The sequence below is a fragment of the Eretmochelys imbricata genome, chromosome 2 (assembly GCF_965152235.1).
Source record: "Eretmochelys imbricata isolate rEreImb1 chromosome 2, rEreImb1.hap1, whole genome shotgun sequence".
NCBI lineage: Eukaryota > Metazoa > Chordata > Testudines > Cheloniidae > Eretmochelys > Eretmochelys imbricata.
Window position 1 is genome coordinate 22881099 of NC_135573.1, and position 144179 is coordinate 23025277.

The 144179-nt window shown below is 43.2% G+C and overlaps 1 protein-coding gene across 2 annotated transcripts; it reads right to left on the bottom strand.

The window, feature by feature from the left end:
• Window positions 1-2370: 2370 nt before the first annotated feature.
• On the bottom strand, window positions 2371-115855 carry ZHX2 (zinc fingers and homeoboxes 2). Of its 2 annotated transcripts, XM_077809844.1 has the most exons (4): window positions 115639-115855; window positions 71614-71687; window positions 8995-11694; window positions 2371-3527 (listed from the first exon to the last, which is right to left on the bottom strand). In XM_077809844.1, exon 3 carries the CDS (start codon window positions 11507-11509, stop codon window positions 8999-9001), a length of 2511 nt encoding a protein of 836 aa, XP_077665970.1. In that variant the 5' UTR covers window positions 11510-11694; window positions 71614-71687; window positions 115639-115855; the 3' UTR covers window positions 2371-3527; window positions 8995-8998. The 2 variants fall into 2 exon arrangements, with proteins under 2 accessions (XP_077665970.1, XP_077665971.1); XM_077809845.1 differs by lacking the exon at window positions 71614-71687.
• Between the last annotated feature and the right edge of the window lie 28324 nt (window positions 115856-144179).

Sequence of the window (144179 nt, forward strand, 5' to 3'; positions counted from 1 at the left end):
TCCCTGAAGATTAGTACAGCACATCTGGTATTCTTATTACACGCTGGTATTTATCATCTGACAGAAATATATTCAGGGCTTCATTATGAACTAAACAATTTAAAAAAAAAAGAGCTTGATTGAAGAACCTCCTTTGTAATCTTGTTCAGCCATCCACGTGGGCAGTAAAACAATTTCTTGTGCTGAACTGGGATACGCAAGAAATCCATTTTAAGATAAAAAGGAAACCGAAGCAGTTTTTCCTGTTAAAACCTTAAAAACATAAGAACAGTCATACTGGGTCAGACCAAAGGTTCATCTAGCCCAGTATCCTGTCTTCCGACAGTGGCCAATGCCAGGTGCCCCAGAGGGAATGAACAGAACAGGTAATCATCAAGTGATCCATCTCTTGTCGCCCATTCTCAGTTCCTGACAAGGGGCTAGACACACCATCCTGACCCATCCTGGCTAATAGCTTTTAGCTAATAGCTATCCTCCATGAATTTATCTAGTTCTTTTTTGAACCCTGTTATAGTCTTGGCCTTCACAAAGTTCTCTGGCAAAGAGTTCCGCAGGTTGATTGTACATTGTGTGAAGTTTTTAGAGTTGTTTTTAGAGTTTGACAAGGTACTTTAACCTGCCTGCATCATGCCTATGTTTTGATTAACTGCAGAGGAAAAGAGCCAGCAACCCATCACTGACAACCAACCATGCAACAACAAATTAAAGGACCTAAGACTGCTATTAGTATTTACTATTTGTATTGTTGTAGTATTACACTTGTAGGCATTCTGCACCAAAAAATTAAAAATTCTGTGCACGATATTTTAAAATTCTGCAAATTTTAGTTGTCAAAATAACACTACATCATCACGCCAGTTTCAATTATTCTGGTAATTTATTTCAAAATACCTGTCAGCAAGTATGTCTGTAATAATACAGACACACAAAATTTCCCCCAGGAGTAGAGAGTTAAAGAAACCCCTATGACAACCTAGTTCCTGTTTCTCTGCTTCCTTCCCCCTGCCAGAGCCCAGCTGGGGGGGCCAGACACCCACAACCCCTCCCCTACAGAGCCCACCTGTGGGCCCCCCACAGCCAATACCCCCAAACCCTCTCCTCCCCAGAGCCCAACCGTGGCCCTCCCCAGCCCAGATACCCATACACTATCCCTCCCCCCAGAGCCCAGCTACGGAGCCCCCCTTTGCCCAGACTCCCCCCTGTTTCCCCCCCACCCCCAAGCCCAGGGATCCAGAGGGAGAAACAGCCTGATGCTTGGTCCCAGGCTTGCACAGAGTTTCCTGCATGCAGCCCTCTCCTTCCCTCAGGGCATGCTGGGAACTGCAGCTGCCAGGGACCCTCTAATTCACTCTCCTTCCCCTGAGCCATGTCTTCTATGTGCAAGGTGGGTTCTTCAGAGTCCGGTGGCCCCCAGTGGTGGTTAGAAGCACTGCAGACCATTTCTGTGGAGGAAAGGAAATTCTGCGTGCACAAAATTAATTTCTGCAAAATTCTGCATTGCGCAGTAGCACAGAATTTCCCCAGGAGTATAGTATGTAGGAGCTCCAGTCACAGATCCCAACCCCAATGTGCTAGGTGCTATACAAAAAAGATGGTCCTTTAATTCCCTAAAATGGCCCTAAAATTCCTACTGAAATCAATGGGAACATGGCTGGTTAAAAGAAAAGTAGATCTAGCCTGAAAATCTTGTCTGCAAACACAACAGAAGAAATCAAATTTCAGTTTGAAGCTCCCAAGTAGTTATTATCAAACAGTGCAAAATGGCAGTTAAAAGTATCATTGTCCTCTCAAATAAACAAAGCCATAAGCCGTGGCAACTAATTTTGGTTACAATTTCCAACTTGTAGAAGAGAGCTCTCTGAAATGCATTCTCTAGCATTCCATTGCTGCAGTATCTATGGGCCCATAAATCCCCACTGGAGTCAATGTAAATTTTCCCATTGACTGCAAGGGAAGCAGGCTCTAAGCAAAGGTGCTGTATAAAGACTAGACTGCAATTTTTACTCTCACATTAGTGAATTTACACATGCAATTAGACCCATTCAGCTCAATGGGATTGCTCATGTGAGCAAGTGCTCACCACCAGAAGAGTAAGGATTGCACAAACTAGCCTTAAGTAAACAGAGGGAAAATGGAAGTTAATTCCCAAACCAACCATCCCTTTCAACAATGAACTAAACAACCTTGTTATAAGAAAGCTAGCACGAAGTGGCTCCATTTTAAATCTCAGCCACTCCAGTGCCACCCAGGTGGTTAGTAAAAGCCACTCTTAGCGATGACTAGTCATGACCAATAAGGTATTTAGCTCTCATCCACAGCGCAGAGATTTTAAATTAAATTAAAAAAAAAAAAAAAAAAAGGAGGAAAAGGTTACAAAAAAACTTTCAGTCTTTGTTTTATTGAATTACAACAAATGAGCAACAGGTTAGAAAAGTTGATTTTATTCCAATTCCCTAGAATTATATTTGTGCAGTGTACTGAAATATGGGTAAGTCTCCAAAAGACAACTAGTCAGATTGCAACATTTTCACCAGATATCTCTCATGCGTGCTGGCTCACTCTAAAATAAAAAGGTTAGGGTTATTTGAAAAAAGTGCACGTGGGGGATCTAGGATTGATCTAACAATTTAGTGGCAAGGGTTAAAGGAAATGTATGTTGTACACTACAACATCTAAAGCTGAAGGGCAGAAAAAAATATAGTCCATCTTTGTACCAACTAAGGAAATATGAACAAGTTCATTTATGAAGAATCTTCATTTCCCCATTGTCACCCCTTTTTGGGTAAAAAAAAAAAAAAAAAAAAAAAAAAAGGTGCTCAAATATGACAGAGGCATGCTGTTAAGGTCTGCGGCTCCAGTTGGTATTTGATGGTTGGGCAAGAGAGAGATACAGTAGTTGGAAAGGAGATTTGCCCCTCCATTGCACAGAAATGTGGAGAGTTAAATAATTTAGCCAACAGCAGGTAGTTTGTTTTTATTTTTAAAGAAAGCTGAATAAGCAACACCACAAACCCCTTGATGCATTTGGTGGGCTGAAATGTAAACCATGATTGGGGTGAAAATCCAGGATTTGCTACTGATGCAACACATTGAAAAGATTTCAAATTTTTAATATTTTAAAACCGAAGCAGATATAGTGGTTACTACTAATTCTAAAAACAAAAAAAACCCCAAACCTTGCAACGGTATGATCTGAAAAAGTAACTTGCACCAATTAAAAAGGTAACAAAATTCCCACTTTGTACAAATCAGTTCCAGCACAGGAAGAGGGTGAAAGGAAGGGAAGCTAAGGAGAAAACTATGTACAAGGACCCTTTCTTCTTTAATGCGGTAGTGGGATTTTGGCACTATGAACCATTCCATAGCAATGCTCCACGATATTTCTCACTGTGCCTCTGCAAGCGTGGTTGGACTCAGAGTTGCAACTCATTGGTTATCTTGTCCCAAGCAGGAAAATAGACGGTTATCCTGTTTTCAGAGACCGTTTTCCCCCTCGATTATCGCGACAGCACGACTGATTGGCCTCCCTACAAAAATTAAAAATATTTCATTTTTTAATAAATGATGAGGCACACATTTGCACGGTCAATGTACCTCTTCACATTTATAGTGCTATTCTATTTTACATTAACTGTACTTTGAGGCCTTCCCAATAGCGTGCCGGAGTTTTTCAATTTACAGAGCATTTAATTGATACTTCCCCATACAGATTTCTAATGCTAACATAAAATAGGCCTGATTCTTCACTGAATCTGATGATTTAGCAGGGTCTGATTCTTCACTGCCTTGTACCTTGTGTAGTCACTGACGCTTCTATGAAGTGATTATAATATGCTATTGTTCTGAACAGATGTCAATGATTATACAAAGTGCAAGGTAATGAAGAATCGGGCCTTTCTATGTCACATAGTTTCAGGGCTACCCACTCTTGATAGCTTTCCTGTGGTTTATTGGCCCTAATGCCTCATGAGTAAAGGACTCTTCTTGAAGCAGGGATTTAACAAACCCCTCAACAAACTAAAAGACACCACCGAGTTCTCATGGCATTTCGGGTGGGGATGTACTGGACCAATTTACGATGAGGTTATTACAGTAGAGATCTGTTTTGAAATATGAAAATTAGTGAAGTGTTGATTCTGGCTGAAAGTGCAAACATCAGTTTACTCTGAAGTGGAATCTAGTAGTGACAGATAGGCAGATCCAGTACAGTTTTCAAAACCCATCATACACCATTGTGCTAAAGCATGTTTAAAAACTTTGTGCTAGTCATTCATTCCAGACCTTTTGTTAATATTGCCAATTAGTTTGATATTTTCTGAGAGCACCATTCATCATTCAGGACACAGGGCAAACCAGTCGCTTAGTGTGAAATGGTGCACACACACAGGCGGTAAAAAAATTCCCAGGCTCTACTGTCTTTGCTCAGCAAAACTCACATTGAAATCAATGGGAATTTGCAATTGTTGTATCAGGCTGAGTTGTTTAATCTATTTAGGGATTTACACCTTGCTCCTAAGAGGCCCTGAGCACCAAAAGCCCCACTGAGTTCAGTGGGAGTTGTAAGTGCTCAGCATCTCAGGATCAAACCCACCGGCCATTCTAGACCATTTTGGGTTCATCCAGCCCCTGCTGAGGTCAGTGGCAAAACTTGTATTGACTTTAGTGGGAACAGGATCAAGCACTCGGGGCGCAACCCTGCCGTCCTTATTCCAACATGCAAAGACATCAATGGTGCCAGTGGCAGATGCCTTTTAGGATATAGCCCTAAATCCCTAAAGAAATGAGAACTTGAATGAAAAGGGAGGGAAACCCCAATATTGCAGCTATCCTTTTACCAAACCAACCACCCAGCTAGGGCCGGGCCAGGTTATGTGACAGGCTGAGTGTGCTCAACTCTCATTGAAGTCAAAGGAAGTTGAGGGCACCAGCAGGCACCATGCAGCACAGGGGCTGAATGCACAGAGTGATGTGTACATTTGGCAATCAGTGAGTTGGAAACTTCTTTGTAAGCACTTCCCAGGTTGCCTTTGGTAAATCTCTGCAAAGCACCACTCTGTGCCTGACTCACTTGCAAGCAAGGAACATCCTGTACCACCTCTGCAGTGAGGTAGTGGAGAAGACTGTGGTGGAGATACGGACTGCCTAGAACAAAGAGGGCACACAGAAGTGTTTCAGCAGCTCAGGAATAAGATTCTCATAGGCAGTGGTAACAACTCTAAACAGGAAGCTCATGCAACTGTCAGAAAAGGGAAAAAAACACTTCTTTGTACTGATGGTCTTTGAAAGTAAAAAGCCCTGCTTTGGAGAGACACTGGTCTTGGGAGCGCCCAGTGGGAGACAGCGGCATGAAGAAAACCAGCAGTAATTACTAACCTTGCTGGCATTATCTGTTCCCACTCTCATGCCACCCCATATTTGTGTTGTATTTAATTTAGGACCAAATTCCGCTGGTCTTACTAACACAAATTGTAAACTGGGAATAATTCCACTGAGGTCAATATAAAAATGGTGCAGATCAGATCAGAATCAGGCCCATTGACATCATTGTGAGTAGGATTTAGGGTCTCATTTGGGGCAGAGCATCTTCAAAATCATTGTCTTCAATGCACCTTGCAGAAGGCACTCAGCACCTGGCAGGAGTGAATTCTTAGCCCTTAAACTGTAAGCTCCTTAAGGGCACAGGTCTTATGATCCTACGTTATATGACTTAATAATAGAGCTTTTTATATTCTATGGGTGGAATTTTCAAAATCATTCAGTATTGACCAAACTCCGTTCCCACTAAAATCGGACAGCGGTAAAACTCCCATTGACTTCACTGGGAGTAGAGTTTGGGGAATGCTGAATGCTTCTGAAAATCTCGTTCTCTTTCATTCTCTAAAGAAACATGTTCACTATATAAATAGCTACTAATAATTTAAGGACCTACCAAAATTACATTTATCCATTAAGAATAACCTAAGAAATTTGTGAAATTTTTATCAAGTTTTAGGGAAATTTGACATGAACTCTGCAACAACAGAAGTATCAAAAATGAATGCTGAAAACATTTAAAGTAATACCTAGGAGTGGATTTCTAAAATGCTATTGTTAAATTAACATTAAAAAAAACCACTCATTTTCAGTTGATGTGCTGGGTATGAAAAAAAGCACTGAGATTATGGAATCTTATTTAATTTTTGTAGGTTTCAAAGTTCATAAACACTACTCAGTCCTAAATGTAACTAGTTTTCAATTTAATTGCATCTAATCACATTAGGAAAAGAAGGTATTGCATTATTTAAGCAATGATCAATCAGTAATTAGACATCTATTATTAATTATTATTATTATTATTAATTATTATTAATTCCCCTCCCAGTCAATCCTTTAGTTAAATTCCAGTTTGGATAGTAATATCCTGCTTAGCAAGAATCCTCCTCCATTTTCACTAGATACAGTATTAATAGTCACTTTCTGTTTTAAACTGATGTATAGTGCTGGTGTGGGATGTCGGAAGGGCATATTTTGAGTAGGGAAAATCCAGGGTACTTCCAGTGACTTTAATTGAGTTACTGTGGGCTTTCACTGCTTTAAACTGAGAAAAGAATCTGGTCCAACATTAGGTAGGTTAGGACCAAAATTTAGGTTTAGTTTTTAATAAAATAAGTTGTACAAAACCTGCTATGAAGAGGGGTCAAAGATTAAAAAAAAAATGAAGAAAATTAGAACAATCTGTCTTGTGGAAAAAATGAACAATTATTTTCTTTTCCTCCCAATTTGAAATCATTCATAATGTTTTTGGCAGATGAGGTGAATATTCCACTGTGTCTCTGTGTGCGCTTCCAGGAGCTTGCAATGATATTTCAGGGGTTGCCAGAGCCAGAAGAGTACAAGCAGCGCATTACTTTTAGGCAAACATACCAATAAATAGTGGCAAGCATGTCAGAAGAATGTCACATTCTGCCACTAGAGGGCACGGGCTCACATTCTGAGTACTGAAGTGATAAATTTGTATGAAGGAAAACAAAATACCTGTAGATAAAGGCTTCAGGCTTTTATCCAGCACTAGGGCCAATGTGCTAAGAAATGAATATATTAACAGAGGATAAAGTCTTCATTTCTTGAACAATCTAATAGGTGAAAGTGCTATTAACCCAAACCAGTATATGATGGAATCACTCTTCCTTAAAATGTACTTTTATTTTTCTAGCCTTTATATGAAAATTCCCTGTCAAAAAGATAAACTAGTTGAAATTTAATTGATGTTAAAATGTTTTATATTTTAAAAAAGTCTCTGAACACATCCCAGTAAGAATGTCTCTGCATGCAAAAGTTGTTGCAATGGTGTACCAGTGTTACCAGCACGACTGTAAATAATCTCTCTCAGAACAAGTCTAAGCATCAATTAATCCTATATTGCTGCACTGGTAGCGTGCACTAAAAGTACAGGCAACTGCATCTGCACTGTTGCAATTAGTTCTTCCAGCACAGTCCCACAATGCACCTGTAGCCCCATCAGTGACCACTCGATGCAATATGCATCATCTGCTGTGCTCAGAATCATTTTCTTGCTTTAAGCTACTGCAGCTTCTGAAAATTTAATGCACGATTTTTTTTTAATATGGTGCATTGCATGTAATCTCCATGGCCTTTTTAGTTAATTTAGTTAATGATAGTACAGATTTTTTAAACTATTTTCAAAATGGTTGATTGCTACATCTTCAGATTATCACCAAGGGGTGATGTGCCGGCAACTTTTGGAAATATGCTTCATGTAGACATGCTGAAGATTTTGCTCTAAGCCAGGATGGGTAGCTTACAGTGGTTCAGTTCTACTGAACAGTACAATTTTCTAGTGTAGTCAGGGCTAAGTGTCAGTCATAGCTTTGAATTTTCTGGGTTTTCTATTTGCGTGTGTTTTGCATTTATTGTAGTTCAAAGGAAAATTGTTGTTAATTTGAAAACCAGGTATTATTTAACAATAAATTTCTAATACATACATGCTACTTTATTTATCTCATGGACTAAGGAGAGGATAAGTTTAAGGAGGGAGACTTCATGTAACAGATTCTGATCTCAGTTACACTAGGGTAAATCTGGAGTAACTTCAATGAATTCAAGAAGTCATTGAAGTCCAATGAAGTTAATGGAGTTATTCCAGATTTACATTTGTATAACTGAGATCAGAAACTGGTTCCAAGTCTTCAAACCACACTTCCTTTTACACTTTGAGAGATCTTAAAATTAGAAATCTTCTTAGCAAAGCTCCTGCAGTTCACTTTTACAGTGAAGCTCTTGTGAAGAAAAGCTGCTAACCCACATGCAGGCCTCGGACTGGAGTAATTCTTGGGCTTCTAGAATATAGTGTGCCTGCCCCATGTCCCTGTGTGTTTAACATTAGAAAGGTCCCCTCATCTGCAGGGGGAAGAGAGCTCATTTGCACAAGCCATTTCTGTTCCCACTTGGCTCAACATTTTGTTACTTGCTCTTGCAAGTAACAAAAGAATGTTTTTGAACTGGGCCCAGGCATCAGCTCGACCTCTTCTCTGAGCCGGGCAGACTGCTGCTGAGCCAAGATCCATGCTGACCTGTTGCAAAAATAGTCATGGCCTCTATTCACTGGAGATCATCATTATGTGAGCAACATGGACATTAGTAACTATGGTTACCTACTTTTTCTTTGTATGGCTTCATCAGCATGCTTTATATCAGGCTCTAAAGAGGTTATGGGAGGTCAATTAAAGGCAGAGTGTTTCAGCATAATGAGTTATTCCGAGCATCCTCTCTTATCCAGTACATGACAAACACCAAAAACACAACAAACAAAGAAAATGTTCCCAATCCCTCCCATATTTAATCTACAGAAGACAGGACAGCCTCCCTTGTGCTCAGAAATCCAGTAAACACACAGCATGCATCAGGAATGCACTCCTAGGGTTTAAATTAAAAGGGACTATTGACACTTGTCAGGACTAAGGCTAGGTCAGACTAACAGGGCAGTGGTAGCGTTACCTGTCTAAATATGGGAATTGTCTCCAGATACACTTTCCGAATCAAAATCTGCTAACTCAGCTTGGCCTTCAGGTGCAGTTTGACTCCAGCTGTCTGTACAGTCCGAGACAGCATCATCATCCCCTACTGTCACCTCCACCCAGTTCACATCGCCAGTGTCCTCATTTTCCTCACTACCATGGCCGTCTTGGCTGTTGCATTCCAATCTGTCCTCAGTTTGATTCCCTAACAAAGAGTCTTTTGGTGGATCATAGTCTCTGGTTGACCTCATGACTAGTTTGCCCACATTCTCTTCGTTCAGCTTTTTATGCTCCTGGTAGTGCTGCCGAGACACCTGGTTGCTGTTCTTTGGACTTTCATTTTGTTTTGATCCCTTTTTCTGGTTTTGCTCATTATGACCATCAACAATATACTGCTGTTGGTATCGGTCAATCCATTTTAATGTCCCAGTTCTTAGGGAGGATCTATTCTCCTTAAACCAGCGGACTATTTCAGTTCTAGTGAGCCCAGTTTGAGCTGCTAACTGGTCATACTCCTGGGGTGATGGCCACTGGGTTCTTGCAAATGTGCTCTTCAGCAGGTGAATCTGCTCTTGGGTTTTTTTGTTAAATGCTATGGAGGATTCGGATCCGGACAAAGAACTGGGTAGCTGGGAGCTGTTCAGCAGCTCAGACTGGCTTATTGTACCATTATGGAGTCCCTGATCCTTATTTTTTTTGTTGGATCCCATAGAGTCCAAGACAGCTTGTTCCATGCTATCCCTTAGCTTTCTCCTCTCAGAGAACCAGGAATCAACCTCTCTTCTACTCAGCTTGGTTTCTACCCTAAGCCTGTCCAATTCTCCTTGGGTTGGAAAAGAGCTTCTAAGAAAACTTTCTTCAAGAATCCTAAGCTGCTCTTGTGTTTTCTCTTTGAACCTCTGGGGTGTGAAATCTGCGTATGTGTGGTATGTACGCCCGTGCCGCGCAGCTGCAATGGCTAACTGATCTTTTGCTATAGATTCACTAGTGATGTGAACAATGCCCCTTTGACTTCTGTATCTGTGATCACTGAACCACTTCTTGATCTCGCTTCTGGAGAGACCGGTTACTTCTATTAGCCTGTAGATTTCTGCATCGTCAGGAAATTGGCTCATGATAAAACTAGCCTTTAGTTCTGCTATCTGTTCCTTGGTCTTTTTTCGGTCATTTGTTGGCGTTAATGGTGCAGCATTCAGCTTGGGTGAGACCTCAGGCACATGAACTACATGTGGACGCTTGACTTCTGGGGCACCCGATAAGGTCTGTATTGTCCGTTTCTGTCCGTGATTAGCAGCTACAGCAAGTGTAATCGGTGAGCAAGAAACTGTTGATCCATTTGACACTTGAGTCAAAACCAGGCCAGTCTGGCCGAGTATCTGGCAAGGCAAAGCTGTTTGGATAATTGGCTGTGGCATTTTTGCAGCTGTCAGATGAGCTGGCAGGACAGTGATGGTTTGGGGTACTGACTGGATGGTTCCATTAAACATCTTCTTTCTTGCCTCTTCTACCTCTTCTGGAGACCAACTTATTCCATGCTTCAAACGCTGGGTAGCAAACCAGATTCGGATTTGCTCCTCTGGATGTTTTGATGCTGCTGTCAACCATGACAGCTCTGCTTGGGTTGGGTAAGGAAATTTATTAAAGGAGTTGATCATGGTTGCATTAGTGTCCAGTGCACAATTGTATTTGGTACTGTTCAGAGGGACCGGGACCTTGGGGACAAGGTTGATATTTGGTGGCAGCTGTACAGAGGGCATAACATGAGCCAATACATCATGAAGAAGGTCAGCTCCATTGATACAAGCAATAGATTCAGTGGTTTCTGTAATGACACGGGGGAGTGTCCCCTCCACATGGTTTTCCATACCTCCCTCTTCTGTCTTTTTGGGACCCCTCTTGGTTTCCACTTTAGGCTTTCCCTGTTTCATGATTGGGGTTTTACTTACATTGATCTCACCATGAACGGCTTCATCACACTCTGCATTTTCTAATCCACTGTTTGTGACAGTGACAACATTATTCGTTGTCTCAATGGATTGCTCTAACACAGTCTGATTATTGCGTTTGATTAATTTCAGTTTAAAATTATTCTCTCCTGGGTGATATTTTGTGTTGTGATCAGATAAGGAATCATATTTTTTGGTTGTAAAGTTACATTCAGCACACACGTAGAGAGGGTTGAGGATTACGTTTGGGTGCTGTGTGTCAACATGCTCCGTAAATTCATTTAGGTTTTGCGTTGAATAAGGACAGTATTTACATTCATAACCACCTTGGGGTTTCTTGGATTGATTCTCAACTGGGGCTTTCCCATCCACCATTTCACATTCTTTTACAGAGCTTTCTGTATCAGCAGCCCAGCCATCTTTAGAATCTTGCTGGGGAGTGCCAGCACCCCTTTCTTTCAAGGCTTCTCCGTCCTCAGGAACAGCCTGCTCCATTAGTTCAGGTGTTCGCAGCATACATGGAGTTGTTGACTTTCTTTTGCTAGCCATAGCACCTATTATGACGTGCAACTGTTTCAGACGGTGACTCTCTTTTGGGGGAACAAACCCAAAGAAGCTCCCTCTAATGGCTCTGATTTTCCTTGAATGTTATGGCCTGGTATGTTTCCAAAAGAATTTAAGTGCCATCTGTGATCGTCAGCTCCAACCCCCAAACATACTGGGCTGCATTACACCTGCAAAACAAAACACACACACACACACACACACACACACACAGTTAGAGTCTGATTTATAATGCATTTTAAAAAAAAAAGTCAGCCCCCAAGACATGTGCATCTAGGATTCAATCCTGGATAATGCTGAGCACCCTCTTTTCCTTATACTAGATAGATGGATGTGAAAACACTGTTTGCTTCACATGTCACAAGGCATGAGAGCATCTAATATTCTTTTCCCAATGAATTCAGGGGCAGGATCAGGCCGACAAAGGACAAAAGAAATGAACATCCCAGAATGAAAAATTCATTAAAGGTAGAAAATGGCACTGGAACAGAAGTCAAGATGATCAGACATAATGTTTAAGACCCATTACAGAGCCAACACATTTAGTTGGGCAAGGGAGAAGATACACAGTATTTATACACGTATCTTTCTTTAGAAGCAGCAGCTTCTATTACCATTATTTTTAAGTCTACAATTTTAAAACTGAGTATGTTTTATATGAAACTTCATTACACCCCACGGTGGCTTGCACAGTAAATATATGGCTACTGAATGAGCGTGGTTACTAATCCAGGGTGATTTCTAAACAAAGATATATGGTGGTCTCACTTGTGTTAGTACATGCAGAATGGAAAGACGGAGAGTTAGGGCAAAGCAAATATTTATTATACACAGCCACTCAATTTCAAAGCGCTACATTTTGATTTAGAATAGGTTAAAATAGATGGCAAATTGCTGCATCAGCCCTTTGTGAAGATCTACAAGTTACAGCTATATAAATAAAGTTTCCTTAAAGAACACTTTTCACTGAAAATCGATAAAAATGACTGAGGGAAATTTCTAGAAGGCCATTTCTCTCTCTCTCTCTCACACCCCCCCCCCCCACCCACCCACCCTTACTATACTTTGTTCCTGCTGGTGTTATGATCAAACTATAAGTTATATACTGAATTTTCTGAAGGATTTCCTTAGCTCTGTTTAACTGTTTCAGGGGTTGGATTCACATGATGTAGGAATTTGAAGTCCTTTTTGATTTGATTTGATGTTCTGCATGGATTTCTTTTTAAGTTAATGTTTTATTTCTTTAAAGAACATGACATCAACACCAGTCAGTAGAATAGCAAACAAGAACAAAATGACACAAGCTGTATTATGAACTCTCTGCGCCGACAAAGGGAATGGAATTTAAGTGTCACAACAACTTAATGTACCTTAAACAAAATATTGATGTCAGTGTAAATTTCACTTGTAAGTAAATGGAAGAGTTAAAGAGACATAGATGTTGGATCATATTAAAGAAGTTCTGTATTAAAATCACAAATGAGTTTGATTCCCCATAGTTTAAATTCCAGGGTATTACTAATTAAGAGGCCTCTTGGTTTTTGGTACTGTTTCTCTCCCTCTATGTGTGAAACTTGCAAGCTGCTAATTGTGTTAGTACATTCTAAGACAGAGTCTGTTCTCAAAGCAATCCTTTGTAACAACAACTACTCACACACACAGAGAGAGAGACTCAAAGCAATACTCTGTAACAATAGAAACAGCACCCAGAGACTCCCCACCCTTTTGTTGCTTTCATCTTGCTTTGTTAACAATTGTGATTAAAATAGAGATAGAGGATGTATGTGGATGGATGCGTGGTGTGGATAATAACTGAATGATCAAGGAGGTGCCAGCCTAAGAATGCAGTGTGCATCGGCTGAAGAAGGCGTCAAGTGGAAATAACCAGAGGACTCTCGGAGGGCAGACTGGAATCCACCCAACAGCTTCAAGAATGGGATAATCAAAGAACAAGATAACATCTGGCAGCACGGAGCCGTCAGGAATGTGCCATCTGCTGATTGATTCAGCAACAGCACAATGAAGCAATTCCCATAGACTGGCATAGGAAGAAATTCCTATAAAAATGGACTCTAGAAAGTGAGAACTTTGGGGTCTGATTCTGCAAACCAACTTCCAGGAGCATCAGATGTGCACCTGACAAGGCCCTGCTCCCTCCTCATGTCCAGGCCACCTGGCCAGTGGCTTGGCATGAGCAACTCTAAGGCTGGTAACTATGATAACAACCTTGCAGAACCTCTGTGTGTGAATGAATGTGAGAATAAATATGAAATCGAATGGGATGTTATAGCTATAACTAACTGCTTACTATGATTCTTTCTGTATTCACAATAAATGTGGCATTTTGCCTTTTCCCCTTTAATAAGATCCTGCTGGTTTTTATTTTATTGGTATAACAGAGACCTTCTGAAAATATCTGTTTCTCGGTAATAATGGCAGATTTTTCAGAGATGCTGAGAATCTGATGTTCCCATTGAAGTTAGATGGAGCTATGGATGCTCAGTACTGCTGGAAACCAGGTCAAACTCAAAAAAGGTCAAATTCTTCTCTTGGTTACACAGGTATAAACCCAAAATAACTGCATCCATGGGCTTCAACGCCAATGGATTTAACTGTCTGGTTCAAACTCAGGTAATGCTACTTCAGAAATAGGCTTTAAAAATCTTGTAAATGCAGTTCACATTTCCAATGGCTCAGGTCCTGAAAGTGCATCTCACTCAGGTGCAGAGGCATTTCTCTAATTCACAATCAAACCTGGATTTGGTTCACTTTGGGATCACTCAAGAGCTCAAGGTAGTGCAGAATGTCACTGCCCACTTGGTGTGTGGTGCATCAGGCAGAAACACATAACACCAGAGAACTGCTTCCCTGTAAATTTCTGGGTGGAGCTCAAGGTGCTGGTTTTAAGCTATAAAACACTGAATGATTTGGGACCCAGTTGACTGATCCCTCTCCTTATGCCATGTTCCCAGCGATCAGCAAAGACATGCACTTGAACTGACACCTCCTACTGACAGAACGTTTTCTTTGATGGGTCCTTAACTCCAATTTGCTTCCTTCCTTGATCTGTCAGAGCCTGGATTTTGTAAACTGCTGTGCATGCTGCAGAACTAATCTTTACTAAAAGGTAGCCAGGGTTCATAGATGGAGGAGCTGGATATGGAAGGGGACTTATGGAATGAGTAGGTAGAGGGCCTTTATTTTTGTAAGGGGACTATTAATTGGAGAATTTATGGATCAAGGTACTATATGGAAATAAATTTAAATTTTTCTAATTGCCTGTTTTTGAATGCTGGGAGGAATCCAGAGCCTAGCAGAGACATCGGAGGAATCTAAATTAAATAATGATATAACATTCAATGGCAGTTTTAACTGGATACACTGTTTTCCTGTCCAGGGTTACCGTGCACTATTAAACAGATACGGCATCCCAGCCCAAAACGTGCCTGCATTTCAATGGTGGGTGAAGCGATTACCTAGATTTCACAGTGTGGAGCACCTGGGCACGAACGGCTCTCACTAAATGTGAGTTGTTAAAATGATACAGCTAAAGTGTGGAGGAGAACACGGCTGAAGATGCTGTTTGTTATACAATAGACGTCTCAGCATAGATCCATGCTGTCTTGGTCATAGTCAGCTTCCTCTCATCACCTTTTATTAGTATGGACAGCTCTGTTCTACATACTAACAGAGACTATGCCTTGGCATGCTGGGGAGGTATGCTAATACATATTGGCCCCAGTTCAGCAAAGCACTGATGGATGTGTTTAATGTTAAGCACATGGTTAAGTCCCATTGGGACTCAACGGGAATTAAGCACATCTTTAGGTGCTTCAATGAATAGGGATGGGACTGTTTCATGTGCCTCAGATTAAGCATATGCTGAAATGCTTTGCTGAATCAGGGCTATTATGTTCCATATTCCTCTGACCTGACAGCACCGATATTGTACACCAGAAAGGATAGTGCTGTCCAAAGCCTTGCAGAGTCTGATGCGATACATCGGGGTACTGTACACATTTGGATTGACTCAAACAAGATTTCTCTTTTTATTTGAAGAGTTCACATGAGGGGGCAGAATTCAGGTTGCCTAACTGTCTTGTGCATTATGATACAGACTTTAATTACATGGTCACATACCACTTTTACTGCAGGCCCCTGTCTCCACTGAGCGTCACTAGTAGAAACAGTTGTCTTCTGGAAGTAAAAAGGGCTCATGTATTTTCACCACCATTGTGGCTAAATCTACTCAGAGCTGGGTTAGATGCTGCAGCGGTGAAATCTTTTGCTACTACTGGTGGTAGTAGAGCTGGTGCTGGGAGATTGTTAGAGAAGTGCTGGGGGATGCAAGGCCATCCATCCTTATCCCTCCTCCATATGGGACAGATTATTCCATCAAAAAGAACAAATTCAAATTTGCCCACAGAAGAAACTCATTTTTATACTGCAGTGAGCACAGTCAGTTTATTAATAGATTATAAAGTCAGAAGGGACCAATTTGATCTAGTCTGATCTGTTGCATAACGGGCCATAGAATTTCCCTGAAGTAATTCCTCTTACATGTTTCAGTTTCCATAACATGGCAAAATCCAGAAATCACCCAATGAAATACAACTGCAGAAACATTTTATAATTATTTCTAAGTTTCCACTATTCTTGTTCTAAAATAAAGATTAAAAGAGAGAGAAAGAGAGAGAAACAGAGAGAGAGACAGACAGACAAAGAGGCCACTTTGGTTTCTAGTCCTCTCCCTTTCTCATTTTGCACTTCACTACTTTTAAATAATAATACCACCTCGTTCTTCAGGCACAGAGCTCAAAGTGCATTATCCTGGCATTATCATTATCCCCATTTTACAGGTGCCAAAACTGAGGCACAGAAAGGTGAAGTGACTTTCCCAAGGTCCCTGAGAAGGCCAGTGGCAGAGACAGGAGTGCAATTCCCAGTCTAGTGCTCTATCAACTAGGCAACAGTGCCTCCCTAAGAACATGTTTTATTTTATTTTGTTTTTGTTTTATTTTCTCTAAAAGAACCATGTGGTAAAATCAGCAAAAGAAAGAGAATCAAAGAGGCATCAAAGCCAAAACAAGACTTATTGAGTGTGTGCATGTGAGGATGCTCAGACAGAGTGAAGGAGCCGAGATACCACGATGGGTACGTTATAAATAGCTACACGGACAGATGGATAGATAGATGTAGAAGAAAGCAAGACACTGTTCCAGTTAAGATTGTGATTAAGGCTAAAAATTGTACAAGGCTCCACTTGGGCACGATCTCGAACAGCTCTTACGCAGAACAATGTGGAAGGACTTTTTTTTCCCCCATTTAACCTACGGTTTGTAAATTTCTTTTTAAGAATTAGTTTTTCTGCTCAAAAAAATTATGACCCTATGTGCAAATTAAAGACAAATCAGATGCTTCCCTTTAGAGATTTGTAAAAAGTTAAATCCATTTTGATCACCGTGTTTATTTGCAGGAGAAGATCCACAGAGGTTCTCCCCAGTCCCAGACATCAGTGAGATCTCTGTGATGGCACAGAAAACCACCTTGACCCCTTGACCTTTACGTGAGATGGCCTGCCTGCAAGAGGAGAAAAATAGGGCACAAGTCTCTAGAGCCCCCGGAGATGCATCTCAAACCAGCTGATGCACACACTGTCTTTTGCTGTCAGGGTGAGAAAAACATGGCTCCAGCACTTGACCTCCTCGATGGGATGTCTGCCAAAGTGCAGAGACGTTATGAATTCAGACGTCCACGGTGCCTGCCCCTCCAATACCTTGGCTCACGTCTCATTTGGGATAAATTAATATAAAGTTGTTAAGAAGCCCCCTCCGGCCCTGAAGCTACCAGTCAGTTCTCGTACTAAATGAGGACCACGTATGCCAAATCTCAAAGAATCACACCATATGAATTTGGAGGGGCTGCCACATCTAATTGAATAGCTTTTCACTGGGAACGTCAGAGAAAATAACAGAAGTGTCTCAGAGCTTTCAAAAGGAAGCATCTTGTCAGGACATCAAAACCCACAAAAGATGGCTTTTAGCTTCGTTGGGTCTTCTGACAGAGTTGTTAAATGATTCTGCCTCTGCTCCTCTGGAATGGGAGCCTCACAGACAGCTTAAAAGTTAACTCGATCAGCTGCTAAGGAAGAATATCAACTTGCTAGCACAGGGGTTCTCAACCTTTTTCTTTCAGAGGCCCCCCAACATGCTATAAAATCTCCACGGCCCACCTGTGCCACCATCACTGGTTTTCTGCAAATAAAAGCCAGGGCTGGCGTTAGGGGGTAGCAAGCAGGGCGACTGCCTGAGGCCCCATGCCACAGGGGTTCCCATGAAACTACATTGCTCAGGCTTTGGCTTCAGCCTTGGGTGACGGGGATCAGGGCCCCAGGCTTCAGCCCCATGCGGTGAGGCATTGGTTTTCTATCCTGGGCCCCAGCAAGTCTAATGCTGGTCCTGCTTGGTGGCCCCCCTGAAACCTGCTCATGGCCCCCCATGGGGCCCTGGACCCCTGGTTGAGAACCACTGTGCTGGCATGAGTCACCACGTTGTACTACAGATGGCTGTTTCTGTAACTAGTAATGATTTAAAACCAAACAAACCCCAAACTCACTCAGCTACAGCCTAGCTTTGTTCCACAGCAACAAACAAATCTACATAGAAAACAAAAGTTAAACCTCATCTCACAGCCTTCATTTAATTTTTCAAAAATACTAAGATTTTTTGGGGCCAGATTCATCCCTGCTATGAAGCCAATGGTATTTGCCAGGAATGGATTTTTTGCCCCAGTCATGCACAGCCTCCCACGCCACGACCCAGCCTGTTTTGTTGTTTATGTTTCATGAGATTTGGGAACCCACTGACCTTCCTTTCAGTTGCTTTTGCTGACCGAAGCAGTCTCAGGCAGTGTGGGGGTGCAAAGATGAGCGGTTGTTACTGGTGTTCCACCACACGAGTCATGGAACTAGGCCCCAGCGAGCACATTAGGCAGAGAGGCCTTAGACCAGTGACTCATTCAGGCTAAGCATACATGACTCAGCCGGACATGGGGATGACATGCAGACTTCGCACAGCCAAACCCTCGCCTCCTTCCTGCACCCCCAACCCCTCAACCTAAGCTGCCATATTACTTTTTTGTCTTGCCGCGCTAGAACACAAAATCCTGGTATTTCATGCTCTAAGACACAAAAAGCTAAAGACAACAAGGTTAAATATGAGATCACTTGTCTCTAAACACACAGCTGTATGACTGAGCTTGATCCAAGCCAAACTCCGTGTGGGGGTGTGGGTGTGGGTGTGCGCACGCGCCCTGCTACTGACAACTGATTTGAGCTGATAGTGTACAAGTCAAAAGTGGCCTGCTCCTTTAAATATATCTTCTTAAAAATACATTATAGCATTTGAGTGGCCACAGTGAACGGCTTTGTTACTGTTTAGCTTTGGGTCAGAATAACTCAACTTCCCCCTCACAATGACTTTTCCTGATGGGTTCTTAAGAACCATACAGAGAGACAGGCTGCGGGAAATGAACCACTGCTTAGGCCAGGTCTACATTAGAAAAGGTTTGCCAGTATAGCTATACCAGTGTAACTATATCAGCAAATCCTTCCAGTGTAGATGCAGCTTATACTGGCAAAAAAGTGCTTTTACTGATATAGCTTATGCCAGTTCCCTGAGCTAAATAAGTTCTACTGGCAAAACCACTTTCATGTCAGTATAACTATCTACAATAGGGCTTTTGTGGGTATAGAAATGTAAAAAAAAAAAAAAATCCACTTCTCGATCTGACATTTCTGTACTGTCAAAAGTTTCTAGTGTAGACCTGGCTTCAGGAGTTGTTCTAGCCTAGGACTGATCAGACCAAGAATCAAAATCTTTACTGGCTGAACGCTGAACCTCTTGACAAGTGAGCATTAGCTCCTCTTCATACCCTCACATCCCTCTCTTTCAACACTTGTGGCCCTAACCACTGGCCACCTCCTAATCTCTACTTTGAGGCTCCTTCCCCACAATTATCTGCTTGAGGAACAGTGCTCCCTCTAAGCTGGCTCCTCAGAGGAAGCAGCAGCGTGGAAATTTTCCATACAGCTGGGACACTGCCCATTTGCACAAAGCACAGCCCAAAACCCAGAGAGGAGCAACTGCAACCAATGTGACAGAGAATATGAGGGCGTGAGAAAGTTATTTCCTCACATCATCAGAAATTGTAAGAAAGCTCTCCTTAAAAAGCAATAAGGAAATCTGCGTAACTCTGAGAGAAAGGAGAGAGTAGCAAAGATGGGATCAAGCTACACAGCATCCTGCTTCTGTATCAAAATTGGCCAGATATGATAAATGGGTAAGGGATGAAACCCCAAACTGTTTGCAACCCTGTCCTGGGTGAATTGTATCTACTGCAGATTTATACTCGAGAGGTCTGTCTGCTTTAAAAAAAAAAAAAAAAAAGACACCCCCACCTTCCTCTCGACACACTTTGGCATCCCTTGTATGGCTTGTCATGCTAACAGAATCTAAATGATCTGTCTTACTCAGTTGTCTGCTCTGCCATACATCAGCACAGAGAAACCCCAGCACCTGTCTTCGTCCAGGAATTTGTGGCAGGGAAAAGAACAACAACAATCAAAATAAAATATAAATTCAAACAAACAAAAAATTGGGGTTTCACTTCCAAGATATAGAAAGGGTGGGAGTGGTGTCGCCACTTTGAACAGAGAGGGGTGGGGCTTTTTTGCTAATCTTTTGGTTTAATTGATCAGTAGCCTAATCTCCATAAAAAGTATGTTCTTGATAATAAATTTCCTGAACACAAACATTAGTCTCCACAACTCAAGGAATGAATTGCACCCTATGACTCAAAACTGTAACAATATAAAAGCTACAAGAAACAATGCCCCAGATCGGATGTCTAATTTCACTGAGTTCTGAACTGCCTCACACAGTTCTCCAATTCTTTTCTTTGGAACCCGTTCCTCGCAGCGATTTACAGATGAAGCAGCTGGGGAACACACGTTGAAGCTTGCTAGAAGGGACATCTCTGACAGAGAGCATCCAAGTCTTTATGCCTTCAGGTTTCAGGATATTATCGCAGTTTACAGTGCAACAAATCAATCTGATTGAAAAACAACTACAGTCTACATTCATTCCTCTTAGATGCCATTCAGACACTGTTTCTATCAACTCACAAACTGCATGAGCACTTTATAAAGTAGAAAATCAGTTGCATTTATTTCCTCTTAGCAACAGAATTTCTTACCACGATCAGTGCTCTAAAGCCAAGCACTCTGCAATGCTGCATCTACTCTATACCTGAACTGGCTAGTTAATTTCTGACTTGCTTCACTGATGGCATCCTCTCCCCATACCTTTTAGACTTGTGTGTGCACATCTTCTACAAGACTCAAAGTGTAGATGTGCATGCTTGACTTTGAAACACTTGATTCCAAGAGGCATGGCTATGCAAAAGTCATACTCGAGGAGTTTAGGCCAGTGCAGATTTTAATTAACATTACACGGTCGATCATCATACAACACCCCCCCCCACCCCCCATTTTTCACCACACAAAGAACATGGGAGGGGAGAGGGTAAAGGTATGCAGTATATTAGAGTTATTATCCTGTCTCCATTCAGAAAAGCTAAATGCATGTTCATGTTGACAGAATATTATTCCCTTACAAATCCAGGGATGTGGGATGAGAGTTACATTTCAGGGTATGAAAAGGAACATGCACGGGATAGTGTTTTCTCCCCCCACAACTGTTTTTAGTATGCAGCAGTTGCAGTAATTTAAAAAAGCATAACAACTAGGATAGTGAAAATGCCATTACATTCTACTGTAATTACACGCTCAGCACATTTTAATCATGTACAATGAATAAGCATAAATGGACCCAGGCAAATGAGACCCATAAGAAGGTTCATATATAGCGGCTGGTTATGACTTACGTGATTTACAGAAGAAAATAGTAGAAGGAGGGAAAAATTTTGGGATGATCTCACACTTGAAAGTTGGAACATGGTTTACATTTGGACAATGTGCTGGGGAATACAGACTAGATCTTCTAAACTTCTATTCATGTTGGAGCTGGCTAGAGGCTTGAGACCCTTTTGATTCTTTGTAGGTTGAATAAAATGGAATTAGAAGGTGAGATAAATGGAAATAGTTCTGAATAAGATTTATAATACTTGTGTGGAAATGTTAATTTATTAGGTTAATGTTAAAGATAAACTTCTGTACAATTTGAATCATTCTATTACTTTAGCTTCATAGAATATCAGGGTTGGAAGGGACCTCAGGAGGTCATCTAGTCCAACCCTCTGTTCAAAGCAGGACCAATCCCCAATTTTTGCCCCAGACCCCTAAATAGCCCCCTCAAGGATTGAACTCACAACCCTTGGTTTAGCAGGCCAATACTCAAACCACTGAGCTGTCCCTCCTCCCATACACTACTTCATGTATGTTAGTAGTGACAAAATGAAACAAACAATGTTATATTGCCATAAACACAATTTGAAAACATCCAGGTGTTCATGATTATGGCTGTTCGTTGACACCTAGAATTCTGTGACTAAAGGAAAAAAAGTGATTTGTAGTTTCTTTCTTATAAAATCATATGGTCAAGATTTCCAAAAGCGACTAGTGATTCTGGGCACTCTGCTTTTTCGGCACCCACCCTGGAACACTACAAAGGGCTGGACTTTCCGACAAAATCAGGCCCTCTTAAGGTGCCCCTTAAGGTACCTTTAAAGGAAGCACCCCAAATCACTAGTCACTTTAGTCACTGGTCTTCATCGCTATAGCCAGCCAATTAAATATAGAACAAGATTCCATGTTGTTTTTTGGGGGCATTGGGAGGGTAGGTGGGAAGAGGGGAAATTTTCAAAGGCACCAAGGGGTACTGACTGCAGAGGAAGGATGACCCAGTGGTAACAGCACTAGCCTAGGACTTGGGAAACCTGGGATCAGTTCCCTGTTCTGCCACAGACTTCCTGTGTGACCTTGGGCAAGTTACTTCGCCTCTTTGAACTTTAGTTCCCCATCTGTAAGATGGGGATAATAGCACTGCCCTACCTTGTAGGGACGTTGTGAGAGTAAATGCATTATAGATTGTGATGCACTTTGAGATCTACTGACTAGGAGTGTGGTATTTATTATTATTAAAGCCAAAAGGAGTTGTGTGTCTAACTCCCCTCTGTGTCATTGAAAATCTTCCCTTTTGTCTTTAAACAAATTTGGCTTGTATATGACCAGTGTGATAGTGATTTGGGCTTATTATGGTATAAAATCATGTATACTGGGAGAGGCCTTATCAAACCAAGACATACCAGTAAATGTTATATAATTTATACAGGTTCTTTGTTCTCATTGCATACTTTTAAACTATAGACGACAGCTATTTTAAGACTTTCATAATGAAAAATAAACTTTGTCATTTGCATTGCTAAGAGTCCAAGGCCTCACACGGAATCAGGGCTACACGAGCTATTGTACATACACAAGTGGACAGTCCCTTCCCAGTTAAGTTTAATATTAAACTAAAATACTGTGTGCCGTGACTTTTAAAAAAAAATTCCCAGATAGGATCATCAGTCGGAATATTTACAGTTGATGGCTTAAAGTTAGGCACTTACATCCATGTTTACGGTCCTAAATATAAGTGCAAAAGACACTCATTTGTCCCAGTGAAATCAACGGGAGATTCAGGATCTTAGCACCTTCTCAGGCTGCTTATATTTAGATGCCCGAGTACAGTTTTAGGAGCCTGCCTCTTACAATCTCAGGTCAGAAAATGTTGACCCTGACTTTGTATTTTGGATCATCATGGACTAATCTGTCCAAAAGGGAAGTTTCTCCCCTAACCCTTTTTCACTTTGTGGTTAGTTTACACCCTGAAACATAATTATTTGCAGTACAGTAATGCATGGTGGTGCCACCCATGATGAGGGCCTCCATCTGGCAAACACTGCACAAACATAGTAAGAGACAGTCTCTGTCTAGAAGAGCTTACAGGCTAAACAGACAAGAGGTGGGAGGGAAAATGGACACTGGGAGGTGAAGTGACTTGTCCAAGGGTCAAACAGCAGATCAGTGGCAGAGCTGGGGATGGAATCCCTGTTTCCATACTTCTTGTCCAGTGCTCTATTCACTGGAACAGACTGTTTCTGCAGGCATGGCATGAAGGTTTATATCTTTTCAAAACTATATTTTAAAATATCCTACTTATTTGTAATAGTGAGTGTTCTCAATAGTCACCGAAATGTCTGTCCTCTTTTCAAGTCCTTGGCCTCAATTATTTTCAGTGGCAGTAAGTTCTATGGGTTAATTGTGCACTGTGTAAAAAAAATGTTGGTAGTAAAGTTGTGGTTTGTTGGTTTTTTTGTTTTTGTTTGTGTATATGTAAAAAAATAAAATCAAACTCTGGATTTCTAAAAAGAGTTTTTAAAAAGTTGACTGAGTTTTCTTAATAGGAAAAGTATAAAATTACAACACAATTACCCTAGCCACTCTAATTCCCTGCCTATTCAGCTGGTTGAATTCCCATCCCTGGATTAACTTTCTCCATATTGGCTTTAACTAAGGCCATAAGATGGGAAGAACATGATTTACAGATACAGAATAGAAAATGTATTTCTAGATCGCACCCTCCACTACACTGGTAAACCCCAGCTGCTTCCACATTTGATTTGACATGGAGAAAATTATTTGTATGAGTAGTTAGTTTCTTCTCTTTTGTAGCACAGTTGATGCCTTTACAGAAGAGTGAGTTATCCCTGGGGGGGAGAGGGGGGAGGGAGGGGGGGAGGTTAAAGGACCACTCTTCATTCTAGCAACTTTTAGAAATCAACTCCATTTGTTAAGATGGAACATCTAAATGGCAGCTCCTGGGTTTCTTTTCTCCTTCCTGTGTCTTCCATTACAGCTGTTCCCCACCTACACGGAATACATTCTCACACTGAAGTACTTTTATCCACTTCAAACAAAAGGTAAGAACTCTACCAGGTTATGTGTCCCCAGACCACAAGGAAAATTGGACAGTCTAGAATCAAGCCAGGTCCTTCATCATTTGATTTCTTCTCTTCATATATTTACAGTTTTTAAGCAATAGGACAAAGTGTTTACCCTTTTGTGTTTCTAGCACCAGTCCTCTCCACAAATGCATCTGTTTACACTAAGAATTATACAATCTTTCCATCTAACCAGACAAAAATTACCTTTTCCATGCAACAACATCAATTTACAGGCACTCATGAATGCTTTTAAAGTTGAATTGCAAAGTTAAAGAAAACAGAGTTAAGCCTAGATGTACCTGCTGGACATTCCTACCGTATGGGGCATTCAGCACAGAAACAAGTTTTAACTGCCTTTTTAAAAGACCTTTAGTTTGTTGAAAAATATCCCATAAAGCACTGTTCTCTGGCTTGACAAAGACAACATATGGCACATGTCACGAATGATACAGGAAGCCAGGCAGTGCCCAGAGGATTTCACAGAGGAGAAAACTTATCATTGTGCTAAAAGCTCCCCCTCCCCAGTAAACCAGCATAGTTAGGGGCATTCAATGCCTGATTTAAGTCTCAGCAGAAATGCCAAGGATTAAATATATGTGGAGACTCACTTCTGCAAGTGATTTCTGCAATGAAGGTTGAGGCACGCTGGGGTTTGTTGTGGGAAAGCTTTCCCTGCTGTACCTGCTCTGTGAATTTTGGGCTTCAGTTTCCAGCATCAACAATCTAGCACCTTTCACAAGCACTGAAAACTTTTTAATTTGGAAAAAAAAAACCCAGAAGGGAACGAAATAACCCGCATATAATCAAAAGGACGTGTTTGAATGACGTATACCCCTTTCAGCCTCCCCCCCGCCCCATAGACTTTTGTTTGAGTAGATTATCGACCAGTTAGGAAAGTTCTTAGTATATACCTTATAGAATGGAACAACAAAACAAAAGACTGAAAAACTAATGATGTACATTTGTAACTCATGCTTATTCAATCTGCTGACTGGGTCACACAGAGAGGTCGATAAGCCTACAGAATCAGCCTTGGCTAAGAGAGATGTGTCTTTTAGCTCACGCATAGCTGTTCATGCTTTCAGATCCAGAGATTCTGGGTTTGATCCCTGCTGTCCATGACACACCCATTGTGCTGCCTTTACATATTGGACACCTGTTCAGTGTTGCCAGCAGTTGTAATTTTGTTAGTTTTGTGATATTTGAAGTTCTTAAAGCCTCAGCACCAGAAGGCAAATAGAAAGAACCATATATATATATATATAATGATTTTTAAGTCAATTTCATGATTTTGGGGGGCCTGGCTCATGATTTTTGAAAGCTTAGGGTTTGTAATATTACTGTTGAATAGGAGAAGGACTCCACAGGAGAATCTAGCAGAGGTGGAAAGCAAAATAAAAGTTATATATAAAATAAGGGGCTATCAAATGCTTAAGACGTTTCTGCTGCACGGGTGGCAACCCGTCAAGATGCACTATCAAAACAACTGGATGGGCTGCATGATTTAAATGATTTATTATGCAGGTGGATCACTAACTACTTTATTTCCTTTCTCTCAGGGGCTTCTCTATGTACTTCATCTTTACACTGTTGAAGGAGGATCACTATTTCACTGAGCCTTTTTTTACAGATCAGGAGAGGGTAATCTGAGAATGGTATAGCTTAAAATCTTCCTCCCACATGGTGCTTTCAACCTGACTCCCAATATAAAGCTGTTTTCCCCATTTCCCTTATTTTCCTCCTTTATCTCTCTCTTGCCACTGATGCCACTTATCACTTGTAGTCATTTAAATTGGCAAGGTTCATGAAAAGTGAACTTCAGTTAAGCCCAGAGCCCTTTTTTAGCATCTCATCTCTCATCTCAGTAGTTCCCATTTTTAAATCACCGGTTCCAACCTGGAATTAAAGTAAACCAGATTTAAAACCCTTTACTAAAAGTGAACTCCTGAGGTTTCAGTGCCTTAATACTACAGGGAATGGTGCAGGATGCACTACATGGGAAACCTCAGCAGAAGTATTTGCACAATAACTATGCTCTCAGAAATATGTTTAAAAAATAGGAGTCCTTATTCCATATTTAGGCACCTAAATAAATAGCTTGGTTTTCATAGGTTCTGAGCATCCAGTACCTCTCAAATTAAGCCAAGGGTAGCTGCTGTGTGCTTAGCACCCAAGAAAATTAGGTCCCTTATTTTGGTACCTAAAACCCTGATTCAGCCAGGTTCTTATGCACATCTAGCTTTAAGTACAGAAAAGTCAGTCCCACTGAAGTCTTTGGTACTACTCACATCCTTAAGTACCTGGCTGAGTCAGGACCTAAATACGGATTTAGGAGATGAACCTCAGGCACCCATTTTGAAAATCTCAGCCTTGTACTCCAGCCTTTATTTTTCCCGTCAGTGGAGAAAGCAGTTTTTTCGGTACAGCTTCTTCCTAAAGTTTTATCTAGTTCCCCTGCAGTCACAGTCAGCACTGGATGATATTAACATAAAACTTGCCTCTCCTAGCTTTTAAAAGAAACACACCCCAAGATAACACAAAGATCTTGTGCAAAAGTATTTTTATAAGACAGAGAAACTTTTGATGGAGATCAGTTGGCCAAATCTATATGGCCCCATTGTGACGGATTACTTTGTACAGGTGGTGGTGGTGATGGTTTCCTTTTTAAAGCATAGCCAAAATGATACAAGGAATACAGTACTTGACTAGGGAATATTTTACAATGGTTAGGTTTTCTTGTCTCTCTATTTTTTTAATCCCATGGTGATTAGAGGATTTAGTTTTAAATGAGAGGCTTTTGTGCAAAGATATAACTGGGATCCAATCTAATCTTGTCACATATTTTTTAATTAAAATTTATCTTATTGTAACTTGTTGAAAGGAAAAATCATTTTCAAAAGTATTCTGTAGATGCCCATCAAAATGCAACACCACAGCTAGGGGACATTTTTTTTTTTTTTCAAGTGTTGCCAGGTGATTTCCATTAATGTAAGCTAAAATCCCTTGCAGCAATTGGAAAGTATACCTTTCTGTGTCCCCTCTAAACACACAGACTTCTAGCTTAGGTACTTATCTATCTGTGGAACTTATATGACCCACATCACTGTAGTATCTGGGCACCTTACAATCTTTTTTGTGTATTTATTCTCACAACACCCACTGTTTAATAACAGTAGGGTACACAGTCTCCCAGCATCTCTCACAAGCAACACATTTATTTAGAATAATAAGAAACTGAACAGCATGCTGCTTTCAGCGAACTGGCTCAAGAATCATTGTACCTAGCTTCCATGGTAGCAACTTCACAAATGAAAACCATCATTATAATTACACTGAATTCGGCCTTCCCATCAACCTCTAAATTGTGGATATAGTCAAGTTTTTCAAAAATGCACTCTATGAAATGATAGTCAGTGAAGTTGGTTTCATTTTGTAACAAATGAGACAATAACTACTTCAAGAGTTAAGAAAAGAGTCTCAAATACAGGAAATTAAATTTAGACTCAGATACGTGTTTCCTTTAGGACAATGCACCCCTCACTTGCAAAGTGGGTGAGAATATAAGGATAGTTTGCAAACACACATCCCTGCTAGAAAACCTTTCAAACAGTGCCCATTCCTAGGGAAAAGGACTGTCCAACCATATAATGCCTGATATTTCAGGTGTGCTTTTACAGTTTATTAAGCATTACTACTTGAAAATCAGGCATCTATTAGGCACAATGGCAAACAAACACGCTTTGCCATTTCAGATCACATGATAGAACGAGCTTCCCCTTCCTCTCCTAAGCGTATTTCACCACTCAGATTTGACACAGTGTAAAGCCATTGCCCTCTATGCACAGTAATGGTTTGCTACAACAAAGATTTGGCAAGGTCACAAAAGGCCTCTGTACATGCTAGAATTTGGGTGCACAAGGCAATTCTTTCCCCTTGCCACCCAAAATTGATTGTGCATAGCCCAGTGGAAAAAAACTAACCTCTCTCTCAAACTTACATTCCCTTTCTTCCCATTTTAAATGGGCAGGCAGGGAAGACACAAGGAAGCAAGCAAATTTTTTGTAGCATTAATTACTGCTAATTCTAATCTGAATTACAGCAAAGAGTGATGAGTCTCAGACAGATTATGGTGTTCTATCTCAGTGGGTAAGGCTGCCAACTTTCTAATTGCACAAAACCGAACATACTTGTCCCGCCTCCTGCCCCTTCCGAGGCCCCGCCCCCGCTCACTCCATCCCCCCTCCCTCTGTTGCTCACTCTTCCCCACCCTTACTCATTCATTTTCACTGGGCTGGGGCAAGGAGTTGGGTAGTAGGAGGGGGTGTAGGCTCTGGCTGGGGGTCTGAGCTCTGGGATGGGGCCAGGGATGAGGGGTTTGAGGTGCAGGAGGAGGCTCCGGGCTGGGGATCAGGCGTTTGGAGTGTGGGAGGGGGCTTCAGGCTGAGGCAGTGTGGGAGGGGGTACAGGCTCTTGGAGGGAGTTTTGCTGTAGGAAGGGGCTCAGGGCTGTGGCAGGGGGTTGGAGTGCAGGAGGGGGTGTGGGCTCCAGGAGGGAGTTTGGGTATGGGAGGGGGCTCAGGGCTGTGGCAGGAGATTGGGGTGCAGGCTCTAGGAGGGAGTTTGGGTGCAGGAGGGGGCTCAGGGCTAGGGTGACCAGATAGCAAATGTGAAAAATCGGGAAGGGGGTAGGGGGTAATAGGTGCCTATATAAGAAAAAGCCCCAAATATCAAGACTGTCCCTATTAAATTGGGACATCTGGTCACCCTACTCAGGGCTGGGACAGGGATTCGGGCGTGGGCGGAGATTCAGGCTCCAGTGCCTGGAGCCCCCCTGATGACTCCTGCGCCTAGGAGCCAGAGGACGGAAATGCCGGCCCCTTCCGGAGGCACGTAGGGAGCCTAGCAGCTCCGCCAACTGGGCTTTTAATGGCTGGGTGTTCCGGTCAAAAAAATGGACACCTGGCAACCCTATCAGTGGGCCTCTTTGCAACATTAGCTGGTTTGGAAACATACAAAACAATTTGTTGGGGAAGAATCAACATGGCTTTTGTAAAGGGCAATTGTGCCTGGCCAATCTGTTAGAATTCTCTGTCGGGGTCAACAAACGTGGACAAGGGCGGTCCAGTGGATATAGTGTACTTGGATTTACAGAAAACCTTTGACAAGGTCCCTCACCAAAGGCTCTTAAGCAAAGTAAGGAGTCATCAGAAAAGAGGGAAGGTCCTCTCATGGATCAGTAATTGATTAAAAGATAGGAAACAGATAGGAGGAAAAAATGGTCATTTTTTAGAATGGAGAGAGATAAATAATGGTGTCCCCCAGGGATCTGTACCGGGACCAGTGCTGCTCAAGATATTAATAAATTATCTGGAAAAAATGGGTAAAACAATGAGGTATCAAAATTTGAAGATGACACAAAATTACTCAATATTGTTATATCCAAAGCAGACTGCAAAGAGTTACAAAGGACTCACACAAAACTGGGCAACAAAATGACAGCTGAAATTCAGTGTTGATCCATGCAAAGTAAAGCACATTGGAAAACATAATCCTGATTCCCCACTATAAATACAAAATAATGGGGTCTAAATGAGCTGTTACCACTCAAGAAAGATGTTGGGAGTCATTGTGGATAATCCTCTCAAAAAAATCTGCTCAGTGTGCAGCAGCAGTCAAAAAAGCTATCAGAATGTTAGGAACCATTAGGAAAAGGATAGCTAACAAGTCAGAAAATATCATGATGCCTCTATATAAATTCATTGTACATCCACACCTTGAATACTGTGTGCAAATCGGTCACCACATCTCAAAAAAAGATATATTAGAATTGGAAAAGGTTCAGAAAAGGGCAACAAAAATTATTAGGGGTATGGAACAGCTTCCTTATGAGGCGAGATTAAAAAGACTGGGACTTTTCAGCTTGGAAAAGAGACGACTAAGAGGTGATAGGATGGAAGTCTATAAAATCTTGACTGGTGTGGAGAAAGTGAACATGGAAATGTTATTTACTCCTTCACATAACACAAGAACTAGGGATCACCTAATGAAATTAATGGGCAGCAGGTTTAGAACAAACAAAAGGAAGTATTTCTTCACACAACGCAGTGTCAACCTGTGGAACTTCTTGCCAGGGTATGTTGTGAAGGCCAAAAATATGACAGGGTTCAAAAAAGAACTAGATAAGTTCATGGAGGAAAGGTCCATGAATGGCTATTAGTTAGGATGGGGAGGTATGCAACACCATGTTCTGAGTGTCCCTAATCTCCGTTTGCCAGAAGCTAGGAGTGGACAATAGTGGATGGATCACTCGATGATTGCCTGTTCTGTTCATTCCCTCTGAAGCACCTGGCATTGGCCACTGTCAGAAGACAGGATACTGCCCTAGATGAACCATTGGTCTGACCCAGTATGGCCATTCTTATGTTCTTTTACTAGAGACTCAAATATATTGCTCATTGAATTCCAGGATTCTTCTTACCCTCAAGTAGCTTTATAGATGGTGTGATCAAACTAGAGCAATATCAATCACTTGCTTTACACTTTGCACGGCACATTCATCCTTAGAACTGCCAGTGGTTTCTAATGTCCTCTCTCAGATAGATACGAGATTCTTAAAGGAAGGTGCAAGAAGTAGTGAATAATCTGTAATAACCTCCTCTTTGGAGAAGTTTTTTTTGCTAAACCCTGTCAGTTAGTAGTTGCACACAGAGAACAGTAACCAAATTATGCAATAAGAAAAGGAGTACTTGTGGCACCTTAGAGACTAACCAATTTATTTGAGCATAAGCTTTCGTGAGCTACAGCTCACTTCATCGGATGAAGTGAGCTGTAGCTCACGAAAGCTTATGCTCAGATAAATTGGTTAGTCTTTAAGGTGCCACAAGTACTCCTTTTCTTTTTGCGAATACAGACTAACATGGCTGCTACTCTGAAACCTAATCAAATTATGTAACTGCTCTGCAACACACAGAGCACAGGATGATGGACTGAAGATAAATAAAATTAGTAAGTATTTGACGTGACTTAGACTTAGTCCCGTGGCCATGAAACCAGTGAATGGATTCCCATCAAATTCAGCGGACCAGAAATCTTTCAGAGGTGCTGAGCCCCCAGGATTTCAACTGAAGTCAATAAGAGGAAAAGGTACTCAGCACCCCTGAAAATCTGGCCCTTAGTCTCTTGTAAGCACTGCAGAAAGAGAGGGTCTTTGAGAAGGATTTGAATGAGAAGAGAGCAGTGGCTTTGTACTGCAGCTCAGGAAAGATGGCCCATGCTGAGGGGGCAGCATGGAATAAAGTGAAGAGGTGATTGTGAAACGCAGACATATGGGGTACTGAGGCTGACATCACTGGTGGAGTGGGGGACTGGGATGACATCATAAGAGAAAAAAAATCAGATAAGAGTGTGTGTGTGTGGAGGGGGGTGGTGTTGGTGTTGAAGAGGAGGACAGGAAGCTTGAACAATCTGGAGTGGAATACAGGGGTAAGCCAAGACAGGAATTCAGAGGGGTGTACTGCATGTGACAAGATCAGATCAGATCCACAGGCAAGGAATGTGGTCCTTAGCAACATTGCTTTGTATGGACTGGTGTGGGAGAAGGCAATATGGATGTCAGGGAGGCCAGAGATAGGTGATAAGATCCTGAACAAGAGTTTTAGGAACCGACAACCCCTGAAAATTGCACAGTAAGCTTATTACCTGTGTAGTTATGTTCCTTTTTTTAAAAATTAACCACCCGTGATCCAGCCAGTGACCAAGGAGATGTAGTCTGGACATCAGGTAATTTCCAGGGTTTTGATGAGGCTATTGGGGACACTGTAGCCAGGCAAAAGAGAGTATCTGTGGCCTTGGAGTAGAGAGATTGGGTCAGACTGTCCTGCAGTGAATCCAGCCTTGTCCTACCTTTGCCCTGGCTGGTCCTCACAATAAGAGCTACTGTCTACTGCTGTCAGGTCCTACTGCCTGCTTTCAGCCCATGCAGCTGCAGGGAAGAAATATGTGCAGATAAATAAGATTGCTATAATGTATCTTGAGCAATGGGTCAAAAAAGCAGAAACAGGGAATTACATATGGACATTTCAATGAGTAGGAGGGATCTCTTTTTTTACAAAGAAAACACTGGGTTAGGTATACAGAAAACATCCACTTAGAGAAATAATTCTCAGTTCCCACTTAGTAGGTCCACTTGTTATTTGATTTTGCCTTTTTTGGTGCATGCCAAGTCTAGGCATTTAACAGCTTTATTCCTTTATCAAGTATTTGAAGAAATTATTTTAAATACTTCTTGTAACTAGTGTATTCACACAAAAGGCAGAATGTATTAGCCCTTCTCCAAAAGGATTATATTAGGATGAATGAAATACAGCAAGTGCAAAATAAAACACAGCTAATGGAAGTACAAAAGTGTAAATAAACGCAAAGCTTCACAATCCTACACCCATCTGAATCAATGGAAGGGAAGCAGGATCTAGGCCTAGGTTTGTAACATCACTTCAGTGTCATACTTCAGTTTTCCTTTTATGTTTTATGGTTCTTATTCCTCCCTCAACTTCTTTCCTCCTGCTCTAAACCCCAGTGCTGTTCTGTGGTTGCTAGACATGATGGATTTTCTAAAGGCTAAATTTCGCAGGGGGGGAAGGAGAAATTGAAAGAAAGTGTTAATATCTTTCTATTTCTCCGTTTCCACATCTCTGACCTGTGCTCAACAGCACGCCCCTAATTTGCAGGGATATGGTGAGGCCTGTTTGTCAATGAGGCACTTTGAAAATCTCAGATGGAAGGTGTTATAAAAATTCTACATATTATTATTTCAGTAAAGAACTGTACTTTGCGCAGCCTGGACTGCCTTTCAAGCCAAATGGAACGGAAAGATGTTTTCAGTCAGAAGCCAGTCAAAATTCTGTTTGAATCCAAACACTGCACAGAACTTCACAGTGTCATGTGAATTTCTCTTGGAATCTTAATTTCAAAATAACCCACAAATTGAAGGTGCAACTAAGGGTATGACTCACTCGCTCCCCACCCCCTGCAAAAAAAAAATTCTTCATGAGGCCCCTGTGAACACAAAAGGCTGAGTTTTGCAGAGTGCTAAAATACATGTTTTCTCAGTCAGAACAAGACGTTAATAATCTACAATGCAGTACAGGAGGATCACAAAGTGTGAAAAGCATGAGAAGAGCTACAGACAGGTCGAAAGAAGGAGGACAGCAAGGAGACCAGACTAGCATTGCCAAATTTCTAATTTCTGAAAACTGGACCCCCCCCCGCCGCCTCTTCCCCCTGAGGTCCTGACCCCTGTTCCGCCTCTTCCCCTAAAAGGCCTCGCCCCTGCTCCGCCTCTTCCCCCAAGGCCCCGCCCCCCTTCTCATTCCTCTCCCTCCATTGCTTTCTGCTTTTTCCCCTCCTCCTTCCTCGTTGCTTCCTCTGCTCCAGGGCTGGGATGGGAACTGCAGCCTGATGTGGAGCCTGCTGCCTTCCCACAAGATGCAGGTAGGAAGCGGCCCCAGCTGAACAGGGGCTGGTGCGGGTTGGTGACCCGGTGCCTCCCTCCCATCTCCTGTGGTTCTGGATTTTTGGTGTCCCCAGTCAGTACATCTGACCAGACACTGCCAGGTCCCCTTTTTGACTGGACTTTGCAGTCAAAAACCGGACACCTGGCAACCCTAGACCAGACTATATACTAGTTTCTCACTCAGTTCAGCTAACACACAGTTCCACTCCTCCTTTCCTGGACTCTGCAAAAAAGGCCCCAAACAAATAAACAATCAGTCTTTAAACGACAACAGACATGTCAACAGCCAGTAGTACATCTGGCAGTAAAATACACAAAACCCTCACAAGAGGAAAAGATTCACAAATTACTCTGAAGTTCCAAGAACTGCTGATTTTGTAAGCAGCTAGCACTAAAATACATTTTTTGGGGGGCTGGAGAAGGGGGAGGGGAAAGAGTGCTAAAAGCTCCATCTTGGTTTCTCTAATCTAAGAATCGAGTTACTTCAGGAAACTGAAGACATCAGAGAAAGGCAACAATTTTACATCTCTCTTTTGAATGGATCTTATCTCAAACTGGTAACCAGCTCTGTAGAGCTTTTAAATGCATTCACAGGTGGTGGTGTTTTGTTTTTATAGGACACCCCCACCGCCCCCAGATGTTTAATTTTTATACTACAGTATATTCAATATATTGTTTCCGAAACAGAAAAGGCAGATTACATTAATAAATCACTTGAGCAATGCTGCCTAAAATCATTCTACTCACCCACACAGGTCTGGATTAAGGCAATCTGGGGTCATAGGCACTGTCTCATGTGGACCCCCACGGCCACCACTCTAGTAGAGCGGGTGGACTGCTGCTAGTGCCCTCTCCTCAGGCAGCGATGGGAGCCTAGGCTACTTTCATCCCCTGAACGGCAGCAGGGGATTGCTCCCGGAATCACAGAAGTGACAGGCTCCCCCCATCCAGAGAAGGGGCCTGGCCTGCATGGAGGCAGGTGGAAGCTTGACAGCTTCTCCCTGGCTCTAGTGAAGGATACTTGAAGTTGCTCCTGGAGTTCTCCTGGAAGCAGTCTGAAGACAGCCCTGCAGCAATTAAACATGGGTCACATTTTCAAGCTTTCCTTTGCGACAATAAAGGCTAGAAACAATTTTTTCATTTAAATGAAAGCCTAGGTTTTAGCATTATCACACCTCTCCAGAGGCTGGGGTCCTGGGCACATGCCTATATATCTTATGCGTAAAATGTAGCCATGCAACCCAGTCCAATAGTTTTCTGTAACTATTTTGGATCCAAATCTGATTCTAGTTAAAGCAGGGAAAATCCAGGGATTTTCTGTCCCTTCTAAACAATATCCTGCTTCCTTATCACTGGCAAAATTCTGTGCTGATTATGCCTATTTAATGGAGCAATCTAGAGTTATTCTTGTTGGGAGAGTCTCACGCAGGGCTGCTGGAACAATTTGTAAAGATAGGGTGCTGAGAGCCATTGAACCAAACTGTAAACGATGGAAAATACTTCAAGCCATGGGGTGCAGCAGCACGCCCAGCACCCCTGGTTCCAGCACCCATACTCTCAAGACAATTCTGTAAAACCGAGAAAATTAGATCTGGCAGGATTACACTTGTAGAGCCAAAGCAACAGGCATCCATTTACTGTAGGATATATATAGGGCCCATTTTCTTTAGTATTCTCTGGGAGTCCAAGAAAAAGAAATCTACTGCTATAATTATCTGTGTTGTATAAAAGTTACTTTATTCTTAAGAAGAACAGGAGTACTTGTGGCACCTTAAAGACTAACGAATTTATTTGAGTATAAGCTTTCGTGGGCTACAGCCCACTTCATCGGATGCATAGAATGGAACATATAGTAAGAAGATATAGATTGTGTGTGTGTCTAAGGTGCCACAAGTACTCCTGTTCTTTTTGCGGATACAGACGAACACGGCTGCTACTCTGAAACCTGTCTTTATTCTTAAGATTCTTATTGCAGTGGCAGTGATCTGCTTGCTGTGATCACTTCCCCTTTCCCAAATCCCAGCTGAGATGCAATTTGTGCCAAAGTTGTGATCTGTCTTTTGATGACATCATCATTCTTTTCTATCATCTCCATTCCTGGCATTGCACTGATCTGCTTGTGGGTCCATTTTATTGAGGCCAGCTTTCTGATAGCCAGGGTGAGTTTTTTTAAATGCAATTTCAGTTTGGCACATCAGGAGATGGATCACACTACACACTTTGTGTCTTTCTCCCTTAACTAGTCCCCTCATATGCCCTTTGCTAGTGCCTTCATTGGTGGGACTCTATCTGAAAAATTCAAACTGCATTTTCCTTTATTCTTCAAATCTCCTTTTGCACCATGTAGGACACTCTGTACCTCAAAGTAAGCACCCTGGAACCCTCGTCTTCACCACGGTTATATAATTATATGTTTTGTACAAAGTAAGCCTTGTGAGGTATCATTTTAAAAGTCTTGATCTGTTGAACATTAATATTCTGTTGGATTGTATGTGCTGTCATTGTATGTGAAGCTATGAAGTATTGCTATATATGTTACTGAAAGACTTTGTGAGGTAGGGAAACAAGTTGCAACAAAGGAGGGCCCAGAGAGTGTTAATGGCCCATCAAGAAAACAATCCACTATCCCAGAGGCTCCTTAGAGGAGGTAGGCAATGATGACTGTTTGACCAATGGACACTGACTAGGCTGACTAGATAGCAAGTGTGAAAAATCGGGGGGGGGGGGGGGTAATAGGAGCCTATATAAGAAAAAGCCCCAAATATCGGGAGTGTCCCTATAAAAATCGGGATATTTGGTCACCCTAAGACTGACAGACCCCCATATCACAGCAAGGATCTTTCAAGCAGCTGGAAGAAGGTATAAAAGAGAGACAGTGACATCATCATTTGGCCTTTTTTCCCCCCCACCCCCGCATCTCAACACTTGGAAGAACACCTGGAAGAAAAAGACTTTGAACTGGGGAAGAGTGGTTCCAGGCTGGAAGGGTGTCCAGTTTATGTATGGAGGAACTGTAACCTGCTTGTACCATCTGTTAGGGTGAGACATTGCTTGATTCAACTCTTGCTTAGTCTGTTAGAGTTTAGACTGCATTTCTGTTTTATTTCTTGGGTAACCAAATTTGATCTCTATGCCTGGTACTTATAATCACTTAAAATCTAGCTTTCTGTATTTATACATCTGTTATATATTTTAGATATTAAGAAATAAAATAGAAATGCAGTCTAAATTCTAACTTTACAGTGTGTATATATATGTTTTACCAGTGGGAAATCTTAGCTCAGATTATAAAGACTGGTGTATGTCCACTTTCCTATGACGTGGCGGCGAACTAAGTAATGAATTTACACTGGCCAGGCTTCTGACTAGTGCAAGACAGTACAGTTCTGGGCTGCACAGCTGGGGGAATTGGCTGGAGCCTCTCTATTGATGGTACATGCGTGGCTGGGAGATCATTCATGTAACTCAGTTGCGTGTGTCCCTGCCTGTGGATGGCTGTGTAAGTGCAGTGCCTGTCAGGGGTTTGTAAGCTTAACACTAGCATCACAGTGTGAGAGGCAGCCAGGCTGGTGGGTTTGGAGGGCTCAGTGGTCCCACCACCCAGGTCGCAGCTGGGGATCCCCATCACCCCATGCTAAGCAACTTTCTGTGCCTCCTACTATTCCTTCACCCCACTTGGTGGTTTAAATGGGTGAGTTATCAGTAGGCATCAGCAATTAGAAACCTAGGAGATATTTTTCCTGCCTCATGGGATCTCTGTCTCAATCTCACTTAAAGAGACTGCCTGCCTGCGAGTCTCAAGTCTTTTAATCACCTATTGAACAAGTGCAGCACAGTTTGCGGTAGCACAGTCTTCTTCTTGCTGCTTTACCAACGAACTAGAACCCTGACCATGAAGGGAAGGGGAGCTACCATCACACCAGCTCTTAGGCTAAGAGTTCAGTCTTATTGCCGATTCTATTCTGGATCTATTTGCTAAGGCCACTGGGAAGGTGCCAGTTAGTTCCCGCTATGGGGATGTTTGTGTTAAGGACACTTGTCCCTGGACAGACCACCGGTAGAGGTCATGCTTTTGAATGAAGATGGCTGGAAACCTTTAGGGGTACATTTGTTGAGCCAGCTTGTGACGTGGTGCATAGACCTCACACTGATGAGGAAGTGCAAGAGAGGCCCTGTGTGCAGGCTAGCCCTGTCCTGCCAATCATGTATGGTAGGGAGAAGGCCCTTAAAAAGGAGGAAACTGCAGTCAGCTGAGGGGAGAGACCATCCTGAGCAGGAAGGTGTAGGGGGCACTCCCATCTAGGCGATCTCCATCCTGACCGTACAGGCAAACTCCCAGCAGTCCAGACAGAAGGCCACTTCGAAAACTTCTATGCAGATGGCCCTGAAGTAAGGACATACTGTTGGCCTTTTTCCTTTTGAGGCGGCTCTGGGAAGAAGTTATTCTCAGGTGCGCTGTGACATTTAATTTTTCTTTTGATTCCTAGGGTTACCAATTTTGGTTGGATGTATTCCTGGAGATTTTATCACCTGACATATTAATCTTTAATTAAAGATTAATCTTTAATTTCTGGAGATTCCAGGACAATCTTGGAGGGTTGGCAATCCTACTGATTCCCCATCAGAAGAGATTTAAGAAGGCCTGCAAAGGGAGGGGTTCCCCTGGCAAAAGCTAAGATACAGGGGCCTGTGTCTAAGCCACCCAGTGTAGATAATTGGGCGTGGCCAAGGTCTCCCACCATCTAGGAGAAAATACCTACAGGGACTCTTTTATGTAGCCTCTGAAGAGGACGAGCGATACTGTGTTAAAAAACTCCAGAGCCCGATACAGCAAAATGCATCCGTTCACTTGGCATCTTCAGTGGCCTCAAGACAAGATATGAAATAGCAGAGGTCAGTCACAAAGAGGTATTGCTGTAGGTGAGCGAGTGAGGCTGGGAATGGTACAGATCAGTGGCCCTTTACATCCCTTTCCCCACACATCAGGAGCAGAAGAAGCCGCTTGTGCTTCTGTTTCTCTTTTGAAACATTTCAATCCTAAGTAAAAGTTCCCACCTTTCACATGAGAAGGAGAAAGGAAAAGTAGAGCAGTTTTGAAGAGGTACGACAGACACTTCCCAATAGGTTACCTTGTGTATACAACAATAGACAAAGACATAAAATAAAGCCAATCTGGTGAAACACAATGTGAAAACAAAAAGACTATGCAGCGACATATTCTAGATCTAAATGGTTTCTGTTACAATCAGCCTCAAACTGGAATCATTTATCCATCCCAAACTTTGGAGTTTCAGATAAAATGAGATCAAAATCCAAACCACTCTTTTGTTCTGTGTGTGTGAGAGAGAAGGGGGGAATAATTCCAAGTCTGTGCCTATCTCTAGTATTTGGATTATATCCCAAATCTCTGCCTGTATTTAATGTGAACTTGGAAAGTTTTTCAGCTGCCAGCAATTGAGCTCAGAACCTTTTGCTCTCTTGTAATATTGGAGCACACCACCACACTCAGAAAGAACCAGGGGCTACCCTCCTAGCACTGCTTTTGGACTGAAGTCATCAACTGTTGCATGAAGGGGTGGGAGAAGGAAGAACAAAACCTTGATCTTAGGTCTATCTGTACTCTGTTAATGATTCAGGATGCTGAACTTCAAAAGAGAATGGGCCAGTTCCTCAACTGGTGTAAAATCTGCCTAATTCCATTGTATAAATTGGTCTAACACCATTAACATCAATCAGAGGATCTAGCCCAAAGTGTTTAATGTAGTTTAGTTCACCTTTTAGAAAGCGATGGCCATCCTGTTGTCAGTATCAAGTATGTTTGAAGTTGGAACAATATACTGTTGATAGCAAATAGCAGGAACTAGAAAAGTTAGAAAGTTTAGAAAACTTCTGAAAACTTCTAAAGAGTTATTTTAATGTTTTAAAGTGAAATAACAAGGTGACTGCTGCAATAAATACATTATATTCTGAATGTATCTGTAAGTATTTGCTCCGAAAGAGGTCATTCCCAGTTCATGTACCAACATCCAGCTTGAAGAATGCTGCTTACCCTGTGTTTCCAGTCCTAGAGATGCAAGAACCATAAGCTACAAGGGAGAGACTCTTGCATTAAACCTGGAGGAGCAGCACAAATTATTTAACCCACTGAAAGAAATGTTGGATGTGATCCAATCTTAGCATTTTAGAGGAGAAGGGGGAAAAAAGTACCGCCCGAGGCCTATGTGAAAACATATTGAGACGAAAAGGGGGAGAGAAAAGTGAGTGAATGAGCGAGACAAGTTTTCTGCTAGATCCAGCGTGAGAAATCAAAAGGCTATTTAATAAAAGAAAATGCGTTTTCCCTCCCTGAGTCCACAAAAAATGAACGGATGTGAAGATATAAAACAACACTGCATGTGATCACAATTTCTTTGGGGTGCAGCTAGCTCCAGGGGAGGAACACCTTTTAACACAGCCCTGCTTCCAACCTTCAGTGTCTCAAAAGGAACACTGTCTGAAGATGCATAGCAGCAGGTCAATCTCTCCTAGCAGGAGAGCAAGCTATAAATCAATAGGTTTTTTTTTTTTTTTTTCCCCCACTGAGGCTTGCTGGGAAGAAGTAAAATGGGGAAAAAAATAGAGATGAAATGCACCTGTAATCTCTTTAATGCAGCAGTGAAGTTCCTATGAAGAAGGAGCAGAGAAATGATGAAAAAAAAAGGAATGAAAAGAAAAATCTAGTCCATTTACACCTACTACAGATGCTTTATAAAGGGGCATTAGGTGAGCAGGACATTTTCTGTCAGCCCTTCCTACACCAGAGCTTTGATGATGTTGCGTAAGCCTTTCCAGTTTTTAATAAAGAGATTACCATGTAGGAGCCGTTAGATTGGTACCTGTGTCTATATTGTTGCATGGATTCTAGTGGGGTGTGTCTCAGTTTGTGAGGTGTGATCCTCGGGTGGGTCATGAAAGGGCACCTGCTGGGTCACACCCCATCAGCTGGGAAAAAAGGGGAAAATGAACAGAATTATGAAGTCACTAGGACCCAGAGGAAAATGGGGGTCAGGAATAAAGGAATAACTTGCCCCCTCCCCATCCTCCTGATGCCTTCCCCTTTGCTCATCAATTCAACCACACTAGAACACTTTCTCTCATCCTTCCCACCAATCACAATGGAGCTCCCATCCTCTCTCCCATAGCACCTCCCTTGGTCCCCAGGGCTCATCCCTGGGGCAGGAGAAGTCGTTCTACTTGGGGAGGGTTGTGGAGGCTGTTTAAAGCAGCTCTGGCCTAGAAAGGAGGCTGAGCACCTGCAGAGTTCTGAGAAGCTCTGTGATCTCTCGGCTTGAACCTGTGAGGAGCTAAGCAACCTCAGCTCTAATTGAATTCCCCATAGCATCTGGCACCTCCTGTTTACAATGGTCCAGCCAATCTCCCCTTGTTTCTAACTGCAGGTGTTCACAGCAAATTCCCAAATTCTGACCAGTTTCAGTCTGAAGCCATTACAAGCTGCAGATTCCAATGGCACATTCTCAAGGCTGTAAATCTGGCCAGGGTTTCTGAAGGTTCAGAAACCACCACAGGTTCTGGGTTTGCCATGAAACCTGGAACCAGGCAAGTTTTGCCTGCAATACTTTCATGATAAAAGCATCATCCAGTTCTGTGATAGCTCCATCACTCCTCCTCATGGTGAAACTGGTAGAGACATGCAAATGGTTGATTAGGTGAATATCTTCATGCCCCGCTGATGGAGACATAATCCCCTGGGGAATGTGTATTATGCTTCATCCCTTTGTGCCTGATGCACAGAAGAAATGGGTCTGCTTCAGTTTCAGAAACTGGTGCTTTAGGTCAAGCTATAGACACGCATATATTAGTTTGCAAGGTCTCCAGCTCAGTCTCTGGTGCTTCAGCCAATATGGTAGCCACCACAAAACATGTTCCCTGCACTAATTTTTATAATACTTTGCATTTATATGCACATGAAGAGACTCCCCAGACTCTCTCCAAACAAAGCACACACAAAAGGGGAAAGTTAATGCACCCCATAATGCTTTTGTTTTTAATTCTCTCTTGACGTTCCATTTAAATTAAATGAGGACCATGTAAAAAGGTTAAACCTTATCACAGTTGTCAGTAAACTGACATTTGACCCTGCTGACTGTCCATCTGAACTTGAAGAAGGTTGGGTAGAAGCAGGACTTAATTTTTAAAACATGGACTGGAAATAAGTTCTAAAGGCTTGGAAATCTGTTTTTGGAAAAGCCTACCTTCTTTCTAAAATGGATTATCTTCAAAAAGGCCCATTAATGCAATTTTTGAAAAGTTTCTCTTTAAAGGAAATGCTTAGGGGTCAATATTTACCTTCTTTAAAAGGAAGTTAAATCCAATACAACATCCCTGGAAGATGTGACGTTATATTATCTAGGAGCAGTCCTACCCAGAATGGCTCTCCATTCATGAATGCTGAACTGACAGATTGGAAACATGGAGTTCAAATTGGAATTCAACCTTAACCTCCATAATATACTTTGTAGGTATCAACGCTGAGGGTTGGTGCATGGGATTTATTTTGCTTCAGGAAAGGTGAATTTAGGGCATGAAGAGGTCTAAAAGTGTCAAGGAAATCGAAGTCCATGAATTTGCTGCAATAATGGCACAGGGGTCTGTGTTTTGGGTGTTAAATGTACATGGGTAAAATGAAGATTTCCTCAGGTGTAACATTACAGTCCCTCACGGAGACTCATGGCCACCACACCTAGGAGGAGGAGATGTAGGGTGGTGGTGGTGGCTAGGGACTCCCTTCTGAGGAGAATGGAGGCATCCATCTGCTGACCAGACATAGTGTGGTGTGCTGGCTGCTTGCAGCCCGCATCCGATACATTACGGAAAGGCTACCCATGCTGATCCATCCCTCTGACCCTTACCCCATGCTGCTCATCCACGTGAGCACTAACGATATTGCCAGGTCTGACTCGGACCAGACTGACAATGACTACAGGCAGGGCTAGCCCTAGGATTTTTGCTGTCCCAAGCAATAAAATTTTTGGCCGCCCCCACTTTTTTTCGTGCCCCCTCTGCTCCCGGCTCCGTCCCAACTCCGCCCCTTCCCAACCCCTTCCCCAAATCCCTGGGCCTGCCCCCTCCCCCGGGCGTGCCACATTTCCCCTTCCCCGATTGCTTCCTGCAGCTCCCCCCAGCCGCAACCGCCCACCCTAGCTCACCTCCGCTCCGTCTGCTCCCCTGAACATGCTGCCGCTCCGCATCTCCCCCCTCCCTCTTAGGCGAGGGAGAGGCAGCGCATTCAGGGGAGCAGGCGGTGCAGAGATGAGCGAGGGTGGGCGGTAAGCACAGGAAGTAATGGGCCAAGGGGAGGGTAGAGGAACCGCTCCCCGCCCCAGCTCGCCTCCGCTCCACCACCGCTGCTTCCCCCGAACGTGCCGCCGCTCGGCTTCTCCTCCCTCCCTCCCAGGCTTGCCACGCGAAACAGCTGTTTTGCATACGGCAAGCCTGGAAGGGAGGGGGGAGAAGCGGAGAGGCGGTGGCACGCTCAGGGGAGCGGGCGGAGGTGAGCTAGGGCACATTTCTAGGGGCGGCATGGCCGGCGCCGGAATGCTGCCCCTATAAATGTGCCGCCCCAAACACCTGCTTGTTTTGCTGGTGCCTAGAGCCAGCCCTGACTACAGGGCTCTGAGAGTGAGGGTGATGGAGTCAGGATGCAGGTTGTATTCTCATCCATCCTCCTAGTTGAGGGAAAGGCCTAGGTAGGGACATGAGCATCCTGGAGATGAATGCATGGCAAGGAGTATAGGAAGAACTGGAAGAATTAGTACCTAAACTAAATTATGACTTAACTGACATCACAGACTTGCTGGAATAGATCTCCTGACTATAACACTGGTATGGAAGGATTTGTTCAGGAAGGACAGGCAGCGAAAAAAGGGAGGAGGTCTTGCATTATACATTAGGAACATATACACTTGTTCTGAGGTCCAGAAGGAGGCAGAAGGGCAAATCAGTCTCTGGGTGAAGATAAAAGGGGGAGAAAAGGTGTGATGTCATGGCACGGTCTACTATAGATCTCCAAATCAGGAGGAGGGGATGCATGAGGCATTTCTAGAACATATAACAATTATCCAGAATACAAGACCAGGTAATAACACTTTTAACTGACCAGACATCAGTTGGAAAACACAAAAAATGTCCAATAAGTTCGTGGAATGTATTGGGGACCACTTTTTGTTTAAGAAGATGAAGGAAGGAACCAAGGGGACAGCCATTTTAGACTTGATTCTAACAGGAAGTAATTGGTTGCCAATCTGAAGACTGAAGGCAATTTGGGTGACACGGATTATGAAATGATAGATTTCATGATTCCAAGGAAAGGAAGGAAGAAAAGAATCAGAATAAGGACAACAGACTTCAAAAAAGCAGATTTTAACAAATCCAGAGAATTGGTAGGTAAGGTCCTATGGGATGAAAATCTAAGGGAAAAGGGAGTTCAGGAGTGCAGGCAGTTTTTCAAATAGACAACATTAAAGGCACAACAGTGAACTATCATGATGTGAAGAAAAGTTATGAAGAATAGTAATAGGCCAATATGGCTCCATCAGGAGCTCTTTATACCTGAAATTCAAAACGATTCCTACAAGAAGTGGACACAAGGACAGATTGATAAGGATGAGTACAAAAGCTTAGCACAAACATGCAGGGACAAAATTAGAAAGGCTAAGGCAGCAAATGACTTAGATTTAGCAAGGGAGATAGAAGACAGTAGGAAGAGATTCTATAAATACATTAGGAGAATAGGAAATGAAGGAAAGTGTAGGTCCTTTAAGCAGAAGAGGAGAGCGAATAATGGACAACATCAAGAAGGCTGAGTTTATTTTGCTTCAGTCTTCACTAAAAAGATTAATTGTGATCAGATGCTTAACACAATATTATCAACAAGGGGGAAGAAATGCAAGCCAAAATAGGGAAAGAACAAGCTAAAGAATATTTAGTTATTCAAGTCTGCAGGGCCTGATGAAATTCACCCAAGAGTACTCAAGGAACTAGCAAAAACTGTCATGGAATCCTTAGCGATTATCTTTGAGAACTCACAGAGGACAGGTGAGATCCCGGGGTCTGCAAAAGGGCAAACACAGAATCTATCTTTAAAAACAGGAACAAAGAGGACCCGGGGAATAATAGGCCACTTAGCCTTACTTCAATACCTGGAAATACACTGGAACAAATTAATAAACAATCAGCTTGTAAGCACCTGGGGGATAATAGGTTTATAAAGAATAGCCAGTATGGATTTACCACAAGCAAATCATGCTAAACCAACCAAATTTCCTTCCCTGACAGGGTTACTGACCTAGTGAATAGTGGGGAAGGAGTAGGCAAGATATATTTTGATTTTAGTGAGGCTTCTGCCACAGTCTCTCATGACAGTCTCATAAGCAACTAGGGAAATACTGTCTAGATGAAATTACTGTAAGGTAGGTGTACAACTGGTTAAAAGACCATACTCAATGAATAATAATCAATGTTTCACTGTCAAAGTGAGAGGACATATCTAAGGAGTCCCACAGGAGTCAGTCCTGGGTTGATTTGGATAATGGAGTAGACAGCATGCTTCTAAAATCTGTGGATGACACCAAGCTAGGAAGGGTTACAAGCACTTTGAAGGACAGGATTAGAATTCAAAATGACCTTGACAAACTGGAAAATTGGTGTGAATTCAACAGGATGAAATTCAATAAAGAAAAGTGCAAAGTACTTCACGTAGGAAAGAAAAAAATCAAATGTACAACTACAAAATGGGGACTAACTGGCAAGGCAGTAATGCCACTGAAAAGGATCTGGGGGTTAGAATGGATCACAAATTGAATAAGAGTCAACAACATGATGTAATTGCGAAAAAGTCTAATATCATTCTGGGATGTATAGGATGTAAGACACGGGAGGTCCTGTTGTACTTGGCACTGGTGAGGCCTCAATTGGAGTACGGTGTCCAACTCTTGGCACCACACTTTAGGAAAGATCTGGACAAACTGGAGAGAGTCCAGAGGAGAGCAACAAAAATGATATAAAATTTAGAAAACCTGACCTATGAGGAAAAGTTAAAAAAACCCTGGGTATGTATAGTCTTGAGAAAAGAAGACGGAAGGGGGACCTGATAACAGTCTTCAAATACGTTAATGGCTGTTATAAAAAAGGGTGGTGATCAATTGTTCTTCATGTCCACTGAAGGTAGGACAAAAAGTAATGGGCTTAATCTGCAGCAAGGGAGATTTAGATTATAGTTAAAATATTTTTGTACCATCTAAGGATAGTTAAGCACTAGAATAGGCTTCCAAGGGAGGCTATAACTTCAGTACCAGGCAAATTGATTGAAAACTATAGTAAAGAACAGAATAGATGAACATGATATGTTGGGGAAGAGTCAACATGGCTTTTGTAAATAGAAAATTGCCTCACCAATCTATTAGAATTCTTTGAGGGGACCAAAAAACATGTGGACAAGAGTGATCCACTGGATATTGTGTACTTGGACTTTCAGAAAGTCTTTGACAATGTCCTTAAGCAAAGGTTCTTAAGCAAAGCAAGGAGTCATCAGAAAAGAGGGAAGGTCCTTTCTAGATCAGTAACCGGTTAAAGGAAAGGAAACAAAGGGTAGGAGTAAATGATCAGTTTTCACAGTGGAGAGATGTATATAGCTGGGTCCCCCAAGGATCTGTACTGGGACCAGTGCTGTTCAACATATTCATAAATAATCTGGAAAAAGTACGAAGTGAGGTGGCTAAGTTTGCAGACGATACAAAATTACTCAGGACAGTTAAGTCTAAAGCAGACTGCAAAGAGTTACAAAGGGATCTCACAAAACTGGGTGACTGGATGTGATGGGGCGTGCATACCCCGCACTATGCAGGAAAGGGTTAATTCCATACTATAGGCCAGCGTTCTTCACTGCAAGGCCCGCGAGCCGTGGCAGCTCCTAGGGACCCTGAGTGCGGCTCCCTGTCCATCGCGTTCTCCAGTGGGGCAGTGGGGTTGCAGCTAAGGCTCCCTGCTTGCCCCGGCCCCACGCTGTTCCCAGAAGTGGCCAGCATGCCCCCGCAGCCTTGGGAATAAGGGAGTGGGGGGAGCAGAGGTTTCCACGCACTGCTCCTGCCTACAAGCAATGCCCCTGCAGCTCCCATTGGTTGGGAATGGGGAACTGTGGCCAGTGGGAGTTGTGAGGGTGGTGCCTGCAGAGAGGCAGCACACTAGCCACATGCCCCACCCCAGGGGCCGCAGTTGCGTGTTGGCCTCTTCCAGGAGAGGCCGCGGCCACCTGAAGTAAGTGTCGTCCCCCTCAATGGGCAGGTTCTGAATAGGTCTTCCGCCACCCAACCTGCAGCCTCCCAGATCCAGCCACTCATACCCCCTCCTGCACCCCAAGCAATATTACCAGTAACAGTAATATTACTATATCAACCAACAAAAAACTTGGAGTGTTCAACCGTCTGTGTTGGGTTGATGTGGCTCTCACATTGAAGGTTTTTTGCCAAAGTGGCCCCACACTTCAAAAACAGTGAAGAGCACTGCTATAGGCAGAGGAAGTCCCGCCCCTCAGACTGTACTGGGCATGCTCCAACTGCTGTGCTAGTATAAAGGCGAGTTGCCCAGCTCAATCTAGGCAGTCTGCCAAGGAGGAAGGATGCTTGGTGGAGGCTCCAGCCCAGGAGCCACTACAGCCCTTACTTGTGGAAGCCAGAGATCCCAAGACACAGACTAGAGACCTGTCACCTATAGCTGACTGGCTGGAGTCGGAGCCCCAGGTAGCTACCTATGTCAAGGAGCCTGGAGACCCTGATCTCATATGGACTGCAACTTCAGGAAGTACAGTAGGAAGTATCCCAGGGAGGTGGAGTGAGTGGTATCTCCCACCTGTGTAAGGTCAGCGTGTTGCGGCTGGATTCCCCACTGGCGGAGTGGTTCACTACTGGGTCACCATTAGGGCCCTGGGTTGGGACCCAGTAGAGTCGGGTGGGCCAGGTCCCCCTACCCTGGCTGCCACCCCCACTTTGGCCTAGTGGCCAGATCCAGGGGGCCACTACCACACTGCCCTGTACTCGAAGGCCGCAATATTGACTCTTGGCCACTAGGCCACGCTGCCCAACATTCCAGGGCTGCTGTATTGACTCTGGCCATAAGGCCACGCAGCCCAGAACCCAAGGGAAGCTGCTTTGACTCTGGCCATTGGGCTGCACCATTGTGAGGCCCAGGACAATCTGGTAGACTGTACCTGCGGTGTCACCACACCCATGATCCACCCCAAAGGGAAACAGGGTGTGCATACACCACCACACTAGGCAAGAAAATGGCAGATGAAATTCAATGTTGATAAATGCAAAATAATGCACATTGGAAAACATAATCCCAACTATATATACACAAAATGATGGGGTCTAAATTAGCTGTTACCACTCAAGAAAGAGATCTTGGAGTCACTGTGGATAGTTCTCTGACAACATCTACTCAGTGTGCAGCGGCAGTCAAAAAAGCGAACAGAATGTTAGGAACCCTGAGGAAAAGGATAGATAATAAGACAGAAAATATCATAATGCTACCACATTAATCCATGATATGCCCACACCTTGAATAATGTGTGCAGTTCTGGTTGCCCCATCTCAAAAAAGATATATCCAATTCTAAGCACAGAGAAAAAAATGATTAGGGGTACTGAACTACTTGGATATGATGAGAGATTTAAAAACTGGGACTGTTCATCTTAGAAAAGAGACGACTAAAGGGGGACAGGATAGAGGTCTGTAAAATCATGACTGGTGCTGGATCATATTAAAGAAGTTCTGTATTAAAATCACAAATGAGTTTGATTCCCCATAGTTTAAATTCCAGGGTATTACTAATTAAGAGGTCTCTTCGTTTTTGGTACTGTTTCTCTCCCTCTGTGTGAAACTTGCAAGCTGCTAACTGTGTTAGTACATTCTAAGACAGAGTCTGTTCTCAAAGCAATTCTTTGTAACAACCACCACTCACACAGAGAGAGACTCAAAGCAATACTCTGTAACAGAAACAGCACCCAGAGACTCCCCACCCTTTTGTTGTATTCATCTCACTTTGTTAACAATTGTGATTAAAATAGAGATAGAGGATGTATGTGGATGGATGCTTGGTGTGGATAATAACTGAATGATCAGGGAGGTGCCAGCCTAAGAATGCAGTGTCCGTTGGCTGAAGAAGGCGTCAAGTGGAAATAAACAGAGGACCCCCGGAGGGCAGACTGGAATCCACCCAACAGCCTCAAGAATGGGAGAACCAAAGAACAAGATAACATCTGGCAGCACGGAGCCGTCAGGAATGTGCCATCTGCTGATTGATTCAGCAACAGCATGATGAAGCAATTCCCATAGACTGGCATAGGAAGAAATTCCTATAAAAACGGACCCTAGAAAGTGAGAACTTTGGGGTCTGATTCTGCAAACCAACTTCCAGGAGCATCAGATGTGCACCTGACAAGGCCCTGCTCCCTCCTCATGTCCAGGCCACCTGGCCAGTGGCTTGGCATGAGCAACTCTAAGGCTGGTAACTATGATAACAACCTTGCAGAATGTGTGTATGTGTGTGTGTATGTATGAATAAATAAGAGATTGAATGGAATGTTATAGCTATAACTAACTGCTTACTATGATCCTTTCTATATTCACAATAAATGTGGTATTTTGCCTTTTCCCCTTTAATAAGATCCTGCTGGTTTTTATTTTATTGGTATAACACTGGTGTGCAGAAAGTAAGGAAGTGTTATTAGCACCACCACATAACACAAGAGCCACGGTCACCCACTGACATTAATAGGCAGCAGGTTTAAAACAAACATAAGAAAGTATTTCTTCACACAACACACAGTCAGCCTGTGGGACTCATTCATTGTTAGTGGATGTTGTAAAGGCCAAAAATATAACTGGGTTCAAAAGAGGATTAGATAAATTCATGGAGGATAGGCCAATCAATGGCTATTAGTCAAGACTGTCAGGGACACAAACTCATGCTCTGGATGTTCCTAAACCTCTGACTGCTAGAAACTGGGACTGGACGACAGGGGATGGATCACTCTAAAACTGCCCTCTTTTGTTCGTTCCCTCTGAAGCATCTGGCAGCAGCCAATGTCAGAAAACAGGACACTGGGGTAGATGGACCATGGGTCTGATCCATTACAGTTATTATGATGTTATGTTGTGGAATCCCCATCATTGAAGCTTTTTAAGAACAGATTAGACAAATACTTTCAGGGACAGTCTAGGTATACTTGGTTCTTCCTCAGTGCAGGGGGCTGGACTAGATGACCTCCTGAGGTCCTTTCCAGCCCTATATTTCTATGGTTCCGTGAAGATTATATTCCATGCAATTACTTGAGTAGAGAAACGTGTATAACAAATGACATTTTTGGTCTCAGTGTCTCTGATACTTATTGGCATATGTCGGTATTGAATCACGATATGTTTAATGACATGCCAGGTACTTTGGTTCATATATACCCTTTTAATGGAACAAGCCAAGAGAACCTTGCATTTTCTTTTGAATTAAGTTACAAATTAGATCAAGAATGCCTCACTAAATGGGTCACATACCAAACATAGTTTTCATCCAGTTTTAAATCCCTATGTATACTTATGGAACTTTGAACAGCGAAACAGAGCTCCCCAAAGAGACAGAAAACTTCTCTTCAGAGATTAGAAAGAGAGCCATGTTCTAGTGGTTAGCATATTACTGGGAAAATCCTGATTCTGGGTCTTCGGACGAGTCCTTTAACGTCTGTATCTCAGCTTCCGTAGATGGAAAATGGGAATAATTATTATTTAGCATTTATACTGCAGTAGTCCCTAGAAGCCTGACCAGATCAGGGCCCTATGGTGCTCGGCACTGTACAATTGGATGGTAAATGGCAGTCCCTGCCCACAAACAATTTACAATCTTAATACTGACCTTCCACGCTAGGAGGAGGTGAGGATTATTAATTATGAACTACTTTGAAGGTAAAAAATATGTATGTGCTAAGTATTGTTGTTCTCTTGAGTCACCACATCCTCCTCTGAACTCTGTTAACCATTTATAACACTTTAAAATTTAAATTTGAACAATATCCTGGAGACACTTTATCGTTGGTTGGTTGGTGGCAAAGCGCTACTTTATCACTGACATCTGTGATAGCCGTCCCTTGCATGTTTAAACTGAGTTTAACAGCATTCTCATAGCCACCCCATCCACACTTGCCAACTAAGCAATTTTGCTCACCCCTTTTAATGAGATGAGTAAGAAGACTGCAGAAGATACTTTCACCCTGCAAAAATCAGAGAATAGTTGGTATTATCAGGGAGTCTTCTGTCCTCTGCTACGCTGGAATCCACTCTTTGGATAGTCTATAAAACAGCACTCACTTTAGTTAACTGCTATTCTGTTTAAGGTAGCGCTGCCTTCCAATTCCATCAACACATCACAACATAATTTGGCACCAAGTCTCTGCTCAAGAGACTCTCAGTATCAGTGTACTGGTAAATATGCATGGGAAACCATGCATAGTAAAGCAGCATATGTAGATGGTTCTAGCCATAGTATTGGTCCCTAACCTTCACAAGTATCAAATTCCCCAATACAACTACAGAGCAAAACTTCGTGTGCACACTTTATGGGTTGGCCATAGAAACACAGCCTGGGTCTGATGTTCAGCACCCAAAATTCCAGATGAAGTACCGGGAGCCCTGCGTTCTCAGCACCTCAGAAAAATAAAACCTGGCAGTTGTGACACAAAGTCATCCAAGATTGCCTGGTTAGTTCCATCCCACCCCCCGTAGGGAAGGTTGCCATAAACTCCACCATCCCCAGAAGTGAGAGCCAACTACGGCTGGACATCGTCATCACCAATGAGGACCGGAAGAAGATAATCATGGTGGACGTCACAGTCCCCTTCGAGAACAGGACCCCAGCCTTCTGCGATGCACGAGCTCAGAAGCTGGAGAAATATAACCCTCTGGCCAAAATCTTGAGAGCTAGGGGTTGCCAGATTCAGACACACACACACTGATCGTTGGAGCCCTGGGCACATGGGACCCCAATAACAAGCAAAAGTTGCGGGAATGCAGAATCGATCAATGCTACGCTCTGCTGATGTGGCAACTCATGGTGTCGGACGCCATCACGTGGTCAAGGGATATCTATATAGAACACATCACCAGACTTCGGCAATACCAGGAGGGATAAGCTGGAGTTCCAATGAGAAGTGCAGTAGGGAAAGTAACTGAAATACTTCCCTGATGGATTGCATTTTCTAATTGGACAACTTACCCTAATTCTCAATTACTGAGGGACAATCTTCACTTATTGATATATTTTGCTTTCCTCAACCAACTCTCTGTACAACTTTTCATGAGTGATGTACCTGAATACTTGGATGCTAATATCTAAACTGTATTCTTAAATTTATTCACCTAAATCTGGGTTATTGCCGATTATGTACTGTATATAACATCTGACTTTTAAAAACAAACTTTGTATTTGTGGATAATCCAAGCACTATACCCAGATGTACAGACACTTTTTTCTCAACCTGTGTATTATATAATTTTAACATTAGCTTTAATAACATTTTAAAACCTTAATTGGTCTCATTAACAGCATGAATGGCTCCTTTGCTGAAAAAGCATAAATGTCATCTTAAGGGGGAAAAAGCTAGTTACTTAACCCTTTGAACACCACTAATTTCCAGGTGGATGACACCTGGAAACCAGGTTAATTTTAGGGGCTGAGGACCTGGTGGTTGCGGGAGAGTTTGGTAGCACAGAGGAAGTGTATGTGAGGAACAGGGATGTTAGAACTAGATGCCTGTATTGAGCAGAAGGAAGGCTTTGTACCTGGAAGGAGAATGGGATACTTGCCAGAGGAGTTAAGGGAAAGAGCAGCAACTGTGTGGGGTGTTGAGGGTGCTTGCCATAGGGGTGGTTAACTGGGGTTTTTGCAAATGATGGGGAAGGTGAAGTTTGAGGAGGGATGAGAAGAACTGTGCAAACTAGTATATGGCACCGTACTTGCCCTTAAAGTTAACGGCTGAGAGAAACTGGCAAACCTTTCTTTGCAATAACAGGAAAGTAAAAGAAAGGTGTTGTAAAAACTAATTCCACGATCCTGTTATCCCAACAACTAAAATTCTGCCAGTCAGCTTCACTGGCTTTCTGTGAGACAGACAATTTAGGTCAGAGGTGCCCAAACTTTTCCTCTTGTGCCCACCCTTACCTGTAATGAAATGTGTACACACCATCTCCCTCCTCCACCTCCCAGCTGAAGCCGCAGCCAGAGGCTGGAGCCACAGCTGGGGACAGAGGCTGAGCCGGGGCCAGGAATGGACCGGGGCCGTGGTTGGGGCGGGGCTGGAGCAGAGCTGGGGGCAGAATGGGGCTGGGTCGTGCTCTATCCACACCCCCATGGGGGCTGGCTTGGGCCCCCTGTGCCCCCCTGGATGTTCCTCCACGTCTGCCTAGGGCATGCCCCACAGTTATGGGATCACTGACCTAGGTCATCTAGTGCTTTTATTTCCTTTACGGAGTAGGATGCTCTGTCAGGTGTGAAGGTGTGGTAAGCCTTCTCCTCTTAACTAGGGAAATCTGCTGACTGAGCAGTAAGGAAGGAAGAGGACTCTGATAAGAGTTACTGAGAGAGCCATCTATGGAATTAAATTTAAAATGTATTTCCGTACGAGCAGCACAGACAAAAAGGGATTTAGAAGATGTCCCCAGTACAAATCTTGGCAGAAGTCAGGTAGGATAGGGGATAATAGAAGTGTAGGACTGGAAGGGATCTCAATAGATCATTTAGTCCAATCTCCTGCACTCAAAGCAGGACTGAGTAATAACTAAAGCATTCCTAACAGGTGTTTGTCTAACCTGTTCTTAAAAACCTCCAATGACAGACATTCCACAACTTCCCCAGGCAATTTTAGTAAGGAAGTTTTTCCTAATATCCAACCTAAACTTCCCTTGCTGCAATTTAAGCCCATTACTTCTTGTCCTATCTGAAGAGGTTAATGAAAACAATTTTTCATCCTCCTCCCTGAAGCAACGTTTTAGGTGTTGAAAACTGTTATGTCCCCCCTCAGTCTTCTCTTCTCGAGACTAAACAAGGCCAGTTTTTTCAATCTTTCCTCCTAGGTCATGTTTTTTAGACCATAACATGTAAAAGAACTGCATGCATGAGCTCACTGAGTGCAATCAGGCTGTAGAGACGAGGGCACAGCCTCTACCCCAAGACCTTACCGTCAAAGGGTCTGATCCGGCAAACGTTTATGGTAATGAGAGCTACCGTTAGTTGTGTTTGCAAGATCAGACCCTGAGCCTGACTCAGACAATATAGTATAAACATGATGCACTGGATAAGAGTCAAAATGATTTACTTTAAAATCATCACTTACAGTGAGAATGATGTTTGAAAGCTTCATAGAAGAGGCCTGTTTCACTGAGGGCTTTGAAGGGAGAGAGCGTGGCTGATACAGCATCATCTCAGTGCTCAAGACATTGCATGTGTAAATCCCAGTACAAGAGATATGAAAATATAGCCCACTGCCCAACATCGCATTTCCCTTAAACATCATGCCATAAAGCACAGCCTGAAGCCAATTATGTTGATGTCAGGACCATAACTGTATTTTTAGGCCTCAGGCATTTATTTCAGCTGGAAGGAGAGAAGAGGCTACCACAATTGGGCACTGTGCAAACACAACCTTCTGCATATTAATATACAATTAATACTGTGTATTAACAATTAATACTACCTAACTGTTTCCTTTAAGTCTTTTAGAAGCAAGGGGTACAGAATCGTAAACTGCCTCATCCCACATTAAAATGTGTTTTAAAAGACAAAGCAATAAAATGGTTTATATATATTTAAAAAAAATATTCAGCTGCTTGATCTAAGCAATTCTGTATCAGCTAGAGAGAAAAGCTGTGTTACGAAAGGGAGGTGCTGAAGACGGTCTCTTTGGGATTCCATTTTAACGATCTAATTTACCAGCTAAATCTATTTGAGTTTTTATTCTTTTTATTTGGTAGTGTTATGAACACTGAATCTAGGCTGTGACAATATCCTGAACAGGCAGCATGAAAGGGCAGTTCAAAGGACCAGGAGTGCAGCGGCATATTCTGCTACGGCAGCAATATGTAATGAAGCAGAATGTAATCTACAAACTAGGCCATGGCCTGAACTGGTGACTTGAAGAGTGGCTGATAAATACTGACAGAGACTGTGCACCGGGAGAGGGAGAGAGAGTCTGCCTCCAGTCGAGTTTGCAGGAAACTCCCTGCCACTCCTGTCAGATAAGCAGTGCAGTGAACCTTGCTTGTGGAACTCAAGTGCCTCTAGGCCCACGAGCTAATTCTGGCCAAGAAAACCCTGCTGGAATAGAAGGAAGAGGGATGTGCTTGTAAGGTACAGAGCTGACTCTGTAAGGACCTGTGCAGTGAGGAGAATCAAGCCACTGGAACTTTTAAATTGGTTCACTACCCCAGTTGAGGTCTACCTATTCCTGCATTGCCTTCAAACACAACAGGTAATACTGTGCTCTCCACTCATGAATGAATGTAGAAATCCTCTTCCCTTATAGGCAAGATTTCAATGTTTATTTATGCTGCAGCTATCTTAATCCCTGATATGCCCATTCCCATCACAGTTTTGCTATTCACTCTGCCATTAAAAGCTCATTGGAGATCCCCTCTCCTTTAAAACTAGCTGTAGGTAGCACAGGAAAGGAATCCAAATATGTGGCTACACCGTAGCTGCTAAAACAGCAGCTGTTCAGCAATGCTCCCATTTGACTCCATTTTCTCTCTTTCACTCCTTCAGCTGCACGGCTATGCCATTAGCACAGTAGGGGTAGGAGGTCTTCTTGGGGGCTCAGCACATTGTCTGTGTTGCTAGCCCAACGCCTGAGGATGTGTCAGAATCTGTTCTCCATTCTGGCATCACTAGGAGTGTGACTCTGGTCTAAACTGTGTGTGTGTCTGTGTGTGTGTTAAAGGCACCTTGATCGATCGGCCCATCAGCTCTCACAGAGAGAGCACCGATCACAACACGTCATTCGTGTTGTTCTAGCCAGTCCTTCAGCCACCCACTGGCCAGGCTGTCAGTGGCACCGGACACCCGATTGGTATAGCACACTGCAGCCCAGAACCCCTGAGCTCAAGCAACCTGCCAGCTCAGCTTCTCAAATAGCTGGGATTACAGGTGCACGCCACCACATCTGGTCATGTGTTAAAGTAAGCATTTAAAAGAAAAAAAATCCATTGAGCTTTTTAAGATCCAAAATTACAGCTCCTGGAAAACTCACCACAGTGCTAAATATCACAGAGCTTGACAGCTTTATACCTCTCTAACCACCAAGGGCCTAGTGCTGATCTCACTGTATCAATCAGGTCTAGCTCCAGTGAACCCTATGGAGGTACATCCGTGCAACTCTAGTGCAAGCAATCCTGGGTTAGTCACAAAGGCACAATTACCCAGCCAGAAAGGTCTTGAAAGAGATACTTCCAGATTCTCACCATATATGTGAAATTTACACTTCAGGGTTTCAGCACAGACAAGAGGAGTAAGTAGTTTTGGATCCTTTCTTATTAAAGTAAATGCCAGTATGCTAGAGTAGTGGACCAAAACACTGCAGGATCATCACAGTAAGCAGCCATGTGTTTCAGAACATTGGTATAGAATGCTGCAGAGATTCTTTTCTTTTACAATATGGGCTGAGGTCTTTATGAAGGGAATGCACAGTTATGACTTTTGTTTGTTTGTTTTTTGCATGCATGCATACATCCACCTGGGCATTCACTCTATTTGTCTACTTGCATGTTTTCTTAATGCCTAGTAAGAATTGTTTAAGGGCCTGATCCTGTCTCACAAAAGTCAATTAGAATTTTGCCATTGAACTTCAAGAGGCGCAAGATCAAATACCATCTGCATATTACTGCAAGACATAGGAAACAGGCTGTCCCCCTTCCACAGATTTATAGATTCTAAGGCCAGAAGGCACCATTTGATCATCCAGTTCAGGGGTGGGCAAACTATGGCCCGCAGGCCACATTTGGCCCGTCAGCCAATTTAATCTGGCCCTCGAGCTCCCACTGGGGAGTGGGATCTGGGGCTTGCACCGCTCCCACGTTCCAGCCGGGGACCAGGGTTGGGGGCCGCTCTGCGCGCGTGTGCCACGGCTCCTGGAAGCAGCAGCATGTCCCCCCTCTGGCTTCGCACGCTGCCCCTGCCCCAAGTGCCACCCCCGCTGCTCCCATTGGTCGGGAACTGCAGGGGCAGTGCCTGCGGATGGGGCAGCACGTAAAACCGCCTGGCCATGCCTTTGCGTAGGAGCCGGAGAGGGGACATGCCGCTGCTTCCGGGAACTGCTTGAGGTAAGCACCATCCGGAGCCTGCACTTCTGAGCCCCTCCAGAACCCCAACCCCCTACCCCAGCCCTGACCCCCCTCCTGCCCTCCGAACCCCTTGATCCCAGCCCAGAGCACCCTCCTGTACCCCTCATCCTCAGCCCCACCCCAGAGCCCGCACCCCCAGCTTGAACTCTCCTCCCTCTCCCGCCCCGGTGTCTCAACCCCCTACCTCAGCCCTGATCCCCCTCCCACTCTCCAAACTCCTCATTTCTGGCCCCATCCCAGAGCCCTCACCCCCTTCTGCACCCCAACCCCAATTTTGTGAGCATTCATGGCCGGCCATACAATTTCCATACCCAGATGTGGCCCTCGGGCCAAAAAGTTTGCCCACCCCATCTTTCATAGAATATCAGGGTTGGAAGGGACCTTAGGAGATCATCTAGTCCAACCCCCTGCTCAAAGCAGGACCAATCCCTTATTTTTGCCCCAGGTCCCTAAATGGCACCCTCAAGGATTGAGCTCATAACCCTGGGTTTAGCAGGCCAATGCTCAAACCACGGAGCTATCTAGTTTGACCTCCTGTATAACACAGGCCATAGAACTTCCCAAAATAATTCCGAGAGCAGATCTTTTAGAAAAACACCCGATCTTCATTTAAACATGGTCAGTGATGGAGAATCCACCATGATCCTTGGTAAATTGTTTCAAGGGTTAATTACCTTCACTGTTAAAAATTTACACCTTATTTCCAGTCTGAATTTGTCTAGCTTCAACTTACAGACATTGGATCATGTTATACCTTTCTAAGTTAGACTGAAAAACCCCTTATTAAACATTTGTTTCCCAAGTAGATACTTACAGACTGTAATCAACTCACCCCTTAACCTTCTCTTTGTTAAACTAAATAAATTGAGTTCCTATATGGCATGTTTTCTAAACCTTTAATCATTCTCATGGCTCTCCTCTGAACCCTCTTCAATGTACTTGAATTGTGGGCTCCAGAGCTGGACACAGTATGCCAGCAGTATTTTCACTGTGCTAAATACAGAACTAAAGTAACTTGTCTACTCCCCTGTTTATGCATTCCAGGATCGCTTTTGGACACAGCATCACATTGAGAGCACATGTTCAGCTGATAATCCACCACGACCACCAAATCTTTTTCAGAGTCCCTGCTTCACAGGATAGAGTCCCCCATCCTGCAAGTATGGCCAACGTTCTTTGTTCCTAGATGCATACATTTACATTTGGTTGTAGTCAAACATATATTATTTGCTTGCACCAAGTTTAAAAAGTGAACCAGATCGCTCTTCAATCAGTCACCTGTCCTCTTCATTATTTACCACTCCCCCAATTTCTGTGTCATTTGCAAACTTTATCAGTGATGATTTTATGTTTTCTTCCAGGTCACTGATGAGGATGTTAAATAGTGTACGGCTATTAATGAGGGACCCCACAGAAACACACCAGCTTGAGGACGATTCCCTTTTTACAACTACATTTTGAGACCTATTAGTTAGTCAGTTTTAAATCCATTTAATGTGTACCACGTTAATTTTATATTGTTCTCGTTTTTTAATCAAAATGTCATTGGGTACCAAGTCAAACACCTTACAGAAGTCTAAGTATATTACGTCAAGGCTATTACCTATTATCTTTATTAACCAAACTTGTAATCTCATGGAAAATGGTATCAAGTTAGTTTGACAGGATCTGTTTTTCATAAACCCATGCTGATTTGCATTAATTACATTACCCTCCTTTAATTCTTTATTAATAGAGTCCTGTCTTAGCTGCTCCATTATCTTGCCTGGGATCGATGGCAGGCTTGACCAACCTATAATTACCCAGGTTATCCTGTTTACCCATTTAAAAAAATGGCACAAGATTAGTTGTCTTCCAATCTTCTGGAACTTCCCCAGTGCTCCAAGACTTATTGAAAATCAACATTAACAGTCCAGTGAGCTCCAGCTCTTTTAAAACTCTTGGATGCTGATTTAAAATACTCTAACTTTAGTAGGTTCTGTTTAAAATCCTCCAGAGATACTAGTGGAATGGAAAGAGTGTTATCACCATAGGACGCACTCCACTGGTACTGGAGGGGAAAGCCTATTCATGGTGACTCACTCTAATGTTTCGGCCTCTTTAGCACACCAGAGAAACTGCCAGAGAAAAAAGGTTGTACTAACAGTAGAAACCCATTAAACGGTTTAGCACAAAACCAAAAATCCACTTCCTCCTTCCACAAAAAAAAAAAAAAAAAAATGCTCCGTCTCACCCACAATTACATTTTGAAAAATGCCAGTGTAAATGCAGCACGATTCTTTGTAACACTGGATCTTACGACTTTTACTGTAGTGGTTCTCAACATTGCATTCTCTCTTCCCTCTGACACACACAAACCCCTTAAACCTGCAAGGAGGTACTGTGAAAAGGTACTAGGTTAAATTCACACATGGCAGTGCTGACTGGGATTCAGACTGTGCTGAATGGAGACTGGTTTTAGACTTTTTGCAGACTGGTTTTAGACTTTTCAGTGGGAGGACTGTACTTTGGGCAGTGTAGAAAGGAAAACATGCCAGATTTGTTTAGATCTGACTGAGTGATGACTAATGTTGACAGTAAAAACTGAGAAAACTCAGACTATTATTGTACCCCAGTGTGTGCACAGTGCATTTATAAAATACTAGCCTCATTTGCTTAAAAGCAAAATCAGTGCTAAACACAAGTTAACCAATGCAAATTTCATAGTTGCATCACATGGGACTAATTATGATGCAAATCACGCGAGTTGCACAACAGGGGCATGTGACAGAATTCAGTTTCTCTAATGCACGGCTGGAGTCATAGTCCTAAGCAGTCCATTCTCTAGAAAACCAACCCTGACTGATTTCCACACTTGTGTTAGCTGATGCCCCGAGGAGCAGTCACTGGGAGGATAGTGCTAGCAAAGGTTACCTGTGGAACACTTCATTGTCATGCTGTTGGTGTTATTGAAGCAGCTCTCTGCAGTGGGGCTCTTTTCCCAGTGCTGCTGAAGATTGTGCATTAAGTATTCTCACTGAATGAGCTATTCTTGAATAGCCAAGAGAAGCTGATCTAGAAACACAGGCATTGCCAATCAGAAAAGACCAGTAATGTTCCACCTAGCACTCTATCCTGTCTCCAGCGGTGGACTGTGTCAGAAACTTCAGAGGAAAGTGTAAACAATCACCACAAGTATCTTACAACAATGCTTAAAGCTGCATTCTTCACCCTGCTGTTGGGTGCTCATGGTATCATCACCTGTTACAGGGAAACGGAATCCTGAACTCTGATCTTAGGGACTTTGGCTATGCCTATACTTCAGCAGCTACCGCAGCACCACTGTAGTACTTCAGCGCAAACGCCCACTACAGTGCCGGAAGCAGTTCTCCCGTGGCTGTAGTTAATCCATCTCCCCGAGACGCAGTAGCTAAGTCAACAGAAGAATTCTTCTATCGACCTAGCACTGTCTACACAGGGGGTTAGATCACCTTAACTACGTTGCTCAGGATGTGGATTTTTCACGTCCCTGAGTCACGTAGCTGTGTTGACCACTTTTTAGTGTGGACCAGGCCTCAGTTTCTCTTTACAGTACTACACCCTTTGTTCTAGAGCAGACTTCCCCAGTAACTTACGCCAGGTGTACGCTAAAAAGTTAGGCTGATCCAGCTACGTCACTCAGGTGTGTGAAAAATTCTGACCATATCCTGAGCGAGGTAGTTAAGCCTTCCTAACCTGATGTACACATTGCTAGGTCAATGGAAGAATTCTTCCATCAACCTAGCTACTGTCTCTTGGGGAGGTAGATTAACTACAACAGAAGAACCTCTCCTGTCGCTGTAGTGAGTATCTACACTGAAGCACAGCAGCTGTGCCACTGTAGCAGTTTAAGTGTAGACACAGCCTAAGTCCATATGCTTATTACCCTTAATGTGAAATAGTATTGCTGGAATATGCTAGGGTTTAGATCATGCCCTTGTATTACGAGCAGGCAAAATTCTAACCCTGCTGTAAACAGATTCTACATATTGTATTTGGTTGGAATTGACACCTTTTCCTGGAGGTTACATTTGAATTACAAAGGCCTAGTCTACAGTGGAAAGTCTGGTTGGGGAACTGGCACAAATTACACTGGTATAAGCACTTTTATACTGGTATAATTGCATCTACACTAGGTCTTTTACTTGCATATCTATGCCATTGAAAAAACAAAAACAAAAAAACCCCACACCCCTGACTGACTTAGCTAGGCTGGTAAAATTTTCTAGCGTAGATCTGTCCTAACAAACAACAAAAACTTGAACCTTAGGGTTCATCTCCACTTACCAGAGGTTCGACACGTGGCAATAGATCTACTGGGGGTCGATTTAGCGGGTCTAGTGAAGACCCGCTAAATTGACTGCTGATCGCTCTCCCGTCGACTCTGGTACTCCATCGGAACGAGAAGCATACGGTAAGTCAATGGGAGAGTTTTTCCCGTCGACCCAGTGCAGTGTAGACACCGCAATAAGTTGACCTAAGGTACGTCAACTCCAGCTACATTATTGCGTAACTTAGGTCGACTTAGCCCTGTAGTGTAGACCTGCCCTTAGTCTAAGCTTTCTTTCTAAGGTTGGCTGATCCTTGCATTTCCCAGCAGACAGCCTTCTATCCCATCCCCCTAGCCTTTCCGCTCAGAGCTCCTCTAATCTCCCTTCTGTCCAGGATAATACAGTTAACAAGCCAGACCTGCCAGGAGTCAGCAGTTATCAGTCACCATCACATCACCCAGGAGGGCTCCAAAACTTGCTAACAAGGTGAACAGAAGAGCCCTACCGCTCTGTTGCATACCTTCCCCCAGAGCAATCGCTCCAACATCATCCCCTGACTGTTTCATCAGCAAGCTGAACACAGTGGAACTGAACTCCTGACTTTTCCTCCCAAACCCTTCCTTCTCCTCTCCCATTCTACAGCACTGCTGACAACACATGTCACTCAGACCCAGGCCATCTTTGATTCCTCCCTTGCCTGTACCCCTCACATCCAGTTAGCACACAAATCCTGCTGCTTTCCCCTCCATGTTAATTCCAAAATCTGACCACATTGTTAAAGCTCCAGTTCAGGCCCTGGTCATTTCCTTTCTTGGCTACTGCTGCCTCCTCTCCAGTTACACACAGCACCCCACTCTGACACACTCCAAAGCACAGTGGCTAGGATAATCATCTTTCCTTGTTAGTCACTGTCACCAGATCACCTTCCAAGTCCCTCCACAGACTCCCCCTGTTCCACTGCATTAAGTTCAAACTGTTAATCCTCACTTTTAAGGCTCTTGCTCCTCCATAATTTGTCAGCTCTTGTATGTTATCATCTTGACACTTGCCTCCTCCATTCCACCAGCAATTGAACCCTCTTCCATGTGTCTGTCAGCTTCTCTCACAACAATCTCCAGGCCTTCCTTCCATGCTGGCCCTTAGGCATGGAATGCCCTCCCTGAATTAATTTGCAAAGCCACTACCCGATGCTCTTTTAAATGCCTCCTAGAGATGCACCTTCGCTACAAGACCATTGAGTTTGCTTCTGTGGTAGCCGCATTTTACTTAATTTATTTTTGTAAAACAAAGAAATCTCCTCTCTTGGAACCATCAGGAATGGTACAAGAATGAACCTATATATAACTGTGTGATCTTGTAAATTAACCTTGTCTTCCCCTGCCCACCTTTCCTTCTTTTGTCTGTCACATTCAGCTGTCGAGTCCCTTCTCAGTTCAAAGGGTAATATGTCAAAGGGCCTGACACCGACTACACTTTTACAGAAGCTACAAGGCTATAAGATGAATCTAAATGTTCAGCATGTAAATAAGAGGTGTGGTATCAGATGTAATAAAGGTTTTTAGACTTGTGCAATATTAAGCAAACATAGTAAAATCACTTAAAATAATCAACGGGGAAAGAAAAATAAAATGAGAGAATGTGAGATTTCTATTTTTCTTCCCTCGTTGATTATTTTACATGATCTTATAATTTAGTTAGGATAAATGGGAGGGACAATGGTCTAATGAGTAGAGCAGGAAACGCAGGATTCCTAAGTTCTTGTCTTGGTTCTGTCACTGACTTTCTAGAAGGTCTTCAGCAGGTCTGAACGTCTTTGCACTTTGCTTTGCTCATATGGAAACTTATTGGGTTTAATAATGTTTGCCTCTCACTGGGATATTTCATTTCTATAACGCTTATCTATGAATCTGACAGATGTTAATCATGTTGCTTTGGATGTTGCTCACATACTAAGATGACAAGGTGGTATAAAAACCTGTATAGAATGAGGAGGATGGTCCAGGATTAGGGCAGTAGCCTGAGACTTGGCTCAATTCCCAGCTCCGTTACAGATTTCCTATGTGGCCTTAACCAAGTCAGTTTCTCTCTCTGTGCCTCAGTTCCCCAACGATAAATGCAGGTAACAGCACTTCCCTACCTCCTGGGGTTGTGGCGAGGATATATGTGTAAAACTGAGGTGCTCAGATACAACAGTGCTGTGGACCAGAGAACTATGTCAGGTATCTAGAACAGAATGGAATCTTCTGAAGATATCAAAGCACTTTACAAAGAAAATTAATTAACATTCAAATAATGTTATTGCTTGATATAAAATTATGTAATATAAATGTTATCTATGAAACTCACATTATATAGAATTATTCACGTTATGTTTCCTTCTTATATTATTTGTGAGACACACACACAATAAGTTCTCCAGAGCAGCTTTCTTACCTGAAAAGCCCAGCAACTTCTGATACTATGCAGATGATAAAAAAATATAAAATGATGTAATTCATAAAAAGAGCTTTTAATTATTTTTTGGACTTGGTACTCTGTTTTTGTCTCCCCTGTAGAATATTTGGTTTATTAGGGAGCACAGGTGCTCACCTTAAAAAAAGATTCACTCCAGAGTCTGATCTGGATACAGCAACTGCCTCCTGTACCAGCTGATGCAGGGAAAAAAGCATCCAACCTGACGCATAAGGAACATGAAGCAAACAAAATCAGGCAGGCACAGGTAAAATGAGGAATTCCAGCTACAAATAAATGTTTAATAAATGCTATCATACTGCTATGTCCTCATGTAGTGAGTTGACATTACACATCAAAGAAGTGACAACCTTCAATTGCGGAGTAACTGCGGATTTGCATTACATTTGCTTTGTGTCTTGGGAACAGGCTTACATTTTCTTGCAACTAATGAATTAAAGTGATTTTTAGGGAGCTGACAGTTCTGGGGGGAAAAAATGTGGCTCTGAAATATTCTTCATTGCTAACCCTTTGTAGTAGTAATTGGAGTAGTTCTTACTCTAGCTTGCCAGAAGCATAGTTTTCATTAAATATTAAAAAGCTATTTGTTAAAATAACATTACCATAGCAACTAGAGAAAGCTAAAATACTGCGTTGCTGACTCACAGCACATTAATCAACCACTAGCTATTATTTAACAAGACCTTGCAGGGGGCTCTCACAGTAACGACCGAGTTGATAAGAATACAGCAGTCGCTGAATCAATAGTCCCTGAGTACAGCGATCATCTCTGGTCGCTTTGGTTCTGGACTCTGACCTCTTTGTTGTGGCTAATGCCTGTTGCACTCAGTGTCTGCCCCCAACATGGGAAGAAAATGCTTTTGGAGTGTGCATTGTAGACCCTATTAAATAGGAACTACATGATGGAATGGGATGGTATAGAGGTTTTACTGGTGTAAGTTTGGAATGGCTGCTTTACTCACAAGTGATGAAGGCATGAATAAACTATGCAGGTTATTCTAAATGAGTGCTCATGAAACCTTTAGCTCACACCACATAACCATGTAGGTTGTACCATTTATGTGCCATATGTCACAGAAAATCTATTTTAGTAAAGTCTAAAAAAAATTATTAGGACTATTTCTTGTAGCAGGGGCCTGAAGTTACCATAATCCAGGGGTTCCCAAACTTTTTGTTGGCATGACCCCATTTTAATGAATTATGGTCTCCCAGAAGCCACGCAGAATGGAAGACACCATTCTGTAGAACAAAATGGCATCTTTCGCACAGTGTGACCTCACCCTCCCTGCAAGTGTGAGGTCACATGTATGGAGGACTCCATTTTGCCCTACATAATAGCATCTTCCACACAGCATGACCTCGTACATATGGTGCGGGTGAGGTCATGCTGTGCAGGGGATGCCTCTTCATTGTACAAAATGGTGTCCTCCATGCATGGTGACCTCACATGCACTATACATAACCGGTCATGCGGTGTGGAGCAAAATGGCATCCTCCACATATTAGGGATTGCCATGACCCCATCTGCTAATGGCACAACCCCATTTGGAGTCACGAGAACCACTGCCATAAGTCCAACTGTGCAGGTCTCAGAGGGAGAGAAAAATAAAATCTGGTAAGTGCAAAACCCTTTCAAAACTAGCCTGGAAGAGCTTTTTATATATTATATATACACACACACACACACACACACACACACACACAAAAATGTCACTACTTTTAAGTTTGATATCTCAGCCCCTGCCAGGCATTGGGCTCCACTGGGAAGGTAGGAATTTGAGCCTCATCTTTCCAATTGCATAAAGCTTGTATTTTTAGCTTTGCAGGATCCCAAGGTACCAGATTTTACAGCTATGATATTTTATAGAGACGAAAATGAGTCCCTGGCTCAGGACAGAATCTCACTTATCCTGGGCATTGTGCAGGTAAATTTTGGGGCATAAATTTCTTATTTGGGTGGTGGAGGAGGAAGGATAAAACTTTTCTCACTCAGGTTGTTTTATTGAAAAAATGGAGGAGTTTGAAGCTACTCTAGGACTTGGGATGTTAGAATAAGTCTTGGGGAGATGGGTTAGGAAGCAAGCAATACACTCATAGGCCTGTAATAAATTTATTTATCACAGCCCTGTGCAATTTATCACATGGATATTGTCATGTGTGCAATGACCTTTGAAAGACTGCCCACTGGGCAATCACCTTTGAATCACCTTTCTCATGGGGGAAATTCTGGCCCCATTAAAGTCAATGGAAGTGTTACCACTGACTTCACTGGTCAGGATTTTACCTATGTGTCATACCAATAGAACTTGCTGCAGGGATTCTTACTGAATCAGAAATTCCAGTCCAATTTTGGGGGAGGATGAAAAATTAGACTTTATTTAAAAACCCACACCAAGCTGTGGGCAAAAGATTATTAAGTTTCATACCTTTTTTTAAAAACGAAAACTACATACATAAATTAGTAGTTATTAACCAGAAGAATGTTATTAATATAACAGCTTTTGGATGCCAGCTTTGGTTCCTTGCTGCTTTGTTTGGGTGTTGTAGGCTGTGACTATGACAACCACAAGCAGTTCTTGGATTGATGCAATTCATGGCAACCTGCTCAATGAAAATTGCCCCTCTCCCCCAACTGTTAAACTTTTTAAAAAAATATTTTTTTTGTTCCTTTTCGGCACTATAAGGAATTGTCAGGCTCTGATCTACTGGGTAGGATCCTGCGATATTAATGAAATGGGTGCCATATCAAAGTCCAGAAAAAACAGAATAATGGATTGCAGCCTTACAACTGTCAAGGGAGCAGAGCTAAGCCAATGGTGAATGCTTTGGAAACTCTAACCCCCACATGTATGAGATCGAATGTAATTTCATGGCAATAAGGAATAAGTCTCCTCTTCATCCTGCCATGGTGAGAACTGTGTGATCCAATAAGTGCCTTCCATCTCTGGTCATTATGATCTCTGGTCTCAAGTTCTGAGGTCAAAAAAGGGTAGCTTTATTTAAGCTCGGACTCCTTAGAGACAGGATTCCCCTCACTCCCCCCTATGTACTAGTACGTGTGTTCAGTTTTTTAAAGAAATTACAATACACAGTCTCCCCCCAATACTACTCGGGCAAGGGGTTGATATAGCACAGGGAATATCTGCCTATTAATTGATGATGTTTAGAGAGGTGGACTTTCTGGTGAAAGTGAAAATGAACATTTTAGCCTTCAAGGAACTGAAGGAGCTGGAGCTGAATCTCTCAGCTCACATAAAAGAGGAGAGGGAAGCCCAGCAAACCGCTGTCATTCTGCCACATTTTGAACAGTCATTATTGTGCGCACTCGGTGAACTTTCTCCTTTGCTTTGTTCGTCTTTAACGTGGTTACAAATGGTTAGCAAACTCAGGGCTGACTACAAAACCACCCCAACATTTCCTGTTAGGGAACAGTCAGCCGCAACGAACATCTCCTTTATGTGACCCACAGATAAATCGGGAATTTTGTGTCATACACAAAATCACTACATCCTGAATCCAATACTAAAAGTGATAACGTGCATTTTAAACAAACCACATACTATGAAGTCAAAAGGACATCACAAAAGAAGTTGGCTAAAGTCAATACATGGACTTCAGTGGACTCCTGATTTACACAGGTATATCTGAGATTAGGCCTCTCGGGCACATCATCAGCTGTTGGGTAACTAGGAAAGAGGATTCTCTCATTGTTATAATCCAGGTGAATATCGGATTTATCTGAACATGAAGAAAACATCTGGGAACAAATTCAGAGGTGAGTCTTAAGCAAGATTGTTAGATTCATACCCACTTAGCAATGTGTAACGCACATTCCCTTACACAGAAGGGATTTTTGATTTTTGCCGCAGGTCCGCACTTCAATACACTGGACACAAGTTTGGTCATTGAGCCCTGCACCAGGCAAGATCCTGGAACACTGTGGTGGTTTTGGGCTCAGTTCCTGGATGGACCCTCAGCCATTTCTTAAGTAGCTTGTCTGGGTGACCTCTGCGACAATATTGACAGCTCTTGAGGGAGGAAAGGAAGGGAAAAAAGATAGGCAATATCTAGCTCTCCTTGGCTTAGGGAAAGCTTGCCATGAGGAGAGTCGGGGAACTGAAAGAGAGAAAAAATGATGAAGGGATATTAAAGGATTTTCCTTCCCCTGGACCCCTCAAAATCTCACCAGGTTGAACATGACAATTACACTTAAAACGTATCTCTGAATAACTAACCATCTGGCCCTTAGGCATTGCTAACTACAGGAAACTACTGAAAGGAAATGCAGATAGCAAAGGTGCAGAAACCAAACTCTTCCATCTCCAGTTTCTCCCCCACCTCTCAAGCAGTATCATTTCCCTCAGTCAGTCAGCAGAACTCTGCTGCAGACATTTTGCATTCCCCAGTTTATCACTCTCTTCATTCACACTTCTGTCCAAGAGGATTTAATGTGCCAGTATATTAGGAGACAGGTAGCTGGGAATTTTACAGTCTGCTCTTACTATGTTGCAGTGACCACATCACACCACAAATAATTTTATAGCCTCATGAGAATAATGCACACCAATTACCTGTGTGGCTTCCAAGTGGTCTGTTATCTCAGTTTTATTCTTCACTCTCTCAACACTGCCGTGATATACTAGTGGCACATACAGGCTGCACTCCTCTTTCAAAATCATCCCTTCACTTTGGTCTGACTTAGAAGATGGACATTGTTCAACTTGAGCTACCAGCCGAGTTTTGAAGAATGAGCAGGCAGATACGAGTGAGTCTCCCCATCTTCCAGCTGCACTGGAAGCTAGCACTACCCTAGAATTCATAAGAAGAGTGGCCTCTGAAAGGCTGGAGCGCTGGATTCTTGCCAGTTTCAATACTGACAGCTTCGTACAGAGGTGGGCAAACTACGGCCCGCGGGCCCGTCCTGCCTGGCCCTTGAGCTCCCGGCCGGGGAGACAAGCCCCCGGCCCCTCCCCTGTTGTCCCCGCTCCCCCACAGTCTCAGCTCACTGCACTGCATGTGCTCTGGCCCGCCGCTCCTGCGGGGGAGCGCGGCAGCGTGGCTGGTTCTGGCCAGCCAGCAGGGCTGCGAGCTCCTGCTGCTCTGAGTGGCGTGGGGGGAGGGGGAGGGAGAGGGGTTGGATAAGGGGCAGGGGGTTCCGGGGGCAGTCAGGGGGTGGGGAACAGGAGGGGTTGGATAGGGGGTGTGGTCCTGGGGGGTGGTTGGGGTGGGGGGTCCTGGGAGGGGGCAGTCAGGGGACAAGGAGTGGGCTGGGGGTTCTGAGAGGGGCAGTCAGGGGGCGGAGGCCAGGCTGTTTGGGGAGGCACAGCAGTTTCGCAATCCCGATGTGGCCCTCAGGCCAAAAAGTTTGCCCACCCCTGGCTCAGTAGAAGTGTGTCTAAAGGAACAGCAGGGGAGGGAAGGACTGCCATGGTGCGCACCTTTGGAGAAGTGGTTTGTTACTGTACAGGAAAGGTGCAGTTCCAGGATGTGAGCGTTATAAATATCCTTAAAGAGAAAAACAAAAACAAAAAACAAACAAACAACCTCCCACCCCCAACCAATGTTCAAATGTATGAATGAATTTTCAAAACAAATTAACGTTACTTTTCAAGCTAGGTGAACAAACAACTTTAAAGTGGCCCTCTAACCCATGGTTATGTTCAGAAAGAGACACTAGGTGAAGAGGGCATCTTTCTAATACATTGATCCCCTGTGACTATCCCCGTCATATCTGCTGGGTTTACTGACACAAACAAGCTCTACTCTTGCTGGCAACACAGCTGCAGGCAAAGGAGCTGGATTCTGGTCTGGCTCATGCATCAGAAGCAGAATGGCCTCTGTCCTGACTGCAGAGTCTTAGCTACTGACTGAAAGAACACAGGCAGATTTTCAGAGCTCAGGGGGCATTGGAAACACTGGTAGTTTAGAGAAAAACATTTTTTATTCAACTGGAGAATATGTGCTATGGAAGTTATCAAGGAGAATAAAAAATCCCCAGATAACTCAGAGTCACTTTTCTAACAATAACTGCACTTTAAAAAATAGCTTCTCTTCCAAAATATTTGCCTCTTTATGCTTACTTTAACATTTCACAAAATGACTGAAACACAGGATTTTCTATTGCAAAATTGCTACTCTATACCTACATTTTTCAATTCCTAAATGACTGCTAGATGTTTTAGTGATCATTTCTTTTCTCAGCAGAGCTGGAATCGGTCCCTCTCTCTCGTTGGCAAAATATAGTCCTTACAACTTTCTTCCCTAAATGGTTTCAGTTTGTGGTCTCATTCTGCTCTCTCTGTGACCCATCCTTGCAAAGGGATTCTTTCCATTGAAGCAAAATGAAATGGGATTGTATTTCAACTTGAAGTTCTGCTCATTTGGAAGCAACAACAGGCATCACTGTACGGTGTGGATAAAAGATAGGTTTACCTGGATCTTGCCCATTTTAGTGTGCAAGACAACAAATTAGAATATAAAAATAGAGAGCAGACTAACTGCATTTACTGCTGTAAACTCGCCCCTCCCCCCGCCAAGCCGATATGTACCTCAGAACAATACCACACTAAACCCTGGGTCTGGCACCTAGACCCAGCCAGTATTTTTCTCCCCACCTTCCAAATTGTAATGCCTAAATGGAGAGCAAGTGTAGGCATGCCTCTTACACCAAAATAAATCTGGATCCCAGTGAATACTGGAGAAACAGCATGTGAACACCTGGATCCGACCCATGGATCCTAGAGTTTTTGGCCCCAATTTCCCCCCATGTATTTGTGCTTCTCATTGTCCCAGTCCTCTACACTTGGCTAGATCCAGCAGGATCTAGGTGTCAGACCTGTGGTTTAATAGCGCTGTTGCTCTGGGACACATTGTTCCTACTGCTCCCCAAAAACCAGCCCCAACTAGACCAGTTGTCTATTTCGATGATACAATTGGCGTCTTAGATACAAATGTCATCAGAATCTTGACAGATCCGGTTTTTCCCTTTTCCCTTCAGAATATGCAGATTTTCCACCAAAGAAGAATTCTGAACTTAGATCTCCAACAACATGAAAATCAAAATTTCATCTGTCTGTGGCACAGCAAATAAAGCAATAAATGAGCTTTGGATAGTGCCACAGGTCCATTTTGTTGTCCCTTTTCTCAGTTAAACACATTGATGTGGTCTATGTTTTCAGCACGGCTATTATTCAGCCCATACAGTATGGACCTTATTTTGTGATTTACAGGAGAGGTCAAAAAAACAGTGGATTTTCTCACTGTACAAAATATCTTAAATAAGGGCACTTTAACTTTGATTTTTAATCTTCCATCTCCTTCCTTCTGCTTGACCAAACCCAGATTTCTCATTTTAAACAAAAGAGAAAATGTTACTCACCAGTAACGTATCACTTACATCATGGGATTTTTAGTATTTTTAACTGCACTGAAGACAGGCAGAACTTCAGACACCTACAGGGGGTGGGAAGGAATAAAAACTTAACTAATCAGAAGGAAGGGGAAAAAAAGCAAACACCCACCCCAATTCTCTGACCAGCAAGTAAAACAAAAATCAGAGCAGACTGAGGGACAATAGTTTTTTCTAGCTCACCATTACTAAGACAGAGTGCTAGACCAGAAGATTTGGACTTCAGTTCATATGGAGGTAGCATTATTTACCTGGGAAGTGTCTGGAACAAGATTTCATATTGCTTAAGCTGAGCAGACAGTGGAGACCTATCATACATTCTGGAATCCTAAAATATTGCTGCTAATTGTATATACTGTAACTAACCCCAGAAGGTCTACCAGCAATAGACACGTTCCTCCAAAGCACAATCTGCTCTGCTAGCCCATGGGGAGATGGCATCTTGACAAAGAGGTCATCCATCCAGGGTGTGGTAGACCTCTGGAGAGAGTAGTGGCACCTGCTGACAGAAGTCCTGCTGCCATTTTCCTCACCAGAAGGACTCATCTGATGTGTCCCAAATGTTACCGTTTGCTTTACCTATCTCCGTTTCTTACCAGAATGAAGATAGGGCTACTCCCGTTTTCAGCAGCTGTAGCAATAGCCCTGATGATAAAAGCTTAGCGTGACTCAGAAGGGGTGTGTGTATCTGGGAGCCAGGCAGACAGACAACCCTTGAGCCTGTAGAGTAAGGTGGGTTTGGAATGAGGTCGGAGGTAAAGAATAATTATGGGAGTGGTAAGAGCAAGAAGAACACGGGAAGCAAATATCACGATTAAGTGAATGGTTCAAGAGAAGGGATTGAAGGAAATTGTCATTTCAGTCAGCAAATAGAGAACCACCTGCATTTTTAACTCAATCTGAAGGATTTGGACATAAACTTTAGACTGTCTTGTCATTCAACTGAATGGGAAGTTGGAAAATCTGTAATTGGATAGGAAGAGAGTCACCATAAGTCTTTTGCTCCTTTCCAGCAAGTGAGGAAGATGTTTTCTGGCTCTTCCCAAAAGAAGATACGACTTGATTTCTGGAAAGAACATCAAAGCAATTCCAATAACTGTGAGACTGGGGCGTGTGATACAACCGAAACCATTTTCAAGAAGTTTGAGTTGAAAAAGTTACATATTTATACATAGTTAAAGGAAAACTGCACCTACTTTGCTCGATCTCAAAATACAAAGAAGCTCTAATTCCCCTGAACTGTAATTTTAAAAAGCAATACAAAGTATGTGTACACTGAAATTAGACATCCATGCCTGGGCCAGCTGATTTGGGCTTGGATTTGGGTTTGGGCTCCCCCCCCCCGCACTGGGTCCTACAGCCTAAGCTGCAGCTGGAATGTCTACACTGTTATTTAATAGCCCTGCAGCTTAAGCCTGTGAGCCTGAGTCAGCTGGCACAGGCCAGCCCTGGGCTTTTAATTGCAGTGTAGACAGACCCTTAGTTGCGGTCATAGTTATAGAGATCACTACACTGCTTACCCCTCTTTTGGTCTCTCTGAATGCACCCCTCAGCTGCCAGGCCTCGTGCCTTTACTTTCTTTCGGACAGAATCCTCCAATTCTCTCTCTTAGACTGAGTCCCAGCCAGCCACAGTCCCCTGTGTATCAACCTTGCTCAAGCCAGCTGAGTTCAGTACCTGTAGTTCTTCCCTTCGGGAGCCGCGACCACTGGTTACAGTGACCCAAAACAGCCTTCTTAAAACCAAGTATTGCTTAATCTTACCAGTAGGAGCAAAGCACAGCATAAGAGAAAAGGTTTTTTAAAACAAAAGGTCTGCATGCATGCCTACCTTACCTAGAATCCTAGGCAGGCCTATCTTATCCCAGACTTCTACCCTCAGGGAGCCTGGGTCTCAATCTGTTCCCCTTGACTCTCCCTCACCATGTTCTTGAGGGTCTGGCTTTTAAATCCAACCAAAGTGCTTTGTTCTCAATTTCCCAGGCCCCTTTTGCCCTGCTGCCCAAAACCAGTCTGGTGAGCTCAGCAGGGTGTCAGAGGTGGAGCTTCAAAGTCAATGGCTCTTGCACTGTCTTGAGAGTGCTGGTAGATGAGTGGCTATCTGAAGACATTGTACTCTTTCCTGCCTATGTGCAGCCAGCCTTGTCTTGAATTAACCCCTTCATCTCATACAGTAAACCCCCTTACAGCAGTCAGACAAACACACAGAATAGTGGTAAGTTACAGGCAGCTCCAAATCTACCACAGTAACAGTAGGCATTCCTGAGCCGAGGACTGGAGACAGCTATTTTCCTGGAAGGTGATGAGAATTGTGACCGCAACAGAGAGAGCCCCATCTCCACTCTGTTTTTAAAGGAAGGATTATAAAAATTTACAGTGTTGCTACTTCTTAGGATTTTATGGTGAGTCTTACAATGTTTGATGCTTTTCGTAAAGCCCCGGCTCCTACAGCGATTATGTGAGATTCTCAGCTCTAAACATAAAAGTTTCTACTCCTCATTGGTGTGGAGAAAAAACTGAAACCATAACCTGAGGGTAAACCTAAAGGCTAAGAAACCAGAAGGCAAATAAAAAAGGTTATATATATATTATTTTTAAAAACTCATGTTTTTTAAGCCAATCTCAGGATTTTTGGGGACCTGACCTAATTTTTGAATGGTTGGGGTTAGCACTACTGAAATTACATCAGATAATAAATAATCACATATAATGGTGCATTTCATACAGACATCTCAGGATGTTTACAAAAGGTAAGTAATCATCATTCCCATTTTTCAGGTGAGGAAACTGAGGCATGAGAAAATTTGGGCAAGGTTCAGAACCTAACTCACCAAATTACTGACAAAACTCACATCACATTATTTTGGGGAAGTTCTATGGCCTGTATTATATGGGACGTCAACCTAGATGATCATAGTGATCCCTTCTGGTCTCGGATCTATGAATCTCTTGACTCTCCCTTCTGTATCCCAGTCTGTATGGTCCATGACCTCCTGAGGTCCCTTCCAACCCTGATATTCTATGATTCTATGCTGTCTCCCTCAAAGGGGTCTCAAATTGAGCGCAACATTTAGATTGCTATAAAAAAAAGTTTTGACAAAAATCTTACACCAATATAAATAGTTTAAGGATTTTTTAAAAAACCTATTAGAAACTCTTTTTTATAAACTCAAACATTCCCGTGCAGTTTTTTGCAGCCCAAACATAACGGCACTGAGAATCTGAAAATGGAGTGACTTTTCATTGTTCAAGCTGAAGGAAACAAATCCCCAAATGTCAAGATCTCTGGTGATCTGGAACATAGATCTAGAGCAGATGTTTCTGTGGGGTGATACGTGGGAAGGGGGTGGGGAAGGGAAAATAACTATACCTTTTAATAGCCGGGTAAAAAGAAATTCCTTTGAGATTCACTGAAACTAAGAAAATTATCAGTTTGGTATAAGAAATGTTTATGATGGAAGTGGGAGTCCTTGAACTGTTTGCGTTCTTTAGCTACCCTTGCTCTTAAAGCAAAGATTTTTCCCAGAAGATGCCAACATGGTAGTTTAAGCCCTGGTGAGGTTCACAGAAAGCATCAGTGTGCAGCAGATAATGCAAAACATCTGCTGGCAGAGAACAGCCTTTGGACTCTCTGGCTCTTCCTATTTAGGCTTAACCCAGTTCTTTGGTGAGCAGACACAAACCTTCTGGCTTCAGCATTCCCCAGGCTGTCTACAATGCAAAACACGAGTGGGAGTGGGGCAGGCAGTTGGTATATGTTACGTCCCCCTATCGACAGAGATATAAAAATAAGTATCACAAAGTGCTGCTTCCCTCCTGAGCTAAAATAAGCCTACATTTCAGTCTTATTACTGAAAAGAGGAATGGCAAATCATAATAAATGAGTCATCTCTCTTTTTTTAAAAAGACACTGTGCTCTACTATACTTGTTTGATCATGGAGTATAAATGTCCTGATTCATAGTTAGGAAAACCCTCTGTCCAGCTAACCAAACATATTCCAGATTTGAGCAAGAGAGACTTACTCAATTTGGTTATTATCCTTCTGTCTACATGTTATGCAGTCAGCGTCTCTCATCAAAGAAAATGTTCTCAGAGCATTTGCACTGCCCTGCCTTTTCCCTGTCTGGATGGAAGAGGTCTGTCTAAAGGAAAGAACGGACATCAGAGGAAGTGCGATAAACTTACTACATCCAGGCTGTGGTGACAAATATTTTGAGGCAAAGCTTTAGCCTGAACTTGTGACCCTTCCCAGGCCTTCCAAGTTCCAACTCAGATTCCCTTCTCACCAATGCTGATGTACTTTACTGCCTATGTAGAGCTTTCTCGCTGCAAGATCACAAAATCGCTCGGACTTTAGCTCTGTCAGGGGCATATGCGCTAAAAATTAACCAAGCCCCTACTTGGAATGGTGGGGCTCTTGGGAATGGGAGTTCTGACTCATAGCAGTGAGAGAGAGAGAGAGAGAGAGAGAGAGAGAGAGGGGTACTGGGGGAGGAGGCAAGACACAAGCTTGCAACTCAGTGTGAACTAAACTTGTCACAAAAGTAGCCAAGATCTCCCTCTGGTCCATGTTCCAACTATTTCCCATAAAGTACTCAAACACAGGGAACACTCAGGTAGGCAGAGCATCAAAAAGGGCATTATGGGCACAATTCTTGAAATGACCCCTTTAAATGAGAATCCAAGACTCGTACCTTTTGAGTATTTAAGTCACAGCCCTAAGGGTTCTGATATTTTTCACCCTAATACATGGATTTCCCCTAAAAATTACCATAATAAAAATTACAGCCCTATTTACTTGAATTATTTGTTTGATATTGAATTCAATATTCACAGCTGCATTGGCAATGTATGGTCTGCAGTTTGTAGATTATATGCTGTTATTATGATATACTTAGCAGCTATAAACTGTCTGGAAATCTATATCAACATGCTGAAAATTCAATTCATCCTGGCAGATCCTGGTTTTGCAGGACAGACATCAGTTTTAACATATAAGATTTTGGATTTCTAAGCGTCTTTTCTTTAAGCACTAGGCAAGCTTTGCGGCAAGAGAATCATTCCTGCATCAGCTATTTAGCAAACCTCATACAAGTACCCTTTTTAGTCAGTAACCTTGTGTAATTTACTAAATATACATTGCTACAATAACAAAAAGCACATATAACAAGTATGGCTTTATGGTTTGAGCACAAGACTGGAATCAGAAGATCTGGGTGCTTCTCTGGCTCTGCTACAGACTTTCTGTGTAAGCCTGGGCAAGTCCTATACATATCTCTATGATGCGAATAAATAATGCTTACATACCTGATAGGTGTATTGAGGATTAATTAATCCACTTCCCCTTTGTTTCCCAGACAAACCCATAAAGCAAGGGAACACGTTTTTTTATTAAAAACATCAACATGAAATATAAAATAATGAAGTTGAAGGATACACTTTGGAGTGTTTTACAAAGACCTACAATGTTGCAAAACATGCAAGGTGTCTGACCCTCTTGGAAACAATAATCCCTGCCCTTCCATTCCCACTAATTTGTCCTTATCCCATTTAACTGGCTTTATCTTGTGTTTTGAATGGAGCTGAAATGGATATGGCTATTTTCATTTAATAGCAGCTGTTGTTGGAAACCATGATTTCCTTAAAGGGACCCCAGCATTTTACACTGACCCCAGAGAAACACACCAATTCAATAAAAGGCTTTTGAACCAAGAATAACCTAGAAAATAAAGTACATGGTTTTCAAATGAATGTTTGCATTTAATAGTTTCACCTTACATGCACCTTGTGTCTAAATATCTTGGTTTGTGCACAGACATCACTGATCAAGGTCAGCACAGCTCTGGGGAAATCTTGTTTGGTTAGTTAATAGCTACTGCATAGCCAGCCCTGGGAATCTAACAATATCCCTGCCCCCAGAGGCTCATTTGAAGTGGTAGTTGGTTTTTGACTATTGACATCAGGTATTTATTTAAATAGGGAATAGGAGAAGTACTAAGGACTTGATACACCTTAAAAATGTTACACTCTAATGAGGACGAGTCTGGGGCCTGGAAACCTTGACAGAAGCACTTTAAATTTAAGGCGGTGAAGGTCAAGAAGAAAATGTATCAAATCCATTTGAACTGTGAGGTGCATGACACAGTAAACAGAAACAAAACCACAACTTAGAAACACCAAGGGCTACGCTGTGCTCTGTCCCTGGACCTGTTCTTTACTACTGCCCCAGGAGGGGACAGATCCCATCTCGCCCATCCTATTTGCATCATTTTGCAGACCTGGCCAGGCATATCTGGAGGAAAAGGGGAGGCATACCACATCTAAGAGGTGGTGCAAAGTACACACTTCCCCTGGAGACCAGAGAGCTCCGAGACACTAAACTTCCTCAAAAGCCGGTGTGTTAGGAAAATCTCACAATGAGCTCAAAGTCTATGACTGGAGCTCCTTATTAATGTTGCACAGACAGCCACTGTTATATTAGCCAGCATCCAAGGTAAGTTATACTAATGATGAAGCGTTGTCCACCTCCATACTAAAGCCAGATGATAACATGGGTTGTATTTCAGAGTTCTCTTTGGCCCAGAACCATGAAGATATTTGCACTCCTAACTTCCATTGATTTCAATGGAATTTAGAAGCCTAAATAACTTCGTCAATCTGAACCTATCTTCCTAATTCAAATTGATCTTAAATTACAGCAAGACAAACAACAGACTAACATTTTATTCAAAAATTTCCTAGATTCTGCCAGTTACCTCCAAGTATTTGGAAGCAGGTGAGGAGGCAAGGGAGAAAGGTGGTATATATATAAAAAGAGAGGAGAAAAAGCAGAAAATTACTTGCTCATTGGAATGTTTCCAGGGAGATTTTAGTGGGGGCAACACTAGGATGTAATGCTCTATATGCCTAAACCTGGTAAACAGTAGCTACCTGAACATCTGGTACTAGAAATTAGTTCATCACATGGTGCTTCTACACTTCACCATGGTGCATGTGATCTGAAGACCTACAAGAGAGAGAGACAAATCATGGACTAGGGCATCTGTGTGAGGGTTCATATTGCTGCCCATCACTGTAGTATCTGAGTGCCTTCCATGTAAAAATCAATAGCAACCAAGCCTTTCTGGGAATAAAAAATAAAAAGGTACACATCTGGGGATCTATTCCTTCACACACTTATTTAGACAGCTCACATAGTCTCTCAATTCCTCAGTATCCCCATCTTTAAATCTTGTCAGAATTTTTCTAGTGAAAAGCCTTGCTCAAAGATGTTTTTCAGCAGTTCTCTCATTACACCTTCTAGCTGTATATATGTTACCTATGAAACAATCACATTACCTTATTTATTTTTTCTTCTTGCTTCTTTATTCCTTCATCAAATAGAAGTGCTGTGTTTTCAGAATGGCTGAGAAATATTACTTTTGCGTACTATTTTAAATTGGCAGTCAGTAGTTTAGAAACAGGAGAACACTGTTTGAATACATAAGAAAATTCAGCCCAAGAGTGGTGTTTGTCCTGATGGGTTCTAGCCAACCAATGGAAAGTTCATCGTTTACATCTATTTCAAGCCAAATAAGTTAAGAGGAATAATCCAAAATATTTACATAACCTCTTCCTACACAGTTGAGATGGACACCCTTTAAAAAGTTACACACTATGCAGCACACTGAGGGCTTGTCTATCACTAACTTAAATTGTGCTAGTAAAATATGTATTGGAAAGCTATTTCAGACACCGTTTTGCCAGAACCATGATTGATAACTGTTTCCCATCATAGTTGTTGCTACAGTAGCAGTGTTGCAAGACTGTTTTCCTCTCCAGCACACATACAGTGATTTAAAAAACAAGCAATCCACCATGCTATGAATGTTCCCCCCAACTAATTAAATTACAACCCAATTCTGAACACTGTATTAAGCAATGTTAGAGCAGGTCTGGGAACCACAGTGATATGCTTGGTAGAAATACACAAAGGAATAGGCAGGATTGATATTACCCGCCATAATGCATACAGGGCTTAGCTCAGTTACCACACACCTCTTTCCAATCCCCACAGATCATTCAGTTTGTGACAGGGAGGGAAGAGAGTAAAACCTAACATGCCTACATTTCAGAGAGAACTTAAGGCAATAAAATACAGAAATAGATTTGATTCAAATCCTGAAAGATCAAGCCCTGAACTAATTATTGGTTAAAGTGAGCTTGGCAAATTGGAAAGAAGATAGGATAAATTATAATCAGTTCACTTTTATTAGAATGAATAGGTGTCATACCATAATGTGTATGATCAAGAGTAAATTCTGTGACTAGTTTGTGTTGGGCTGCAGATAGCAACATTTCTACCTATCGTAGAGACTTATACATTTCCCATCATCACAGTATCTGAGTGCCTCACAATCCTGAATGTATTTATCCTCACAACACCCTTGTCAGGTAGTGCAGTGCTATTATCTCTGTTTAACAGATGAGGAAATTGAGGCACAGAGAGACTAAGAGACTTGCCCAAGGTCACTCAGGAAGTCTGTGGCAGAGCAAGGAATTAAAATTGGGTCTCCCAAGTCCTGATAGCTTCCCAACCATTGACCCAGGCTTCTGCTTACACACAGAAAAGCGTCCCCCTTCTTCCCTTTCTCCCTAATTTGAAAAACAAAAAAGAAAACAGAAAAGAAAATACTGAGCAGGCTGCCTACATCCAAATTTTGTTATTAAAAATGTGGTTTCTCTTATCAGGCTGTTTGGACTATTTCTGGTTTTGACTGAGCTGGAGGCATCAGGGTTGCAATTTCCTGCCAAACACAGCAGCAGCCAGTGCAAAAGCAGCAAAGGAAATAATATGAGCACAGGATGTAACAATAAAACAAGAAATCACTTCACTCCCTTTTCAGGTGATTGTACTTGTATTTCATTTGGAGTGGCTGCCATTAGGCATTATCTGTCCTCTCATTTTCAGTAAGTGCATGTATGTATTTACATTTATGATGTTAAACACGGAGCAATCTGGACAGCAGCCCATAAGAGCAGGCCAGGTGACCTATTTTCAGCTAAAAGTAATCATCAAGGAGGCATTAAAGATTGTGGGAGAGGATGCCAGGAGTCCACTATACGCTGGTGTATGGTCACTTACAGTCTCTCGTCATTTAGGTTCATGTGCTCCCATTATCAGAAACCATCAAACCACCTTATGTTATATATGCTTTCAGCTAGGGTGAAATCATGAAAGAAATCCCAAACATCGAAACAGCTAACAAAGCAAGTCTGGCCACTTCTGGTGTTTGTCTACACTACCCGCTGCATCGGCAGGCAACGATTGATCCAGCAGGGGTTGATTTATTGTGTCTAGTATAGACACGATAAATCGATCACTGAGCACTCTCCCGTCGACTCCGGTACTCCACCAGAATGAGAAGTGTAAGCGGAGTCGATTGGAGAGTGTCAGCTGTCGACCTACTGCAGTGAAGACACCGCAGTAAGTAGATCTAAGTACGTCAACTTCAGCTACGCTATTCACGTAGCTGAAGTTGTGTATCTTAGATCAACCCCGCGTGGTAGTGTAGACAAGCCCTTAGATAGCTCCCAAATCTCAGGTGCTGTACATAGAAGTGAAGAGCCATCATTACCTTCCAAGTCATGATTTACTTGGGACACAAAGCAAAGGCCAAAGGGGAATATTTTTCAGACTGAATAAAACATATAAATAGTTAAGATGATGTGTGGGGGCACATCCAGCCACACATCCATGGCTCTGGAAGGTCTCTACAGTGGTGACTGTACTAGGCGGGGATAGATGGGGGTTATACATCATCTCACAGCTCTAGTGGTTCTCCTGCTAGAGCATCCACTTCTGGTCCAACCCTCACCTTGGATCTGCAGAGGCTACTGAGGGTGGCTGCTCTGTGGTTTACCATGGAGATGTCCAGCTCACAGCCTGCTACACAGCTAGGTACTGCACTGATGGATTTGGCTTTTAAGTTACAGTATCTTGTGTCCTTTTCCCCCCTTCCATCTATATATTAAATGTTTTTAAAAAGCTGGGAATGTAAGGAAATAGAATGAACTTTCCCTTTGCAGCCTGCATCACATGGGTTTAATCACAATTACACTAATAGTAACAATAATTTGTTATTTCACATCAAATTCCGTCCCACTCCCTGAACATTAATGGGAGTTTGGGGAGCACAAAGAATTCAGGATCAGGTGCTTACTGTAAAAGAGGCCAAAATAAATTTGCTTGGAGGTTAATTTTTTGGGGATCGATTAGTTTGAAGAATCATGTGCTCTAGAAACGTTGGGTCACGTTTGCAGCAGCAGATATAGCTGTTTTTGCAACTTTCCAGCTGATGAATAATCCAGGACATAATGAATTCAGCTGCCATTTAAAACAGAAATTTGCTACGGATTTCAACTGGAGCAGGATGGAACTAGAATACAGTGGGGCGGAAGACCAGGTTTTATTATTCTCCCTAAAAACCATGTTCGATTGTGGGGAGTTGTTCAGGATGATGGCATTTCACAATTTAAAAATCTCACAGAATAGATGGCACAGAATGTACACCCATATCTTGAAAGATAATGGCATTAATCTCTCCTTTCTTAGTGTATTTAATGTGTGCAAAAAGTACATGTGCACACTCGTTCTCCAACTCTCTTCTTGTTATTATTCCAATGTGACTCTTCAGAGCTGCTGAGATCCTATACGTTACTTCCTTTTTGGAGGATCAGATATATTGCATTAAAAAACATGCAGAAAAAGTTCTAGGGCATGAAATTAATTTTCACACACTTATCTGGGTCAGCGTTTCTACTGACTCTGCAAATACTTTACTTTTTTATCAGCTTTTTTTTTTTAGTTAACACCCCCCCTCCCCACTATTCATTAGAACTTAAGTCTGACATTCACCTAAGCTAAAGTTTAGTCTTGCTGGGTAACTCCTCAACAAAGGCAGGATTTTTGGCTTTTGGTTTTCATTACAAGGTTAAACACTTACTATATGTCTGGATTGATTCTTGTATCCAGGAAACTCTTAACACAGGAAACTCTTAACACGTTACCTTTGTTTTGAAGAAATGTGCTTTCACACCTCTGTTGTGAGGCCTACAAATGACAGTTAACAATGGCTAGGAAGATGGTAAGCAGAGACTGCTTGCAGTGAAAAATGCACTTGTGTCACTATTATCCCCTTCCTCCACTTCCCTGTAGGATGATCAGATGTCCCAATTTTATAGGGACAGTCCTGAAATTAGGGATTTTTTCTTATATAGGCGTCTATTATACCTCCCACCCCCGTCCCGATTTTTCACACTATTTGGTCACCCTACTTCTCCGCCACCCTGCACCTGTTGGTTTCATCCACTTGTTGGGCCTTGTTGAAACCAAGATGGTAAATTATTTGGCACTGCATTTTGGCACTAAATTTTTTCTTTATGCTTGTACCGAAGCCAACACAATGACTCCCTGGTCCCTCATTGGGTGCTGAAGATGCTAGTGTAATAAAAGAAAAAGAAAAAGAGAGAAGAGATAGACATCAGCAGACAAAGGCTGGATTCTGTTCTGGGAGTGATCTGCTGCAAAGATCTTCATGTGACATATCCACCTCCTGTGGACATAAGGGAAGTGGGGAAAGATGTGTTCTAACAGGCACGGCCTTTGAAACAACACAGTTTGGAGTTGTGGCAATTCAGAAAATTCACTGGAAACTCAAGCCGACAGCTGAAAGGAATTTATAAGAGGCAGGGAAGACTAATTAACTCGCAATGAAAACAAAGAGCTAATGAGCTGGCTCTCAAGTGCTTTTCAGGATGCAGTTCCTTTAATTCTGAGAGATGCTCTTGCATATTTTGTTGGTGTTGCAGCATCCGGAAGATCTAAATGCTGCCCAGGAGCCTGATTAACAAGTGTGCTTCTGCTGAAAGCTGGTTTAGCATTTTGGCAAGGCTCTTGCTTCATAGGGGAATCAGCACACAAGCAGGAACAGTGTGTGCACACGCCTGAATTTCAAGGGCCATGAGCAAACTGCCTAATGCTGCTGATCTCTTTCCTGACTGCTGCAGGGCTCAAACTTGCAGAGTCAGACCCAGAGGGTCATCCTGGCTCTAATCCATGTCAAGGGGCTACAATTTTTTCATTTTCCCCAATAGAGGGCTGAGAGTAGGAAAGTGAATAATACACCTCTATCCCAATATAACGTGACCCGATAGAAGGTGGGTTCGCATACAATGCGGTAAAGCTCCAACATGCTACTCTGAGCAGCGTGTTAAGGGTGCCGGACTGGGGCCAAGGGGTTGGATAAGGGGCAGAGGGTCTTTGGGGTGGTCAGGGGCTCCCCCAGCCCTGGGTCTGGGAGGCAGGAGCTGTAGGGGGGCACTTTTGAGGGCCCTGCAGTCCCAGTGTGGCCCAGGGGATTAGCGGGGGGCCGGGAGCAGCCCGCTCCACTTCCCTTGCCCCAGCCCCAGGACAAGGTAAAATTTTGCCATTTTAGGCCCTGTCTACATTAAAGAAAATTTGCACCAGTGTAGCTACATCCTGCAAACCCCTAGTGTAAGTGCATTATACTGGTGTGAAGCCAGGCTTGACCTAGTGACACTTTGGTAGCATGTGGAAGTCAGCTGCACTGATGTAAGCCCTGCTTTGGGCTGGTGCGTTGTCCACGTGAAAGGCTTGTACTGGTGTAACTACAGCAACACAGGTACAGTGGTGCTAATTTCCTTCATGCAGGCAGGGCTCTAGATCCCCTCTCGCTCAGAAAATCTCCTTCACAATCCAGATTAGTCACTCATTCTCCATCCAAAACAGTTTGTAATTTCTTCTTCTTAGTTCTCCTCCAACAAGCCCTATATATGAGGTAACAATTTGCTTAAGTCTACCTTGACATTTCTGACTGGCTAGGTGAAGTATACTACACTCCTCTCCTACAATACATGTGGATCTGCGTCTCCTTCCCGCCCCCATATTTTTCAGCGGTAAATCAGAGAATTATAACCGATTATAGCTCCAAGTCAGGACACTTGCTGTAGCATGTGCCTAAGTGCCTTCCTGAGTCAGGGCCTATGCCTCCTTAATAATGGGCTTGGGGATCCAGTTATTGTGCCATTTTACACATTCTGGAATGGCCTCTCTTATATACTCTATTCAAGGTTTTATATCCAGTTTTCAATGTACTAATTGCAAGACTGCTGGTGTACTATATTTTGACTTCGATCTTATGTTGTGCATTAACTGATCGCTCGAAGCTTGTGATCTTTAGTGAAAGCCCCTTGAAAAACAAGATTGGATAGAATCACATTAAACAGAGAAAGGAAAATGAATTGCTAGCTATGCTGAAAAAACTAGGCCACGGTTCTCTTTACCAAGTCTCCCGGTATCTCTCAGACAGTAAAAGGATATGAAGATCCTTAAGATATGCACACACTGTTACAATGTCAGCTGATTAAAAGCTGGCTTACAGTGCTTAGTAAATTTAAGGCATTAGCAGTGAATTTTAAAATTATACAGTCATTAGTAATTTTAAAGGAAACCTTTCATAAACACCATGCTGCTCATTTAATTCCTTTTCTAGCTCTCTTTACTCATACAAGATATGCTGCACGAAGGTCTTGTGGAAAAGGTGGTGTTTAAAACCTGATTCTTGGGTTCAAATTAAAATAATCATTATTCTAGGATGTACCCAAAGAATCAGCAAAAGTATCCTTCTTAACTGGCTGGCTGAATGAAAACCCATCTACCTAGAAAGATGCTTATACAGAAATAGACTGTATTTTCAAAACAAATATGTTCCACATTCTGGCTTTTTTCTTTGATCAGGTCCATCTGGGCTGGAAAAACTTCACCTGGAGCTGATCTAGGAAAGGCTGAGCTCTGCCTTGTCCCCCCTCTGTGCCTTCCCTCCTCTCTGTGGCTGGAGGGACCAGCAGGCACCCATCCCCTCTCTTCCTCATATCATGTGAAGAGCGGAGATGTTGGGTGGCTTTATTTATACTGCACCCATCACCTGTGTTTTGAGCGGCAGAGCACCTCACAAATGTTAATGAATTTTACACTGAGAGGTAGGAAAGTATTATTTCCACCATTTCGCAGATGAGGCACAGAGAGATTAAGTGACTTGCCCAGGGACACAAAGGAAGTCTGCTGCAGAGTGGAGAACTGAATCTGGGTCCTGTGCCTCAACCACAAGGCTCTCCTTTCTACCACATCACATGAGCTCTTGGGAGGACTGAGGGAATCTCCACATTTAAAATGCCTATTGTGATGGTATATATTATACACATACACTTACCGCTGACTTCACCGCATAGATCTGGCCATTGTTCTCATAGGAAGTTCAAGACACAGCACAGTTTATACTACTTAACAGGATTGTTTTACAAATTAGTTAACACATGACACGCTATGTAAATTGAACTGACTCCCTCCTTCTGGATCCAGAAATGAATGGCGCCATGTTTACTTAGAAGGCATCAGGGAACGTGCCTAGCGAAGCACAGAATATTTTGGAGGGTGAAGGCGGAGGCTTGAAATATTTTATACAGAGCCCTGCCATTGGGCGACATCCTTAAATGAAGCTCAGCAACCCTATAAATACTTCCTGGGTGGTTATAGCTCTCCCTTAGGCTTGTCCTTGGTATGTTTTTAAAGTGGTTTATTAAATATCAGTCATAACTTTGCTATCTGGTGGGTCTCTTTGGTGATGTTCTATGACATGTTCCCCATTAACTGGAGAACAGTACAGTAATACTGACATTCCTCGCTGTCCACATGGGAACTGAACCTGCTGAAGATTACATTTAATTCAGAATGGGGATTATTTATAATTCAGAGTTATCCTTTCATACATGTTGCAGACCGCCAGACATGTGAATGCATCGGTGGCCTAAGCAGAAGCCTAGGAACTAGGATCTCCAGCGTTCTGGTCCCAGTTCTGTCAATGGCTCCCATCTGTGATCCTAGACAAGTTGCACTTTGAACCTCAGTTCGCTCATCTGTAACCTGGAGATTTACCTACCACACACAGGCACTGCAAGGATTTGCTTGATAGTGCTCTGAGATTCTCTGATGGAAGGTGCTATGCCATCAGCACAAAGAAAGGCCACAATCCTTCCAGCTGTTCAATGGGACTCTGCATGAGTGCAGGGGTCCAGCACATGGAAGTCAATGGGGCTGCACTCAGGCACTCCACTCCTGTCCCTGTGGAAAACCTGAAGCATGAGCAGCTATGTCTGTAGCACTTGGATAATGAACGGTGCCAGGGGCTATTACTTGTGGAGGAGACTGCCCATACAACATTATTTCAGCTCTCAAAGGCTTACCCATTAAGCTTATTAGGGAAGCGTTACAAAGGCCTTCAAAACATGAGCAGTTTGCAATGACACTGGTAAATCAAAGAGTGCAAAAATGCCCAGATATACAGATCCAGGGGGCCAAATTCTACCACTATTCACAAGCTTGAAGCTCCCACTGGTGTCACTGTGATGCAGGGATATGAAGGCAAAGTTTGGCCCTCAGACTTTTCACAAGTTTGCTGCAGAACTTACAATTCCATTTTAAAGTTTCTAACCTATAGCTTGAGAAGTCACTGTGCCATCAGATTCAAGCTCTTATTGTAGGGTGAAGACAAGGTAGGAGTTTATTGTTGGTGAATGCAAAGAAGCAGCAGCCTTTTCTGTTAATCTACCTAGGCAGATGTGGTGGTGTTCATTTATTTTTAATTAGAATATGTATGTAAATATAGGTGAAAATTAGATGCAGCCCTCTTACATCTGGCAAATTATCAGTGCAGCCATACAGCATCTGGCAAAATTATCATCCCAGCCCTGCGGCTCCTGGCCAGCTACCAGCTTGACCCTCCATGATGCAAAGGTCCTGGATCTAGCAGCTGAAGATAGACTGTATATTTATTTGGTTTTAATTCATGTTAAAGCATCTCAATGACATGCTGATAGATGCTTGAGAAATTAAACATGAATAATCCCTCCATTTCCAAAACAGCTTTTACGATTTAAATCAAGTGTTGCCAAATTCACCCGGCCTCTCAGAAAACACTCCAGGTTACAACTTCAGCTATCAATAACAACACCACTTTGCACATTTCTGATCTCAAAGTGCTTCACAAATATTAATCAGTCTCCACGAAAACGCTCTGAGGTAGACACATATGGAGGCACTGAGGCCTGGTCCACGCTACAAACTCAAGTTGATTTAACTACATCGGTCAGGGTTGTGAAAAATTTCATGTCCTGTGCGACACAGTTAAGTCAACCTAAGCCCCGGTGTAGACACTGCTAGGTCGATTAAATAATTCTTCCATTGACTAGCTACTGGCTCTAGGGTTGCCACTTTTCAAATGACTGCTAACTGGATGCCCAAGGCCCTGCCCCCTTCTCGGTCTCTTCCTCATAAGACTCCACCCCTGCACCACCTGTACCCCACCCCCACTAAAAAAAAAGTTAGACATCAGGGCTTGTCAAATGGCACCTGGACACCCAAGTCGAGACCTGAACTGCCCAGGTGAAAACCAGACAGGTGGCAACCCTAACTGCTTTCAGAAAGGTGGATTTACTACAGCGATGGAAAAACCCCTTCTGTTGCTGTAGTCAGTATCTACACCGCAGCGCTGCAGCTGTGTCACTGTAGCATTTCTAGCACTGACATACCCTGAGATATTAGGTTACTTGTCCACAGGACACACAGCAAGCAAGCAGCGTAGCTGGGATTAGGACCCAGAGTCCTAAATCTCTGTTCCTCCACAGCCTACTCACAAGGCTACACTCCCTAAAAATGGCAAAAATGTGTGAACCTCTCCGCCCTAAATATCACTGCCTCAGAATAGTGTTAACTTCAGAGCCTAGCTAAAACCATTAAAATGCTATTGTTTAAAAGAACTGCAGATGGATGGAAATCTCTGAAAAATGAGAGAATGTAGAGACAGCTGAGCTGAAAAGTCTTGTTTTAGTAATAAAAGCATGGGTGAGTTACTTTTCATGAAAATATTTGCATGTACCCCTGCTGATTATTCCTCACTTTAAGTCACTCATCTCTCTTTATGACATAAGAATCCAGGGTCATTTGCTCTTCTTTCTGATCTCTGCAGTGCTTGGAAAGAGATTGCTGGCCCTGAAAGCATTGGTTTGGGGAGAGCTGTTAAGGCCCCAATACAGGAAAACATCCTTAATCAGTGCAGGACGTAAGCTCATGCCTAAAGTTAAACATGTGCTTATATCTTATTGACTTCAATGGTTCTTAAGCACATGCTAATGGCTGACCTGTTTCAGGCCTGAAATCCCTTTGCAAGTCTTCCAAATGTGATTTTTGCCCCTGTCCACCTGCTTATTACCAACTCTTGCTTATTCATAATGGTTAACATAAGAATGGCCACGCTGGCCCTCTAGCCCAGTATTCGGTCTTCCAACAGTGGCTGGTGCCAGATGCTTCAAAGACAAATGTGGCCAACCTGTGGTTCCGGAGCCAGATGCGGCTCTTCAGAAGTTAATATGTGGCTCCTTGTATAGGCACCGACTACGGGGCTGGAGCTACAGGCTCCAACTTTCCAGTGTGCCGGAGGGTGCTCACTGCTCAACCCCTGGCTCTGCCACAGGTCCTGCCCCCACTCCACCCCTTCCCGCGCCCTTGCCTGAACCTGCCATGCCCTTGCTCCTCCCCCTCCAAGCCTCCTGCATGCCACGAAATAGCTGATCGTGAGGTGCGGGGAGGGGAGCTGCCGGTGGGTGGGAGGCACTGGGAGCGGGGGTAGGGGGGAGCTGTTGGGGGGCTGCTGATGTATTACTGTGGCTCTTTGGCAATGTACATTGGTAAATTCTGGCTCCTTCTCAGGCTCAGGTTGGCCACCCCTGCTTCAGAGGGAGTGAGCAGAACAAGGGTAATTATCTAGTGATCTGTTCCCTGTCGTCCAGTCCCAGCATCTAGCAGTCAGAGGTTCAGGGACACCCAAAGCATGAGGTTGCATCCCTGACAATCTTGGCTAATAGCCATTGGTAGCCCTATCCTCCATGAGCTTATCTAATTTTTTTTTAGCCCAGTTATACTTTTGGCCTTCACAACATCCCCTGGCACTGAGTTCCACAGGATGACATTGCATTGTGTGAAGAAGTACTTCCTTATGTTTGTTTTAAACTTGCTGCCTATTAATTTCATTGGTGACCCCTGGTTGCACAATTCTGATGGAGGAAATAACTATATTGGTGACAAAATGGGGTAGGAAGAATACACTTACATTTGGAGTCATCTGGATACATTAATGATGTAACACATACATGACATTATTGCATTGCTATAACAATATATTGTTTGGATGACATTTGTAACTAGATACCCTGAGTATTCGATCATACATTGGCTCTTTCCTGAGGCCTAAATTAAAAACAAAACAACACAACCCTGGGGACAAAATTGTAAAGCCACAGACTTGTATGTTTGCATTCCTCTGTCTTGATATCAGTAATAAGAATGTGTATTCATTTACATCTCTTGTTCATTGTTTTGTTTGTTGTACTTTGTTTTGCATTTTTCTTGGAAAAAATAATTAAAAAAACAAAATATGAAGCATTTGATTTTGAATGCTGGAGTCCAGGCATTGGCTACTAGTGTTACAGCAGCTTAAGTTCATGGCTTCTGAAATAACGCCAGAATTCCAACATGGCGTGTGGGGACACTGAAAGCAAGATGATAAACTGAACGTTGCCATGTTCAGGTCTGAGATCCTGTGACATGCCAGAGCAAGCCAAACACGAAAGCTTATGCCATGGAAAGCCAGGGATCCAGCTTTTCACTGCTGTAAACAGTATTGGTTTAAGCGTTTATACAATTTGCTGGATACCAGACCCTAATCAGGCCTGGATCATCCAAGATGTTTCTGCATGTGCAAGAGACCCTGCTTTAGCCAAATTCTCATGGCGGCAGGGACCCAGAGAGGAGCGTGAGGGGGAAATGCCAGTTTTTGATATGTGAGAAAACCCTGGTACACAAAAACTTGGTAAAGTGAGTTTTGGACTCTTCCTCATTCTGACTTAGTCTGTGTGTGTGTGTGGGGGGGGAGAAAACAACAAAACAAAAATATTTTATACTTTAGCTATATATAATAATATAACTATATAGCTTATATGTTAGGGTTTAAGAGGTCATTCTTCAGTGTAAGGAGACTTCCATTTTCTTTTGAATAATTACATCTAAACAGGTTTTTAGCGGAGTCAATTTTTAATTTTGCAATTGCAATGGCCTGAATGAATGCACTAGTTTTACCAAAGCAGTTAAGCAACATTGTAAACAAAACTTACTGCCACGCTGGTTGATGAAAAACATCTAATCCAAGGTGGCCTCTGCATACTCCCATTTGTGGCATTTAAACATTGGCTCCACTGAGCTCCGAGAACCTTCTGGAACCCAGTGCATTTTGGGACTGCACAAGGGGCCCCGGGGTTGAGAAGATAGATGAGGAAAGAGGGCACATGCTCTCCAGACAGGAAGGATGGTCCAGTGGCTAGCAGGCTAAACTGGGTTGTGGGAGAGAAGGTTTCAATTTCCTGTTCTGCCACAGACTTCTTGGGTGACCCTGGGTAAGTAACTAAGCCTGTGCCTCAGTTGCCCATATTTAACATGGACAAAGGGCTGTAACAAATAGCACTTTGCTGCCTCACACAGGTGTTGTGAGCATAAATACATTAACAACAGAGATGTGCAGCTACTACAGGATAGGGACCATATAAGTACCACAGATCTGTGGTTTTCAACCTGTGGTCCGCAGACCCCTCGGGATCTGCAGGCAATGTCTACGATTTCCGAAGGGGTCTGCACCTTCATTTGAAAATTTTTAGGAGTCTGCAAATGAAAAAAAGGTTGAAAATCACTGACCTAGATAGACAGATGCCTTTTCCATGGCTCATTGAGGGTATATGGAATGACCTTGGGTTGTACGTTCCAGTGAAAGAAGCAGGGAACTTTAAAAATGATGGAGGGGGAAGAGGAACAACTTAAATTGTTGTATTTGATCTGTGAGACTTGTAATAGCAACATAAAGATGTGAGAAAGGGAAGGAGGCAGAGGATTAAAATCCAGGGTTGGGAGAGCAGAGTAGAAGATAAAAGTCTGGTGGAGATGCCAATCCTTTAGGGGTAGAACAGCATTGGTGGGGGAGGGAAGTCACTGGGTTGATCTGAGAGGTAAAGTTCCATTTTGCCTCCTCTGTATGCAATTTTTCCGACTTTTTATTTTTGGATCTTGCAACATTATACAATATTAAATCATGCATAGCTAGAATAACAGCCAGCAGTGACCTGTTCCAGAATGCTTAGGGAACATCAAAAAATGACACACGAGAAGAGATGCTACATCATTAATATGTAGTTTTCATGACTGTCCTCTGCTTGTTGATGAGGGGCTGAAAATATTTTTTAACATTACATAAAACTAAGGTGTTTTCAGAAGAAATGGAGAAATCCAGTCTAGCTTTGTATAGTCTGAATTACAACCCACCATTTCAGAATATCCACACAAAATTCAACCTTTATCTACATGCCCCTCAAAAGCCACACATTACACTCCACTAAGAGCATGTCAAGTGCTGTAACAGAAGCACCAAGATGCGGATGCTAATATAAAAAGTTTTACAAAAACCCAATAGAAGCGTTTTCATGAATAAACAAACCCTAAATTAACACGGTTTTTGGAAAGGAATCAGCCCCTCGACAGAAGCTATAATGCACATAAATATTCCCCTATAGCATCAGCCATTCCGGCACACCCACAGTGTACTTGTGCTTAAGCACCAGCGAATGAAGACAACTAGACAAGAGTGGAAGCAATGACCCTACTTTTCATCACTCAGTCTGAGTGATATGGAAGAAATAAACAGTGTCCATGGTGAATGATGAGAGATTAATACAAATCAAAGAATGACTGAAATTGAAGGGGCTATTCCCAGGTGACCACATTTAGAATGCATTGCAAGAGAGCTTTGTCCAAGATTTTCACTAGCTGCAGCTTCTGGAATCCCGGGCATACAGCCCACTGATTCAGTTACTCAGGCTCGGTTTTTTAAACTTGTGTTGCTGTGAGTTTTTACTTGCTCTTCTTATTGTGCTTGGTTAATTGTGACTTGCCCCCAAATCATATCAAATTATCTGGATGTGAGAGAGAGAGAGAGAGAGAGAGTGTGTGTGTGCGTGACTAACCAATTTATTTGAGCATGAGCTTTCGTGAGCTACAGCTCACTTCATCAGATGCATACTTTTTCTTGGTAATCTGTAGGCTCAGTCACATTCTGACCTACTGGAGATCATCACCACCAAACCTGCTCCCATTGAAGTCAATGGTACTTTTTGCTATTGGCTTCGGTGGGAGTAGGATCAAACTCAGAATTAGGACCTTTACTGAAATAACCTAACTCATATCGACTTTGTACTTGGCTTCCCACAGAATCCTGTATCAGCCCATATCTAAAACGCAAACTAAAATTCATTGAAGGAGCAAGAGACCGCTCATGGGGCACCCACCATTCTTCACAGATGGTAGCAGAGGTGCAAGCATAGTGCAAAACAAGCTCAGGTGTTACTTATCACTGTGCTGTCCAAACCTGCTTAGATGACAGTGGTAAAATAGGGCTTTAGCTCTGGCTATGCTACAGCTTCTCTTATTGTGGCCCTGGAGTAGTTGCACAGATGAAGAATTAAGCGTCCAATTTCTGCCACTTTAAAGGCATTCTAAGATCAATATGCACCCTTGGATGGCCCAGCCATCTACTTGTTCTCTAGTTCTTCAGTAAATCACTTCAATATATTCAGAGTGCCTGGCGGTAATTCAGAGGTCTGGACCCAGCTCCCAGATCAGTCGATGCCCAAGAGCCTAAGGCCTTATCTTCAGTACAAAATGTTATTGTATTAGGACATGACTGAAGTGTCAGATTAGTTCACAAGATGCTGACCGTGGCTTTGCAGGTAGTGTTGAACAAGGACAAAATGTTCAGCGTCATGTCAGCTGGTCATTGCTAAACCTTACTGGGACAAGGATTTAGCCATGAGTAGCTGACAGGATACTGACCATGAGCTATTCTTGTTCTTCACGAACTGAAAATTCATGGTCACCAGAGCATGAGCTAACTCAACTCTCCACAGTGTCCTACCAGGAGAAAATTCTGTAAAGCAAATAGGTCCTTAGACACCTGCTTTACTAAGAGGTCGGCTACCGAGTCCACTTCAGCTTTGCTCTCTAGCCTCCAACAAAAGGAAATAATGAGTCTAGTACGGAAACCAAATATCCTTTGAAATTTGACATGAAATTGGATTAAAAACACTGTTAAAAAGAAGACAAATAAAGCAGAGAGCATTTTGATGTGTGTCTGTGTCCTCCACTTTAGTGCCATTAGCAAGTCCAGAAGCAAGAAGAACATTAAAGACAGGCCACTTGTGATATACTCTGCATGCTTAAAACAGAGCTCTTATTACACTGGTGAAGGCAAGTTGCACAGAAAAAGGATGCATTACACTTTATACAGAATAACCTTGTTTCTTCAAGTGTGGTTATACTCAAAGGGATTACGGTAAAATGAGCTCATTCTTACTTGAGATGCCTGCTCCCTGGAAGGCATGTTATCTGCTTTGACCACCTAATCCCTCCCATTTTTTCCTTAAACTTTTTTTTTTTTGGCCCCAAAGCCAGCTGTAGGAAAGAGCTGGATGCTAATTTCCTTGGTGCATCACCAGCTAAATTGCCCACTGCTTCCCAACTGCTCATTGCTGGTGATGATGTAAAAGGCAGGAAGAGCACAGCTTAATTTTCAAATTCCGGACTGGGGAAAATATTGTCCCTCCTGCTTTTAGGGTGGAGACAAGCCAAAACAACTGGAAGACAGCTCAGGGAAGGGTCATGCAAATCCATGGCATTCTCCTTCCTCTCTGTGTCTCAATGGAGCATCTCTGCCTGAGAGGGAGAACTGGCTTGTGGGTAAGGCACTGAACTGAGACTCAGGAGATGTATATTCATTTTCTGGCTGTACTACAGACTTTCTGCATGACCTGGGAAAGTCTCTTAGGCCTAGATCCTCAAAGTGATTTAGGTGCCTAACTCCCATTTAAATCAATGAGAGTTAGTTGCTGAAATGCCTTTGAGGATCTGGGCCTTAATCGCTCTGCGCCTCAATTTCTTCTTTCCTAAAATAGGGATAACAACACTTCCCTGCCTCACACGAGTGTCCTAAGGGTGGAACCATCAAATGTTGTGAGATGCTTACATACTATGGTGATCTAGATCTGTAGAGTCTGGACTCTGAAAGTGAGGGCTGGAGGTGGGGAGCAGCTATTCACCGAGGCATGTGTGCTCATTGAGCCAATATATCCAATCAGGAGTCAATGAACCTTCAAACAACATTAATGCCTACAGATGGCAGCCTATGGCAGCATGGAACTATGATGTTGGGAGAGGGGATGGCCAAGATCCATGCCAATCTTTAGCTATTCTCTGGTTAAAGGACACCCCCTACCTGCCCATTTCACAGAGAAGGGGAAAATTCCAATGATGGTCAAACTAATGACAAATCACATGATTGTCAAACTGGAAGGAACATGAAACAGACTGGCTACTTGGCGCTCTGGGACTGAAGGTCTTTTCAGCCTTCATGGTATCATAGGACTGGAAGGGACCTTGAGAGGTCATCTAGTCCGGTCCCCTGCACTTATGGCAGGGCTAAGTATTATCTAGACCATCCCTGACAGGTGTTGGTCTAACCTGCTCTTAAAAATCTCCAATTATGGAGATTCCATAACCTCCCTGGGCAATTTATTCCAGTACTTAACCACCCTGACAGTTAGGAAGTTTGTCCTAATGTCCAACCTAAACCTCCCTTGCTGTAATTTAAGCCCATTGCTTCTTGTCCTATCCTCAGAGGTTAAGAACAATAATTTTTCTCCCTCCTCCTTGTTACAACCTTTTATGAACTTGACAACTGTTATGTCCCCCCCTCAGTCTTCTCTTTTCCAGACTAAACAAACCCAAATTTTTAAATATTCCCTCATAGGTCATGTTTTCTAGACCTTTAATCATTTTTGTGGCTCTTCTCTGGACTCTCTCCAAGTTCTCCACGTATTTCCTGAAATTGGTACCCAGAACTGGACACAATACTCCAGTTGAGAGCCTTTCACCCTCCTGTTGCATCTCTTTTAGACCCTACTACAATGGACGTAGTGAGAGGAGGCAGGAGAAAGAGGAATGACCTGTCAGCATGGGGCATGAAGCTCTGAATCCCAGCAAGAGAATTCATTCATATACCAAGTGCAGTAGCTAGAGCGCTGTTGGACATGGTACACGTGTACTCTTAGTATGAAAGAGAGAGTATTTTAATCAGAAGTCAGTAAATCCATTTACTCACGTATGAATATCGGTGACAGCACAGCAGAAGTTTTGGAACCCTTCACGATCCATCGCTAACTTTGAGCCTCAGCAACTAACCTTCCCGTGATCTGTTACACACCATCCATCCATTTTTTTCCACTGGTCATCCCCTACTAGGAGGGCCTTCCATCATTCTTTCCATAATACTTTCTCAAGGGGATTTCTATCTCTATGCCTAATGCGGCCAAAGTACATAAATTTGCATCGGACATCAGTGTCTGCTTCTATCCTGTCTTATGGAAACCCAGTCTCTGTGGCCTACTGCGGTTTGCACTGTGGTCTGTGGTTGGTGGAGACTTGCAATGAGCTCAATGAGATAGTATGTAATCCCCAAGTCTGCCAGTGTCCTTCAAAGACAGTTGTGTCAGGCAATATCAATGCTTTTGAGTCATCAATGAAGCACATGATCAATGGGCAATTGTACTCTCTGCATTTTTCAATGGATATTTGCTATTTGGTCCATATGTGGCTCAGCTCTCTCCGAGACCAGCTGACTGTGGTGGTAGTTCTGCTTCTATCCTTTGCTTCTTGTGATCCTGGATTACGAAGAATGGGAATTTTGCTTGCGTGCATGATCTGGGAAACGGCACGATATTTACTACACTGCTATGTGTCTCCCTTCTTTGATAAGGGCAGAAAAATTCCTTTCATTCGGTTCTCCAGTGCAACAATTCTGCAGGTATGTTGTCTACCCCTAGTACTGTCCTATAAGAAGTCCCCAGTAGACTTATATAACCTCTGTCCAGAATGCATGTAAAGCATTGGCACAGGTGAAAAGAGAACAACCCCCAACAAAACCCGGAATAAACTGAAAACCATTATGCTTGAAACTTGCCAAAGCACACATCCAGGAAAGTCCGAGTTGGTCTGCACAATGGTTAACTGAGACGGTGTTTGAGCTGATGGAAAAAGGATGCAGAGTGGAAGAGAATGACTCTGAAGGACAGAATATAAGGAACTGAGTACACAGACTGAGAGGCAGACTAGATGAGACAAGAACAAATATATAACAGTATAATATATGGAACTCGAGAATTATAAAGAGTAATTATACAAAAGGTATGTTCATGTGGGCAGACCTGTTTACCAAAAGGTTTTCTCTGTGACCAAACTTAATAAAAGATCATGATGGCAGAGCCTGACTGAGGGTGATGATATTAAATACAGGTGGAGAGATTACTGTGTCAATCTGTATGTCTCACCAGAGCCACTCATAAAAACAGGATGACAGAAAAGAGAGCGTGGAGCCGGAGCCATCAATCCTGCGAGAGGAAGTGGTGAATGCTATTTAATTGAAAGCCTGAGCAAAATTTAGAAAAACCACATGCAGACCCGGCTGACTTACTGCAACTCAGCCTTGGACAAACCGTTTAACCTTTGTGCCTCAATATCCCCATCTCCCCACAAAAGAGAGATAATACTTTCGACTTAGTAAGGTTGTTGTGAGGCTTAACTGGTTTAACGTCTCTAACTCACATTGATATCAGAGGCAAACACTACATCAAAGGCAAATCATTTGCAAATTAGCTGTAACTTTGCAGGAAGGTGGGGACAAGTATGTAGGTTGCATTGCTTTGGTTATGAATCTGCTTTGTTACAGAATTTAGCTTGGAGCGTATGACAAATATACAGCTTGGGACCCGTTGACTAGCTGGTGCTTCAAAACTGTCAATTATAGGCAGGCTGTTTGACCCTCCAGCTAGATGTGCAGTGCAACTTCAGAAAGAGAGAAGAAAGAAACTGCCTTGTTCATATTCATAATATTAATAATAATACTAAATGAAACTTGAAGGCATGTTGTTATCTGCTGTTGCTCTTGCCCTTTTGCATAGTGAGCAAGTCATAAATATTTCAGGAAAGAGCCCAGAAAACTTGCAAGATTGGTCCTAGCCCTCTATAGCATTAATGAGCAGGTCATTAATAGTTGATGAGACAGCTGTGGCTGGAGCTAGGCGAGGCAAGAATAGAAATGTCTGCCCATTTAGTACAGTATAAGAATTGCAAGATCCCTTCATCAATTACCCCTATCCAAACATATCAACACTGTTCCTTACTTATAAAAGCAATATGACAAGTTCAATTTACTCAACACACATGGTAAGATCCCAGTCCTCATTTGTGCAAAGCTCTCCTAGAACTGAGTGTTCTAGGAGCATTAGCTATTTACTTGTTCTGAGCCGCATCTGATGAGCCAAATTCAGACTGACTGTAGGCAGGTGTCGTTCCACTGACCAGAGCAGTTGCATCAGTTTACACCGGTTTTGAATTTGACGCTCTGTGCAGAAGAGAGCCAACTGAAATACCTTTATCTTCAGATATTTCCACATCTGACCCTTAAAGTCAGGACCTTTCATGGTGAGCATTCAGCTCCCATCCCCCAACCATTTCCAAACTATCCCAGACAAAAATCCCACTGGATGTAAGTTGGACGCCAGAAGAGACCACCATGACCACCTAGGCAGACTTACTTGCAAAGTATAAGCTATAGAATTTCACCTGGCATTGAGCACAGTAATTTGTGGTTGCACTAGAGTGTGGGTTCTCAGCCTTGGAGTTGCAACCCTTGGTGAGGTTCCAAACTGGTTTCAGGGGCTTGCAACCATCTTCCGTCTTTAGGGCTAGATGGGAAGGGAATTCTGAAAGATTTTTCTGTTGCTAAAAGAGAGCCATGGTATGGAAAAAATTGAGAACCACTGAATTAGAGCATCTCTTTTAAAGTCATCCATCGTTGGTTTAAAACCCCAAGAGATGGAGTCTTTACTACATCTGTAATCCGTTGCCATGGTGGTATCCACTTGTTGGTTGCCCTCACTTGTAAAAATTTACCTTTGATTTCTGGTTTGAAATGTTCTGATTTCAGCTTCCAGTCATTAGATCCTGTTATACCTTTGTCCACTAGATTGTTTCAGACCACGGATCATTCTTGCAACCCTCTCCAAGTTTTTCCAACATCCTTTTTAAAGCACGGACACTAGAACTGAACATAGTATTACAGGATTGGTCTCCCTGTAATACATGTATTACTGTAACACTCTGTATACAGAGGTAATACCCACTGCCCTACTCCTACTTGATATTCCCTTCTTTATACAGTCATGTGCATTTGCAGTGCCCCTGGAAAGTACTAAGCACTCTTAATTTCCATTGAAGTACAAGGGATTTGAGGGTGCTCAGCACCTGGAGGCATTAGACTCGCAGGGAGGATGGGTATGATTCAGCATTTCCTATTTGTGCAAAAAACTCTCCTTTCTCTGAATGGACGTTTTACTCAACTAAGGAATGAAGTATCAGGCCCTGTACACAAACAGCAGACTGCCAAAAGATGTATTTGCAGGTTTGTTTCAATAACAGAAACATGTCCTGGCCATTAGCTCAAATACAGCCCAGGTTGCCAGAGGACAAAAGTTGTAACTACCTGACGGCTACTCAGAGGCCCATCTGACAAGAATTTGGGGACCTCAACCGATTCCCACTTGACCAGAAAGTGTACATCAGTGGTAGGCAACCTGTGGCCTATCAGGGTAATCTGCTGGCAGGCCATGAGACAGTTTGTTTACATTGACGGTCCACAGGCACGGTCGCCTGCAGCTCCCAGTGGCCACGGTTCACTATTCCTGGCCAATGGGAACTGCAGGAAGCGGGGGCCACCAGCGGATTGCCCTGACGGGCTAGGTTGCCCACCACTGGTCTTCATCGTTAACATCAATAACTACAACTGGTGTGAAAACAGGCCATCTCAAAAGACAGGCCAAGAACTGAATGGGCAATGAAAGTGACCTGCATTCTCGCTCTCAGGAAACGTTCCTTCCAGGTTGTTAGCAGGGCAGCGTGGGGAAGCTTTCATTGTTGCTGGCTGAGCTGTACCTGTTCTGAAGCTACACCAAGCACTTTGGTGGAAGGCTATCAATTCAGAACCTTTCAGGAGCTCTAGATTAATTAGGAAGAATGTAAAAAAAGAGGGAGTTTTCTTTGCAAAACTATTGACCAGCTTCTGGTCTCTGTTATACCAGTGCAAATCTGGAGTTACTCTGGTACAACTGAGTGCAGCATTTGGCCCAGTGTTTTGCAAACAAAACAAAATTAATTAAGATTTGGACTAAGAAACCTGCACGCGCATGTTGAAAAGGCAGAGCAAGAATGTTCTCTTCTCATCCCACCCCCACCAAAAATAATTATACCCTAAACAGCATTTTCAGGTAAGATTTTGTGCTCCTCTGTATGAGCACTGCTATAAAATTAGCTACTTTCTAGTTTTAAACAAAAATAGTCATCTTCCTTCCACATCAATGAGGCCCTACCTGTCAAGTTTCAGTACAGAAGAGAGGTGTTTTGGTTTTTTAAATCCTCGATGTATAAAGCCCTTTAAAATAGGAATTTATTATTGTACATTTCTAGTAAATAATTACTTGAGTACAAAAATTATCACTTGGACCAAATAATAACATGCATAATTAGCAACAAAGTCACAAGAGCTTCCCCTTAAAACCCATGGGAAGTAACATTTTTCGTATTTTAAGTGTGGAATCTCCTAAATTGATTATAACCTTTGATTTAAATACTTTAATACATTAAAACTGTTTAAATCACATTGGGCTGAAACTTTGCCTACAAAAAAAAAAAATGGTCAAGCCCAGATATGTGTGGGTTTTTTACAAATAATAAAAAACAATATTTACATCTTTGAAAATAGATTTTTAGAGGTACTGAACAGCCAGAGAAGTTTAATAACTAAAATGTCATCTAACACAGTGGCTCTCAGTCTTTCCAGACTATTGTACCCCTTTCAGGAGTCTGATTTGTCTTGCATCCCCCAAGCTTCACCCTTAAAAACTACTTGCTTACAAAAATCAGACATAAAAATACAGAAGTGTCACAGCACACCAATAGTGAAAATTTGCTTACTTTATCATTTTTACATTATTTCTATTACAATGGATTTTATATTGTACTTACACTTCAGTGTATTGTACATAGACCAATATAAACAAGTCATCGTCTGTATGAAATTTCAGATTGTACTGACTTTGCTAGTGCTTTTTATGCAGCCTGTTGTAAAACAAGGCAAATATCTAGAGGAGTTGATGTACCCTCTGGAAGACCTCTGTGTACCCCCAAGGGTACACGTACCCCTGATTGAGAACCACTAACCTAACTGACTTCAGATGCTTTTTAACTGGCCTCCTATATTCATATTATAACTGCTTTATTTTACAACAAACATAATGAGATTCACTGATATGAATTTAGGGGTAGGGGGTTCATAAGTGTCCGGAAGGGTGTGTTATTAACCATGCACACTGCTGGTTTTTCAGTACTTTATAAGTGTACTGTTTTGCTTACAGATTTTAAAACGCAGCAAACCGCCAATGATGCTCGGGCAAGCCAAAAATGTATCTAGTTGGCACCAAAGAGACCCAACTGATTAGACCAAAAGGCAAGCGATGTTTCAGAATGAGTAGTCTGGACTTTGAAAAAGAGTCATAATGAACCATGTCAATGCACAGTCCCTTTTGCTCTGTTGTGCAGGCCAGCTGTAACATTCGAGCAGAAGAATGGTCTCCCAACTGATCTATGCCAGAAAGCTGGCGTGGGGGAGGTTTTTCAGAAGGAAGCTATTGCAGTGCCTAGCTGAATGAAACAAGTGGGATGCCAGCATAACATTACAGCATGAGGTAACTGCCTCCATCTAGAGATCCAAAAAGGAGGGGTGAGGGGGGAAGGGAGAGGAGAGGAAAGAAGTGGAATTCATCTCTCCAATGGTGTTAACAAAAACAGACTGATTTCCAAAACCACCTCATGACTGAGAAAAACCATGACACAAACTGTGAACCAGTTGGACCAAATCTTACCTAGCAAAAGGCACTGCTGATACCCAGTCAATCTGTGAGAGTAAAGGATGCATCAGATATAGGTATTTTAACAAACTGATATTATAAAACATCCATGATCACTTAGCAATTTATGTTTGCTACTGTGCTGTACACCCGTGGTCCCTAGGAAACTCTTAGAGAATCTTCCTACTCCAAAATCACATTCCTCCTACCACTTGTGCTTACAGGAGAACCTGTTTGCAGTAGAGTGCCTATGCCACAGAGGTTTTGATTCCAGACAGCAGTGGTATTGCCACACACTAGTCACATTATATACCTTTTCAGTCAAGAAGCAAATTTTACATTCCACTTAACAAAACAGGACAGAATCCATCAATTTTTGGAGGGGATCTGTTGGAGTTCTGCAATTGGAATTCTAATAAAGAGGAAAGATGCCATTTCAGTGAGCCCTGATATTACTTCCATTTTATTTGGCCTTCTAGGACTCTACTTTGCTCGAACAAGTGGACACAAATAATGGTAAATGTATAGTGTGTGGTTTTTTTTTTTTTTTTAATTCCTTGTTGTCAGGAAACTGAAAGTCCAGTTCTTGGATGGGACATTAGTTTTGCAACCTGTCAAATGTGATTTTACAACTAGAATGCTCCTAGCTTAGAAATGTATCCTGTCCAAGGGATGAGAGACTATTGAGATGCAGCAGATTAGAGAGTACACATAAATACAGGCTTTAAAAAGGTACATAAAGTAAAGTGAAGACTCAGTTCAAGACAGTGACCGTGATGGACACAATAGAATAGACAGCAATTCTGGCTTTGGGAACCACGCAAAAGGCTTTAACCTGGACACACTGAGCATTGTACACCATCCTTGAAGGAGGACAATTTAGTCACGACTCCAATAACAGAGCTGCAGATGGAGGAAGTCCTGAACTCCCTAATCCTGAGACAAAGACATACCACTTGCAACTTTGTTTGTGATCTGCGTTTATCTCACATAAACCTGGAGCATCAAGGAAAAATAGGCTTAGACTTATACACAACTTTTTCTCCCCAAAGGATCACAAAGCTCTTTCACTCTCTGCCTCACAAAGACCTTTACTCACCACTGAAATGGAAAGTAAAAACCACCCAGTAGCTCACCGCAAAAGTTTAGGACAGTACATGAAACATCCGCCCGGAACTGCAGTGTGAATTTAGGCAGGCAGAATGCTAGTCACCCAAACTGTAATCGGATTGTGTCACAGAGTTGAAGGCCAGCAGGGACCACCTGCTCATCCATTCTGACCTCCTATATCTCACAGGCCGCTAATACCTACTGCACATTAAGCCCAACCACGGAAAGTAGACCAATGTATGACAGCCCACAAGAGGCTAGACTATGATGTGCCACAGACAGAATAGGAGGGACGGAGGTGCACCTGTGCCTGACTGCCCTGCAATGGCAGGGAAATGATTAAGTGAGATATACCCAGATAATCTTTGCAAGTGACCTGCACCCACACACACTGCTGAGGAAGGTGACCCCCGCCCCCAAGGTCACAGCTAAGCTAGCCTGGAGGAAAAACTCCTTCCTGACCCCACATATGGCAATGAGTTAGACTCTGAGTATGTGAGCAAGAACCAGCCAGGCAAGCATCAGAGAGGGAGGGCTCAGTGCCACCTCAGAGCCCTGGCCCATTTTGTCCAATGTCCCTTCACCAGCTGTGGTCATGACGCTTCAAAGAAAGGAGAAACAAAACAAAACAAACCCAGAATACACTGAGTGCATATGTCCGTGTGTGTGGGTGGGGGAGGGAAGATTTCTTCCTGACCCCTGCAGGTGGCTGGCTGTAACCCTGAAGCATATACTTTTAGTAAGGTTGCCAACCCTCCAGGTTTAATTCCTGGAGACTCCAGGCCAAAGATTAATCTTTAATTAAAGATTATGTCATGTGATGAAATCTCCAGGACTACATCCAATCAAAATCGGCAGCCCTAGCTTTTAGGAACAAATGAGAGGAGGAGGGATAACTCAGTGGTTTGAGCCTGCTAAACCCAGGGTTGGGAGTTCAATCCTTGCGGGGGCCATTTAGGGATTTGGGGACTCGTCCTGCTTTGAGCAGGGGGTTGGACTAGATGACCTCCTGAGGTCCCTTCTAACCTTGATGTTCTATGACAAAAACCAAAAATGAGCCTTAGGGCCGCTGAGCCCTGCTCAAGGGCCGCTACCATCACAAGCGACCCCATCATACAATCTGTCACTGTGGCAAACACCCCTAACCCTTGCGGAGAGAGCCAGGTGTTTTCCAACACTGTGGTCAGTAAAGCCAGAATTTTCAAAAGAATTCTGTACCCACAATCAGGGCCAGATTTTCAAAAGAGCTCAGCTCCCATTTAGGCACCAAAACATTGGTCAGATTTTCAGAAATGGGAGCCAAGCTTGGTCCTTCTCTTCCCAGACTAGTAGAGACTCTGTGAAGGCAATGTGCTCGCTCTGTAGAGGGAGACCAATGTTACATCACCCAGGAGCAGCCCCCTCTTGCAAACTCATTGTCATGATACAGAGCACTTGAAAGCAGCGGCCGTGGGGGGAAATGGAAAGGATACTAGAAAGGCCTGCCAAGAAACTAAGACCTACAGGCAAGTCTCAACTCTTTGATCCTTCCAATGCCAAAAGAGGAAATTTAGTTGCCTGCCCATAGAGTTTTAGCAATAATGAGACAGTACTCTTGTAAAGATGCAAGAGTGAAGTAGAAAGAGTTCAGATTTCATGAGATTAATTTATACCCACAAGACAGTGCTGTGATCTTCTGGTATTTGAGAAGAGATGGGATGGAGTGAAGATCTTTTGTATGGTTTGGCACAAGATCGCTTGTGACATTCCTTCTCCGCCTACTTGGAGATACCATGAATATCTCACATTTGGCTGCATCATCTGGATTAAGGGTGCTCTCAATCAAAATGGAGATAAAGAAGGACTATCACCAATGAGTGGGATGACAACTGTCCTGAAGAGCAGATTCTACTCTCCAAGTTAGTCGACAGCCACACACCTTCAGTTAGTCCGTCCCAAGAGGCAAATCTCTACAGCATGGCAGGCATGAAAAGCTTCTGGAATAAAATAACTTTTGAGAAAGGCAAAGGTCTCAAATGGGTAACAGAACGCAAGGGGATTTGAGGGTGCTTCAAATACCTGTATACTCGAAAGCAAAAGAGTTTAGAGAGTAGATGGGTTTTCCTAACCTTCTAAGATCTGGGGTTTGGAATCTGCACTTGTCTTGCGCCAAACAATGCGAGCACAACTGCCTGCCAACCCCATAATGCCCCTTTGCTGGTAACTGCAATTGGGATCATCTGTTTTCAAAGGCAAATGAAAGAAATCCCAGACTCAGCAGGTAAAGGAGGAAGAGCTCCCAATAAATATTGTGTTTGATAACGTAAAGGGTGCTTGCGCTTTTTAAGTCTGAATGGATATTTTGTTCCCAACTTGGCATCTTAAGCAAAACAGCTTCCTTTATTTGCTCTCTCTTCACCTCCATCCCAAACAATCCCCTTTAAGAAAAGTTCACAATCTGTTCCTCTGGTAAGCCAGTCTATGCTAGACAGAGTGGGCAGGAAAATATTGTTTTAAGATAAAAATTTCCTCAGGCTTCTCAAGTGGATAGTGCCACTACATGGAGGATTCCCTCAAACCTGTTTATTGGTAAGAAAAGTTAATGCTTTTTTCCCCCCAAGACATTTGATCACCTGTACTCCTAAAAGAAGAAAATAATTGAATCCTTTAAAAACAAGGGAATGGGTGAGTACAATGGGACGTCTCTTCTCTAACAGACTGGCTGTACTGTTTCAGGGTGTGAATACTGTAGAAGTTCAAGATTGCTTTCTCAATGAACTTTACAGAGGACAAACAGTTCACGAATGAGGTTGGGGATAATGAGATCTAGGACAGTGCTGAGTCACAACACAATCCTGTCCTTCCCCCAAATGGCATTAGCCTCCTCTCGCAAACTGAGGAGAATGATCTACATGGGAATTCAGATTATTCCAAAGGGACAGACCTCTCCGCTCCCCACTGTGGCAATCTAGTACCTTCCATCCAAAGATGTCCCAGTGCTTTACAGTGAATGAACCTCACAATACCCCAGTGAGATAAGCATGATCATCCTTATTTTACAAAAAGGGAAGACAAAGAGAAGCCTAAGGCCTCATCTTCAAAGATGTTCAGTCCTTGCACCTTCCTTACTGTTGCCGAGTGTTTCTGGTGCTCAGCACTTCTGAAATCAGTTCCTAGGATACTTGCCCAGCGCTACACAGCAAGAACGTGCAATCAGGAACCAAACCCAGACTCCACTCCCAATCTGTGCTTTAATCACTAGATCATGATCCCTTCCTATTTTGTTTTAGAACTGAGCTAGGAGATAGCAGCATCATAAACGTAGCATACTAGAATGGATACTAATGGAATGGTTAGTATGGCCTGGGCCCATCAGTAAGGACATGAACCAAGCAGTACAGCATCAATGACTACATTTGACCCAGGACATGGACGGCTGTTAGTCAGCCTGCTGCAAGCCATCCAAAGCAGTAAGACTGAAGGTGATGACAATCGGCAAGGAGGTGTATCCTTTATAGCAGTCTGCTACTATCAAAAGCTTTCAATGGAAGGGAGCCAACTATTAAAACAACATCCTTTCTTCTGAATTACAGGAAACAAATTAGATTTGACCTAGTATCACTCTGCTCCAAAAGAGTGAATTGCAATTTTTTTTTTTTGAGAAACGCAGCGGGTTTACTTAGCTTTAACCAGAGGTGAAAGTAAGCCGGTATGGCGTATCAGCAAGAGCTGGTACACAGCTGACCGTAGCGGCAGGGGGCAGCTTCCCTAGGCAGGCGATTTAAAGGGCCCAAGGCTCCTGGCAGCTGCCAGAGCCCCGCTGCTGGAGTCCTGGGGTAGCAGTGGCAGCCAGGAGCATCCGGGGCTCCAGCAGCGATTTAAAAGGCCTGGGACTCCACTGTGGTAGTGGCGGCTGGTGCCCTGGGCCCTTTAAATTGCTACCAGAGCCCCACTGCCAGAGTCCCGGGGTAGCAACGGCAGCCCAGGGCTCCGGCGGTGATTCAAAGGGTCCGGGGATTTAAAGGCCTGCCTCTTCCAGTTGAGGCCCGGCTCCTTCCGGTTGAGGCCCGGCCCCCTGCTCAGCACTCCGGCATACCGATAAGTCCTTTAGGTTTCTTTCACCCCTGGCTTTAACCAGCAAGATCATGATCCCTTCTCTCTCTGATAACTTGATATTTTGTAAGTTTCAGGGAAGCCATATCAAAACGTGAAAGAACATTAGCAATACAATTTGCACCATCGGTGCACTCTCAGCATATCCGTGGAGACGAGATGAGAAAAATTCCTTGCAGTAACTTACAGCTAGTACTAAACAGTAGGCAGGAGGAATTCAACAACACGGTTCTGCTTTGGTGGTGAAAAAAATCATGTCAAACAACATTGCAGGTGAAACTATTCAGACTTCGTTTACTGAGAGATAATCACCAGCCTTCAGTGAGGCAGATGCTGAGTGGAAACTGAATCAGTGGTTTGAGCATTGGCCTGCTAAACCCAGGGTTGTGAGTTCAATCCTTGAAGGGGCCATTTAGGGATCTGGGCCAAAAATTGGGGATTGGTCCTGCTTTGAGCAGGGGGTTGTTGGACTAGATGACCTCCTGAGGTCCCTTCCAACCCTGATATTCTATGATTAAATTAGTCTTCTTCTCTATGAAGGTGTTCAAAACCTTGTGGGATTAGTCCTTACAGCTCCTAACCATGGAGTCTTTGAAATACAGAACACAGACTATCTCAAACTTGAGATGAAACTTTCTACTCTTTGGCTTTTATCTTATATATATAAAAAAGAAGCAAGAATCTCCAGCTTCTAACATCTTACTGAAGTGTAATATTATGTAACTGAAACTAACAAGCATGAAATATAAATTTAGGGATAAGGAGGGGGAAAAAATCCCAGAAAGCTTGGAGAGCAGGGAAAAAGAACACCTATGTCAAAAGGTCCATGGGCTTTTTTCTTCAGCATTGTATCAAACCCCTTCCATGCTGTCTACAGAGTTAACTGCTAGCTCTTTTCTTTTGTAGGGTTTTGGTTTTTTCTTTTTTTTTAAAAAAAATTAAAGTAAATACAAAGATTCTGTTTAAAAAGGCAGGAATCACATTTTTCACATGACAACTTCTGTCATAAGAGATGTACCAGAAACTATTTCTTTCATCTTCCCTACACCAGTCTAGACAGTAGGTTAACTAACTCCTAAAAAGCAGTGTAAAGTAACCTTAAGCTTCCTTATTTCTGATCACTCACTTAGGCAGGTCAGAAAAGCTCTCAGAATCTGTTTTACTGTTCAAAGCCCAAATGAGTAAAAACAGTTTCAGCATTTACCGACCAATAGTATGGTAAAAACAGACAACTAAGAGAGGATCTGAAATCTACAGTTAACTGGAGGGTGCAAATAATAAACAGAGAAATTATTTAGGATGGTAAAGGGGGTAAAACTAGGACTAATAGGCACAAATTAAGAAAGGAAAACGGAGTCCAAATATCAGGAAAAATTTCCTGGCAGCAAGAAAGATATATTAGGGTGTGGAACAGCCACCCAAGCAGATCTCTAAGATATTTAAAACTAGCCTGGACAAACCACTGGGAAATTCTTAGATGCACAGAATTTAAGTTGAGATGGGACCAGTAGATCATCTAATCCAGGGGTTCTCAAACTTCATAGCACCGTGACTCCCTTCTGACAACAAAAATTACTACACGACCCCAGAAAGTGGGGGACTGAAGCCTGAGCAAAGCCCAAGGCCCAGCCCAGGCCGGGGGCCTGTAACCTAGCCCAGCCCCAGCAACTCTAAGCCAGCCCTGGCGACCCCATTAAAATTGGATCGCGACCCACTTTGGGGTCCCGACCCACAGTTTGAGAATTGCTGAATCTGATCTCCTGTATATCAGAAGCCATTAAATTTCACCCAGTTACTCTATATTGAGCACAACAACTTGTTCGGCTAAACCATAACTTCCAGAAAGGCACCCAGTCTTGATCTGAAGAGACCAAGAAATGGAGAAATATACTGCAGCAAACAGCTCTGCTCTGGCATGTTTTAGGCCAGGTCTTCACTACAAATTTTTGCTGGCATAGACATGTTGTCAGGGGTATGATGAGGCGTGATTTGTGACCGACGCAGCTGTGCCAGCAAAAGCCCCTAATGCAAATGCACTTGCACCAGCAAAACTGCTCTTTTGCAGACGTCACTTATTTCACTGACAGGGTTGGAAGACACTATGCCAGCAAAAGTGCAGTTTTGCTGGTGTCAGCCGTGCACACACTAGAAGTGCTTTGCTAGCATAGCGCACCAGTATGTCTATATTGGCAAAGCGCTCCTACTGTAGACCTGGCCTTCGGATGTCTTTTCTTCCATATCTATGAACAACAGGATCCTGCAGCACACAGGGCTCTCCAGTGTTCTGACGCTCTCTTTTTAATAAGAGTCACAGCTCGTGCAGCTTTCACACCATCAGGGAAGCCTGACTGGGTGGCATGGTTGTTCCGTTTTCCTCTAGTGGAACATTCCACTATGGAGAGAGGGGAGCAAGAGAGCCCAAAATACATGTGGAATATTAACCAAGGTCTTTATAAACAAAAGTCTGGAAAATAAACATACATTCATCCAAATTATGGGGTTAGAATTCAATCAAGGAATTCTCATGGGGTATGTAGTCATCAGAATTCTGGTTGCATAGCCTTGTATTTTTAACAGAGTGAAACACATTTGTGTTAAGGAAGTTCCTGGAATTTTCTATTTATCATCCATGCTCTTACCCCAGGATGTATGTGAGGCATAGATCTTTCAGCAGGCCCTCAACAGAATTTCACCCAGTGCGCTGTTTTTAACGGTACACAATACACAGATCTGCTTCCTCACAATTTGCTTCCAGTCCCCTCCTCAACATTCCTTGCCCATTCGAGCTCCCTGCTGGCTCCTGCTACTGTGTTCCCACTGCCAAATATGAAAATCCCCACTGGCTCCTGGATGGCTGAATGGCAGCAGTAGCATAGGTCTGTCCTGGCTCAACACCTTAATTTCGTAACAGAGATGTGGCCTCACAAGAGTGAATTTCAAGATCCTTTCAGCATTAGTTGCAGTGTGTTTAACTTTGTAATGCATGTATTCGTCTATTAGAATGCATGTCTTCAAAGGTACTTCTTATGTAGGGTTGGAAGGATTAAAATTTTTATTGGTAAGTATTTTTATGGTAAATGTTGATTTGATTTGACTGTACACACATTGATGAAAAAATATTTCCATCGATAATAGAAATTTATAGATGGGTGAATTAAGAAAGCTGCTGCCTGAGAACTTACAAAAGTACTTATCCGTAATTCAAGCTCTAGTATGTTTTGACACGAAGTTGATACTTCGTGTTTTATTGGTTATACAGCTTTAACTTTTTGAATTGTAACAGCTACTTCATTAAATAAATTGTCTGACATGCCCCAAATTTCCTGCAACTGAAAATTTAGATCAACCAAAAAATACTTAAAACTCATAATTTTGTACAACTGTGAAAATTTAAATACCGTATATACTTGTTCATAAGCTGAATATTTTTGGTAAAAATGTGACGCATCAAAGAGCGGGGGTTGGCTTACAAAGGGGTCTACTCCGAAATCTGATGGATTTTAAAAACTCTATGAAATCATTGAATTGAATATCTAATACACTGTCGTTTTGTTTACTTTGAGCATCTGCAGGCATGGAGCCCCTCAATTCCCTGTGCCCGCGGTTCGCCATTCTCAGCCAATGGGAGCTGCGGGAAGTGGCTTTGCACAAGAACTGAAACAACTTTACTTACTTTAGCGAGTGGCACCATGGCCCCGTGTGCCAGGCTGCAAAGCCACCGACTCAAGTAAGTGAAGTGCTTTCAGTCTGTGTGCAAACCTGCATTGGTAATAAAGCAAAACAAAAAACTGTTCCCCCCTTGCCTCCACAAATTTGGGCTGTAGTCTTGTGCCTACTTTACCTATACTGTACATTAATCCAGCCCTGGCCTCTCCAACACTGAATGTGTGAAATCACACTACACAGTGTCTTTCTCTGCAATACTACAGCATTCATGGCTTGTCCACGCTTGAAATCCTACAGTGGCACACACAGCTGCCGCAGCACTTCAGCATTCTCCCATCAGTATAAGTAATCTAGCTCACCAAAAAGCAGTAGCTAGGTTGACAGAAGAATTTTTCCATCCATCTAGTGCTGTCTATCCCAGGGGTTAGAGTGGCTTAACTTCATTGCTCGGGGGTGTTGATTTTTCACACCCCTGAGTGACGTAGCTGGACTGACTTAACTTTTTAGTACTTTAGGCAAGCTTTACTTTAGGCCAGGCCAGGAATCAAGTGTTGCCAACTCTCAGGATTTTATCACTAGTCTCAGTATTTGGCATGAGACGTTAATCTCAGTTTTCACATAAAGAAAGTTTCTAATCCTTGTGGCTGTAGAGAATAGCTTAAAAACATGAACCGTAGAGGCTCAAAAATGACAAGGTATGTATAAAGAACTCAAAATATATTGTTCTTAAAAATCTCATGATTTTTAAGTCAATGTCATGATGTTTTGGGGCCAGATTAATGATTTTTGAATGACTGAGGTTAGTAGTGCTGATACTGCTTTCTTTTGAATGGTGCAAATACCCTCTTCATTTCAGCCAGGCTTTGCTACATATTAAGGCCGGTGGAAATAGAATGTGGTGTCCATAAAAGCTGTTGCACATGAAGAATGTTTTCGGTGCAGATCTGGGAGTCAAGAGGGTCTTTACAGCTTAAAGTGTATTTTTGTACCAAAACTAATATGTGCTGGGTAACAAGCAGATGTGTAATAAATTTCAGAATGATATATTTTTATATGGTTTATAAAATAAACCAACAAAATAAACATGAATTACAGCTGACGTGACACCCATAAACATATCTGCACACCACGCAGTGAGTTACTTTGGTAGGTTTAAATTCAAATCTTGTGTGTTATTCTTGTGTTTCGTTTTATTACTTATTTTAAAGTGTACATATGCTACCACCAGAAAGGTTCACAAATTAGGGCAAAACACTATTAGTCAAGTGATGCTAAAGCATGGAAGAAATTCCTTTTTAAAAGCCAAAAATCTAGATCTCACTGTTTTCATTGAAAAGTTAAACTTAATTTTCCTATTATCTACAAGACATCCCCTCAATTGTGAAGGGATCTGGTTTTACAGCGATACTGCCGTAAATTATACACAACATATTATTTTATTTATTGTCAGTAGCCCTTTTTATTCCTCAAACTCAGTGGACATGAACAACAGTAATTTGGGCCAGGATAAAAACAAAAACAAACTACACCACAAACAGACCCAAAACATTAACTGTGCTGCAGCTAAGATACTCTGCAAGACCATCCAAGAACAGGGGGAGTAAAAAGTGAAGTCATGATACATGCAAATACTGTGATGTCATTTCTGGCCTTAAAATCAACATTCTGTACAGGGACAAGCAGATCCAGGCCTGGTCAACAGCAATCAGATACTTTGGGGATTCAGAAAAGAAAAGAAAAAGAAAAAAGGATACCTTTTTTACACTCAAGTGCTGTCTTCTCTTATAAAGTTTCACCAGCAAAAAGAACAGATGTGATGGTACTAACATCTAGTACTAGGGCCAGCATATTAATTTTATACATGCTGATTAGAGATCACATATTTATCATAACTTGGAGAAGAGGACTTCTGGAACTTGAGAGGAATTATTTATCCAAGAATGAGCTACTTTCAAACACTTTCAACTGGCAACCTATCTGGAGAAAACCTGAAAGAGTTTCTGCTCTTTATGTGGAGGAGCAGGTGGGAACCTAGCTTTAATTTTAGGCATGAGTTGTCATATTGACATCAATTGGACTATTAACATGCTCAAATTAAGCATGTGCTTAAGTGCTTCCCTAGATTGGGACCATAAGGGGCACAGAGAGGAGATGACAAGTGAAATCTTCCACCCATATATGGTAGAGGTTTTGGAAAGAATGAATAGGTTAAAGGTGTAGAATGAGAATAAAGGCTGGTGCTAAAACTTTAAAAGGTTTCTTAGCATTTAAATTTTCAACTATCATACTGTGCAGTACATTGCTTTCTTTGATGGGGAAATTAATACATAAAGTTATGAATTTAAGTGGTTTTACAAGGTTGTTAGTGCCTCATACCTGAGACTGACCACATGCTTAACCCATAGCACTGAGAGTAACAAATAAAGGCAGAGCATTAACAAGGAAGAGGCAAACTACTTGTATGTAAACCAAAAAATGAAACAGAGATCAGAGATTTCAGAGTAACAGCCATGCTAGTCTGTATTCGCAAAAAGAAAAGGAGTACTTGTGGCACCTTAGAGACTAACCAATTTATTTGATGCATCTAATGAAGTGAGCTGTAGCTCACGAAAGTTTATGCTCAAATAAATTGGTTAGTCTCTAAGGTGCCACAAGTACTCCTTTTCCTTTTTAGAGATCAGAGAGTGCTTACACAACCAGAATATTTCTTTTTAAAAAGGGAGTTCAGGTAGTTGTCATTTTTAATGTGTTACGCCCTGATTCAGGAAATTAGTTGAGGCTTCATGTTCTTGAAGTTAAGCACATGCTGAAGTATCTTCCTGAACTGCGGCCCTGATATCTGCACAGTCAAATGGCAGCTGGGGGAAGAAATCACACTATGGTTGCTTGTATTCTCATATTTAAAACAAACAAAAAAACCAAGTAGTATTCCACTGGTGACCAAGCACTTATGAGGGCTTCATAACTCCCTGGTGTTGTTAAATATGCCATTTTACAAGATATATATTCTTGTTGGTAGTCATCTGATGCTTTGTGGCATTGCTGCCTTGGGACAGAAATGTAATGAGATGATGAAACACAGAGATCATCTAAATGTAAAGTTACCTTTTGGTTTAATACCTCCTGCTTAGCTCTCCTTCCCCAGTTCTTTAGTATTTTTCCCCACCCCTTTATACTTCAAATTTTAACAGAAGTTTTGTTTATTTTGTTCTTCTCTTTTGGCAGGCCTCCTGCAAACCTCTACAACTCCCATCGTTTGCAAACAGCATCTGCACTGACAAGATCAGGAACTTTCATTCAAAAAAGTTACCAGAGAAGCCCCATTTAAAAAGCTAACGAAAGCTTATGCTCAAATAAATTTGTTAGTCTCTAAGGTGCCATAAGTACTCCTTTTCTTTTTGCGAATACAGACTAACACGGCTGCTACTCTGAAACCTGTCATTTAAAAAGCTGGCATTGCGGAAGGCTGGATTCCCACAGTAAAAGCAAACAAAAGGCAATCAGGAAACAGTTGAGGGCAGAGACCCCCACATGTCTTTGAAGTCAATCAATCAGGTGGAACTCCTCAGCAAATCACAACTTCACTTCCTGAGAACCAAGTTTTAATCCTATCAACACGGGGGGGGGGGGGGCGCGAGAGAATCGGTCTCTCTTCCTCTCTCCCCCTAGTCTCAGCCAAGACAGAAAAGAACAAAAATCACGGATGTAATGCTTTATAAAAATCAAAAACTCTGCCAGGATTCTGGAAGACTCTTCCCAAAAGTGGTCGGAAGAAGCCAAGAGACAAGTTTAACTAAGATTTCTAAGTTTACTAACGTTGTCTTTGAAAAGCAAGTTGCAACAAAAGAACTGAAAACACCACCACCAGCAACGAGGAATTAACCTCTGATGGGATGGTTTAAAGCACCAGCCACTGAGAGAGACTTTTTTTCTTAAAAGGAGGAAAGATGGATGCACTAAAAAGAGAAGAGCAACTCCGTTTGGAGGATGATCAGTGTCGTGGCAAGTTTTCTGTGGGGGTAGTGTGTTGGGGCGGGGGTGTCAACCTCTACCCACCTCGGGGCCGGGGATAGAAACACTCTAGCTCATGATTGTAACACAATATCTCAGCAGCTGCTTCTCTCTCTCACCTCTTATCTGCAGTTACCAGGAGCTGTTAGAATTTAAAGGGGCTGCGCCCCAGCGCGTCATGGTGCCTGCCACCACGTTAAGGACAAATCGTCACTGGGAAAGAATAACCCCCCCCCATCTCTGCCAACTCAGAGGAGTGGGGCGGCGAGCGGTGCAAACGCTACGCGTTCCAGCAGGAGCCAGGGGACCTGCCCCCCCCCCCCAGTTGGGCACCCAGATCCGCGGATTTATTTGGCTTTAAACCAGAGGGAGCTTTTAAAAGGAAGCAATACCAAAAAAAAAAAAAAAAAAATCTCCCTGCTCGCCTCTACGTAACGCCCTGTCGAAAGCGGACGCCATATTTTGTGTTGCTGATGTCGACAGACACAGGGAAACGTAGACATGTTTTTTTTCCTTCTCCCTCCTCCTCTTCTCTGCCCCATTCACCGAAACTTGCATGGGGGGGGGGGCGGATACGTTTAAACAAAATCAGATCATCCCCCCTCCAGCCTGCAGCTTCTCTCCCTGCTGTAATCCCCCCCCCCTCCTCCTCCTTCCCAGCTGAAGTTCCCTTCGCGAGCCCGTTTCCGAAGGCGCTAGTCGGGGAGGAAAAGTTGGGTCCGAGTGGCTGGCGACCGGCTGCGCCGCGCTGGGCTCAGGCGAGGAGCAGGAGCGCTCGCAAGTGCATGTGGGCAGCGAGGTTCCCGGGTTCGAGGGAGCCCTCGGCACTTCCCCTGGCGGGTCGGGGTTTCTTGCAAGCGGGGGGGGGAAGGGGAAGGAGGGGGGGAGTTTCTTACCTGCGCCCAGGGCTTTAGGCGGCGGCGGCGGCACGAACTTTCCCCCAGTGGAAGGGCTCTGCCTGTCGCCACGCTGGGGAACGTGGGAGCCGGCTGGGGAGCCTGGGCAAAGCCCCCCTCACCGCCACCACCCCCCCCCCCGCAGCACAAACACTGGCAAAAAAATAAAATTAAATTAAAAAAAAAAAATCCTTCGATCAGTGGGGATCTACGCCAAAACCCACATGATCTCTGACGTCAGCATGCGTATTTGCATACGATACCACCGGCGGCTCTTCCACCGGGGTCCCTTTATTTGGGAGAAAGTTAGAAACTGAAATTGACCCAGGCGCCTTTAAGAGACTCATTATAAAAAAAATTCCTCCCCCTCCGCGATCCATCCACGTGTGTCTGTGTGTCGGAGGGGGGGGAGTTCTCTCCCTTTTGGGTAACTTAAAAGTCTATCGCTACCGCCAGTTTTTTTATATTATTATTTAGATAGGAGTTGGCAGGGCCGGGAGAGAGATCATTGGATATGCCAAAAACTGCTTCTACCTGGATCCTGCTGATGTTGTACCCAAGACCCCAATCGATCCCACCGAAATAGAGAACAAGGATAACCACTCCCACTGTCTCTTCCCTACCCCCTAGAAAATACCCCAGCCCCTCCAACACATTCCCATGCAACTGCCCCTCCCCATCCGCTTCTGGCATCTGGATCCTACTCATTTCCCCCCCGCCCCAAATGGTAACGCTTCATGAAGCACAAGTGTAAACGCTGCTCTTACACCAAAAAAACCCCCAAACCACCTGGACCCCAATGCATCCCACAGCGCCAGCGGCATAAATACGCGGACGTGGGCCCAGAACAGGGTTCTGTCAGTTTTTGATCCTAGTCCCCCCCCAGATGCGATCTCCTAAAAAGCGAGCAAGCAATAGCTGTTCCTGCTGCACCTTGACTATCCAGCCCATGATGAACCACACCTCAAATCTGGCATCTGGATCCCGCTGTGTTTTTGGCCACAAACACAGAAACTGTACTATGGGAACACAGAATAAGCTATGATTCTACCATTCTCCCCCGAGAACCCCCCTGGTCCCATCACATCCTCCTAACAGAGAGATGCAAACACTCTAATTTGACACCTGAATCTTGCTGGATTCAGCTGATGTTTGGCTGCATACCTCACACCCAGTTTTCCTGTGTAAACGTAGTTCAGGTAGACAGTGGCATTTTGCGGCTTGGGGTCAAAAACTGTAAGGATCCAGTCTTGGGGGGCGGAATGGATCTGCTATTAGCAGCCCTCTTGTTCCAGGATGCACGGTGGGTGGGTGTTTTGCTCTTTGTTTAGGCATTATAATGGGGGGGGGGGCCCGTCAAGGCCAAAATTGGCACGACCCAGCGTTTAACAGCGCTGTTGGAGGAGTGCATCGGGACCGGGTGTTTTGGGGAGCAGTAGGAGCGGCTCGATTCAGTCTCTATTATGATGGTACAATTTGAGGTCTTGGGTACAAAGAAAAGGCAGGATCCAGGTTTTACACAGCCCCCTTCGGGACGCTCTTCTCTAGTGAGGTTTGAAGGGGGCAGTGTCCGAAAATCCCAAGGCGAGACCCATTTTCTTTAAAAGTTCAAGGTGTCACTGATGAGCTCGGCAAACTGTTGATCTCGACCACGTGTAGCAGCCAGAGAAGCCGGTGAGAACAAGGAAAGAGGCGGCATGCTAAACAGCCTGTGCTCATCGTTTACCCAGTGTTCAGATCTGCCTGAATTCTGTCTGTTGGTGAAACAAAACAGATCTGTGAGGAGGCAGGAATGACAGTCCTGGCCTTTTCAGGCTGTGACTATGTGCATCTTGTGTATCAGCTGAAAACAAAGTTCCAATCACTGTTTACATTGTAAAGGCATTGATGAAACTTCTTCCTTATATAACTAGCTCGTTTAGAATCAGGTCAGGCTACCTGGGGAGGTAGGAGGGTTTTTTTTCTCCTTCATGCTCTACTTCTAATGTAGCTTTTTAAACCTTTTGTATTTTTTTAAAGACTTCAGATCACTCTTGTTTATTGTTTTCTGAAAAATACTGTTTCTCAGTTAATGCCTGAAATTCCCATTCATCTCCTGTAAACAGAGGGATCCTTTCACCCTTTAAAATTAAGATTTAATGTCTTTTTGGCTTTAACCTAAAAGGATGTAGTGAGATAGGTTGCACGCTATTTTCTATTTACTTAAATGCATTTAAAATTCATATGTACTGATTGCATCTGAGTTCTAAATACCAGCCATTTATAGCAATCACAGGCTAATATGACTCGTGAGAAGCATGCTATCCTCTGAATGGCAGGGACATGTTATCTATTCTAAATTCATATTTTAATTGTGTATATAGAACTCTCCAAAAACCTGGAATCTGGACTTGGTTTTAGAACCACCCCTGAAGTTTTCAAATTGGTTTCATGTTAATAGTATTGTGGGGTGCATAGTTAGACCCCACCTTGCACCTTTGAAACCAGCTATATAATCTTGTTTATTGAACATTTTGTTTTTTCTGTCTAGAATGGGGGATTGCAAGATGCTTGCATTCGAATGTTTGAAGAAAAGCACCACGTTATTGTAACTGAATAATCATCTAAGAAGGTAAATATGTTAAAGTGATGTCAGAAGACTTTTTTATAGGGGCACACTCAACTGAGTAGGTGTGTTTTTGACTGCCTGGTTAAGCTTAATATCTGTGAGTGTTGATACCAAAATTGATTTCTGCCTTTCTCTTCTGTGGTTCCAACTGAGGTTTATGCTTACCTTTTCATGCTCTAGATTTAGGTAATAGGGGTGGATAGACATACACACTCTCCACTTATATTGAAGGCACAAAAGATTACTACCGAAAATAGCTGAAAGTTTCCAAATTTTGAGTTATTTTTGGTCAAATGTTTTTATTGACAGTTTTGATTTATTAAAAAAAACCTTCAACTCAATATTTGCAAATTGTGGGTCTGTGGGTGGGGTGGAAGATCCTAGTGAGGGGCAGGTTGACCAGCTACAGAGCCAGTTCAGAATTTTTAGATTTCTGACAAAGGGATGAACTTTCAAACAATTTTTTTTAAAATCATCTCTGATGACTGCCCTCATGTCCATAATTTGTAAAATGAAAAGAAACAAAAGCCACAATGTTTTGGTGCATCTGTGTGTTTGTGTTTCTAAAGGAGCAGATGAACAAAAAAGGTAAAAATCCACCTGCTTTTGAAATGTTCTGATTTTCATTTATATTACAGCCCCTTTAAAGGGTTCTGGCAGTGCAAAGAGACCTGTGGATAGGCGTAAATGTCATTTGTATCCATTTAGAGTCGCCTTTACAAAGTGTAAATGGACATAGATGTAAATGAAAATCAAGCCTAAAAAGTATCCTAAACATTTAAAGGGCCAATTCTACCCTTGGGTCCTTAAAGTCATATAGCAAAGACTGTATAACTTGTACCAATAATGGCTTCTGCAGTAAACTATCTGTTGGGATTTGTTTGTCCTCCAAAAATATGTATTCCATCAAAAAAGGTTAGTGATCTTCTATCACATAAATGAGCCACAATTTGATCAAAAATTGGAGAATTTGGTCTTATGCAAAAATTATTTGTGTCCTGCCATTTGATATGAACAAATTGGGAGCAAACTGCTCTCAAGAAATTTATTTCAATCTCCTGTTGGAATAACGGGTATTGCTAATACTCAGCAGATGCACAACTTCTGTCATTGTCAGTCTGGTCACATGATTTTGCACATTTCAGTTAATTCACTCATCCCCACAAGCTCTATTTTGCCTTTGGATATCATGTTGATTTGTGACTTTGGTTTATAAGCCCAATCAGTGGCCTAACTGCTCCATATGTAGCCTTTAAAATATATATATTTATGACAGATATATGAATACTCTTCTTAACTTTCAATAGATAATAATCACTTATAATTAATACAACTTTAAAACTGTGTTTAATGGATTGATGGCAATGTAACAGAGCGGGAATTGCCTATACATTGTGTGAAAGGGTAAGTTGCAACATTCCATTGTGTGGGACCTGGTTCTCAATGGATAAAAAAACAAAAGCCATGTTGATTACATAGCACAAAACACACATGCACTGCTTCCCACGACAGTGAGAGCAGAGATCCCTCTTGTTTTAAATATTATGGCTTCTTATTTTCTTATGATCAGGGTGTCTAGATAATATGATTTGAGCTCCACACCTAAAACTGCCAGCCCTGCTGTAAAGTGGGTAAAGTGACACCATCCTACATTGCTGAATTATTTGGATTTTTTTGCTTATGGCCAGGAATAGGATATGATGAGGGCATTCTTTGGTGTCACATATTGTAGATCATCTTTGGACCTTACAGTTTCATTCAACAATTATTTATTCTTCATATAGAACACTAATCAGAGTTAACGTGCTAGGTCTACTAGAGAAATGACTAGGAAGTCTGTTTTGAGTTGAAGGAGACACGTGGTTTGCACAGAAATGCTTCAGTTCAACTCCACACATGACTATATTTTGCATAAGCATGGTAGGGGAATCCTGACCACAGCTTAAAATAAAATAAAAGTCAGCTTGTGACTTAAGTTTTGCCCTCAGTGAGGCAGAGATCCACCTGCTTTTTATATCTTCTTTTGAAGAAAGGTCAGTCCTTAAGAGCATATAAAGACTATAATAAGTAGTGGAGCTCCTGTGGATCGTAACAGGAGGTTCACACACAGGTTTAAATTATCTCCTAGGCAGAGCAGCTGCAAAAGGTCTATGTACTACTTAAGTCCCACTTATACCTTCTGTTATGAATTTCACTGATAGTGAGACTAAGGACGAGATCCTCACTCTCTCTCCAACCTCTTTATGTTGAGTAAATGGGCCTGAGCAACATAAATGTAGCTGAAAAGCCTCGTATCCAGGACAGCTGGGAGAGACTTCCCCCTGCCTCTAGACACTGCAGAAGATAGCCTAAAGTGGTCTGCCAAGGGATAGCTCCTTTCAGGACTGGGACCTTAGTCTTTGGGGCTAAAAGATGTTTGTCTTCTTCTCAGCCTTTTGGCTTAGATCACATGTATACATCTTTTTTGTATTTGGGACCAAAGGGGTTGATAGACATTTTATAGATATAAAATAAAGCTTATCACTATTCATTATCTCTTTGTTCATTACAACTGAAATCAGTACAGTTCCAGTGTATGTTTCACTATTCACGCTCTTTGCATGCTGCAATTTGATTGGCTTGGGTAATGAAAATATACTAGGTAGTCTGACTTTTGTTTCTAGTCAGTTTTGCTTTCAGATTTTCACATGCTGTAGTGTTTGGGTTTCCAACACCGCAATGAAATCTAATCAAAACCTGTTTCCATTTATTTTTAAAAAATTGAAAAAATGTGTTTTGATTAGGTTTAGATGGTAAAATATTATAGGATTAATATTCTTATTGATTTTTTAAAAATATTTTTCCCTTTAAAAGATTCACAAGTTGTAAAATCAATGTCCATTAAAGAGACCCTATATTTTGGACCAAAGTTACCTGACGCTATCCCTTTAATATAGGGTACGTTCTCTGGCTGGAGACTTGCAAGACAGTGGAATTGCTACTGTAGGATCAGATCCAGCTCCTATTGAAATCAATGGGAGTCTTTCAATTTACTTCAGTGGGAGTTAGGTTAGGCCTCAATAGGTAATTTCGCTATGATCGTTGTCCTCTTTGCCCCCTAGTTCTGCTATGGATCCATTTATGGATCTTCAATTGAATTAAATGGTGATTTTATTACAACTTAAGGGGTGGATTGGGTCTTATACCATCATCTATGTCAGTGGAAACTAAGGTACCTGTAATACATTGTTTAAACGCAAAAGCTGGTACTGTATTCTTTTGCAGAGATCTTGATCTCTGTGCTACTGGCAGGAAGTGATGTTTGGCCGAGGGTCAGGACACATGGTGCAAACGAATGGTGGCAAAACAAGGCTCTATATCAGTATCAGTTTGTCCAATCCACCCTCCCAAAAAACAAACCCCAACCTCACCCCTTTCTTCTTCTTCTTTTTTTTTTTTTTTTTTTTTTTGCAAAGAAAGGACCCAATGAAAGCTTCCTACATACCAGGGCATTTTGGTTTCTGATCAGTTAAATATGTTTTCTTACTCATTCAGTTGTATAAATCACAAGCACAGGAAGAGCAGAGAGAGGCAGATCTGATGCATTATCTGAAAAACAAGACATTAAAATACATGTACAGAAAAGCACAGCAACCTAATTGGATCAAATCTTGGGTAGGACTGACCTTATGATTTTCAGGGCCCTATGCTGATGGAGGAGATCTGGAGGCAAGATGTGTTCCCCCTCTGAGCCTATGGCTGACAGGGAAGACTAGTTGCTGAGTCTAGAGTGAGAGAATCCCCAAAGTGCAACCCCTCCAAGTATTTGCTTGTATTGCCTGTGCTTAAGATGGGTCCTGGCAAAAGGCACACTGGCATCTCTCTTTTTCTGTTTCAAAACCTCCAGGAGTGCTGATCCCTTATCTTGGGAACCATCTGGTTTCTTCTTATAGTGATCAAGAACTAGTCATTGAACAAAGTAGAACATGCAGCATTTCACACTGCTATCAGTTAAACACATAGGACTCAATCTGCGGCCACTGAAATGCTGATCACAATGAATGCTGCAGACACAGAAGAGAGATATTTAGCTTCAGAATTCTGCCTTGAGATTGCTGAGCTGCTTTGCTATGGAAGAGCATATTCTCTGGTGACTTTTCTCCCTCCTCCTTCTGGAAATCAAAGGAGATGCAGAGCACCAACAACACCAGTGAGGTCCCCAGGAGCTGTGGATGCTCAGCAGCTCTGAGGATCAGGACCCAAATGTCTAGCTTAGAGACATCTCTTCTGTTGGGGTTAGGGGATCTAGTGTATAGGGCATTAGCCTGAAGACCTGGGTTCAATTCTTTGCTCCACCGCCGGTTTCCTGTATGGCAGTCTCTCTGTGCCTCAGTTCCCAGCTGTTAAATGGGGATAATAGTACTTCCCTACCGCACAGGCATGTTGTGAGGATAAATATATTTAAAAGATTTTGAGGGGCTCGGATTTTTTGGTGATGGGAGCCATATAAGTACCTCAGATAGATCTCCAAATAGTCTTCCTTATTCAGGAGTCCAAATCTCCCTCTTTCACTATGTGGTGTCTTTTAACAAAGCCACATGCCTTCTGCACCCCTACCATCTACCACCTCCTGCTAGGCCTTTGCATAGACCAACTAACTGAAGGGTTCTTTGAGATGCAGGGAAGTTTGAATTCCACACCACTGCTCTTGGTTTTCTGCAGTCAGGCAGATTACAGGATTTTCCAGTCAGTCAGAGAACCAAAGTGCTGAGTGGGCTCATGGAAGCAGCCTCTGCTTAATATTCCTCCTCTTGGACTTTCCACAGATCAGAGAGAGATGAATCCATTAACCTTTGATGAGACTGTCATAATTTTTCTTATTGTGCTTGCTAGTTACCAAAGCAATTTTAAAAAAAAATTTAAATGAGGACTTCCTCCCTCACAGCCCATCTGCTGTGAAATCATAATGCACACAATTTGTGACTTTAAAATCATTTCCATGGCAGCATACTGTGATGTGATCAACCGAGAATTATGACCTCACTGAAGGATCAGGCGGGCAAGGCTGTGTCCGGATAAAGGATAAAATAACAATCTCTACAATAACAGTAACAGGAACTCAGCTACAGACAGGGGGAAATCCAATTCTGTGAAGAAGGACTAAAGCCTTATGCTGAACCTCTGCACAGGCGTGAATTTCACCCACAGCACATACATTTCTCTTTTGCTTTAATGGAAAAGTCCTCACCACTTGGATTTTTACATTATTTGTAGTACAAATTATTTTTCAAAATTCTTTGCATTTTGGGGGGGGACTTTTGTTCCCGTTTGTCAGCCCTGGAAACCAAAAATCCTCTTTTATCCTCAGAAACAGATACTGTGTGGGCCGTGGCAACGCACATGTTCCCCATGCTACTCTATCATTGTGTTTCCACCCTTGCCAGAGAGACCACCACTAGGGGGTGAGTGCCCCAGTTTTCAGCCCATTCAATCTTCAACCGCTCAGCTCAAACTCCTGGTGAGGGTGACAATTGTGGTGATGTTTTGTGGACAACTGGACTGAAATGACCAAATTAATTTCACATGGGCTATCTAACTGCCATCACATCAAATGCTATCCATTGTCGGTCACTAAAGACTTAAATCAATAGGAGCCTTTTCACTGATTTCAATGGACTTTGAATCAGACTATAAATTACAAACCAGGCTCCGACACTGCAAATACATACTCACATGAGTAACTGTAATTCACTGAGACTACTTGCATACAGAAAGATACTTACATAGTGTGTACTTGCAGGATCAATTCCCTAGGCAGGATTTGAATGAGGCATAATGTGCCATTAATTTTTAGTCAGAATTGATTAATGGGAAGCCTGTGATGGGGATTCTGATTAAAAAATAATAGTAACAAAAAATCAATGGCACAGTATGCCCCATGTTTGGCAATTTAAAGGGAAAAAGCTAACAGATGAGACAAAGTTTAAATATTGGCTGCTGCACTTCTATACAGTGCCATAGGTGTGTCTGGTGCTTTTCACTGGGAATTAAGATGTGGTCCCTCTCTCAATGAGCTTTCATCTAAACTGAGAATGACAAAACAGGATACTGGCAAGATGGAGGAAAGAATACAGAAAGTTATGCAATTTCTTGGTTGGCACAATATACATCAGATTCTAATTTAACATTTATATTGTGGTGGTATCCAGAGGACCCAGCTGGGATTTTGGCCTCATTCTGTTACATGCTGAACCAGTAATACCAGCCTCAAAAAATCAAAAATCATGAGTCAGAACATACCCATCATGAAATTAAAAACAAACAAACATCAAATCATGTTTTTAGTCTGTTTTTTACTTTTTAAATTCTCCCTACTCCTTTGCCAATGTGGGTATGATAATTTCAGGTTAAAATATCAACTTTTAATGGACACAGAAATTAATGCGTCTCCCTTCTGCTCATATGGAGACTCAATTTACCCGCTCCTTGCCCTAAAATAGGAGAACTGCCATCCATGTCCTATTACTGTCTTGACTCCCTCCCCTCCTAGTTTATTTCCTTTAATAAGAGAAGAGCTGGATGATAAACAGTTTGAGAACCACTGGCCTAATTAATGCATCATGGATTCACACTTGCATATAGAATTGACATTACTTTTTGGCATTGATGAGTTACAGCTATACATATTACAGAACTTTAAACTTATATCAATAGTTCATATCAACAATAATGTCACTATAAAAACAATAAGGGATTAGTTTAGCCTTTTGCAAGAAACAACACTTCACTCACTCTCTTCTCCCCCCTTTCCAACTGGGCAGCACTCTTTCTCCTTACCCACGAGTTGTCTCCCTCTGCTTCCCTTCCCTTCTGCCCCCCACAACCTTCAGCACCCCATTCTTCTGCAACCCTTAATATGCCTCCTGCTTCCCCCAATGCCTGGCTTCCCCTGCTCTCCCCATCCATCTTTCACAGTAACTCTGCTGTTCCTAACAGTCCCTGTGTTCAGTCCAGCCCTTTGAATGACTGTCAGCCATGTTGCCCATGGGTGTGGCTTCAATCTAATTGAAATTAGTGGGAAGTGGCAGCCTCAATTCCACATGTAATGATACTGGAGGGAAATGGCGGCCATCTTGATGGTGTCATCCCCTTGATTGTAAATGGAGATGGTGGCCATTTTAATGAAGGGAAAATTCATAATTTGATGACTTTCATTGTGTTTTGATGAGATAAGTAAAAAAAAACCACACCCAAATCACTAGAGTTGTGAGAAAATGGTGAGAGTTTGCAATAGGGTGCACACACACAGGACAACACAGATCTTTGCCCCAAAATGTTCCTCTTTATTTTAAAAAAACAATGAGGAGTCTGGTGGCACCTTAAAGACTAACAGATTCATTTGGGCATAAGCTTTCGTGGGTAAAATACCCACTTCTTCAGATGCATGGAGTGAAAATTACAGATACAGGCATAAATATATATTGGCACATGAAGAGAAGGGAGTTACCTTACAAGTGGAGAACCAGTGTAGAAGGCCAATTCAGTCAGGGTGGATGTGGTCCACTCCCAATAATTGATGAGGCGGTGTCAATACCAAGAGAATACCAGTGTGTCAATACCTCTTTATTTTATATCTGCTGTAGGGGGTTAAAATTAGGATTGCCATCTCCAAGGTACAAAAAACAGGACATCTGGGATGATTCTGAGCCCTCAGAACTGGACAACTGGCAGTGTGTACTGAGCACCCTTACAGATTTTCCAGGACAGCTATGTCAAAAAAGAGACAATCCTGGGAAAACCTGGACAGGTGGCCACCCTAGTTAAAATCTCAAGCACTCCGTCTCCCTCCCACTGCCACTCGCTATATATAATCTGTATAGCCCATGATTACTAGAAATAATACCTAGCACTTACATAGACCTTTAATCTTCGAGGCACTTTACAAAGATTAGCAAATTAACCCATAAAATGAAAAAGCTTTGAAACTGTTGTTGAACTGCATTCTTTTAACAGAAGCCATTTTTGGAGAGACAACCTCGAGTTTTAAGACTCAAAAAACAAAAATTACAAAAACAATGGAATCATTTTCTCTCTCCAAAATTGGCATTAAAAATGTTCCTGGGCTCAGCCTTTTTATGCCAAGTTTCAGCCTCAAGGAAATTTTTACTGCTTAGTTATGTTCCGACCCCCTGAAAATAAAGCTCAGCTCCTGAACTATTGAAGTACAAATGGCCCAATTGAAATCAAGAAAAAATGAAGAGAGATAGATCAAATGTTATATTAAACACTTATGTCAATGCAGTTTAACAGCAGGAAGATATAAGCATGTTTATCCTGGGCAGCTTTAATGTTACCAATATACTCTCTTTTCAATAAGAGGATGTAATTAGTTTACTGATCCCTGGTTGGTGTATACTAAACAAAAAAAAATATAATAATCAGTGCTTTTATAGTGCCTTCCATGCAAGGATCTCAAAGTGTTTCCCAACATTAACAGAATAAGCCTCTCACCTAGAGCTCGGTGAATAACTGATTTTTCAGTTTGGTGGCTGAACCAAACCAAACCAAATCAAACAAACAAAGAAAAACCAACAGAGGAAAGAAAATAATTTCAGCTCAACCTGAAACAGAAATTTAGTTTTTCTCACCAATATGGAAAACTGAAAAAGTGTATTTTGGGTGAAACAAAATGATTTGTTCAATCAGAAATGAGTATTTGGCCTTTTTTTTTTTTTGCAATTTGTTTTTGGGTATTTTTTATCGCTTTAATAATAAATCCAGCTAACTTTAAAAAAAAATAAAAATTTTGAAATGAAATGAAAAGGCTAAACATTTTAAATATGTTCAACAAAATCTTTTGACTTTTTCAGGATTCCCCCCCGCCAAACACACACTTTGTTCTGCTAAAATTATTCACCAAATAGTTTTTGTCAACCTGAAACTGTTTTTTTTGGTGAATAAACTATTTATCCAAAAAACTTTGCCTCACTTTATTCACAACATCCCGGTGTAGCAGGCAAATATGGTTATCCCACGTTACAGATAGGGAACTGAAGCAGAGAGATTATGGCTCTGATCCTGCAATGACATTGCATTGGTGAACTTCTGTCCCTTACTGGTCTGGAGCTACCCTAATTTAATTGGAACACCATGCAGGGGTCTGTGCATGCAAATGCCATTGCAAGACTGGGGTCATTTGATTTTTCCAAGATCACAAATGAAAAATGTGATGGAGCTGGGTATTAATGCTAGATCTCCTGAGTCACTTTGTAGTGCCTTAGCCACAAGCCCATCCTTCATCTCAGGGAGCTGCCATTGATCTCAGTGGGACTACTCACTGTTCTAAGCACTACACTGTGTTTGTAGGATCAGGGCCTAAAGTTGAAGTGGAATTCCTTCCTGTTTTCTCTATTTTAGATGTGATAAGAGAAACCTCCCTTCATCCTCAGAAAAGAGCTTCTATATGAAGTTCCCTCTTTTTTTTTAATAGGAGAAATATTCTGGTGCTCATTAAAATAAGTTGGAATCTTTATTCCTCAGTGAATCAACTATAGTACATGTTCAGTGAGAACTGAATCTTGTATGTCTGGAGTTACAAGTGTAACCCTTCTGCCAGGCCAAGTTGATAGCAGCAAGGGCTGGGTTCAGTACACAGGTGGTTCCCTCTCATCAAAGCAAATGCAAAACTGGCTCGAGCCCCCACCCAGTGACCTGGGAAAATCTTACACACCCCCTGGGCACCTCAAAGAGGCAATACTTCCCCTCTCGCCATCACAGAGTCTCGGTGTAGCAGAGAATCTTTAATAACATGAAGTAAACGACATCAGCACTAAATTGGGGAAACACCACAACTAGTGTTCATTAACCAAACCATGAGCAAAGACCCACCCCAGCAAATTGGGCCACATCCTTTCCCTCGGGTTCTTGAGTTCCAGAACCCAAATGTCTCTTGAGTCCAGCAATCCACAAATCACCCAAAGTCCAAAAAGTCCAGCCCCAGAGTTCAAAAGTTCATCTGCAGAGTGTTACTCCCTAGTCTGGCTAAAAATGTGCCTCTGTGTGCGGGGGCGGCGGCAGAAAGAGATAAGGGGCACCTTACATGACCTGAAGCTGACTGCCCCACAGGGCTCCGCTCAGCGTCTCACGAACACTCCACCAGCCTAGCCACAAACAGCACCGTTGCACTCTAGATCTTCTGGCTCCCCACTACTTGACACAGTGCTCAGTGATTTCAGCTCATAGTAGTGGGAGCCTTAGTGCTGGTATACTATAAGGCCAAAGTGAATTCAGCACAGTATCTGTAGCAAGACTCTTAATAGACCCAAAATTAGCTCTGACATTCTACAGTGGAGAGAGACAGAGGTGCAATTGGTGTTTCAGGCCCACACCACCAGGTACTAATACCTGTCTCAAGCCTCTCTCTCCAGTCACAGAGTTTTGGAACCCATGTCCCTTGCCTAGCGAGTGCTATTTAGTTGATGGTGAGTCCCTCCATCATAACAAAAGGCCAAGTACAGTTCCCATAATCAGGGTAATAACAATTTATTCTTCCTGCCCCAATAACAGAGACACTGGGGATCCCACAACAGCCAAAGTGACTATTTGGGCAGCTATGGCCTCATTCTAGGTGGGGTGGGTGTGCCTATGCAAATGAGATCGGCCCCTGAAGTTCTTTTCCACAACTTGCCACACCTCACCACCAGATGTCAGGGTAAGCTCATCCTGACTCTGCCTACATCCTCCCCCCAGCCGAGAATTTGTCGTCCCGACAAATCACACTCCCTTTATACCAACTCATTGGTTTCCGCCAAAGGGCCTCAGGAAGCCCACTTTAGCTTCCACAATCCTGTGTGCTAAATGTATTGGCTCCTCACTAGTCACCCCAGGTGCATCATAAGTTAACCGTTTTACTGGTCTTATCACCGTGTCTCGTCTATTGAGAATCTCTGTTGCCGAGGTAGGGGGAACATTCTCTTGATTGACGGATGGAGAGGCTTCATTTGAGGGACCCTTGGCAACTGGCGTAGGCCCCTACACTCCTAGTTCTAACGCTGGAGGGTCCAAGGTGCCCAGGACATCCTCTACCTCTGTGTCTCCACTGTCCAATAACCTGTGCGTGTCATCACACGGGGGTCTCATCAGCGGCATAGCGGTGTCAGAAATGGGCCTAAATAATTCCGCCATGGGGTTTAGGGCGGAAGAGGGAGAACTCTCGTTTGGTTCAGCTGATCGAGACTGAAATCTTGTCTCCATCCCAGGATACACCACGGTTGTGTCTTCCTCCTCAGACTCACTCTCAGATGTGCAGAATAGGGGTAAGTTAGCTGCAGGGGGCCCGCTGTCTGTGTTGGATGGCGGCTTTGGTCTAGCACTTCTGTTCTGCCCGGCTGCCCTGTCGTGGCCCATCTCATAAGGGGTGCTTATCAATTCCCTCACAGGGAGCAAAAGGTTTCTATGCACTGTCTTTATTTGCCCTGGACTGTGTTCAGGTTTGATCTTGTAGACCAGCAGATCTCCCAGCTTTTCCATCACCAGGTAAGGTATTGCCTTCCATCTGTCAGCTATCTTGTGTTTGCCAGCAATACCCAAATTTCGCAGCAGGACTCTGTCCCCCGGCTGGAGCTCCTGCAAACGCTCTCTAGCATCATATCGATGTTTGTTGCGGTCTGCGTTCTTCCGAGCTGCAGAGGTAGCTAAATGATAAGCATCCCGCAGCTTTTCTCTTAGTCGGGATACATATTGCTGATGAGTTTCATAGCTATCTCCATCCTCTGATACACCAAAGCACAAGTCTATGGGTAATCTTGGTTCTCGCCCAAACATCAAGAGATATGGCGTGACTCCGGTAGCATCGTTCCTTGTGGCATTGTAGGCATGCACCAGAAATGCGACATGCTGGCTCCAGGTTGCCTTCTGCTCTGGTCTCAAAGTTCCCAACATATCTAATAGGGTTCGGTTGAACCTCTCTGGCTGAGGATCACCTGGGGGGTGATAAGGCGTTGTCCTAGACTTTTTAATTCCTGCTATCTTCAGCACCTCCTTCAGAAGGTGACTCTCAAAATCCCACCCCTGATCAGAGTGTATCCGAGCCGGGAATCCATAGACTGAGAAATATTTGTCCCACAATACTCAAGCGACGGTGGTGGCCCTCTGATCATGTGTGGGATATGCCTATGTTAGAAATGAAGTGTTAGGGGAAGTGTGAAAGGTGATTCCAGTTATAGAAAAGCTGAGAGAATCCAGGTTTAGGTGGTTTGGGAATGTGAAAAGAAGATTGGAAGAATATATAGGAATTTAGAAGGGGAGGGTAAGAGAAGGGTTGGAAGACACAAATCTAGATGGATGGATGTTATACAGAAGGATTTGAATAGCTGTGGAGTTTCTGAGGAACTGCGTCAAGACAGACTGGAATGGAGAAGGACTCAAAGAACTGACCCCATATCGATGGACTAAGGCTAGAAGTAGACGATGATGAGACCCAACCTGAATCCACAGCGCATATATCTTCCCTACAGGCTGCAATAACTCCATGATTTTATTCTGGTGGGAAAGCTTTGTTAGTAATATCCCTTGTGCTAGTATTAGTTGTAAAAATCAAGTTCTCTCATAGTTGATGTATCACTAAAACTGAGGAGGAATATTTGTCACATCCTGATAAACCCCGGAAAAAATGCAGCTTTTTCAGAACAAAATGTTTTGTCACAGGAGTCACCTTAAATGTCAACCTATTCAGTGACAAATTTATGGTGACATTTTCCCACACAGTTAAGCTTGGCTCAAGTGCTACTTGCAAAATGCTGATTTTCCTGAACTCCCAGAGTGTTTGGGGAAAAACATGATACAGTTTGTATAATTTGATGCACAAAAACATGTATTTGTTGCCACGACTGCTGGGTGAATTTACATAACTAAGACACAAATTAAATTTAACATCATGCCGCCAACATTTGTGTAGCATCTAATGTTAAGCAAATAGAGTGAGAGATAGGCCTGGTCTACACTACAAAGTTAGGTTGAGGTAAGCCACCATGCATCAAACTAGTTGTGCACATCTCTACAGTTAAATTTGTCTCCCACCAATGTAAGTGCCCTTTTATACTGACCTCGTCGAGTGGCATTGAGCCATGGTCGATGTACTGAGGTTGACAGAGCACGAGTGTAGACACTGTGTTACCTATGTCGAGACGAACAGTCCTCCAGCAGATGTCCCACAATGCCTGCCACTGGCCTCTCTGGTCACAACTGTGAACTCTGCTGCCCAAGGGTCGCATAGACCGGCAGGCCTCCCCTCCCTTTTAAAGTCCCATGAATTTTTGAAATGCCTTTTCCTGATTGCCCAGTTTGGTGAGCACACCTAGCCTCTCTCTCTCGTGTGCAACTGCCTAGATGACCATGTTGGGGGCATGCAGGAGAAGGGGTATGACACAGACCAGCAGCAGTGCTGTGTGAAAGCCAAGGAGCTGCGGCAGGTATATCAGAAGGCCAGGAAGGCCAACAGTCGACCTGGTGCCGAGCCACACACCTACCACTTTTATAAAGAATTGCATGCTATACTTAGCGGAGACCCACCACCATCCATTAGACCGCTGTTGATACCTCCGAGGAGCCCAAGCCAGATACTCTTGGCATGAACAGTGAGTACAAGGTGGAGGAGGATGGAGGACATACGATCAGGGGGTCCAACTATGCAGCAAGCCAGGGCCTGTTTGAAACCCCACCACACTCCAATCCATCCCAGCAGTTGAGCACAGATAAGCCCAATGCAGGGGAAGGATCCTCTGATAAGTGTGTAAATTTATTTCCCATTACAGTGATGGCACCCCCAACTTAACAGCACACAGTGATGGACTTTTCATTAATTTACTTGCACTAGAAAAAGTAGTGGTACAACAAAGCAAGGTTTGTTATCTGCTTTCCTTTGCCCTGTATAGTTAGGTAAGGGAGGGCATTTGGAGCAGTTTGTCTATGTACAGAGGGATGTCCCTTGAATCCCCTTGAGAGATTTTGAAGAAACTTCCATGGAGGTACTCTACAGTCCTCTGCCGAAGGTTTCTAGGGATGGCTGCCTTATTTCTTCCACCGCTGTAGGACATTTCCTATGCCAGTCAGCAATAACTTTGGCAGGCATGATTTCAGTACACAGGTTAGCAGCATACAGGCCCATGAGGCTTCTAGACGCCGGCAGCAGCTGTGCTCTCTCTGCTTTTGTTACCCTTAGGAGTGAGATATCAGCTAAAATCCCCACCGCCTGTGGAAAACGGTGCCAGCATCCAGTGCCAGTGCCCTATCCTCATAGTTTCATGCAACGAAGCAATTCCCTCCTCATGTCCCTCACCTTTGGTGGCCCATACCCACCATGGCTGGTGCTGTGAGTGGCGACGAGCACAAGCATTCCAAAGCAGAAGTGTCAATAAGCATATCTTGTTTAAAACTTTAGTGGAGCAAGGGAAGGGAGTTCTGAATCCTAAGTTATGCTTTCCTTTGTGACTATAAGGACGATGGTACCTCTGCAGCCTTCAGCGTCTCCCCCTCCACGCCTACAGAACACCTGAGCCACCTTAGGAAGAGAAATAAGAAGACTCAGGATGACAGGTTCTGTGAGAACCTGCAAGCCAGTGCTGCATCACACCATGCATAGGCGATATGGGGGGGGGGAGGGGGAGCACAAAGGGTCACATCCCCCCCGCCAGATTTCTGCCACACTGAAGTAGAGAGTGCGGCAGCAGAGATGTGCCTGGGAAAGGCACCAGCAGCTAGAAATCCTGCTGATCCCCGCTAGGTGGCACCTAGAGCAAGGAAGCGAGATTGGGCTATCAGTCCAGCTCCCTGCCAGGGGGGCACGGGGAAGGAGTTTTGTCCTTTCTTGGCCGGCAGCTGCTCAGGTACATGCCTGGACTAGCCTGCCTGAGTGTCGTTGCTTGGGATGAGCAAAGGGAGCTTGGGGAGTCAGGGCAATGGGGGGGAAAGAAGGGGGCTCCGGGGAAAGCAGCCGGACCCATGGGTAGAGCCCTGTGTGGATACAAATCTATGCGGATATCCGCGGATATAAATCAGTATCCGTGGAACCACAGGGTTCTCCTGGGAACTGCAGCAGCGAAAGGAGCATAACCGGGGGCCGCCGCTCCCAGGAGCCAGCACCCTGAGCCGGCAGCTCCTCCCATGCGGCTGTACCGACCCCAGACAGGAGATGCAGACAGCTGCGTGGAAGGGACAGGGGCAGGGCTGGGGGCGATACAGCTGCGTGGAAGGAGCTGCTGGCGTGGGGTGCTGGCTCCTGGGAGCGGTGGCCCGATGTTCTGCTCCTTTTGCCATTGTGGTTCCCGGGAGAGCCCTGCGGTCCTGCAGATACTGATTTATATCCACGGATATCCGCATTCGCGGATATAAATTTGTATCCACGCAGGGCTCTACCCATGGGGGATGGGGAGATTATGTGGGGGGCCCAGGGGAGGCAGCAGGGACCAGGGGTGTTAGGTGGGGGTCTGGCGGAGGCAATAGGGGCCAGGAGCCATGGGCATGGGTGGGGGGCTGGGGGAGGCAGCAGGACCAATGGGAAATGGGGGAATTATGTGTGGGGCTGGGGGAGGGGGACTGGGGGAAGCAGCAGCAGGACCCATAGGGATGGGGGGATTGTGTGGGGGGCTGGGGGAGGCAGCAGGGGCCAGGGGTGAGCATCTGGGGGAGGCAGCAAGGGACAGCAGCCATGGGGATGGGTGGGGGCCTGGTGGGAGACAGTGGGGCAAACAGCGATGAGCTGTGTGTGTCTGGAGGAGGCAGCAGGAGCCATGGGGTGGATGGGTGGGCATCTGGTGGAGGCAATGGGGCCAGGGGCGATGGGAGGGGGCATCTGGGGTGGCAGTAGGAACCATGGGCTGGATGGGTTCGGGGCTGGCCATGAGCACATGGCCTGGAGGGTGAACCCTGCAGACAGCCTGGGGAAGGAAGGAGTGGAGAGGAGAAAGGCCCAGGAGTCCCAGCAAGAAAAGGAGAAGGAGATGCATGAGGACACAATGGGGCTTCTCCAGCAGCAAACACAGATGCTGCAGGCTCTGGTGACTACAGGTTCAACAATCTCAGGCTCACCCCCCTCAGCAGTCCATCAAGAACTCCCTTGCAGTATCTCCCTAGACCCTGCCTTGAATATTCCATGTGGCACAAGGGGCTGTTTCACTCCACCTGGCAGAGCCGTCCCTAGAGTACGGCTATTCGGGGCGACCGCCCCGGGCTCTGTGCTTTGGGGGGCCCCGTGCTTTGTGAGGAGGCAGGGAGGAGCCCCCTGACCAACCTCCCCCTCCCCCCAATGCCTCCTGCCCATCGGCAGGCTCCGCCAATCAGTGCCTCCCCCTCCCTTCCTCCCTCCCAGTGCCTACCGCCAATCAGCTGCTTTGCGGCATCTCGAAGCGCTGGGCGGGAGGGGAGAGGAGCGAGGGTGCAGCATGCTCGGGGGAGGGGGCAGAACTGGATGGGAAAGGGGCGGGGTGGGGCCTTGGGGGAAGGGGTGGAGTGGGGGCAAGGGTCTGGGAGCACCCCCTGCAGATAGAAACTTGGGACCTATGTCCTGGGCCCCGCACCCCCCTAGGGACGGCCCTGCCACCTGGGGAGACATTACAGACAACCCCAGCTTCACATACACCAACTGTGCCTTTCACAGGTCAGTGTATGTGTAGCTAAAAGGGACATGAATGTTCTTTCCCCTTCATAAGTTCTGTTCTATTAATGTATTAAGTTTTTAATGCATTTGCTTTACAATTGCATGGATTTTTCTTTTCATTGATTTTGTTACAGAATAAAATTATATTATTTGGAACATAATTCATCTTTATTAGTTCACAACATATACCGAAGAGTGCCTAGCAGTTCTGAAAGCAACCAATTCCTGGTTACAGTACAGTGCAACAACTCATAGGATCAGTGACAAATAGTGTAATAATCATAAATGTACAGCAAGCACCACAAAATTAATAAGTGCATTGACAGTGTTATATTTGTACACATACATCGAGCACCACACAATTCCTAACAGGCCCCAGAACAGCAGGGACAGGTAACACCCAGTACTACACACTGCATTACTGTGGCTCTCTGCTTTGAGTAGCACTGCTCTAGCAGCAGTGTGATGTGGGGACATTTGCACTGCTACCATACCTGTTCTATGGCTGGGATGCTAAGCTCGAACTTTTAAAGAAGGCCATCATCAAACACAACAAAAGAGAGACAGTTAGTGCATGAATCATTTCTCTATGTTATTCTGATTAGTGCATGCAAAAATAATGTGTACTGTTGGCCCTCACCTAGAAACAATGTGACCATTTAATCAACGACTTTTGTCATAGCTACATATCAGGAGAGAAACACAACCCAAGTTCGTGGGCAGAGAGAGAAGCAGCTTTATTTCTGAGGCCCACATCCTCAAAGGTATTTAAGATCCTAACTTCCACTGAAATTAATGGAAATTAGGAGCCTAAATACCTTTGAGGATCTAGACTTGACTGTCCTGGCTTCAACTTTCACATTCATTTCATGCAGTTTTCCAGTTTGAATAGTCAATTCTTCCTAACAGAACAATCCCTGAATTTTACATTAAAGCCTATGGGGTTGTATGCAACATTTAACTTCAGTATCTCAAAAACTCTCTCTTTTCCTGTAGAAAGTCACTTTGATGGATTCAGCTTATGTTGATGTGTTTCTCTGTGTTGGACTCTAAAAACTGGAAGACCACCTCCCTGCTGCAGTGGGCTCTTCCATTTTGTGTTTCCAAAGGAGACAAGTGCAGATGATGGTGCTCTCTTCTGAACACCTTACTTTTGTTCTTTCTTGTTTAGTTGTTCTTTTAATCTAAAATAAATTTCATACTGATGGGAATGATTTGGTCGCTGTTTGTGAATGGTTTCAGAGTAACAGCCGTGTTAGTCTGTATTCGCAAAAAGAAAAGGAGTACTTGTGGCACCTTAGAGACTAACCAATTTATTTGAGCATAAGCTGCCATGAGCTATAGCTCACTTCATCAGATGCATACTGTGGAAAATACAGAAGATGTTTTTATACACACAGACCATGAAAAAATGGGTGTTTATCACTACAAAACATTTTCTCTCCCCCCACCCCACTCTCCTGCTGGTAATAGCTTATCTAAAGTGATCACTCTCCTTACAATTTCAGAGTAACAGCCATGTTAGTCTGTATTCGCAAAAAGAAAAGGAGTACTTGTGGCACCTTAGAGACTAACCAATTTATTTGAGCATGAGCTTTCATGATGCATCCGATGAAGTGAGCTGTAGCTCACGAAAGCTCATGCTCAAATAAATTGGTTAGTCTCTAAGGTGCCACAAGTACTCCTTTTCTTTTTACTCTCCTTACAATGTGTATGATAATCAAGGTGGACCATTTCCAGCACAAATCCAGGTTTTCTCCCCATCCCCCCCACCCCACTCTCCTGTTGGTAATAGCTTATCTAAAGAGATCACTCTTCTAACAATGTGTATGATAATCAAGGCGGGCCATTTCCAGCACAAATCCAGGGTTTAACAAGACTGGAAATTCTGGGTTTGCCTCCAAATATCACACCCTGGTTGTTTCTTAAATCCCTGCATACAAAGGAACTAAGAGTACTAAGCATCTGTTCACCTCAAAAGCATCTTCTCCTGTCTCTGTGTCAGTGTCTTGCCTTGTTCAACTGGCAGCATTAGCAAATAGTGAAGAGTAACACCTTCAATGTTATTTGCTGCCAGAGCAGAAAAGGCAAAGGAAAGCGTGCTGGTATTTTCCCGCTGGCCAGAGGTAGAAAGAGTAAGAATAGTTTTGGACACCCATAACACATACCCTTAGTGATTAACCTTTACAGGAAGCAGCTCTGATATCAAAGCTTTTTTTTTTTAAATCACCATTTAAAGGGTTGATTTGTGTCACAAACGGATGTCTTGGCTGTTTAATTCAAAGCCCAATGCAGCGGTCACTGGTGGGATTCATGGAGACGGTGTCCCATGGGGCTGCTCCTTCAGAGCGTGCTGGTTAATTTGATGTGGGTTCCATTGCTTTATAAGAACCTTGACCCTCTCAGGTCCATTTGGGCTTCAGGAACCAAGGGCAAGAGGGCAAACCAGAAAAGCTAAAGCTCTTTCTTTCCTCTCTGCTTTGTAAAGTAATTTACAAGGCAAGTATCAGAAGTTCTGTGTTTTACATTTGATATTCCTCTTTCCCTGTTTCCCACTCTGCTGTTCTGGACAGATGTGCATTTTCCAAACCATCTGAGCTATTTGGATAATAAAAGACCTTTAGGCCTTTTGGGAAGCAACTGATACATAGTTGCCAGCATTTTGTAAATGTTTTTCAGAGACTGTTTCCCAATTGAACCCGAGGGGTGGGTGGGCTTGGGAGCTGCTGGAAGTCTGTGTGCTAATTCTGATTAATTTTTGATAGGCTTTAAGAAAAAATAGGAATAGCTTGACATCCACGGTCTCAAAAATGCTACAGGGTCTGGCTGTTCCTCTTAAAGAGTTTCTTTTCTACAGAACTAAGCATTCAGTCTTACATCTCTCAACCTAGATATTGCATTGGCCTTGCTTCAGTGCATGTTGCATGTTCACAGTGTTGCAAAACATTATAAAAGCAACAAACCGCACCCCAAATCCATAAAGCAAAAATATGTATGAACCTAGTCAAGAGAGAACCCCACATGTTTAGAGTTTAAATGAGAATTTTAAAATTCGGTAGCCTGATTTTCAGGGGTACTAAGCACCTACAGCTCCTTTTGAAGCCAATGGTAGCTGCAGGTAGGTGGCACCCCTGGAAAATGAGTCCACGGATTCTTATCCAAATGTATGGCAGCTCTCAATAGCCCCGTGACACTACCCTGTGTGATACCCTTCCCCTGACAGCCCATAGCACACCACTACTTTCTGTCATCTAGGTGAGAAGCCCAGGGATCAGCTACTTTCACCTCGTGTGATTGGGAGTGGTCAGTCAGTCGGTTCTCTCTTCTGGCATCTTTGTGATGTACATTCTGTCTGCCCCCATCACTCTCGAGCCCTTTTAGTCTTTCCCTGATTTGTTCTCACTCCCTCCCTCACTCTGACACTGTTCCTCTTCCCCTCACTATAAAATTCTCTCTTCATCTTGCCCTCACCCTGTGTGATTCCCCATTGTTCTGTCCACACAGGGTGTTCTCTCCTCCTTAGTGGGCCTTGGTTGGAGCTCAAATGGAGCCTGCTGCTGATTATCTCCCTGCCTATGGTAACCAGCAGATTCTGGTAGCTGCCCCACAGAAGTGATTTTACCTGGAAACTTGGCACATTTAATCCAGCAATCCTTGTGACAAAATGAATGTGTAGTCCCTCGATTCCAGTTTTTACAAGTCAATGCTCAGGGTAGAACAGCATTGTAATGGCTGGCGGCCCAGGGCTATTCCCAGTGGAGTCCATGCCAAAGCTCCCTTTAACCTCAACAGGGCAGGATCTGGCCTCAACACAGCACCCACTAGCAAAGCAGGACTTCATTTTCAGTTTGTGACTGGTGAGCTTGCGAGCCTCTTGGACGCTAGTAAACCCATGAGATTTTCTTTTCATTTAAAAAAAATTAAACCAACGTGATTGCCAGAAGAGCCATTCTTTAGAATTGGGAAACAGCCAGGAAACTTCAAACAGCAGCGTAGAGGAATGATGTGAGTAACCCAACTGATTTGGAGAGGGAGTTATTTATTGACACAGTAACGTTGAGGATCATTACGCTGAGGACCTATTTTCTTGAACTGTGCAGTTAATGGTTGTGCTAATTGGTAGCTGTCAAGTTTGTTTTGTGTCTCCTTGGAATTTCTGTGTTATAATGTTGACTTGATAGCAAATTATATTGTTAAGGTTGAAGACCAGTGTGAATTACAAACTCATTTCCATGTGCTTACAGTTTTGTGAAAATGTCGTTATTTTACTTTAAACTTTCCATGCTACTTGTTCAGGTATTTTATGTATGTCATACGTCTGGATCTTTTATTATATATGGGTATGTATATTGGTACCAGCACAATCTGGTCTTGATCCCTGACTGGGGCTTGTAGATGCTTAATGCAATACTGCAACCAATACCGAGTGTGTCAGAAATCCATGCTACAGTAGAACACCTTGAGAATAGAGGTTGTTCATAACTCTGAAATGTTTGGAACTCTGAACAAAACATTATGGTTGGTCTTTCGAAAGTTTACAACTGAGCATTGACTTAATATAGCTTTGAAAATTTACTATGCAGAAGAAAAATGCTGCTTTAACCATCTTAATTTAAACAAGTACAGAAACAGTTTCCTTACCTTGTCAAACTTTTTTAAAAAAACTCTCTTTATATTTTTAGTAGTTTATGTTTAACACAGTACTGTACTGTCTTTGCATTTTTTTTGTCTCTGCTGCTACCTGATGTGTACTTCAGGTTTCAAATGAGATGTGGTTGACCGTCAGTTTGTAACTCTGGTGTTTGTAACTCTGAGGTTCTACTGTATTTTGCTCTGTGGTGTGACTTCTAAGCATAGTTTTCCCATTTGAACCACAGGACAGCTCTTTTTGCTGTCGGCATTTCTTTGGCTCACATTTTTCATGTTTGACAATAACAATTCTTGTTAACTTGTCGGCCATATTGTACAATTTTAGGTTTATATATACACCAATTAGAGATTCCAAGATGGAAGTGAACACTTCAGGGTCGGAGGGTGGGAAGGAATCCATCGCCTCCAGCTACCCTGGGCAGTGGGGACATAGGCCAGGGGCTGCTCTTGGGCACCCCAGTCCCCTGCCCAGGGCAGGTGGAGAATCCGGGGCGACCCACAGCAGCCCGGGCTTACTGGGTGGCTCGTACCATGGCCTGGCTCTGGCTTCTGGCTTGGGCAGCGGGCGGAGCCTCAGGGGGAAGAGAAGGAGCAGGGGGTGGGGCCTCAGGGGAAGAGGAGGAGCAGGGGTGGGGCCTCAGGGGAAGAGGAGGGGAAGGGGGCATGGCCTTATGGTGAGGGGGGGGGCTAAAGAGGGAGAGAAGGAACGGGGCGGGGCCACAGAGGGAGACAGTGGGTGTCCCACTGCATATGTCCCACTTTTGCCCTTTGAAAAGGTGGTCACCCTAAAGTCAGCCCAGAGCATTTTCTTGTAGAACAGAATAGAGATTATACTGAAAATACCAACAGATGCTTCACTGTGGCATTGTGAATGGCATCACTGTAATTAAATGTCTGAGCTTGTTGCCTTAAAGAAATGAGTTTGCTGCATACTCAGTAATGCACAAAGAACACTGTGTTTTAGTGGGTCTGGCTGTACAGCCTGTATAGGACTTCTTCTGGCTTCACTCTCATGGAAACCTGATCCTGATTCAGCATCCAAAAATATCTTAGTGGGACTCCCATCCCTCATATGTGGGGGCTAGTAGACAAACTTTCCCTTCCCCACTCTATTTGAGTAGCGTGCCTTTTTTGACAAAGTGCCATAGCTCTCCAAGTGCCTTGTGAAGGTGGGTAAGTATCATTATCCCTATTTTACAGATGGAGAAACTGAGGTGGGAGAATGTAAGTGACTTGCTCGAGGAGGCAGAGTGAATCAGGGGCAGTGAGAGGAATAGATAGAAACTAGGGCTCCTTGATAGGAAGTCTCTCAGAAGCTGACTGAGAAACACCGGCAGACATGTTAAAAAGGGAGTCACTAAAAGCTCAGTACTCCAGTGATGCTATGGCTTGGTGCCAGGATTGTGGGGATAAAGGGAGGAGGTTGCAGCTACATATGCAGAACAGCACCTTGATTCCAGCATGGGCTCTTCCCCTGCTCACCTTCTCCCATTTGTCTTTGTCCTCCTTTGTGATATTTTTAATCAAGGCCTAATCCTGCAATCTCTCTGCACACAGAACTCCCATTGATTTCAGTGGAAGCCAATGAGAATCCCACACGCTTTGGCCTTGCAGGATTGGGCCCTAAGGCTGTGAGTGCCTTGGAGCAGGGACCTGTATTTTTACTTGTCTGCAAAGCACCATGCACTCCTGTTGAATAATAAACAGAAAGCAAGCACAGACTGCTGGTCTCTTGGGATTGGTACTCAGATTGTGTGCTGAAATGCTAGTGCAGTTATGCTATGGCACTGGCCATAGGGATTAATACACCAGATAATGGGGAGTTTAATCCCCACTTTGGGCAAACGGTTCTGTTTTTTGGAAGTTTAATATCTTCAAAGAGATTGTTAATTTAATTTTTTTTATTGACAGGCTCCAGCACTTTTCTTTGTTTGGAAACCTGCCAGCAGACACTACAAAACATCACATTTTCAAATGCACCTAGGTGATGTAGGAGCCTACGTTCCATTTGCAAAAGTGACTTAGGCACTTAGGAATCTAAGTCTCAGTGACAGTCAACCGGATTTAGGCTCCTAAGAACCATATCTTTAAAGGGATTTAGGTGTTGGTTGGCTGGGTGGAGCAACACTAACCCCGAAGTGGCCACTGCCTAGTGGAATTTTCAGCCCTGAGTTAGGTGGCTCTGGGCCACCTCAGCTCCCTGCAGAATGCATGGGGATAGTTAAGAGTATAAAACCAGGATTTTCAGAAGCCGTCCAGCTGAGCAGGGAGTGACCTAAGGTAGCCAGGTGTGAAATGCCAAGGAAAGGTGTGGGGAGAGGGCATGGAGAGAAGTGGGGCTTAGGTACCTAAATGACTGACCTGATGGTAGGCACGTCCTCAGCTCTGGACCCTCTCCTGGAGTTAGGCACCTAAGCCAGGTCAGCCACTTATGTAGCCCATGTGCCAGCAACTGAAACCGACTCTTTCTGATTAAATAAAACTCTGGAACAATAACCAAAAATGACAGTCACAACTGGGACAAATCACAGATACAAAAAGCAAATGTCTGAACCCTCGTCACCCCACTCCAGACTCTTTGCCCTGAGAACTAAAAGGTCTGTTTTGTATCATAGGCCCCCCCATGCCAACTGCCATTTTGCTGAACTCATTTGTTTTTTCTCAGCCATAGCTAGCAACTGAATGACTGCAACTGAATGGTCCAAATACTGTGAACTAGAGTTTCGAGAGAGCCATTCTGCAGCTGAAGACAGGATAAACAGTGGCTGTGTCATGGGCAGCAGCGCTGCGCGGGGACAGGGAAGGCAAAAAGAAGCAGTTTGCCCCTAGCCCCCCATTTGAGAGGTTCCCTAAACTTGAATGGCATTGCGACCTCAAGCACAGGATAGCAGCAACACTCAGATTTGGCACCATGACCCGTGTGCCAGGTCCTAAAGCCCAGAGCGGGGAGCTGGGCCCAGCCCCCTGGGACAGAAGCCACTGCTGCAGGGTGAGTGCAGGGTATGCTCATGTTCCCCTCCCACCATCCCCCCAGGCATCCCCTCAGTGATGTTGCACTCTTGATTTTTGTTTTTTTCAGAAGGGCTGGGGAGGGAGGGCGGGGAAGAGGGTGTCTCAGTTTCAGATTTTTTCCTAGGCCCTCCAAAACTTCTGTGTGGCCCTGATAGGCAGTATAAAACTACTGCATTAATAATGCCAATCTCAAAGAGAATATGTGGCAAATATCTGTCCTTTCTCACTGAGTTAGATGCCAAATCCTCTGGTGTCTGAAAAAGGCCAAAAGCCAATTGTCCATAAATCTCACCATGCAACAGTGTAACTCTTAGTTTTAATAAAGTAATTAGATCCCAAATATGGACATTAAAGGAGTAGAATAGTAGAAAGTTTTCCGTAGTCTCCTCCGATCCAGAGTAGGCTTTCTGGATGCAGCCTTTGTCTGCTGTGTCTCCTGCTATGGTTTGAGCAGCTCATTAGCTGTGGCATGGCAACATTGCTTAGGCTGTTTTGAAAATTCCAACTAGCGGAAACTTAGGTGCCAGGGGGACTTAGAGATGTAGGTGATTAAGTGGCACCTGATGTGCAGCTTTGAAAACGTCAGTGGTGCCCAGATGGTGGACTTGTGCCTATCTGCCTGCTTAGGCTCTTAAATTTCTTTAAAAATTTGGCCCTAAGTGCCGAAGTCACTTTTGAAATTGGGATTTAAGTTCCTGAGTCCTTTGAGTTTCAGAAAATTTTACCAAAAGACTTGAAAGCTTTTATGTACTCTAAAAGAACAATTTTAAAAGGGAGAATTTGCTATTGAATATTAGGTAAATATGGAAAAAATGAACATACTTCATGTACTGGAGATACATTAAGAAGAGAAAAATGAAGGTATTTAGTATGACACACATTAATGTCCATGCTGTATTTAACAAAAAATGCTCATGGTAAAAACGTGGTAGATTCTCAGGTTTCAGAGTAGCAGCCGTGCTAGTCTGTATCGCAAAAAGAAAAGGAGGACTTGTGGCACCTTAGAGACGAACAAATTTATTTGAGCATAAGCTTTCGTGAGCTACAGCTCACCTCATCGGATGCATTCACTGGAAAGTACAGTGGGGAGATTTTATATACACAGAGAACATGAAACAATGGGTGTTACCATACACACTGTAACCAAAGTGATCACTTAAGGTGAGCTATTACCAGCAGGAGAGCGGGGGTGGGGGGAGGGACCTTTTGTAGTGATAATCAAGGTGGGCCATTTCCAGCAGTTGACAAGAACATCTGAGGAACAGTGGGGGGTGAAGGGGTGGGGAATGAACATGGGGAAATAGTTTTACTTTGTGTAATGACCCATCCACTCCCAGTCTCTATTCAAGCCTAAGTTAATTGTATCCAGTTTGCAAATTAATTCCAACTCAGCAGTCTCTCCTTGGAGTCTGTTTTTGAAGTTTTTTTTGTTGAAGAATTGCAACTTTTAGGTCTGTAATCGAATGACCAAAGAGATTGAAGTGTTCTCCGACTGGTTTATGAATGTTATAATTCTTGATGTCTGATTTGTGTCCATTTATTCTTTTACGTAGAGACTGTCCAGTTTGACCAATGTACATGGCAGAGGGGCATTGCTGGCACATGATGGCATATATCACATTGGTAGATGTGCAGGTGAAT

Coding starts and splice junctions, on each gene's coding strand:
- ZHX2 (XM_077809845.1), bottom strand. CDS start 11,509: ATGGCTAGCAAAAGAAAGTCAACAACTCCATGTATGCTGCGAACACCT.